This window comes from Anopheles gambiae, chromosome 2 (assembly GCF_943734735.2).
Source record: "Anopheles gambiae chromosome 2, idAnoGambNW_F1_1, whole genome shotgun sequence".
Taxonomy (NCBI): Eukaryota; Metazoa; Arthropoda; class Insecta; order Diptera; family Culicidae; genus Anopheles; species Anopheles gambiae.
The window spans coordinates 76,462,642-76,606,820 of record NC_064601.1 but is presented as its reverse complement, the minus strand read 5'-3'; the positions used below and the strand labels follow the sequence as shown (position 1 = coordinate 76,606,820).

At 43.7% G+C, this 144,179-nt stretch overlaps 1 protein-coding gene across 1 annotated transcript; it reads right to left on the bottom strand.

Moving 5' to 3' along the window:
* Positions 1-75,066: 75,066 nt before the first annotated feature.
* Positions 75,067-136,005, bottom strand: LOC1275837 (homeobox protein araucan). The gene is made up of 5 exons (XM_315118.5): positions 134,908-136,005; positions 98,565-98,966; positions 91,182-91,288; positions 78,485-78,792; positions 75,067-78,319 (listed from the first exon to the last, which is right to left on the bottom strand). Exons 1-5 carry the CDS (start codon positions 135,010-135,012, stop codon positions 77,514-77,516), a joined length of 1,728 nt encoding a protein of 575 aa, XP_315118.4. The 5' UTR covers positions 135,013-136,005; the 3' UTR covers positions 75,067-77,513.
* Positions 136,006-144,179: the final 8,174 nt, after the last annotated feature.

The window sequence follows — 144,179 nt, the reverse complement described above, 5'->3', positions numbered from 1 at the left end:
ACTGGAGACTACGGAGCTGCGCCACCGCCCCGAGGTGCAATTTTGTATCGCGTTTTGTATTTTGCTACCAGCGAAATAAGGTGTATGTTGCACCTCGCCAGCATCAGACCTTGGGAAGAGGACCAAATACACACACACGTACCTCGTCTGCAACAACGAACCTTTCCTTGCACACCGTGCCGATGTCTGGATGAGTTTTGTTCGGTTATTTCAATTTCATGTCGCAAAAGTTTTCCGATGCTTCTGATTTTTTCTGTGTTTTACGCGCGTATCGATTTTTTCCGCCTGTTGTTGTAGCTGCGTTTGTTGTGGACGCATGTCTGGTCTGGTCGCTTCTTGGCGTGTTGTTTGCCGCGCTCAAGTTGGAATATTTCGATCGCCATTTTTTCAGTGACAAGATGGTTGTTTGCTGGTCGACTTATTTCGATGGCTTATGTTTCGCTGGTAGGTGCGCTTGTTAGGTTGGGTTCGTTATTTGTCCTCTGCTGGAGTTTGATATACCGCCGGGGAAGAGAATGCGAATAATTTTACAAAGACTATATTACCCTGCTGGTGGCTGCAGGTAGGTTAAAGTGGAATTTTAAAATATTGTCGTTGCTTTTTGCTGGCATCGGTACCGGCACCGAGTGAATTGGTGGGAACTGAAACACCAAACAAGCCCGATAAATGTGTGTAATGAAAGTTTACCGATAGCTGCATTCTTGATGGGGGTTTGGTGCACCTTCGAGCGAAATTGCTCATCACATCTTCGTCTGAATGGTTTTATTTATCTGCCGGTGATTAATTAAGCTAAAGTAAACCAAAATAGTCCCATTTAAAACACTTATTCGCTCGGTTACACTTTTGTAAAACATAATTAACCTCAATTGCACATGAAAGCGAACCAGCCGCCATTCGAGGGTGGTTCCAATGTAACCCGCATGTGATTCGAAAATCACACCCAGGCCTCCCGTGATAGTGATCTTTTACCGATCATTTGCAGCATCATCGAGTTGCGTGCAAAATGCGTCGCCAGCCATGAGGGGGTGATCCACCTCCACGCTTCGTACACCACTTTATGATATCGTGATCAAACAAGTTACGCCCTGGCACGCAACGGTAAGTAGCAGTAGCAGCACCGGCAGCAGCAGAACGGTGCAATCGGTCTTGTAGTGCGTCTGCTTTGATGTGTGCTCGCGTTATAACCGATGGCGCTGATTTGCGCCTCGACTGCGATGTGTAATTAAGCATTGCCGCTTTGACAACTCAATGCATCAAGTGGTGACGAGGGTGGCGCGAGACAGATTAATTAATGTTGGGCTGGAAGCCACGCATAGCTAATTAGTTATGATGGATGGAACGGTGAGCAGTAGTCGTCGTCGTCGTCGTACGCTACATGGTGATCTATGCGGTGCTCTGTGGACGGGATTCGTTGTGGCTTTGATCATCTCGATCTAGTCGGTCTGCTCGGGGAAAGGGTATGCTAAACAAAGACACACTCGTCTAGCGGATGTAGTTTGAAGAGGATCGCACCTCGAAACATGGTGTATGAAATAGATATTTGAAGTTGCCAGCTTGTACGCGCAGCTCCGGAAGGAAACTGAAAACTAAGGAGGATAAGTTTTGGTACAGTTTCAAGTGGGGCTCATGATTAGTGCTGTGATTGCTTCCGATCGAACCGCAAAGCGTTGGCCACTTGTTGAGTAGATCTACTTATTGGCAACACGAGGAAGCAAAAGAAGAGATTTTTCGTCTCCTCCATGTGGTTCTGATTTCATACTCGATCTAGTCGTGCTCGTAATCCTGAGATCCACCCATGCTGGGGTTTAACGTACAGAGAAGATCGCAGTACAAGAAGAAGCAGTGTGAAGTGCGTTCGTTCACACTTTGCTGTGCATGCTTGCCTTTTTTGTTGAAGTTGCTGGGGTAAGAAGAGGTTAAAGATCAGAGTTCTGGTATTTTTCTTCCAAAGAAAGCAAAGTAGCTTGTATGCTCGGATGAAATTGTTCCATTCGCTTGCACTCTGTCCTGGCGTATCAACTATAATTAGTGTCTCAATAAGTTACCTAAATTGATTCAACGAAAGATTTGCCGCTTGCTGTCTGGTGTTCGGTTGTGTTCGTTTTCTTGGCAGCGTGTAATCGGCCGTAGCAACTAAGTGACTATGTCGGTTTGTTTACAGTGTTTCTCGTTCCCACCGGTGATGGTGAAAAATCAGACCTTAAAATCGGAACTGGCTGAAAAAGTTCTCACTTTACCATTTTGACAGCTTCAAGTGGTTTCTGTTCGGCACGGAGCGCGCTAGTTTAAGTACCAGGATTGCTGGCGCGGCATGTGCTCTGTTTGTCATAACGGAGTCATTTGTTTAAAGTGACTCCGACAGTCGCGACATCGTGGATTGCGCTGGATAACACGATCGCCTGGGTGCTACATGATTTGGCCCATTTGTCGCTAATGAATGTGAGTAAGTGTAGCGTTTGTAGAGGAGCTGATACGATACCACCGTCTGGGTCGGCCTTTTCAGGGGCTCATTTTTCACAGTCGTGTATCTTTCTTATGACATGATCGTAACAAATGATGTCAAGATCATGACGGGATTGTGATTGCATCTGGAAGAAGCGATACTTCTGGTACAATCGTCTTCTCGGCCACAAAGTGGCAAAGAATGTCGCGCATTTATTTTGACCATTTTCTGCTCCCCCCAAACACACTCAGTTCTGCATCGGCAGGTAGGAATGTAAATGCGCTAACGCACACACGATTTGTCACTGCAAACATCATAAACATTAATTCGTTTACCAACCGACCGAGGAGTAAATCACTTACTGCGGCGTGAATGTTAACCATGCTCATAAAGAACGTGTCTTCTTCATCACCTTTACACTGGCGCTGAAAAGGGTTGGCTGTAGGTGAGGGGCAGTTATGTCAACAAAAGCGAAAACCATGAGTTGGCAGCTGTTATGCTGTATAGTTTGGTGTACTAAGTAGGCTTATAGTAAAACTGTACCAAAACGATTTGACTCGATACAATAAATATGGATTTTTCTTTAAGTTTAGAAAGGTAGCTATAACACAATATCGACTAGATGAAAGACTATTACTACAAGCATTCACATTCCTGTAAATGAGTCATTGATGAGGCATAACCGTAAACCATTAGAGGCGGCATTTCTATTGTTTTAGCTGCAGCGCTATTTGCAGCATTCTTGTCCGGTTAAAAGTGTTAGCAAACAAAAGATTCTCATAAGCATTTTGAGATTTTTGAACGGCAAGTTAAGCGTTTTCTTTTGTCACTTCGGCATTGATTTGAAACGGTAGGGTTATTAACATGTTAACAAGCTTCAGTAGAATGGATTTATTCTGTTGCTGCTGGCCGTTTTGTGAGCTGCTTCGATAATGATTTTGAGAGCTATGTTTTACAAATTTCTAATATAATCCTTGTGGTGGCTACTACTGGTCTGGAAAATAAGTCTTCAGGATCCACAATTAAGCTATAAATTTTTACTCTGTTTTATATCAATATGACACACCATAGCTAGTTAAGTAAGTGGCTTTTATTAGTTGCGATGAAAAGTTATAGGTACACAAGCTACCATCAATATTTTAGTTTTTTAGGTTAAAAAAAACTGAGAAGATATAGTGTTCTGATTGATCTTGCTGTGTCTTATTTAGTATCCTATTTAACATACATTGTCAACACATAATACATTGGAGCTTTCCGTGGCTTTGGTTCAAAGCTGGTGTCTCTTATCAAAACCCTGATGGTTTAATAGACGGCACAAGCGCGTTAATTACGCTCAACAATTGGTTCAAATTCCACCATAGGCAGTACATGTAAGTTGCGTTTGTTGACGCATACATGTATACGCTGGGAGGAAGCCACCGAAGTGCAATGCAGTGCTGACCACACCCGCCCCAAAGGAAACATGTGTCGTGTAGGAGGCAGGCGAACGGGCAGCATGACCTATAACATCTAATTCCTTACCGTAATTTCGAGCAACAGCAGAAGCGTGCTGTTTAACATGATGCCCGGTATCGCTATCAGCATCATCGCGAAGCGCAGTAGAAATGATTCCCGCATGTGCGAGCATGGTGCAGGGTAAGGGTGGAGACAGTTACAACCAGCAAACAGAGGCTCAGCGTCTGACCACCAGATGACAGTTTTCAAACGGTATACGTACCATAAAATTGTGGCGGTTTTCGGAACCGGAGGTTGAAGCCAGAGGGTGTGAACGGATTGTTGCAGATGGAACATCATCAACCGGCGATAGGCATGTTTGTGTGTATGGTGAGAATTAAGGTTAGGTTTAGCTTCGGTCAACCTAATACCGCTGTCGCATCCCGATATGCGATCGCGAGCCACATCCTAACACCTAATTAACGCGACAGTCGGAAAAGTGGGTTTGCCGCGAGCCGCACTTCAGGATGGGTATAGGATCGGTGTGGACATAAATAAAAAAAACAATCAGATAATAGATTTTGGGAACGAAACGAGCGCAGCAGTTCGATCGAGCCAAAACGGGCTACACCGGTACGGGGTTGAGCTGTTGTGTGCCTGGTACGAAAAGCATCGGGTGTTTCGGGTGTTCCATGTATGTTTTGGGCTGTATGTGTTGGTTCATGTTGAAGAAGGTTAAATATTAATGGGTTCTTCCGATTGTCCGATCTGTCAACTGCTGGATGAGATATCTACTGGACGGAAGTTTATGCGGGTCCGATCGATGAGGTTCTAGAATGATCTAAAATAATGGTAGTACTTTTCAACACCTACACTGTTGGCATTAATAAGAATAGTTATTATATTTAGAATTATTATATGAACTTATCTCTGAGTTAGACAGTTTGTTTTGTTTTATATCAAGCAAAAACATAATATAAATATAGTCAACAAAGTTGTGTCCAGTCCAGTTACAGAGCAAAATATATGGTGTTGATATTACATAGTAAGCAGAATGAAACATTCTCTAGTGAAATAGAAAGCATGAAGTCTGAAACTAAATAGAAAAAAAAATCAAAATATTGGAGTGTGTTTAATGTGTTGTTCTTTCTTTCATTCAAAACTCCTAGAAAAACGAACTTTTATTTATTATTTATTATTACAAAAAAAATACTTAATGTTTTTGATATTACTAAACTAATTGCTTTTAATTGTTTTGATTATGCTCTGACAAATGTTGATTTACATATTACACCGGCCCCGTAGTCAACTCGTAAGAATTAACAACATGCCCGTCGTGGGATTAAGCCTCGTATGGGACCGTGCTTCTCCGTATGCGAGACTGTATTTCCTGCTTATCGAATGTTTCCAACGTATCCAATGAGTTTGAGCGAAATATTCGATTAAAAAATGATTTTACAAACAAAATTGTGGTCAAAGAGCTGATAAAGTTATATTGCTAGCGAAGAAAGAATGGCAATGTCTAAAAGTTGAAAAGATTGTTTTTTGAAAATGGAAACATAAGCTAAATCAATAGAATTTTTTTTTCAACATAATGCAAACAAATTCAAGATTTTGTTAGCAATCATGGTAGTAGATTTACTTTTCTATTACCTAAATTATCAATTAATTAGTCCCTGTATTTACATGGACTCAGTGGACGGTAATTACTTGAAAGGCAAATAAATAAAGTACAAAATAAAAACAGATTTTCAAGATTCCATTCCAAAATGCAAATCTTTATCCAATTAAACGGATAGTCGTGATTTCAAACAATCGTTTGCGGAGGACCAATTGTAAGGGCGTATGCTGCTTGATCTCGTTCCGCACGGAGAGGACTGTAAAACAAGAACTGAGAGACTAGAAAACAACAGGACCACGGCAGGGATATACTACCACTTCGGACTGTAACTCCGCAAAGGAAATGGTTGACTGATATGCAAATGTACGGAGAAGCGAAAAATCTTGCCTTTTGCTAGGCCAGCTCAAGCAGAACGGTCACATTAAAGCGTAACACAGCAAACGGGCGGAGGATGCACAGTCGGAAGCTTCCCTCGCGCTATTGGTTTGATTGCGCTGCGAGTTGGACAGCAGAAAAATATCGCCAGTAAGTGAGTTGACACTCCCGATGCCATTTCCATCCGGGGCGGGTGTGTTGGCAGGCGCCTTAAGCAAGGGAAGGAGCTTTCGGGAACATCAATTCTGAAGAAAATGACAACTAACCGAAGAGTCCAAGGACTGCGGATGGGGAAGGGCTGAAAGCGGGAAAGCAGAACCCATCACTGGTGAACTGGAAATTGGAAATCACTTTCGGTACGTTTTGGGGATGCTTGCGTCGGTTCTGCCGGCGTGCGCTCGTTTCCTTCAGGTCGTGAATGGCCAGTGCCTTGGTGTTGCTGTCGTATCGTGCTGTTTTTTTAACCTCTATCTTCTATGGGGTTTTGTTATTCGTTATGGTGCCGCTGCTGCTCGATCGCCGGCCGCCTCGACAACCGGGCGCTTGTTTCTCCGTGTGACAGGCGGTCGTTTGTGAGTTTTATATGAAATCCTCCTCTTTGATGTTGCAGAGTTTTTGTCGTTCGATTTCATGCCAGCGAAACGATCCTCCTTAAAATTACTACAAAATGAAATTCGTTCTGAAATAAAAGCGCCATCCCCGGCCATGTCATTTCGTTTGATTTGATCTTGGAGATGGAGAAGCAAGAAATAAAAAGAGCAACAAAAAATGTACGAAGCAAGACAGGCAAGCCAATGCCCGGTAACTCGACTAAAGCCAAGGTACGGTACGGGCACGGTTTGTGCGGATTGTGAGCAGGCGCTCGCGATGGAAAAGGTTTTGCGAATGTAACGAATTCTCCGTGCCCTACAAGGCGCACAGCAACGGGCAACAAAAAAGAAGTGAAGGAAAATGAGGTTTCCATTTCGATTTGAGCTGCTCCTAATGGACATTTGGCATATTTGGAGGCGCAATGAAGGGAAGCAAAGCATGGATGAAGCACAAACAAGTAACTACTGGGAGAAAATCATAAGATGCCCGGGCAGCACCGTTGCAGATAAACAGCGCGGCGGTACGAAATGGGTTCACAAAAGGAAACGGCATCGAAAATGCACAAAGGCGTGCACAGCGCTTCGTTTTTGTTTGTTTCATTGTAAATAGGTATCAAATAAATTTAATCAAAGTGTAGAGTGAAGAGTCAATTTTTCGCGGCGTACAAGTCATCGTCGATGTTAAGTAGTTTAAGCATGTTGAGCGTTTCGATGATCGAAAAACTGCATTTACTGTAATGAGACACACCGATTCGATGGAATGGAGAAGCTACTACAATGCAAGGAGCTGAGGATTGAACAGGATTTGGAAGTGGAATTACAAAGCTTCATTGTCAGTCATAATAAACAGGAATCAAATAAATTGCATCGATTTTTGATCGTAATTTATGTGTATTGCTATTGCATTGCTATTGCATTGCATTGCTGCGAGCAAGCAATTATTCTATGCATCATATTTGTTTTTAAAGCATCTAGAAAGTAAGGATTATTTAATCGTACGATGCTTGATAATTTTATTTCATTAGTTTACTTTTTGCATGCTTTTTAATTTAATTTTGAATTGTTGTGTTTAAATTGGTTACAAAAAATGACATTTTTGAGTTCGATTCAAAGATAGAAGATTACATGCCTACCTTTGGAGCATCGGAGAACCTTCGCAATCACTTTAATGAAACATGAACTCAATTCCAAAGCAATTTTAATTTATGTATATATTTTTTTCAGTAATATCCAAGTTTTCACCTAAGCGTTTTACATGGATTACAGAATTAGCGTTTTTGTAAGCAAATGCAGAGTTCTAATTAGTAACCAAAAAAATATTACCGCTATTTTACTTTCCATAGACATGAAAACAGTACCTATTCAACAGACGTGTATATTAACATTTATTTTATCATTAGAATTCCTGTCACGTTTAGCAGAATGGGTGACGAACGTGGATAACGATTTGTCACATGTCTTCCCCATTCCAATTAGTGGCATCATTTCGATCGACCATCAACTTCAGCAGCAAAAGTCAACTATCGCACCGTGTCACCGAAACAGGATGGGCTGCTTAAGTATCGTGCTCACAGTGGTGTATTTAGCAGGCTGGAAGCTGGAATTAAAATCCCTTCGCTTGTTGAGCTGTTGTTGTTGGTGGGTTTTGTGAGTGGAGAGGCAAAGCCAGGTGGCGGTGACAGTGGTGCGTGGTGTTTAACAGAGGCATCATTGCGTAAGAAAGATAAGATTATTTTCCCCCGACAAACGTGCGAAGGGTGTGCGCGAACCGCGTGGAAAAGATGCCATCATTAATAGCAAATTCAATAATACGAATTTCTGGCCCCGCGTTCGCTTGCTCGTACCGCTTACTCACTGTGTGCTTTTAGCTGTGGCGTTTCAGTTTGCCAGTTTATTAAATGCGCAGCCCGAAATCCGATAACCATCCGGTGTCAAAATCCTAAGCACCTCCTGACCCCGTTGTGCGAACCATGGAAAGGATGCGTTCGGAACGAAGTCAGATAGGAGGCAACCAGTGCTCGTGAGAGGATAATTCCCCTTTCGCGGCTTTCCGTGGCGTGCGCATGAAAGAGAAACCCTCAGCAGAAGCCTTACGCACAGGAAGGGTGAGCGAAATTTGTCTACCACCGTTTTTATTTTGTCGACGGCGGGGGTAAAACAGTTGCTCAACTAGCGAACGCGACAGCGTGGCACCGGGAAGTGGCAGGAGGCAAGGATGCTCTGCCCCCGGCCCACTGAATTGGCCGGAACAGAATTGAATTGAATTGAATTGTTTGTTGGCGGAAGCGACACCATGCGACACGGTAGCGAATCCAGCGCTGGCAGCTAATAAATAGGGAAGATTTTCTATCGCGAGCAACTTAAGTGTAAGTAATCTGTTATTCTGGCAGATAACGCCAAACAAAAACCCCCGCCGTGCAGGCAATCGTCCAGGCGCGAACGCCTTTTCCCTCGTGGTGGAGTGGTTGAACAGCGATGCTACTCTGGGAACTGGGAAAAGCGTGTGAGGGGGCCGCTTGGGGAGATGCGAAATAAGTAAATTCGTATGTATGAAAAGTTGTCTACGCTCGATAGCATTGTTCCTGGGGGATGTTTTTCCATTCCAACCCCTAAATTAATAAACACCCTTAGCGGCAGTTCCGTTCCATCCCGTTTCCGGTTTCCATCGGTGGCCACAGTGGAATCCTTGCCCGAGATGAGTGTTCATTATGGCAATCGAAGCAATAGCACTGTGTGTCTATTATTGCTACTGGAAGGAGTTGATTCGTCGCGTTGCAGGTGAGGTGAGATTGAAGGCAAACAGAGCAGCTCGCATGAAGATGGGCGGATGAAAGTGTGGGCAAAGGCTCGCAGGCGCCGCCGTTAACGGCTGTGTAAGTAGTAGGGATGTATACCTTTTTTGTTCGGTGGTGAGATAAAATTTGCATATTTCATAATGTTAAATTAGACTTTTTACGCTTCGGTTGTTATGCGGGTAGGGAGGGTGCGACGGGCTAGGAGCACAGGACACGGTAAAGGTTTCGTGATGTGATATACGAAGCGCGTCGTCGGTGTCGATGAAAGAAAAACCTACCCGTTTTGGAGGTCTTCAGATGGGAAGGTAAGTTTGGAAGCCTAATTTGAATGTGCCGTCGTTAAAAATGTAAAATGGCGCACTCAGGCAAGTTTGTGGCTGTGTAATTGGTTACATTCGATGTGAAGAGAGTGTGCGCGCGCGCGTTTTTATCCTCTTCCCGCTCAATGAACGTATGCCTGGATGGGGTAAATTAGTTTGCCGAAAGCGTTGAGAAGCGGTTCATTTTTGATGAGTTTTTAATTATTTTTAGATCGGCATCGCGTTGCTCCGAATAGAAGTGTTTGCATAACTAGCGGGGTTATGTATAGTGGAGTTTAGGGTTGCGATAAAAGCCGCCACAACATGTTTTCATTTGTATATTTTAATTTGTTATACCATAATTATAAGAAAATTGAGAATCAACAGCTTAGTCAATGATTTTAATTTGATGGAATTGGAACTTTATTTAAGTTAGTTAGAATTGAATAAATAGGGATATTAACACAAACTTGCTTGAATAATTAACTAGTGTTGCAAGTTGATTTAATTTAAGAAATAGTAATTGTATTATATATAAGTATATTAAACATTAGTACTTTCTTCAAATTTTACTCATTTGACTAATGTTTGGGCTGCCTGGTTGTCTAATGGGAAGAATGGGCCTTGTTGTCTAATGGGTAGAAGCTCTGGTTCATACGAGAGCAAATTTTATTTTGTTTTACATTCCCAAACCATTCCCACGTAGCAAGAGTGGACTATCAGTTGCTATAATTCATCAGGGGCGGTCCATACGAGGCTTAAACTCACGACGGGAATGTTGTGAGGTCGTGCAATTTGACGATTGTACTACAGGACAGGACCAGCTGTTTTAGTAAATTTGCAAAATTGTAAAAGATCGTGGCCGACATATCCGCTGGCTAACACTTTATGGTGATATCAAGCCCAACACATTCATTCATCTTTCATTCAAAAGATATTGATACTTACCTTGTCACAAAACGTTTTTGGATGGGTTTAAATAAAAGAAAAAGATAAATGCATTCACAATAATCCTTTGAAATGATTGTTACCAATATCGTCGGATCGACTTGATGAAATAATTTAATTCGACTTAGTATCTGATTTTTCATAATTGAAACCATATCCATATCCCACCCTTATCATTGGCTATTGTGGACAATTTTCCCATTACAATGTGAAAACATTTGTCATCACCGTGTATAAATGTCCTGAGCATCGGCTGAAAAACGGCATGCTAGTGAAGGAGAAAACCGTGCGCTACCACTTATGCAACTGCCGGCTCATAAAAGAGTCGTGATCATCATCATCATCATCACCGACGACGTTCCCGATCATCTACGGGGTGTTAACATTTTGGAATGTGGATGCGTTTGACGCTGCGCCGGTGGTACAGCACGCGTCTGTTATTTATTATTTAAATTATGTTTGTACATCGCCACGGTTCGTTCGCTAGAGCAGCGTGAAGATTCTCGGGGCTGTGGAAATCACAAGGCACAGGCGCATGGAAACACAGAGGGGCCAATCAGGCCAATGCACCACGCCGAAACGGTTGATGCGCACAGTGGTCACGTGTCAATTAGATTTAGTTGTGCAATTGAAGCCTCTTTAAACCAAAGGCAATGGCTTAAGGAATAACCGTTTCGGGAACCGAAACCATTGCCCCGAAAGCGGGACCAATGTGTGGCGGCCAATAAGTTAAGCGGTTTTACCCCGTCAAGGAATCGGAACGAATTGACGCCACGCACTGGAAAATCGGTACGAACTCGCTTAACGATCGGGGCGAGCAGGTCCTTTCGTAAATATTTGCTCTGGACGGAATTTATCATCACCCCCCGGGAAAGGGATAGGGAAATTTCATGGGAAGCAGTTTTCGGGGTGTTGCAAATCGACAAATTCTTCTTTTTTTGCTTTTTTCTCTTCTTTTAGTGTGATGTTGCTCTTTTTGCAAACCACCCGGAAGAGGGTTGAGATTGGGCGTCTTTTCCACGGGGGTAAAGAGTGTGTGCCATTGTGTTGTGCACTGTGCACATTATTAATGATATCCCGTGCCTTGACACTTAGAGCGTGTGCGTTAGCGTCTATGTGTAATCTATTTCGGTGTTATTAGCCTCCTCTGTTATTTAAACATGCCACAACCGGATAATTTTTCCTGTGAAACCTCCTACCGAGCTTCCGTTGCGAATGCTTGGGCGCATTTGGCCCCTTGCCGGTTTTAACCGTCTGTTGAAGCGGTCAAAATATTCTTACAACTCTGCGAACACAGTAAGGAAGTGCAACGCTTACGGTACGAATGCCTGCCATGAATGGGTCTTTCGATGTTTATGGTAGTTTTTCGGGATACGCTTTCTGTACGGCGTACGAAGAGGGTAGACGCGCTAGCCCGCGTCCGGAACCAACAATTGTCCCTGTCGCATCAGCCAACACAAAGTGAGATAATGTGAGGCCGCTTTCGCGTTACAGCGCGATGCCAAACAAAAGACAAAAGGCACTGACGTCGTGTGCAGGCTGAAAGTGACGCAGGCACCCTGTGCCGTCGCCCGAGCCGGGGTGGTGTGTAAATTTATATTTCAGTCTTTTATTTTTTAAATATCTGTTTGTAATGACTTTTACACTCGCGCAGCATAAAAATGATTTCATTATGCATTTGGTGTATTCCGGCGCAATTTGGGCATTTGTCAGCGGCCGACGTGCTGGGAGGTGACGGAATAATTACGATGGCACTAAGGACTAGACGCAACGATGAAGAAGAATTAATCGTTTAATTTTACAGAATTGTACGTAATCTACACAAGCAACTGAGCTGGTGGCTATCAACTATTGTGGATTTGTATATCTTGATTGTATGTTAAAATGGTACTCATCACGTACAAAGATGGTTAGTAATTGATAACATATTATATTTTGTAAAAAAAATATGCGAATCTAAACTAGTTTCTTGATACATCTTTTATTTTTATTTGGAATCAAAGTTTGATGTGTTCAAAATCGGTATAGGTGTTTGTAGATCGACATCACCGCGAAGGTTTTTTACCAAATTAGAAGAAGATTATACAGATACAAAATATGAATTGAAGTGAAACCAATTGGATACTTTGTCTTTTTCGTTTCTTTTTAATTTCCGCCAAGCATAGAGGAATTTGTAATGCATGAAACACATGCAAAATTGACAAAAAAGTGGATCACGTATAAGTATGCATACGTATTTCTTTCAATATTGTTCTTTATTCAACAATTTTTTGTGTATCAAGCTATAGATAATTCACCGAAAAATCTTGCACAAATCATGAGAAATAGGGCGTTACACATTATGAATATAATATTGTCTGCTGGATTGTTGATATGTAAATTGGATAATCATTGGTTAGCATATGGGCATTATTAGGGAATATTTGACCCAAAATAGGATTGCGTTGTGATGGCCAGTATTTGCAGTATAAAGAGCCAAAATCTATAAAAAATATCGGTAGAATTCCATGATGGTCTCAAGTATTTTATGAAATATTTGTGTTACTTACAAGATGGCCGTGGGGAGTTTGGGAATAATCAATGTATCTGTGATTTATAAAAAAATCTGTTGAACAGAATAATTCTGTTTGCATTATTATTAATGGTAATTCATTTGGAAACTGACAAAACATATTGATTTTGGATTATTTGCTATGTAGTGTGTAGTTTTTTTTGTTCTCATGACAATTAATGAAACATTTTCATTCATTGTCTTATAAAATAATTTTAAACACCCGAGTAATGCCAGGAGGACTAAAGTGTATTTATTGAATTAATATTCTTTTTTTAATTGTATTGAACTAGACACTGCTTATTCAACTTGCAGCTACATACAAGATCTTACGAGCAACATAATCATTTATCATGCATCTGTCTAGCGCTAACAGTACATGAAATTGTAACAGCTTCGAACATGCCAAGGACAAGAAAATATTGCAATACGACCATCTGCCATCATGCAAAATCGTTCAACTTTGACTCGGGAGCAGCATTCGGCGATTCGGGGCCAATCTTGTACCTGCACAAAAGTATGTATCTTGTTAGACAAGCCGAGGTCAAAAACGAGGTAGCCCCCATTGCGTAGTGCCATGTACAAGCGCACGAAGCGGATCCCGGAATTCGCCTTGGTCCCTGGTGGTTCCAATCGGCGGTAAAGATTGCGGAGAGTGAGTGAGTGAGGAATATATAGACAGACAGAGAGAGAGAAAGATAGAGCAGAGTGTTACAAACAATTTATAGTCAGAATTTATTGCAGATAAAATTTCACGCTGCGCAGAGAAATGCATCGCAATGCAAGCAGCATCCTCCCTGTCGCATTTCGCAAACCCTCGAACTATGCAGTTGGTTTTCATAACCGCTCGCTCACGCTGCATTTTCATTTCCCACATCTTATCAATCCATTTGTTTCTTATTGTACGTACTGGATGTACGGGTGCCGGGTAGCTGCCGTAGCTGTTGTTTGGTTCGAATTATGTTTTGTTCTTTCTGCACTGGATTGGTAGAGTATTTGTGTTGCGGAACGCTCCGTTTACCTCAATTTCCTCCAGCGTTGCTCGGAGTTTGCGCACGATTTCAACACCGTCGCCCACGTCTACGGCCAGAGCAGCTACGCGAATGCATCGTTGTTTCGGTATTTGTTTTGTTAGGTTTTATTACTGATGTAGGTGCCGTTGCCTTACTCTGCTGCTGGGGTGCTTTCTCTTTTGTTGTATCTGTTACTGTTTACTCACAACATGCTCTCTTTATTTTAAAATTTATGTAAAAAAGAAACACAATTTACACACTGAACAGAGCGAAATCGGGTAAAATTAACTGCAACCAGAAGGACGGTGTTACAATCGCGCGATCGCATCGATGACGATGGTGAGACAACCGTTCTGGCAGCGGAGAAAACAAAGCAAAACAACAAGAGAAGTGTATAAAAATAATAAAACCAAGCCAAACCAAATTGAATCAAGCGAAGGCTCGAAGCAAAATACAATATTGTGGTTATGAATGGGCAATGTTTCTTTAGCGAATTGAGAGAGTGTGGGGTCAGGCAATGGGATGAGGTACAACAAACTCGGACACGTTCCATGGTTCCCTTAAAAAAAAAGAGTCGACAAGTATAATTTACTTGGTGGTGTTAAAAATAAAACAGTATTATAAAATTAAAATAAAGCAAACAAAAGTTCCCTTCTGTTTGTTTTATCTGTCTCTCTCTCTTTCTCCGTTGCACTTCTTGTAAGTAGCTTGGGGCAAGGTTGGATAAAAATTGAAATACATGATCTTCTCACTCCGCATCCTTTCGTGCAGGCGTATGTAAAGCTGGTCATTTGAGGTCCCGCATGGTTTGCCTAGAGATTTAGTAACCTACAGGCGCGGATTTTCCATGCTGATCCGGCGTGCGGGAGCATCGTTTTTGCGGTTCGGCAACAATTGTACCAGCCGTTTGCAAGTCGGACGTCGGTGGTCGGCCGGCTGTGGGTTTGTAATATTCGCCCGAGCAGATTTGGCATGTATTAAAATGTACATACACATTCCCGCGATATGAAAACGCGGTGAGACTACCGCGGCATGACGCAGTCGGTGGAGGAATTGGGCGTAGAACGGGCTTGTATGGATTCACCGATAAATGTTGTAACCATCGTGCAGGGTTATCAAGAGGAAGAGATGTACGGAGTTCTCTTCAGGGAGCTGGCTATGAAACCGAACTTTTGCAGTGAACCTTTCAGTGTTGCTCTTTACTTTTAGAATGTATATCGTACCGGCTAAGAAACAGTGTTCGATTTTCATTGAAATTTTGGAGGTTGACTAACATAGGAATGTACACCCTTTGTTATTGATTGGTAATCATTGTTGTATTTCTTCAGACTGTTATAATAAAATTAATGTTATTAATGTTCATATAAATGTTTTAATTTTGTCCATATTTGTACATCGATTTCAGCATTTGGTTGTTGCAATGATGTCCAAAATCAAAATTAATTCGTCGCTGTCTCGACGAAATCTCGTGTGATTTTTGAAATATTTCTTTAATCTTTTTAAAAATCATTTATTCAGAATTCAGAAATCTGGTGTTTAATAAACAGAAGTTAAAAAGATTCATAAACAGAGTTTCCGGAAACATGTTTAGTAATTGGTAAATGGTAGATATTATCAAAATACTTGTTTTGGTTGAAGTTGCATTGAACCATTGAACATCATACTGTTTCTTAAAAAGAGTTATTCAATTTATAACCATGGAATGTTATCCCATTTCTTAAAATTGGAAGTTCCAGGATATTTCAAGAAAAGTAATGTGAAATTGTAAGCAGAGTTCATCGTGGCATTGTAATGCAAAGTGCATATTGTGAGATGTGAGCGATCAATCTTAGGTGCAATACTATTATTGGGGCCCTTTCCGTTTTAAGATCGTAGGCTGAAATTTCAGCCTGTCAGCTGTTTTCATTGTATAGCAGTTTTCGAGCAGCTATCTAAGTGAGTATAATATACAAGTGGGCTGATTTTTATCGCTTCTGCTTCTGAATGAAGATTTTAAGAGTGTTTTGAGTATTCGTCAAGCCTCCGGAAAGCTCGTTTGAGTAAAAGTTTTCACTCGTTCTGTTAAAAACTGATGCTCAAAATTGGTTATAAAAATGCTATGACCACCTGGACTACATACACTTTGATTCTATATTGCATCACCTGATCTCTTTAATGCACCTTGGGATAAATGTAAACAAACCCTTGTTTTCGAACAGGTACTCGAATCTAATTCTAGCTTTGTGGCTAAAATAATCTAGACTGAAAATTGCATAGCATAGTTTTTTGTGTGGTTTTGTATGGAGTGTTTCCATAAATTCAGCCTCCAACTGTCAAACTCCATACAAAAAACTGACTAGAATCGTAAAGGCCCCCACTATTAGTATTGAAGAAGGAATAACGTTTTTTTCTCTTTTTTATGCTTTGCATCAGTACATGTTCGACCATTGTCATCTGTTTACGAGGTTATCAGTTATTTTGCGAAATATTTTAAGCTTAACTAGTTTTGGTATATGTTTAAATGACCATTGACCATTGGGCCATTGACACTAATCCAACTGGAGAGCTGTTTTTTTCTAAATTACTGCAATATGCTTTTTACAATGTTTTAGAATTTTTTTGATTGTTTCATTTTGTTTATTATATCTAGTATCAGCAAAACTAGACCAAAACACATATTTTATTTAACTTATTTCGTCATCTTAGCAAAAACTAAAGCAGAGGTTTAACATCATCCTACAAATAAAAAAATAACTTCAGATTCGAGGAAATTTATGAAAATCTTATCAGCAGTATCTTAACAAGCGACAGATGCCAAAGATATTCAACCCTACTTATGTCGACTAGCCGGTACGATCCGGTACTTGTCGTAAAAACGCAATGACACCAGCATGTGGAGTAGTTGACCCTTGTTCATGTCTCACTGATTGGCTCATCGGCCACACGTTTCCCGTGCTGAGAATCCGGGCCAATCTGTTTTCGTTTTCTTTGTCCTCGTTTTCTGTTGACCAGTGTTGTGTCCGATACGGGGCAACATCTTTGTGCTCATAACTTATACATTGTCCATACATTTTCTTAATAGATTCGCATGTCCACTGTCTTACGACGTCCTGCATGTTTTGCGTCCAGTTCCTCTCGGGTATGGGCTCGCATCCTCACTTAGCATCCTGTCTAATGTGGCTTACGTTTATTTTCTCGGTATAAGAAAAAGGTCAGCTCAGTTTGGTCTACTAAATGGATATTGATAGACTTTTCGGCAAAGTTTTCCGAAAGAAAAATCCGCTTCCCATACCTTGGATGATGATGTTGATGCTGGTTGGATCCTCGAGGGGAAAGAATTTGAGCAAGGAGCGACCTCGTATTTCGGGTAGGGTAGAAAAAGCAGCAAAACGCAACACTTGGAAGGATAAAACCCTTCGCTGAGCTTGTAGATAACAGACTGGCAAAACACAAAAACTAGCGTAGCTGTTACTCGGAAAGCGAAGAGCGTGAAAGTTGCCCAAAACCGTCGTAAAACATTTACAAAAGTAAATTATTTCGAGATAAAGAAAATGACATGTTGACATGTTGTCCGGTAGCAGGACAGGCTAAGGCTGCTGCATCGGATGGATAGAGTACCTAGAAAGAGAGAGAGAGAGAGAGAGCGTTGGAACCGGTAGGTACTCCGAAAAGTTGTGCAAAATATGGTCGGGGATGCTGTTTACCGGTCGGTTGATCTTATCAATGTTAAGTAGTTTTCAAGGAAGAAATAGACTTAAAAAAGGTCCATTCGTGAGAGCACAGGAATGTGTAAAATTGACAGCTGGAGAATGGCTTTTTCTTGTCCCCAAAAGCCAAACTAGCACTCGGACATGCAGATCACTATCTGTAGATGGGAAGCATTTGGGATGCTAAGGCAAATAAGTTTAGCCGGGCGTGACAGATTTTGTTGGTCCAGAGACAACAAAGCGCTGAATATAAATAAATCAAACTTCTCTGCGCGTCACGTAATTGGTCTTAGAAGTGTTGATTTACTAGTAAATCGAGTCGTGATGCTATCGGGTGGGTCGGCGGTGTGCAGGTTTGCATGTGATGTGAATATTTGTTTAGCTAAGTGGACCGAAATGACGCGGTAAGATCTTTTAAATCAGCAGCTTTATATTGGACCAGTAGTAAGAATGTGAATGAAGCCACTGTTTGAAATGAATCATAAAACGTGCTATGGATATTGAGTCATTTCTAGTAGATGTTACCCTATTTTCTGACAGTTATATTTTCTATGTGTTCATGTTTTGTGATTCGTTCAATATATTAGATTATATGTTGGAGTAAAGGTACCGTAAAGAATCATACACACGCGTATGTTTTCGCATTTACGTCGTGTGCATTATAGTTTCCTTAATGAACTCTTAATGATATTTCTTTAATAATAAAGCTAGCTCACTGTGCATTTTAAAACACCAAACTGGGAAGCTGGTAATGTGATTTATCCTTTCTAGGGCATTGCACGAACGGTTCCTGTGCGGTAGCCCTTCGCATGTTAAATTGTATTGGTTTATGGATGGATGTTCAAACTCACCCTGGGCTCGGCGTGTCCATCTTGAGATGATGGTCGATGATCCGTACGTGTCGTGTACATAACGCACTTTGCCAGGCGGCACGAATCCATGCTGTGTGCGGTGCGGCTTTAGGGTTTTTGTTTTAATCCACTCATTCCGTTTGGTTTGATCGCTCCGGTGCGGCTAGAAACACTTGCACTAATGCGATACGGTGGCAAATGGTAGAGCCAGCGGCATTTAGCCTTTCATTTGATCTTGTCCAAGCGCTTACACAGTCGGTTCCATTTTAAATGACCATCTTGGGCGTGCTGTTATTTAAATGTCCGTTAGGTTCCACACACTCTCTGCTCTAACCACTGGAAACCGTAAGTGTCTATGTAGCAAAGTGTGGAGCAGGATTCCAAACTCGAAGCACAATGCCAACGAAAAGTAGTCAGTAGCATTAGATGAGAGTAGAGAAAAAAAAGAAATTCGTAGAAAAAATATGAACGCAATCTCGAAGAATGATGGTGGAAAATGAAGAAAGAAAATCAGTCTCTAAATGGAAAAACAAATGGATAATGACAAAATCAATATTTTTCCTTTGTTTCATCGCACGAAGTGCCGCCCCCATGTTGCACGGTATCCGCCATGGTCGTGGTGACCGCGTCCAGTTTCTGCCCTGGGTGGGAGAGGTGGCGATGGTGGTAAAAAACTTTTCCAGTGTTCATTTGTGTTATATTTTCTTTCAATGACACATAAAGACAACGGCGAAGGTTTTGTTGTTGGTGCTGATGCTGACATTGTTTGTCAGTGCCGGTTTTGCTGCTCCACCATTGGGTTTTGTGCCAATGCTTGGCCACTGAGTCGGAACTCCCTAAGAAGTTGTTTTTCCTTGTACGATGGTACTGAAACCGTACGCTTCCATTTTTCCTACGTTGTTTTTTCCCCCCTACGCCAAGGGAACGGCTGGAGGAGTGAAGTCATTTTATGTACAAACTGAACACAAAGAAAACGTGTTATCATTTGATATTGTAGAATTAAGTACTGACAGATTCGCTGAGAGCAGCATGTTAGGATGGATGTGCCGGGACAGTGGGGAGAACGTAACAGGGGCGTGAAGCGTATAGACTCACACTCACTCGCCGGGCAGCGCTACCTATACAGCGACAGGACAATGTTCGCCCACGGGATGGGATGCGATCCGCCCTTATTTTATCCGAAGGGAAGCTGTTTTTATCTCCCACCAGGAGCGAAGGGGACAAAACGATCCAAGAGCCAATGGCCGTGGAATGGCGATAAAGTGATCGCCGGAAAAACAATTTCCCGCTAACGAAAGATCTGCTCGTGTGCTGGCGGGCGGGACGATAGCAGCAGTGAGGAGTTAAATAAATAGAGGCAATACTTTTTCTGCTTGGTGTGTGGGTTTTTTTTTGTGCGTTGCCGCTCCTACGTTTTGCTCCACTGACAACTGGCTTAATCTTCTTTGTGATTATGGGCATGTTGTGTATTAGCTAGCTTTCGTTTCGTTTTCCCTTCCCGCTGCGGAAATGAAGTCCAGAGTAGTATTCGCTTAGCTTGTATTCGTGTATTGCAAAATGGAGTTTGTCGGGCATACCGCCGTGGGATTTGTGTTTACAAAACAGAACAGTTCAGTTCATACAACGTTTTACGATGCTAGCGAAATCAAACGCGTTTTATGATAGAACAACGAAATTTAGTTTTTCTTTTTTTGACATGCTATCGACAAAAATGCGTTTACAAGATTTTATCGAATCAAAATGTTGTGTTCATAATCTTGGTAAATATTGAAGCTGGATAGCTGACATTTTAGAGTTCAATAAATGTAAAATAAGAGTCTATTAATATAAACTTCACGCTTTAGTTATTCTGAAGAAAAACTTCATTTAACATTAGTCATCGTGTCATTTCAAAGTATGATTAGGTGTACTACTGGTGAGCATTGTTCTCTCTTACCACCAAATCATTACATCGTAATATTAAAAGCATGTGTCTTACGGCATCTTAAAACTGTGAGAAACGAGATGAAACAAACTAATGTGAAAAAAAGGAAATAATTAAAATATCCACCCTCATTATTTGGAATTATCTTATCACCTTGATTTAATCATTCATTTCATTAAAAACATCCCTTAGGACACAGTACTTCGCACAGCCTCTTTAACGACTCCATTATCACGCAGCCCGCTGGACTGGCTGGAAAAGTGTTTTGGTTTTTTGGATGCCGTGCATAGAACTGGCAGAGCCAAAACCTCAGCTGCCATGTTTACCGATGGTCGTAGGGCGTTGTTTTAGCGGGCGAAGAAGCTGGTTGGGGTAAGCTTCATTTTCGGTAGGGATTGAAGACCCACCGTCGTCAGGCTAAGGCAAACTTCCCCGACGTTTCGAGTGTCATCGTTTTGCTTCTCCTGGGGTAAAACGCTCAATCCTGCCGAGCCGCATAAGCCGAGGGGTTCGGTGGCCGTGTTTGTATCGATACTTATGGACACACAACGCCTGATCTAATTTAGATGCTGATAAGGCGGACACTGCTGCAGCAGCAGTAGCAACAGCGGTGGCGATGCTGTCCTGCAGCGAAGTGTCCCTTTTTGTGAACGGAAACGTTACACCCACGCAGGACAGGGTGTCACTTACCACAACAACAACGCCCGGACATCCACCCAGGACACGCACGCACACATGCGCAGAAAGGGATAGCCTGACACCCACCGCACCGTGGACGGAACGAAACCAATGACTAGACAATGTTAAACATGTTTTATTTGTAGTAGTGAGTGTTTGTTCAAGCGACAAAATGAAACTTCTGGTTTGGGGATTAGATCGAAAACGATACTGGTTACAATTTCATCTCGCTCGGGGGACAAAACTCACTGCACGTGCGTTTGCGTGACGAGCGGGCGATAGGCTACTAGGTGGAAAAGAATCGGCTCTATGATTCTCTCTTTCTTTCGCACTGTTTGGATTGTGGATCCGTTTTAGAAGGAGGGTATAGGACTAGGAAGAAAAAATAAAGTAAGGCCCTAGAAACTGTAAACGGCGATAGAAATGGCCTTTTAAAATCTCACTTGCCACAGCCGCATCGAGCGTAGGGCGGGAAAAGGTAAACTTTTTCTTGCCAAAACAACATTCAGTAGACCTGATTAACATCTCTAATGGTTTGGCGTCTAGTGTGCGTGTTAATAGGCGGGAGCGGTCGTGTGGCAGAGTTTGTTCAAGTTGAAATTGATTTTTCTGTTCGTATTGTCGTCCTTCTGTTTGTCTGATGGTGTGTTTTTGACCTGATGTCCTATGAGTGCACTCCTGGGCAGACCGGGTTGGTGGGTGAGCCAAATAAGTCAGTCAGCAAAAAAAAAAACAAATGAAATTGTAGATAGCTTACAACGTCACTAGAACTAGAATTCATTTTTTTTTGCAGATTCCATGATAATAAACAGTAACCTTTATATACTTTGCTTTGATTTAAGTAGCAAAAGTAATGTGGACTCGATAATTTGTTTTCAATTGCTAAGTATTTAAAAGAACTCAAATGCAAATTATGCTACTTAACTTAATGCAGAATAAAACTACATTTTTTTCTTAAAATACGTTTAGAGAAAATAAAAGAGCAAGTAATTCAATTAATTTATAATTGCTCTTAAAATTAATTAAAATAAAACAATTTATCTAAAAATGCATAAAAATCCGGCTAATTTTTGTAACAAATTGATTACTATTTCCCACAATAAAACGTTTTGCTCATTAGTTTCTCAAGCATGGAAAGCATTTCGATTTACATGGCCGTACCATCGGCAGGCAATCGTAGGAATACGACAGGAAGCGAAACTACACAGTAGCTGCCGAATGTAACCGATTGAGTCGCACGTATCTTGTTCCATCCTCATGCAGCAAAAACCAAGGCAAAGGAATGCCGATGGTTTATCCCTATCGAATGGAGCAAGGGATGGTGCTCAGTTTAGTCTCGAACATCAAAACACCGTCGTTTGGTTTGTTCTCATCCTTTTTAACCCTAAAGCGGACATGGGACCGAAGCTCCGGATTTTGCAATTACGAAGTTCAGGGCAAATATTCAACACCCATTTATTTGTACCACCCCAGCAGAAATCGTGCTTCCAAGCGGATGGCGTTGCATCGGCGTGCAGGAAGCCGGCCAGAATGGTGTTGAACAAAGCTCAATAATATAAAGTTAAGTCTCGAAACCTTTTTATCATTTCACCCGGTCGGTTGTCGCAGTGTTTCGCAGTGGCCACGGCGCTAGCAGAAGATGGGTTGGAGTATCCATTTCTTTGCCCTGGTCTAGCACTGCTTGTCTGTACATAGCACGGTCACATTTTATCCCGCAGTATTCCTCGCGCGAAGATGGCGTCAAGGCACCTCGGGGGATGGTGGGTTTTACGTAAATGGATTTTGTCCATTTTTATCCGTTTGGCAAACGAAGCAATTGAGTGTGAAGTTTGTTGGACCATATCGATAGTTGTATTTTTACTTAAAATTTACCAATGTTATTTGAAAAAGTGTTCTTTTAAAAAGAAAAACGTTTGAGTTTGTTTTTTTTAATAAGCATTTAAAGAATAAAATGTTATAACATGAAACAATAGCTGCAAAAAAGTGCCTAGTACCAAAACATGTGTATGAAATCTTTTCATTTTAGCTGCATTTTTTCTCCGACCAGTGTGCCAACGTTATTCACTACTTTTTATGCACTGAATACAGCTAAATCCGTAGTGGCAAAATGCTCGATGGTGGATGAGCACGATGGCTAAAAGCATGGTTTAGCACACCCTCCCTTTGGTCTATTGTCGTACCGCCAGCCATAACTACCTCACGGCCATTTCAGTCGCAATGTGGTACGAAATGTACGCCCATATCCCCGCGGGTCGGTGGATCCTATCCGCTACTGCATCTAGTTTGCCAATTGGAATGGGACACGAGGGGTGGTATTCTGGGTTGCCTTTCTAGCCACGAAGCAGGTCGAACCGGAGCCAAACGCAGAAGCAAAAGTAGCAAAAATGTACATGTGTCTCCTCCGGTCGTACATAATGTCCGGACGGGCGGTGGCCCTTCCCTAGTGCCTGTTCGGTGGAGTTAGTTTCCCGCTTTCTATAGCTTCACACGCGCGCACGACCACCAAGCTCGGAGGCAGCCACTGCTGCCGAACAAATATACTACCCAGAGTGCACATAATGTTATAGTGTTGCTGTAGTTTCCATGTTCATCTCAAACTGTATGTATGAACAAACATTATAGGTTATATGTGAACGGAATATTTGCTCCCCAGCTCTACTGGTGTGGCACGATGCGTTCGAATCGGCAGGATGTGTGCAGCTCGCTGGGATGTAAGGAAAACCTGGAGCGGGTAGTCTCCGGTACACAAGCAAATGAACTAACGACCACGTACGACAAAGGAACGTAGATGCGAGGGCAAATGGGACCGCAGTCGGCGAACGCGCACTCAAGGATGATGATGGCGCCCTGAACTCTTTCCGACCAGCTCGTGCACGGGAAGATTCTAACGACGCGGGACTTTGGAACTGTAGTGGGGAAAAAAGATCGGCCAAATGTCGGTGCAGTAAGTGGGATTGGGGAAAGGAGATTGGGAAATGGTCGCAATCGATGTCAATGTCGATTGGCAGGACAAAACTCCCAAAGTCTTACCATCGTTGAGATGTGAAACAAATAGGAAAGCTTCACAATTGTATTCTCTTGACGCGGTTGCCGTGAGCTGGGTTGACTGGTTCTGTCTCTCTCGCTTGTTGTAGGAACTGCAAACGAGATGAGCCGTTGTGTGTGTGTGTTCAACATTGATCTATGCAAGTTGGTCGCACAGTTGGGGACTGTGTATTCAAAAGGACAGGACAAAACAGCTCCATCGTGAGTGGCTTCCGGTTTGAAGGCCTTTGTAGTGGTTGTATTTGTTTGAATAAGTTGGATAAGCAACGGGTAGATGGTTAGTTGATGGGTTTTATTATTTATTACACTGCACTACACTGTATGATGAAACGATTATATTTTAACATATTGATGATATTTGATTTTGATATTGATGATGATAAAGTTAATAATTGTAATATTTTATAGAAACTTAACTAACGTCTTTTTGGAGTGAATTGTCGAATTGACTCTATGAACCCATGTTAATAATTAAATAACTTTAACAATTTTCAGTAAATTTAAATCGAAGTTCACATAAAAATATTACATTCACATTATTGTATAACTTTTGTAATAGAAAACGCTTAGTAATAACTTTCGAATTATTCAGTAAGATAGGATATTGCGCCCTGAGATTGTAAAGGATATACTAAATCCAACCATCATCATCTATCTGCATCACATCAATCAACTTGAAAAATAAGCAAACAAACAAACACATGGCTGATATTGAGTGAGTGAAATGTGGATTTCTCAGCAAACTTGTGGGGTGACTGAGCTATCATTGTGGGAAGTATCGGCTTTACTCCCGTCACCGAAGCTGCACCAATAACTGTAGCACAATCTTTATTTACTGTCGATAGAGTGCTGCTCTTGCCGCAACAAGAACCAGCAGCAACCGCAGGGATTGTTTCCCTCCGAACAGAACATATCATACACAGTTCACATTCCACGGTATGCTCGTACATCGGAGCTGTTGAGCTAACGCTGGTAGCGTTCTGTCTTTATCCCAAGATAAAAGCAATGTAAGCTGGGCCTGTTTCAATTTTGTCCCCTGCAGGACGGATGCTCTGGAGCCATAGAATGAGGAACTACTCGTGAGTTCGAGGCCGGAATGCGGACCCTATTTCATTAAGTCGGCAAAGTTATGTTCGGTATGAGAGCGGATGTGCGCCCCCAAGAGCTAGTGGCGTGGAGCTGGTTAAACGTTACATTTCGGTATTAATACACTAATCAAGTGCTGATCGTAAACAATCCGATGGCGATTATGCTCGATGCGACAGGAATACGCAGCTGGTGCAAAAATGAAGCGATTAATATTCAGGCGATGCCTTTTTCATAACCAGGGCCTGGCTGATATTGGGAACAATTAATTTTGAGTGCAGTCCAGAGATAGTTTTGTTATTCTGTACATATTTTCCCAGATAATTTGTGCTAACACACAGGGTAGCATTGTAAACATGGATGCGAGTGTTTGTAGCACATTTAGCAGAGCGAAAGGTTAATGTGGGCATATTAATTCGAAACTTTCATTAAGGGATTTGCGTATGAAAATGTATTGAATTGATTGATTATTCTGCTTGATTACTGTGTGCAAATTGTAGAATGTAAATTAATAAGTTAATAGGCGAATGGGTTATATATTTATTTTAAAGAAACATATTCAAAGGCTTAAGCTTAAGCATGCTCCTATGTATACTTGTCCCTCTTTACGAAACTATGAATTGTCTTTTGAACCTAACTTTGGCTAGAAAGCATATTATTTTGTACAAAGCAAGCCCTATCTCTAACAAGATACTGGATTAAAATTCATGACAACATCAACAAACACGAACGATACAAAACGTGTTAAAATCCGAACCATTACTGCTCCGAAATAAAGCCATCTCATTTTATCAATAGCAACGGTCCCATCGATTCAACCCCTGGCAGCTGCCACCTAGCGAGCGAGCGAAACGGCTTTCGAATCGGAAAACATTTGTAAAATACTTTATCACCCGGAAAAAAGGAAACAGCGGGCTCCTTCAGGCACAACATTTGGTGCGATCCACCGATCCTTGCCCCTGTATGGGTGGGTGGGCACAACCCCGTGGTTCATAAAGACGAGGTGAAATAAAAGAATATTCATGGTCACCCATTTAGGATGGCATAAAGGCAACTTTCCGAATTAATACACCATTAATCAATTCCAGCCGGTAGCCGATACGTTGTGTGCGTTTTTTCTTCTTTGCTTTGTTTCGGTTGACACTCGAGTGGCCGAACCTAAAAAAAAAAGACACACATTCAACGAGGCATGAATGGTAGCAGCAATGTTGTGAAGAAAGGAAGTGCTGAATGACTGCTTGTGAGTGTGTTCAAAGAAGGCAAAAAGGCGAAAAAACCAAAATAAATAAAATAGATTCCAAAGTGGTCATTTGGAGTACTTTATCAACATTCTTCCCTGTAATCACCGGCCACCGATCACGCGGGTGTAGAGCGTCGCGGAGCCGTGAGGGAAGGATAGACAGGGTGTCCGCTCTACGATAACCCAATAAAGCATTGTTAAATATCTCTAAATCAAACACAAAGATTTATTTCCTATTCCTCGCCTTTTTTTCATCCACCCAAACGCACTCACACTCGATCCGGCCAGGACTACTGTACCGGAATTCTCCCACGACTGACGCACTCCGGGAGGCCGGCAGGATGCCTAGTTGGATGTTTTCCTTTTTTCGATTAACTTACGACTCGGAGCGCGTCCTTTTATTTTAAGCATCGTTCTTAGGCCACACGACCCACAATGCCACTGCTACCGGGAGCCGATTCTAGGTGCCAACCGCGTTAGGTAACGATTCGAAAATTTAGAAGAAAGCGAATAAAAAAATAAAAACCCAAAGCGCTGCAAAGAAAATGCTACGGAGAAAGCGAAAAAATGTGACATTTTTCATGATGGGTTCCCCGGGGTGGAGGACAGTTTCGATTCCCGGCCAGCGCCTGGGAAGGGGAAATGGTAGAGCGTGGACAGGGGCTTTCCTGGCACAGGAAATGGTCTTAGTCAGGGATTTCGCTTTCCATCTACTTACGGTCGTTGAGCATTTTTTGTTTGTCGATAATAATGGATTTGGATGTTCGTAAAGAGATTTCGCCAGCGAGTGAGTTCGGTTGGGGTTTGGCGCACGGCAGGCCGGCCAGGAAGGTGGTATGAAATATGAAGGAAAAGGCATTCCGTGCCGAGTGCAATGGCGCAACATGGAGCGTCGCCTTTATGTTTCCTTATAAATTATGATTGTTTTGCGCTTGTAACATGCGTAACGCACAAATCCTTATTAAATCACATTTCAAGGATATAAATTTTGATGTATTTATTGTGTCATTTTCTGCCCTGCCGGCGCTTTACCGCACTAGCGTAGTCAGCTCCCGAGCGATGATTCGACACGGGTGAGACATTTTTCGATCTTCTTCCAATTCTCGTTGGATCCGTGGTGCGTACTTCTAAGCATGAATAACGGATAGGATTAGGTGTGTGCCTGTGTTCGCAACATTTGTTAAAAATTGTTAACATAGATCATATCAAAGGATTATTTCTGGGGACCGGCTGCTGCGACTGCTACTTCTATGGCTGTGGCTGCTTCTTTACGATGGTTTTGTAAAGCCCGGTTCGAATTCGTTCTACTTCCAACTTGAGCGGGGCAACTGTTTCTTATGCTGATCCAAGTGCTTCGTTGTGATGGAAATACTAAGCATGGGTGAAATCAAAAGCTGTAAATGGACTTTTTTTTATCTGGGTAGAGCGACCCGTAAACTCAGGTTATGCCAGAGAAGTAGTAATGATATGCTGCCACACGTTGGAGTAGTAAGGGTGGATTTCAAATGGTGAAACGTAACATTTGACATTGGGCTGTTGAAAAGGATTTTTAAGAACCTGGAAACATTGTCATGTATGTTTTGAACAGGGGGTAGGAATTTATTACTGGTGATTTAAATAAATTTACCAGTTACACACGTAAAACAACAGTTTATCAGAAGAAACTCAAACTTATTTTCTTCTGGAATTTGATCGCAAAACTATTACATGTGAGGACATTTATGTGTACTTGCTTTTCTAGACAATATCATTATTAAACAATCGAATTTGTCTTTACTAATCATTGGAAGGTTGCTACCATGACCGGTCTCACAGTACAGTCGTCAACTCGAACGACTTAACAACATACTCGTTATGAGTTCAAGTCCCGAATGGACCGTACACCCAAACGTAGGACTCACAATCCTGCTATGGGTAAATTATTAAGTCACTGAATGCCAGGTCACACACTTGTGGTTTGGACAGGTCTTGACCGATAAAGATTTATGTGCCAAACAAAATGAAATAATAGAAAATCTGATTTACAATTAGAAATCAGTTAAGAAATTAACAGTCAATAAAGGTGTGAAGCTTACATTGGATGAAATGCTGCTGGTAAATAGCTACCTACCTTGCTAATTTACCTCGTTCATATGGATACTACTTGTAAAGAAATGGTTTTTTTTAATTGCTCTTAAATGCCAACTTCTCGTTCTATATATGTTATAAGATTTATGATACTAATCATATTTCCTATGATATATTATGGGAATCGTACCAGAAACTCAGTCATTGCTTTATTTACTATCTATTTGTTGCCTAATATAACATTAACGCTCCAGATCTGTTAGTTCGATCAAGTATAAATACTCCAGCTAGGATTCTTAGACACTATGAACACTTAAGTATCGACCGTAGGAGGCGAATTTATAGCTATAACGAATCTTTGTTGTATTTGTCTCCAATAAATGTTAGACCGGTAAGTAGCACTTATTATTAAAATAGTTAGTTTAAGTCTCTTAGGCTACTGCGAAGGCCTGCAAATATTACACAAAATAAACAAATAAATAAATAAATAAATAAATATATAAATAAATACAAAAATAAAAAAATAACTAAATATATAAATAAATAAATTGCAGTTTACAGGGGATTTCAGCGGTCATGGAATTTATGGAACAATTTATGAACTGATTGTGAAATTATGTGATATTGGTATAACATTAAGGATTATATGATATTAAAATTAAGGAGTACATTTATCACTTAACATCACGCATAGTGCAGAGTGTTCAAACCGGTGACTTTTATACATTGCATTGCATTTACATTGCAACTTGTATACGACATATGCGTGCGATCATGTGCTCCGTTACATGAGTAATTGGAGTAATGACCCTTACATAGAAGAAACAAAATCATGTTTCTAGCATTTAAAGCAATCAGCAAAACAGCTAGAGTTTTGGTTTGATCAGGAGCTTGCTTTCTCAGGTCGACGAAAAATCGAAAGCAACGCGGATATATCGTGTGGTTTAATAAATGCTCTAAATTGCATAATCAAATCAATGAAGTGATGAATGATGATCAATTCATTTAGCATCATTATTTGCTTTATGATGCATTCAAAAGCACAGATTGAATGTTAAAATGTTTTCGAATATAGTGAAATCACTTTGCACGTGCGGTCTGATTGTATGACCGTTTCGTCTTTCATAACCGACGTGAAGGTGTGAACAGAACAATGCCAAACCAAACTCTAGGTAAAGTGGTGCTGAGGCCGATTTGCATAGTTATGATATTTTTCCGCAGCGATGCGCATCTGCTAAATAATACAAAACATCATTTCGTTGCACGCCACGGTAAGCCGGCGAATGGGAAAAACCGCGACCGGGATTTGTACATTTGCGTGTTTCGGCGGTGCGCTACAAAACACGGAGGTCGTACGTTGGACAATGAGTTGGCACCACCGTTGGGCTGTGTTGGCAGGCACGGGCCTATGCTTAGCACACCTGCAGCAGATAAGCGAGAGCAGAACGCAGCGATGCAAATATGACATGGATTGGGAAGCATCCACGAAACCGTCTCTGCTCCACCGGAGCCAATGTTGAGCCTTATTCTGTTGTTTCGAGCGATGCCGGTGGTATTGAATAGAATTGGTATATCATACATCTAGCAGTGGCTTATTGTATCTATAAACAAAAGTAGTTCATGAAGTGTAAACTATTAATACAATTTTACTTCAAAATCTCATTGCAAGATTACAATAAGGTACAAAAAAAGTTATATGTAAGGTGGTATATAAACCCATTAAATGTTGTCCAATGCAAATTGTTAAGGGAAAAGGATTGACTCTATTTAATAAAATTTAATGTTTAAATTTTTATTAATAAAATATTAATGCTGTACCATGCACGCTTTAATTCCAACCACTGTGCTTGCTATCACATCCGAATGTTTAGATTTGTTTCGGTTCGTCGCTTTGGAATCGGAACCACGAAATTTCACACAGATCTTGCTGCCAGTTCCGGTGTGCTTCGCTTGCACGACTGCTCACGACCAGGGGCAAGGATGCGTGGAAATAAAATAAATATATTTTAGAGAAAATCCCGACCATCCCCTTTGCGTGAGTGTGAGTGCTGTGAAACAAATAACCCAGCAAGGCTCGCGAAAACGTCTGCCAGTGTCCCGGGCGATGTCCATGTCGATTGGAGCGTAAGCAATCGGTCCTTTTCGGGCGATATTTGGCGTATGTTTTTGTTTTACTCGGGGAAAAGACCATGACCATGCAGCGGCGTAATTGTTTTCACTGTAGGTTCACTGTCCACTGGGTATCGCTGTGTGAACTGCGGAGGAGTGACTGATATTTATTTAATAAATGTACAAATATTCATACAAAACACAAGCGCAAATCGTATGATTGCGCTACGACCGGATTTGCGTGTGGGCTTAGGGTAGAAACTCTCCTTGTAGGGGTGTGGGTTAGTTTGGACGATTCGGTGGATAGCTTTCCCTGGGCTTAATTCAATTTCTCTACCGTTTTCAGTATGGTAAAACGCTGTCGGCGGGGCGAGGGACCAGCTGGGGTACAGGGTACATTGCATCGGCGTGGAATGATGGTCATATTTTCACAGCTCGTTTTACGTTTCAGCAGATTTGAAAAGGGAACTTTACGGTTTACGGTGGGTTCGAATGCAATTGTCGAGCGTACAATTCCGTCGAGGGAACATTCGGGGTATGTGCTGTTCCGGCCAGAGCACACGCTAGAGCACCGTCCGTGGGATGTCGGTGCGAGGGAGCGCGCGTCAAGGAGTTATGGGATTTAGAAGCTCTGAATATATATTTATAAATTATGCACAGCAAAGCCGCTTGCATTCTGGTTGCTTGTTGATTATAATAGTCAATTGCCAAATCGATTCGTGCATCGTCCGAAACGGTACGGCTCGACTGGCTTGGGGTTGGTCCGTGCTCCGTAAAACCGGAAGCCGTTGCTCTGTAATAGAAAGGAGAGGAAATTTTCTGGTTGACCGTAGTCCAATCTCGACCATTGGTGCGCGGTGCGGGATACTAGCGGCAAGAGAAATGGGTGTTGTGGAAATGTTTGGCCAAAGCCGACAAACAATGAATTTTTGATTAGCGGTTCGCAATAACCCAACAACATGGTGAGAAACGCGACCAGACTAGTTGTTGCTGCTGCTTCTGCTGATGTTGTTGTTGATGGTCGTAAAAACAATTGTAGAGTCGATTGCGGTCGACTTTTGTGCAAAGTGAACGATGCACCTCTGTTAGGTCTGTATCTATTGTTGTTGATGATGCATCCTATCTATTGTTTTGAATTTCGGGATCTTTTAGATCTAAGTGAGTGGAATTTTAGTTTAGTTTTAATTACCTCAAATCTTAGCAAAAAAAAAAACAATAAAATGTTGTGCCTGTTTTACAATGGTTATTTTATTATTGGTGTGAAGTGTATTCAACGAAATGGATAGTATTTGAAACAATTTAGTAGTCTGTCTTGTGATATTGCCTTATTCCTATCTTCTTTACAATCTTATATCTTGTATCTTGTAAAAAATTCGATTGTTTTGCGATTTCTAAAGGCCACCTATCCCGAGACCAACAGCAATTGCCACCATACGAAAATATGACCACCTTACAAATATGAACTCTCCACCCAAACTATGAATATATTGTGCACTAATAGGGTACGATAACATTTACCAAAACTCAATCAACATTAGCAGCAGACGTATTAAATCTGACTCAACACATTACAGCCACTCTTAAGCTAAGCTCTAAATCATTCCTTTATCCGTTTTGGAGTAGATCCTTCTTGCATTCACATCACCTCCTGTGTTTCCATTTGTTGATGAGCCCACAAAACGGTAAATCCAAAAAACCAACGTTGACCCTCCCTTAAATTTCACTTCAAATCAATGTAATTGAGTTTTATAGCCATCGTTGGAAAGCTACCATGGTCATTAAGTTGATCCTGCACACTGTTCAACCTCAAATTGTCCGATCCTGTGATAGAAGAAGGCGGAAATGCGAAGGGAATGATTTCGATTTTAATTTAATTTCTTGAAATCAGTCACAGCAGTTGTTCGACAAAGCTCCACTAGCCTGTCCTGTCCCACATAAATATACATGTGCCGGGTGAGTCAGGCAAAACAGGCAGTGTAAGTACATGGTGTGAGGATAACATGTTGTTGAGGGTGCACCCTTCTTCGGGATGATGTCAAGGATTTAAGGACGACGAGACTCGTGCGGTTGGCTCGCTAGGATTGTGAGCCGCCTTCGAGACCCTATCGAGACTGGAAGTGCAAAATCGTACTCGGTGAATGTAGAATGGTGCAACGGTCGGGGGACGTCTTAATATGAGGCGGGCGGTGGGTGGCGTCGTCGACGTCGTCCACTAAAAGACATGTTACTGGCATGTACTGGATGTTTAACATTCACCCCTTCTTTTCAGTGCTGAACGATAAGGCATATCCATGTCGATTAATTTAAACCACTCTGGACGTGTGGAGGTGTAGCAGAAGCAAGATTTTCTCGGCTAGGAATTTGGTATTCGATAAAAGGGGATTGAGTAAACGAAGTTGCTTGCTGAGGTACATCGTGTTGATTGACAGGTGGACAAAGCCGTTTTAAAGTAGTTGATTGTTGGACTATTGAACGTTATAAATCGTATTTGTCAATAAAAAGTACATGTGTTGTCATTTAAATCTTTTGTGGAACCTCTAAAGAAGGACCAGTGATTACGATAAAGGTTTCAAATCTTTCAATGCAAATTATTGCAATATACAACATAAGTGAAGGATTTATAATGGATTGAATTAAAAAATAATAAAACGAAGCATTATCCTACTATATGGAATTGATATGCTAGAGTGAGTAAGTTATCAATCTTCATCTTCTTATATTTTACAACGATAAAATTTGGTATAGTTTTGGCATAAGCCTCTAATAGATTTGTCACTTATTGACATATTGTTTCACTCATAACAGGATAGTTTTTCTTGCATCTTTTTATACTGCATATAAGGGATTTTTTTCCATAGAGGATAATCAAAACATCTGCAATTTAAAGCAATTATTAAATTTAAGTTGATTTTCATAACTCAATCATGGAAATATAATATTCGAGTTCAAAAACCAATGATAATCGTGTTTAAAAACCAATGAACCAAAGCCTTTTTTTAAATAGTTTATTTTCTGTATTCCTCAAGAATAGGATCATGACATATTATTAAAAAAAAGTGTTGCATAAAAACGAAGGTTAGGAAGTTCTTTTAATACAGATTGCAACGAGATAAAGCTGCGATGTTTTGTACGACCAATGCAGAAGGGCATCGTACACGCGAATCCATTGATCTTAAGCATTATTTTTTAACCCGTTTCGATCGAGGCCGAACGCGCGGTCATTGAGACGACAACGAAAAACATGAAAAGCGTTGTAAAATTTGGTGCTCTCCAACAGTGTCCTCAGCAGGGGTGGTCATATAGACGGGCACAACACGTATCCCGTGGTGAGGTCCACTGTGTCGGGTAGACGCGACGAGCGTACCTGGAACGAACACAACATGCTAAGACGATCCCCAAAGAGAAGCACCGGTAGAGCTTTTCAAACCAACAGATTTTGTGAAGAATCGGAAGTAGGATTTGTCCATAGATTGAGCGAAAATTATTGTTTCATGTTGTCAAAATTCATTAAAACAAGTATTGATTTTGTTCGATACCTTTCGGTGGCTCAATTCATTGAAGAAAAAGCACATCATACAATATAGCGAGTAAGCAACAAAAAAAAAGAAGGAATAAAAAAAGAAACACGCGATATGAAGGAGGCGAAACGCTGCGACCGCGAGAATTCCCGCTGGTTTGTTAATGTGCTACGGTGGCGTTGATGGTGTAGTATCGGACGCTGTGCACCGTCAGACATCTTACAGTAGACGAAACGAGAGCATTAATTAAGACATAAAATTTAATTTATTGAATGAATTTAGTTTCTCGCACCGATGGTACGGCAAGGTCTGTTGTCTGGGTTTGCCGTAGGTTGGATATTGGAGTGGCGGGCCATTCTTACGGTAACCATCGGTCAGGTAGGACAGAAAATTAAGGAACGGGCAAAACCTTGCGTCGGAGACAAGGCGTAATAGTTTGATCAATTGAAGGTGACGGTCGAAAGTCGAAAGTGTGGAAAGTTTTCATGTAAAACATGATTACTCGTACCACCGGATACGCTACGGATCCGGTTGAGGTTCTACTGGTGTTACGTACGTAGTGGGAGGAACATTAAGAGAAGCTTGCTCCTTGGAAGCCACATGGTTTCGCTGGCGAAACACCGACATCATGCAACTAACCATCCCAACCAACGATCTAACCAAACGGAGCATCTCTATCATCTCAAGAGTACACTGGATCGACCGAAGATGCCACCCTGCAGAAACTGGGAACCGTGCTTGGAGAGACAGAGAGAGAGAGAGTAAGAGAGAGAAAAAAAGGGAGTGAAACGCCGACACACCGGACGAGAGTGTGGGTCTTGTAGTTTGCATTGAGCTACAACTGCCTCAAAACTTGTACACTAATAACCTTTTAAGACTTAACTTGTCCTATGCAAATTAGAACTTTTATGTGTCGTTCGGTTTTGTTATCCTGTGTTTTGTAGGCGTGGTGGTAATCTGTGTCTTCTGAGAAACCGGAAAGCACTGCACCCGGCCCGCATCCTTTCGAGTGGGGATCCTTCAGCTAAATACCGCTACCGTTTGATTCGGCCAAGAGAATCAGTGTGGACGGAACACCCTTTCTCGAGGGTTAACCTTGGAGTGGAAGAACAGGAATCCCCATGATGCCACTAGTAGCAGCTACCGAGATAAAAATGCACCAACGGTTATGGCAACGCTTGGGTGGCTTGGCATTAAGATCCCTTAGGAAATTAATTTATTTAGTGGTCGTGTCATTAGCATTGGCCTAAGAAAGAATACTATCGGCCTGGAAGACATGTTCCCTCGTTTGAGAAAATGTTCAATGAACAGCTTTTACCCCGAAAGGAAGTTGTTGGGCTGTGGCAAAGGAAAGGAAGCAGCCACAACACAGCAGAACATGTGTTAAGCTATTTTGCGAACATTGTTTGAGGATGCTGATGAGCCACTGTTGAAGATTGAGGAAGCGTTAGTTTTTAAGGTCATCTTGTGGTGCGGTCATGATTTGTGATTTTGTAGCATGATGAATAAGAGAGAGAGATAGAGAGAGATATATATTGTGCGCAATCGTTGTTGTTATCATGTGTCGTTTTTGATCGGCATTAAATGTTTAATAAAATTTATAGGAAAAGATGTAACAAATGTAGTTTATAAGGATGTTACTGATAAGACTTTCTAATAACAATTTCATACGAGCAAAACATTACTGTTGATTATTTTACATTAAATTAGCCTCAGGTCAACACTCACAATCTTGCCATCTGCATCCGTGGTACGTGCTACGCTTATCGTTAGGAAACATGTGAGAAATCTGATTCTAAAGCTGTAAACTTTTATTTGACAAGTCTTTTCGTGATTTGTTTATCTATCGGCTTTCGGTTTACGCAAGCGGTCACATATCAGAAATAATTCAACTACTGTTTTGCTGGTGTTTTGAAATGTTACGCTGTCGACCGGTTGAAAGTAAAGTCTTAAGTAAATAGGCCACAGACAGATTTATGATTCAGAACCAGTCCGTTTATTTAGGGGTTGTAGGTTTTGTCAAAACATTGCCACTGCAAGTGAACTTATTACATATTGTATTTCAATCATCAATGCCAAAACATCTTGATCTTTAAAATACTACTACTATAAAATATTGGGCTATCGAGAGCTGTGTTTCGATCTTTGGACGTAGACATACAAACTGCGCACAGTGGTAAATACCCAAAGAACCCAAAGAAAGTTTTAAAAGAAAAGGGAAGTATGTTTTGAAAAACAAAAATAAGACTTGCATACCAACAGGAAACACGACAAAATGCGCATAACAATATTTTACGACACTTGAGGCAATTTATTTTAATTATAAATGGATCCTAACTCATTAAACCGTTGGGTGTTTTTTTCTGTTGCTGCACCCATATTCGTAGATAAAAGCTCTTTGCGGTTGAATTTTGTTTCAAAGTTGTTCGTGCACTTTAGTTTTGCAAGTTTTTGGGTAGCTTTGGTTTTATTTTGCATAAATATTGTCTCCACACAGTTGGCACCAATTCTTTTGAGAATAGTTTTCTTCGAGTACATAAATGTACCACAAAGTACGCTGTAGGGTACAGGGAAGTTTATTTCTGATGCAGCTGGTGCAGAGAAACGTACAAGCAGTGAGTCTAGCTCTAATGATTCACATTTTAGTGGACATAATCTTTCAGTTTTTTTCGAAAGAAAAAAAATACATTGTGCTTGCTTCTTGTAGCGGTTTGCACAGAACAGTAAAAAGATAGCAACGAACACACGCGACATGCACAATATTGCGCGACACGGCTTCGACACGAAGCGAAACATTGCCGTTCGCTCTCGATCATCAATTTATTACAAATGATTCGTGGAATTTCATCGGCAACATAAATTACAAATATATTATCTTATTACGAACAAATGGCACAGCCAACCGTTGTGCCCAACGGAGCGCGCTACGGTCTAAAGCTTACGATTATTAGCCTGCCTCAACCGATCGTCGTCGTCTTCCGCCGTCGTTGTCGTTGGTGCTTTGGCAGCTGACTCCTAGGAACTGAGGAGGAGTCCCCATTGCTGAAATATTTTTCTCCACGGCTGTGATCGGTGGACCTGCTGTGGTGAAGCGGCACGATCGCACGAGGCCATAAATAATGTGTGTCCTCTCGAAAAGTCACGTCAATTCGCATAAATTCGATCTCGCGGTGATCATCCGCGGCTGTGTTCCGGTTTGGTGTGGTTGTCCGGATGATGTTTTGTTGTTGCTGTTGCTGTTACTGTTGTTTTGCTTGTTCGTGTGTTTTGCTCAACATTTTACTTTCGCCAAAGATTTTATTGTTTGCTAGGATGAGGGGGTTGCAGGAGTGGCCATGGTGGGGGAGGGGGTTGTAGATAGTGGCAGGTAGTTTTTGTGTTCACGTTCGTTTGTGGCTTGGTTTTTTTTAAAAGGTAATCGCGAAACCGTGCCCTGATGTTCCGCCGGCCAACTGACTGGAACTGTCTGATGAATCCATGAACAAGAAACTTATCCATGTTCTCTCCCTTTCATAACTGCATAATGTGACTGCGAAATCAACATATTTATTTTATGTTCTCTGGCCATATTTACAAGAGCGACCTCCTGCAATGCTGGAAACATCTTTTGTCATGGCCATGTTCACCTTCTTTCATTCTTCGTGATAGTTTTGCTCTGCTTGCCGCGCACAATGATTTGCTTGTCGCTGATCGCTGTGCAGTTATTTTATCTTACGTGGTACGTTTTTTAGTGTCTTCCGCTTCAGGTGAATTGGTGAGCTCAATTCATAAAAGCTACAGTTCTTTTTATCATTCAAATGAGATGGTTACATGGTGGTTAGTGGTAGCGATATGGGTAGAACGCAAAGTAAAGATTTAATAATGATAATAAATAAGTTTTCATTTCCGAGTTCAGAATGATGGATGAAATGAAACATATAATTAAGTTAATTAAAATTCTTGAGCAAGTTTGCTAAAAAAATGATAACTAAAGTTTCCATCAATGCGTGCAAAACTTTTCGACTTGCCATGAACAAGCGACGTTCGTGTGCGATCCATGCGTTAAAAAACTCGGAAACACATAAAGATCTCTGCTAAACATGACCAGCCCAGGCTGCTCAGGTACGCCTCAGTGCCCCCTTCTAACGACAGCTATCCTTCTGTGCCTTGGGCTTGACCACACGGACCTGGGACGGTTGGGATGAGGTTGAAAAATATCACCGAACAAGACATTTTAATGCGGTCCAGCTGGAGATTGGACATTTGTCAAAAAATGAATATGAACGCGTTCTGCTGTCCGCTTCATTCATGCAGAACCATGATTGAGTTATTTTTCTGCCTATTCTGCTGCCGGCCCCGGGCGGATTTGGCTTTTGGCAGTTTCATTCTGCCTGGCCCCCCGTAACCGTGCTGGCGGGAGACTATTGTGCGTCGCCTCGAGAAAACAGAGCCTGCAGCAGCAGATTATCAAGATGTGCCTTTTTGCTGCTCTCGCTTTACGTTCTGAGCCAATTCTTTGAGGCTGAGGCTGGGTCTTGAAAAGAAGTTTCCCAATTGGCACACGCTAAGGTAAGCCATTGAGCGAACGGTAGCGCGCAGGATGGCAGATGATGATGTTGGGATGTAAGGAAAACTTTTCAACGAGCGTAACGAAAACATGACAAAACTTACTAATCTACCGAGGCTCGTTATGATGATGCGTTCGGGAGGTCGATTTTTATGAAGAAATATCCCGGGTCCCGTGGAGTTCGATGGCCCCCGGTACGACAACACCGGTGCATGGGTGGGAATGTTCAACATGACCGACCGACGACAGCTTGCCTCACTTGTGCGGAGATTCAATTTCACGGCATTTGAATTTTCATCACAAAAATTGGCTTCGAGCGTCAGCCAGGTTTAATGAGGAGTTGAACCAAACTGTGTACGCTTGAGGGAGGGGGGGGGGGGAGGGGTATAAATGGTGTGGATGGTGTGCAATGTAATTTTCTTTGCCAATTACCAATTTCTTGAGAAGTGGCGAGAGGTTTGCGTTGCGTTGCAATCGTTGATATACCGTAACAAGATACGATACTGGTGTGTGGCGCGTTGAAGATGTTGTTTTTGAAGGATTTGGCTTTTCCTGAGTCACTTTTCATCATACTCGTGGGAAGATTAATGTCAGCTTCTTAAAGTGCACGAACCGTTTGTGAGTGAGTTGCATGATACGAAAGTGCGCAAACAAGAATGTAATGCTTGACAATGCTCTACAAATCTCTTTAATCGATATCTTTTGCTTTTGTACGCATAGTAATTAAAAGCTGAAAAAATAGTTTTCTGAATTTCTTTATAACAAGACAAAAAAGTGTATGGTTCCTGCTAGAGCTATGTGTATAGAATTCATGAATGATATGCGTGCGTTGGTAAATAATATTAATCGTTAATGACATTTCTTACTCAAAGTTTGCATTGTAACGAACGTTTCTAAACATAAGAGAGCTCGTCCATTTAACTGTCTTTGGAATTGATAGATACTTAGTTTTCAAAAATGTATAGAATAATTTCCTGCTTGTACCATATGCGCCGATAGCATTACATAAAATTCAATGTTAATATTAATATTTACATCATGTTTGTAATGTCTGTAAAAGCACTTATGTAGTTTATATCTTCTAAAAAATGTTTTCTGAGCTTCTAAAAAAAGCATTTAAATTTAAAAGATGGAAGATACAATGTTTCTTTCAGGTGTAAATGAATTATAACCAACACAAATATTATAATTATGAATAATTGTCAGATTGAAAATTTCACGATCCAAAGTTAGCTTTGTTTCACACCACTACTACCGATAAGAACCATTTAGTAATACAATCTGATTCGATCTGCATCTGCTTTGGTTGGAAAAGTTTTATCCAAAAGTACTATAAATTAGCCAGCCCTGCGAAGCATTACGTGCACGTATGTGTATTTGTGCTCCGTGTCTGCTGCAGTGATTTATGTTGAATTATATCGGAACCCGAAAAAGTTTACAGCAGGCGGAGAAACAAAAAAATGACATAAACCGTACGAAATTGAGAAATGCGGGAAAAGTTTGGCCTGCTTTGCGCTGGGTGCACCAGCACCAGACTCGAACAAACTCGAACACTAGTGGCAGTACTATCGCACCAGGACACGAGTTTCCCTGGCAAATTACTTTTACCATCGCCGAATCGTGAAAAATCATTCCCGGGGTCTTAATTTGCACAGACATTTTGTGAGCAAGGCAGTGTCGCCGAAGGGCGCACATATCGAAGGCATTAACTTCTTGCCCTGGGTTGAATTTTTATTAGCTCGCCATTTTCGTTCCATTGTGAAATGCAGGGTGGGAGCAGCTAAACTCCGAAATTTCATACAGTCCGCCCTGGTAGTGCTGGTTCCGGGACGAGGGATACGAAAATGACAACCAGGATAACCGTCGTTGCACTAGTTTTAAGTACATTCAATTGCTTTGCAGCAATGCTCGATGTTTTCTATTGCAGATTCACTCGCACTCTCTTATTCTTTATTGCGTTGCGTTTACTTTTCTATCGTTTATAGTTTGTTTTCCCCCTTTGCTCTTTGGTACGTACACCCGGAATACCCACGGGTGGTCGTCGTATGACAAATGCATTTTAATTTATTTTGTGTCATCCTCCACCTTTGCCAGACGCATCCTGCCTTTGTTCATCCCATCCCTACGCCACACAAGGATCATTGTTGGCAGAACCCACGAGTGTTGCAGTGCAGTCGTGAGTCTCATTCTACGATCCCTTTACCAGTGGTCCTTTGCAGGATCAAAGCGTTCACATCGTACTGCGGTTCGCATTGTTTGGCGATGGCAAATGGAAATAGAAATGTTTACCTTTTTCGTAATGAATTAGGCTTAATAGCGTACGGCATCGACCTCAATCGGATCGGTTCCCCTCCCCACGGAGTGCATGTGAGTGTGTGCTCTGAAGGATTTCCTTGGGTTGGACATTTTCAATGGGAGTATTTCATTTCGATTTAGGGTAAACAAAAACATTGAATGGAAATGGATGGAAAAAGTAAATCGATCTGCTAACTAGCCTTGTTAGCTGTTCGACCGTGGGTTTTGTCACTGGATTCCCAACCCAACTGTCCTAACGGGTCCTCGTGTGTACCACAAGGATGTTTCATGATTATGGTCATCAACGGATCTAAGAACGTGCTTTGAGTTATTGTCATCTTGTCACCTTTGTCTGTTTAGGGTGTTCACTACTGGTGGTCCTGTCTACAGCCACCGTTCCAAACGCCATGTTGCTCAGCAGATCCCGCAGCGCAGAGGATGGGACACTCCATGGTTGCTGCTTCCTTCCTTCCGGGATGCAAACGGATGCGTCGACGGTTATCCGACGTTTGTTGATACAAATATTATCGGTTTGCTCGTTACTGTTGCGTACCAGGATCCTTGCCGGGATCCTGGAGTGTTAACGTTAATAAATACCCTAATTTATTGTTGTGATAACCTTATTTACTCAGCCTCGGTTTTCATCGTTCTGCTCTGCACCGGTTTGGTTGGATGTGCTGCCAGTAATTACCGAATCAAATGTTGCTATCTGTTTCAAACCGGTGCAGGTCTGAGAAAGATAGAAAAAAACAACACGCACCCATATAGACGCCATTTTGTTAAGCGGAAAAACGACCATGCGTTGCAAACAGATGTTTCTCAATTGAACATTTACACTTTCTGACACGTTCTTCCGAATCCGGGCACGGGGAAGAATAACAACCGATCGGATGATCGTTTGGATGTTGCTGAATCGCCATAAATAATGAACATGAGAGAGGACAGTGTTGTTGTTATTGATATAATGCGACTCAGTGTTTGTTTGTGTCCAGAAAGGGAATGTATTTTGCAGCATTCGCAGCAGTATCTAATTTACAACTAATGAACTTGTGTGAATGTAATTTATGCGAGTGAAGTTGTAAACTGTCGTAAAGAAAGTAATGTTTTCACAGCTTCATGGAAGCTGGAACAGCTAGAATATGAAATATTTAAAAGCGTTTAATACGTTCTAGAAAATGGATTTATTTCAACAATATCTAATCGAATTGAGTATACATTAATTAATTGCGATAAATGTCAATTCAAATTAGTTTTAAAGAATATATAAATTGTTTTTTCTCCTTCAATAACTTTTATTCCAACTCGTACGACTTAACAACATGAACAACATTCATGGGTTTAAGCTCAGAATGGACCGTGCCCCCATACGTAGGACTGACTATCCTGGTAGTCATAAATACACTAATTGCAGGCCGAAAACGGTTTTTGTACTGAAGAAGAAGAAGAAGAAGTCTTAACAACACGCTCGAATATTGAAGTTTGTCTTGTCTTTTTTTTGGTATATGGCTTTAAATATCGGTATTTTTGGAAAAGCAAAGATCTAACATTTTTTTGAAGTAAGGGTACGGATTTAGTGAAGTTTGGGCCGGTCTGGTGGTACAGTCGTCAACTCGTACGACGTAACAACATGCCCGTCATGGGTTCAAGTCCCGAATAGACCGTGCCCCCATACGTACGACTGACTATTCTGCTATGGTAACAATAAGTCACTGAAAGCCAAGCTCACTTCACCAGTGGGTACAGGCAGGCAGGCTTTGACCGACAGCGGTTGTTGTGCCAAAGAAAAAAAAGGGTACGGATAAAATATTCCAAACTAAATTATCGCGCAAGAAAATATGTCTCAATTTTTGTTTGAATGTTGCTTATTTTTCTTAGCTTATTTACTAGTTAATGATCCGGATGTTCCATCGCTATTAAATAAATTACACTGGCCATTATTCTTCAGGTCTCGTTCAAATATCTGATCTTATGCTAGTTACCACTTACAAACTCTCTAAAAGATATTGTGCAGATGCTCATTTCGTATAGGCGAAGAGTGTAATGAAAAAACACTTAGTTTTCATTTGTTTTTATTTTTATAAAATACTTACTTTAGTTGATCATAATTTTAGTTTTAGTTCTTTGAATGTAACAAAAGATGAATAATTTGTAATATGAGTGTAATCTTGAATGCTACAATACAAAAATTTATGGTACATCAAATACGTTCAGTAGTTTTACCATAATTTAAATTAATCGCCAAGATAATGGTTTCAATCTTTCAACACATACACATACAGATGTACGCAATCTAAATGGTACGGTAATCTCTTCGATAAGATTGTTTTCTCTCCGGTATGTAGTATAAAACATAATAACTAGTCCTAGGGGGTTGCAAAGATTGAAAATCGTATCGGAAATCAATATGTCTCTGATTGCTTCTTTACGTGTTTGGCTGCGTAACACTGACCATTTCCTGTTCCTGCAATACCTGTGACATACGAGAGAACAAAATCAAATCCGATTATGTTTTTTTGTGTCCCATTGTGTACGGTTTGGGGTGCAAAGATGTTCATTGGATCGGTTTTGTGTGTGTCATTTTGGATGTCATATGCGTTAGGAGATGAAGAAAAAAAATCCAATAATATAACAATCGCTAGGGGATCCGGTATCTATCCTGACAGAAATGGCGAGATCCTAGTGGTGGAACCGTAAATCGCCATAAGAGAGCGAGTGCTACGGTTCTTGGATGGTTTTGGTAGTGTGACTTTTTTATATCGTCATCGTAACCAAAGCGCAGAAAGTCGTTCAAATCAGTACAGGAAATGACCGGAGGGACAATCTGCTGACCCTCATTTTTACTGCCGTTGGTGCCATCCCGCCTGTAACGATGTCTTAACGATACGCACGCTTCGATGGTCATTTTTACGATCGAGGACCGTATGGTGTTTTAGATTCCTTGGGAGATTTTTTTACTCACTCTCTCTCGGTACACACCTTTTCAGTCCCCGTTGGGGAGCTTAAGATTCCGCTCCATAACAGAATTGATAGGTGATCTGGAGATAATGCTCAGATAAATGCGTGCCATAAAGTTTTACCCCGAGCAATCGTTATTTGCATTGTTTTGTTAAAGTATTTGGAAGCAGTTCCTTTTGATAGGTGCTGTCGATTGCGTAATTGATTTATGTGAGTTTCGATTGATACTCGTATGCTTTTTTGTGTAGGAATTGTCGGAATTGTTAAAGAAACTGGTCGTGTTTATTTTAGAGATTTAAATTTCTGCAATAAATATCTACGTTTCCCAGACATACGTCAGTGAATTGAGCTGCAAGGGATAGAAAATGAGATTGTTAATTAATATTTTTTGCAAATGATTCCCCAGAAAAGTTGATCATGAACTTGAAAATGTATCGTTGATGTAATTAGAGAAATTAAACGTTGCGAAACCATCCTCGGAATAGTTGATTTATTTGCTAACGTTTGAGCAAACACTTCGCCCTCCCTGAGCGGCTACAGACGGCTTGACGATGTTGAGTGGGTAAGCAAAGAAAAATGCTATACCCAAGGCGGAGAGCAAAAAAATCAAACCATCAGAACAACCATCGGTCCGTCGTCCACGTCGTCGTCTGTGTTCATTCGCCATGCGTCGTGCAATCGTGATCGGTATGTCATAGACAAAAATCGCCCAGCCGGTCTCGGGTCATGTGGTTTATTTGATCAAATTCTTAAGGTTTCCCTTGGCGGTCACCATTAAACCTATGCGAACGGCCATCGAAGGAAGGCCCTCAGGCTCTAGTGAGTGTGTTGGAGTGGTTCGGCTAGGAACGAAGGGAAGTAACCGGTGTGCGTTCAAAGGGTACGGAAAAAATGGCAAAATCATAAACCGTTTTGATGTCAATGTGAAGTATTTGCTCAAACATTTAATAATATGCCCATGCCCGCACTAGAAATGCTCCGGCATATCTATTTAATCTGCTTCGTATGTGAAGTTCATGGATGAGGGGGCCTTTTTTCGCTGGTTAGTGCTTTTTCGCCAACCACCATTCCGCCAATTTCAGAACAGTGGTAAAGCCAGCCCAGCCTGTTGCCAGTTGCTTCCTAAATGAAATGCTTCGGCTGCCTCTGCCCATAGATTTACGACATCGATAGGAGAATGATTGAAATTTATGAGGTTTTGTTGTGTGTCATGGACCGCGGGTGCTACGATAGAGTTAGTTGGTATGGTTAGTAGTGGCTTGTGCGGCTTATGCTGCTCGATGTGTGTAAAAGGGATGCTCTTGCCTTGGTAAGGACTGTTTTCCCGATTATCGGGCTTGTGAAGTGATAAGGTTAATTATCGAAAATAATTAAGCCCAATAAGCCGTTCACTGGTCAGTGGAAGCTAATGAACACGCGTCAACATTCTCATCGATCTGCTGTTCAGGCTAAATATTGTGTCCTAATCTATTGGAAATGAGGAGAAGTACAAAAAGGAAAACTAGTTACCACTCAGTATAGAATGCTGCCATATGTTGGTAAAATGATGTGCAGTACGAGGAATATTGATGATCTGCTGTTAAAACTATGCTGATTCTAAATTGGAAACCAAATTTTACCAAACTAAATTGGAAATTCAAAAGTAAGAGGTCGTTTAAAGGAATTTATTTTGGATTGGCGTTAGTAAATAGGTTCACAACAATGCCTTTGATTTGATTTTAAAAACGCTGATCCTACCCATAGAAGTTGTTTAGAAATTTTGTAAATTGTAGATAAGTATTATATAAGAGCATTCATTGTTTTGATGGCGTTTTGAATAGTATAAATTATATAAGTTAATTTTGAATTACTTAAAGATTACATAAATTTAAATCCAGTATAAAATGCTAAATAAATTAAATATTTTTCCCTCTCTGCTTTTTGCTACCCTTATCTATTATAGCTATAAAAATGTGCTAAATTTTTAACTTTGTTAATTCAGCTAAAAAATTTCAAAACAAAATTATTGTGAAAGTTATTATGTTCATAGTTCATTAGGTTATTAACTGGGATAGAATATCTTAATCAAATTCAATTACTTATTCAGAGGCTATGATTTACCACATTCACCCCTATCATATTTAAAATGAATGTAAACAGGGGTGATGCTGCCTTTCAGATTATCAAGGGAAGAATATAAACTCCGTGCTACAAAAAAAGAAATTAGGAAAAAGAGTTACATGAAGCATTTTGCGGCGCGTAAAACCGATAAACGGGATAATACCTCGGAATAGCTAAATAAACAAAACCCTAAACAGGCCGATAAAAACAAATGTGTCCAAATGGGAATGAAACGAAGATGAAACGGGAGTTAAACAGTTTAAAACAAAACAAAAAAGCCTTACAGCCGACAAAAACGGCAACGAGAAAATCGTGGGAAATTTGTTCTAATACTCAACGCCCACCCCGTCGTAGCCCATCTTTACCATCTTAATGGAATTAATTATTATGTATGCAAATAAATAGTAATGAGCTTCAACCTTCTTACCTGCTTGCCATTTGGGATGCGTAAAGAAAATAGAACACAACGAAAGGAGTGAAAAAAAGGATAATCCAGACACATTTTCTTCCGGAACTGTTGGTATGCTTTTGCCGGAAATACCGATCACCTGCACGCCATTTCTGGTACCGTGGAATAGATGCCCAAAGGCCAATTGGGAAACAAGAAAGGGAAAAAAATCCCGATCCGCCAAAGCCACAAGTTGCCAAAATCCCGTCGTGCCATTTCACGCCATCACGGACGAGTGACTGGGGCACCTAATGAATGTTTACCTTTAGCTCGTCCTTTTCGCATTTTTGGTTGGCCGCTTCACTGCACACCGGGTTGGGATGTTTTGCCTTGTGAATTGACCCGACTAATGCCGGTATTTGTTTTCGACGCATTATGCTATTTTTTCATCCTGGCAGGGGTTTGTGACGCGTAGGCCGATTGTTGTGTAAATAGCCAAAGTCATAAGCTCAGTATAGAGCTGCCTAAGGATTTCGGCACATCTGGATTGGATTAATGGAAAAGTTTTCGGTGCATTATTGGGAGCAAAGGCACTGAAAGAACGATTATTTTTTTGTTACCATTATGGTAATAATTTGTTGTTTTTCGATTATGAGTGATTCCTTGGGAATGCGTAATGAACCATTTTTGGTTTAACGATAGTAATTATATTTTCTTTACATTAACTGGGTTTGCAGTTCATTGCATGCGATTGACACAAATTGATGACTTTAGAAACTAGGAAATTGTACTGAATTTCTAGTCAAGTTGAGGTATGCAAAAACATCATTTTCCAGATATTTTCCATAAAGAGCAAAGAGGATACTGAAATCAAATGTGGAATACGAAAAGCCGGAGTTTATCAAAAGTTTTGTTGTTAAATTATGCAAAAGCATCGTAAAATACGTCATATAGAGATGCCATACACTCAACCTACACACTTAAACCAAAGTTTCTACATCGGACGTGCTCGAACAAAAGACAGTCTACATCGTACGGAGTGGCCCAGGCGAAGTGAACGAGCAAAAGTGATCAACGAACCGAGAAGATGCAGCGACATTTGCAAATGTAGTGACGAGCCCTTTCAAAAAGGGGATTAGTGTCAACACGAAAACATAGGAAATTCTAATTAAAATTTGTGAAATATTAATCCTTTTCGCATACATCGCCAAGAACATAGAAATTCGTTTTATCCGGCTGCTTTCTGGCAAAAATCCATCCATTATGAAACATCAATCTGCTGTTTTAATGGTCCCGTAGCGACCACGAGACGAACTTGTTTGGACAATCGCAAGGACGAGCACATGCTAAGGGAGGGTGGTGAAAAAAGCACCTCCTCAAGGGGGGACACGATCGTGGTCCATCAGCATCGGTGTGGTCAGTGGATGGGCAGGTTTCTCTAATTTCATTCGAGTTCCCGTCTCCGCCTCCAATGGCTGTTCCCCCGTGTCCCAATGCAGCGGTGAGCGGAAACGTGATACAGTGTTTCCCTAGACGATGCTGCAGATGATGTGCGATGATGACGGAACAAGTGGCTGCATTCGGAGATCGTCCCGTACGGTGGCATGGCAAACGGTGATAGGAATCCGTCCTTGTCGTTCGGTAAGAGACATGCAAACACATTTACCATCCCGGCATGAGAGTGATGGCCCATTACGGGACGAGCATGTCCGGTCGAAGTTGGTGACCACAGAATGGACGCTGCAAGGTTGGAAGCTACCAGCTGCATCTGCTCCATTTGATGCGATACTGGTCAGTGCAAGATAATGGTTCAATATTTTATTTGCATTTGTGCAAGTGGAAGCTTAAGAGCCTGAAACACAAGTTCTGTTTCTGAGAGGAAAAATGGGAATAAAATATTTTGGGTAATTTTGAGCTGCTAATGCTTCTAAATGTGTTTTACAATCATATTACATTTGGCTATCGGCCACAAACCCAAAATAAAAACGAGACTAATCTTACTGGTCGACATATCAAGCAGAATATTCTGTAGAACACGAATAAACTGAGGTGATGTTGTATCGAGCGAGTGAGGCAGGGCGCAGTGAATATAAACATCACATTAACATATTTATACGCCTTTAGTAGCCTCGAAGCCGTTTGTCAGAGGACGGAGCCCTCGTCATAGACGCTTGTTTTTCCATCACCCGCAGTCGTAGAAAGAAGACCTAACCGGGCCCGGGAGCAAAAGCAACACAACCGATCGGATCACCCGGGCCGTCATAATCAGTCATACAGAAAATGAAGATTATCCGACAGCCAGTCATATTGTCACGAAACGGAACGTTTCTCCCGGTGCTAGCGCGTGAAGGTACCGAGCCCAGGGAGTTGAGAGAGAGAGAGAGACGTTTGGGGTGGTCTCAAAGGTTTCCTTCCGCCGTAGCACCATTTTATCGGGCAACTTTCGGGCATTAGGAGTGTTGGAGATGTGAATTACATAAACAGGCAGGCCGAGCCTGATGGAACGGCTATTTCCTAGCCGTTCTGTCGTCATCGTCATCGCTGCGGCCCTTAAGCTCTTGACGTGTTGGCCAAAAACTGATGAATGTCAATTTTCATTAGAATGACATTTGCTTTCTCCCCCAAAAGCACATTTTGCTAGCCGAGGGGTGTTAAATCGCACGAGATTGCGATTAGGGACAGAGAGGTCAGTGTGGGTAGTCGGTACCTAGGACAGTTGGTGACTAATTTCAGACATTTTTTACGTTACCACCGTGCTATCGCCGGCATTAGACGATAATAAATGCAGCACCTGTGAGGGGGCGAAGGGAAGTAAATTCTCGGAGGCATTCGAGGAATGGTGGGCAGCTGGCAACTTATGGGTGTTCTTGTGTGGTCACAGAGTGCCAAAGTGGCAGTGTGCGTTTGCTGCGCTTGCGTCTTGAGATGATAGTTTGTTTTGAATGCTACCATTATTTCTCGGATCTTGTTATGTTTTCGCTCATGCAAGAGCAATAAATGCAGCAGCACGCAGAACTGTATACAACAGTTGGTAGGCCGATGATGATGGTGTCGGATCGCAATCGTGATCGCGTGTCAAATGACGAACTGGGGAACAAATGTATGAAACTGTTGGAATTGGAATCAATTGTAATGGAACGTTGAAAATATTGAAGAACATTATTTAGACCCGAAAAACTTTTATAAAAAAATAAATAAAATGAAAATTCTTGTTTTACTTATGTAGATTGATGATTCATTTTAATCTTTTTAATTGAATTCAAAAACATCAACTACACTTTTATTGCTGTTTGTGTGGAATAAAAACGATCGAAATTATTGTTTTGTATTTATTGCACTTCATCATTTTGTCCAACCATGAAAATCACCGCGCACTGTGCTTCGCTATTATGTGCAACGGTGGTCGACTTCATGTCTCCAAGATCCGGTATGCTGACTTTACTGTTTTTCCTATCTTGTGCGCCTTGCTCACGATACGTACGACTGCGCATACATACGGCACATTCAATCCGACCTCCACCTACCGAGCGTTGTTGGCATGCGATTGAAGAAATGGTGCGAAATCTGATAAATCGCATAAGCGCAGCTTCTAGCTGTTGCCGTTGCAGTTTTGCCCCTTTGTGAGGTCCCTTGCTTTCGACGAAAGTACAATTGCTGAGGAGTCGATTTCATTGCCCGTGTTCCAAGGAACTGTTTTACAACCGGCACAATATGAGATACTGTGCTCCGGTTTTCATGGCTCAGGCAGGGAGTGACTGGCTGCAGGGTAATGTTGGTGGTGGGGTGAATTATTCACTTTAAGCCTGAGTGGGCGTAAAATAATTGGCACCTTTTGACAGTGACTATTACAAGACGCGATGGGTTTTCCTTTGCTGTCATTGATGCTTTTTGGGTGGTACAAGGCGATCGGTAGTGCTGTACTAGGAGCCTTTGAGGGGTTTGTTTAATTTATCGTACAGAAGCCATTTGAAGACAAAACGGATGTTTATGATAATTGTTAGATAAAGGAGTGTTATTAATTATTTAAAAGACAATGATTTATTTACATTGTGGTGCAGTTATGGATGGCGGAAATACATTTTTTTTGGCATTGGCAGTTTACTAATACACTGTAAAATGAATTAAGTACAAATATTATATTTTCCAGTGATATTTTTCTTGCTACACGTAGCTTCAATTTTGCATGTATTGTTACAAAACATCCGACCCGTACAGTTGGCTAGCTTCCCACTGTAAAAATTCCTGTTATCGATTACCCATAGTTCCCACAGCGTAGTATTTCAAGAAACGATTGGCTTCCTACAATTTCATTCATCAATCGCCATTCATTGATGATGTGCGCTACACCCATCCTTTAAACTGCTGCGGTAAGACTTTTGCTTCTTGACGACAACGGCGAGCGGAAGAACATGGTAAAAACAGAAATAAACCATTCGAGCAAAATAATCAAAAAAGAAACATGTGAAAACTCCTGCCCGGGCCCGGGCACGCTAAACGAGCGTTCGATCATTCATTAAAACATCCGGCAACGTGAATTTAATTTACACTTCAGCAAAGTACGCATCGCCATTCTGTCGCCCATTTCTACATGTGCGCCCAGTCCTGGCTGGCGATCGGAACGGTTTTTCTTCGGTTGTATTGTCTCGCGTGATTGTTTGTTTCCAAGGTTGCTTACGTTAGCGGCATCGTGGCGGTAGGCGCAAGACGTCGCTAACTGCCGCCGTGTTTTTTTGTTGCGTGCGCGATTATTTCACGGCTGCTCGGTAAGCTTCGGTTGCACTAAGTTCAGATTTGATGGTGGGACACCATCAGCAACACCACTCACATGAACGATACGAAAGAAAAGGGTGCAAAAGGGTGCTCCCTCCCTCTCGTGGCATCCTTTTTGGGGTAGTTTGCTGATCGGTTCGATTTGTTCTTTTCTCGTCTCGGCTCTTTTTGTATTTTGTTGTACTTGCCCATGCTTGATCAAACAACGTGCGTTTGGGATTTTTAAACTTCATTACTGCAGGAAGTACACGATGGGTGCCGGATTGGTGACAATCGTATGGGACAACTGTTTCGTGGAAATTTGATGCGAGCAATATTGCATTGCGAATGGCGATTGCAGGATTGGCTTAGGTAGCGTCTGTAGGCTGTATAAAGAGATTGAGTGCCATAATTTTAAGATTGTAGTGATGAGTTGTTCGATTGCGATCACTCTGGAGATGGGTGGTACGCTGTCGTGCAGAATGATTGAGCCGCACATGACTTTGCTTATTCGATCGTGTTGTTTACACTCTTTTCTTTTTTCTTTTTTTTAATGGCGTGAGCAAATTATTATGAAAGGTTAGCTTTTCATCGGTAAGCATAGAGCTGTTTTTTGCAATGCACCCTTTTCCGGTTTACAGCAAACTGTTACCGATGCACTAAACTTCCACCAAAAGGAGATTGAAAGCGGAACTCTTGATGTGAAGACGGAAACACACACAATATGTACAGGCTGTGCGCCGTGCGATGCGCCACAACATGCGCGACTTTTCTTCACACACCACGGAGGTGCGATCAATCACTGTCGAATTGAGGAGAGTGTTCGCTAGTGTGTGGCTTGCCTTTCCCACACGTAAACTCTACGTTGCGTTTTTCGTTGTTGTCGTTATTGTGGTCGATTCGATCATCGGTAAATTGTATGATTTTGTTTGTTCCCTCATTCCCGTGTGTGGTTTCCTGGCTGTGGGTTTTTTTTTATTGTTGTTGCTCTCAGTTCGCAAGGAATTTCTGTCAACAGTACCGAATATTTTCGCAACAATTTGGCTATGGAATGCATTAACAAGGATGAGGTTTTTGTTACCCGATATTGCAGCTCGCCGATCGTAGTCCGGAAGCTGAAATGTGCGTTTTTGTTTTGTTTGCGACAGTGTACCGATTTACATGCCCGATGTGCTTCTGAGAATTTGGTTTGGTTTATTTTACGAAGTATCATAGGAGTTCCAATCTTATTTGTTGTTTGTTTCTTGAATATAGATTTTACAAAAATTCAAAATAGGTTTATTGAAAGTACAACATTATTTCTATGAATCATTGATGCTACCTGCTTCATTTAAAATGATGATGAATGGCTCGCTTACAGTGCTATCTAAAGGCAACAAATTGTAAGATCTAGCAACATATGTCCGCAATGAGTTCAAGTCTTCAACAGATCTGTGAAAGTTATTTAATACTAGATACTCTTATAAAAGTTTCAAGTTATGCCTCTATTAGTACTCTCTTGACGTTACCGACTACTGTAGTTTCTTCAAATAAGAATAAGAAGAGATAACGCTCCTTTACCCACCGGGAACCGAAGCCGTGGGAAACTCTGCATTGCTAAGCTGTGGCAATATTATTAGACAGAAATGGATCCAAAGTGAAAAAGAAGAACCGACTAAAACAGATTTCTAAACTCACAATCAGGGTAACGAAAAGGTGTTAGTTGGCTGCGTATCAGGATCCAAAAATCTATTGTTTTTATTTTCCCACCTTCCGCGCGTGTGACACAATGCAGCATCGTAGGACAAAAAGGTGAGGATGCAAAAAAACAAAACAAAACTGCAGCCAAAATAAGAAAAACAACCTTTGCGAGCGTTTCGAACTTCTCATCGACTCATTCCACGACAGTCAGGACAATCGTTTGGCACAATGTTGTTGTCACGCCAGAGTCGCAGACTAATTTATGATCGGCAGCATCGATTTGTTTTCAATGTGCCACAGCTTTGAAACATTTTGCCACCTTTAAGTGTGTGTACGCCCCAAAATGCGAATCAAATGAAGTGGAATCAAATTGTCCGCAGGGGCATGCCGAGGTGTGGATGAATAAAAAAGCAGCAGCAGTGTGTAAGGTCGCGAAGTATGGACCTGGAACGTCCGGGAACGGCTTGTTTCGTCGAGGTATTTCTTTTCTTGGTCGGTTGCGAGAGACGATAGATTCTTTGGTGAGGTGGGATTTCCGGGACTTTGGCAAGAATATGTTTGAATCTTCTTCCCGCTGTTGTGTGGGTTGATTTTACGGAGCTTTTTTTTTGTTGCAGAACGGAAACAATCGTTCGAAGTATCGCGATCACAGCGAGGCGTGTGATCGTGTGACACCAAATGGGAACCCCGTGATCCACGTTCGATCCGCACCTCGCCTTGCATATGGAAGTCAAAAACCATTACAAAAAAAAAGAAACCCAGCTGTTTTTTCAAGCTCACCCTTAACCCACCACCGATTCGGTTTCTCAAGCTCGTCGAACCGAAAGCAGGGTAGCGATGGATTTTTTTGTTGGTTTTGTTTTATGCTTATTTGATATCAGTGGGGTCCGTGGGGTCCGTTTTATGTCCACCGACACCTACCGAAAAAAGGCTACATGACACGTTGCAGGCGTGTGTAGAATCTTAGCCGGGAACGGATGGGCAACCGTGTGTGTGTGTTAACAGTGTGTGCGGGAATCGGCCCACCAATCGAGAATGGTTGAGGTATGTGCGACATGTTCCTTTGTGTGGCTTGGCTTCTTTGGAGTACCGATACGCCAAAACTCAAAAACGAAAAAAACCTTACCACCTTGTTAGCATTCAAAGCGCATACAAAATAGGAGGAAATCCTAAAACTTTAAACATTTCACACTATTCGGCACCGAAACACCGATACAGAGACCAGAAGATATCCGGAGATGAATCTAAGCATGCGTCTACAGCGGCTTTCGAGTCAATTTACACCGTTGCGAGTGGTAAAGGTGGGTGAACAAATGACTCTCACTAACCTCTCGCTTTCGTTGCTGTTCCCCAACCGTTCAATACCGTTTGCTTGTGCTGTTTTGTTCCCTTTCACACACATGGTGGAATTTATTTCCTATGCGAGCTGGAATTCACTGCGTTTCTCTGGCGAAGTAATCGGAAATGTCATCAGCACTTTACCCCTGGGTTGTGTGATAGGCTTTTTTGTGTATGTTTAAGTTTTGTTTTATTATTTTCTTTACCGTCGGTGGCGTAAAGATTCTTTGACGGTTGGCGGTGTACCGCGCCTCGACAAGGGGTTAAATGATATGCAGCTGCTACTTGGGTTACTTGGGTGGTATTCAAATTAAATCTATTGCACATCCATGTCTGTCACACGAGCCCCGGGGCGGCCCGCTTGCGGTCTGTCTGTCTGGTTGGGGGCGGCTTGTTTCGTTGTTTATTGTTTTGTAAACGTCTTGAAGCAACTCCTCGCAGCGGTAGCCTGTAAGAGACCGACCGGACCGGATAGAGTAGCGGGCAAAGCGAAACTAAAAACAATTAATAAAAAGGCATGCGCATGTACGGTATTGCATCCGCGGATAGTTTAAGCTTCCCTGCCGGAACGGACGAACCGTGGGGACAGGGAACGAGAGTCGTAATGAGCGATCATATCAGTTTTCTTCCCTGCATACGAATGGTGTGGCGAAGGATGTTTAGAAATTCTTTGCCACCCAGAAGCTCATGCTAATGGTTGAACAGGAAGCTCGACCGGAGGGGCCGTTATTTTAAAATATTTAATGTAGATTGCATTAATTATTGCTAACACAGGCATGGGTCGGAAGTGAGCTGATCTTGATATTTACAATTACTTTAAACCAAACATGGTCATATTAGAAAAAGGCTTTTTTGTCGGCATAGATTGCTTGATTTAAATGAAACGTCAACCTTGGACTATTTTTATCCCAAGCGTTTGACGGAACGAAATTGTTGAATGAACTAATTTAACGGCAATTTTTGTTTTTGTTAACGGCACATTCCAAAAGCTTTTTAGTCACAGTAAATTTGCTTAGTGCTGGCAACTGGCAAGTTTGCTTTCCAGCATCTAAAATGTGTCGGCTCGTTATGAGGCAGAAGCGGCATAGCAGCAATGCCGTGAGACTACACCGTTTGAAGAACGAACTTTTTCCAGTTTAAGGGAGCGCCTGGTTGCCTGGGAGCCGAAAATATTTACCTTACCGTATTGACGCACCCAGTTGCTAACGGTTGCCAAGGATGATCAGTGCTCACCGACAGTCGAGCGTAACGCGACGGATCAGCGGCCGGGATTATTGCAACCGGTCCATTACCGAAAGTGTTGTCCGTGTTGGTCCAGTTGGTGCCGAAATGTGAATAGTCAACAACTGCTCAACCCCGGAGGTCCTTGGCGCAATCGCGCACCGAATCGTTAACTCAAACCGATGTGTTTGTGGCGCGATTGATTGTCGAAGGTAAATATACTTCCGCTCTTTCTAAACGATTGTTGACGCCCGAAAACAGCTCACCGTGGTACCCTGCAGTAGGTTGGCATTTTTTTGGGGTGGCACGAAATAAAAGAAAAGAAGTCGTAATGCTGATGACATTATATACATTTGCGCCCGGCACGGTTGCTGGGAGGTCCGAAACGAGGTTGGCTAGTTGATCTTGTGCCGCCCGAGTAGTGGACGGTACCACCCAGAAGGAGCATTGGTCACAATTAGCTAAATCGCATATAATAACTCCAGACGACAGAATGGCGCACGTGTGATCGCAAAACAATGCAATATCCAATTGATTATTCGCGATCGGTTCAGTTTGGAACGTTTCGATATCCTTCCTTTTGCCCTTTCCGGTCTCTGCTCAACTCCTCCTGATGTTAATTCTTGAAAGCCTTTTACGGGCGCTTACATGCTCCACCGCTGCTGAAGTATGTGTAGTTCGTTTTCTTTTCTTTTCTTTTCTTCGGTTTCTGTAAACAACCGGCGAGGCAAAAGTTCGTGATTTGACGTTCCCGTTCCCGTTCCCATGCTTTGCGATCCCGATCAGGAGCTAGTAATTTAGATGAGATACGACGATTACACTCCAACGTACCGATCGGTGTCGCGATCTCCTTTGGCGCTTATCCGCCTGTCGCGAGGCTGTCCGAGAAGCGAAGAAGGAAAGAGTAAAGGTACACTCGTGTGCGAAACAGTCGCATTTTCAATGTTCCGTATTTGCATGACTCACAACTCTCAGGGCTCTTTTTTGTAATACTTATTCCTTTAACTTAAATTGCTATGGTACACATCAATATTAGTACTAAACCAAGATGAATATTTTGTTACTTGCACGCTGCAAGCTCTTTTAATGTGAAGTTAACGATTACAAAATAAAATTTTCTTAAAAAGATTCAATTTTGAGCCTCAGTGTATAATAGTACACCTTCTTGGCCGTCGCCAGCCCGAGAAGGTGGTGAAGGGAATTAAAATGTATAGCACTGGAAATTGATTCCGGGCGGCATTGAAATATGTTCGTACAAAAACAATTGACATTGTATTCATGATTTCAGCGTACGTTTTAATGTGATGGCGCGAAAGTGCATTTATGCAGTACGAGCGCGGAATGAACTTTGAAGAGTCCGTGACCACCAGAAGCTGCGCATGGGGATAACAAAAACGAGAATTATAGGAAAAGGGAACACCAAAAAAGCAAGAGATAAATCGATGTACAGCGAAGGATGCTGTAAATGTTAAAAGAGAACGAAAGAACTGAATGCCAACATTGCTGGATTGGCGAGCGCCAACATATCGCGTTAGAGAACAACTTTACCAATGCCGTGCTTTTGCATTAAACAGTGTGGCAAACATCCTTCGGCTTTAGTGCCAAAATTGAACCAAACGTATTGTTTTTTTTTCTGTTTTCTCTAAACGGATTGGATTCGTATTGTACTTGGTTTAGTTTCGCTTTCACACTTTTCGGCAGCACGTCCTCTCGTAACGTTGATAATCATCTTGGACGTGGTTTGTATCCAGGATCTGGTTGTTTTTTTGTCGCACATCAGGCTGCACTGCTGTCATTGGTCGTTGTTGTCGATGCGGTCATTCAGCAAAAGGAAGGAAGTAACAATCCAAACAAGCTAGCAAAATTCCCTCGATAGACAGTAACGATCACACTAACGATCGCCAGATTTGCGCCGATTTGGCACCAGTTCGTATCGTGTGTGTTGGTGAAACGTGAATTACGACGGCAATTATTACAATATTCCAAGATTTATGTGAATATAATAAAGGGTGGTCTGGCGCCATGCTATCACGGCGCCCTGACAGACGCGATTCGGCAAGCAAAAGGCTCGAAATCTCGATCAAAAGCGTCGAGTGCCAAAGGTGCCTTGCGAGTAAGGGAGGCCGGATGCCCGCCCAAAAACATTGGCGACTTCCTTTATGCTATGGCGCTGTACACGTACATGGCATGTTCTATTGCTGCACTCTTCGGAATGAATTCAACGCTGTGGAAGGTTGACCGAATAAAAAGGAAACATACGGAGAAACATCGCCCAGGTCGTGAACAATCGTCGTATCCAGATCGTGGCACGATCAAGGCACGAACATAGCCAAAAGAGGGCAGGTATGCAAATCGATGCAATGCATTTAATCCTTAATTGCCATATGTGCCACGTTTCGCAGTGCCAGTGATTTCGATAGTGCGATAGGGCCAGCGGAAAGTGAAGACTGTGGTGTCGGTTGGTGGAGCATTTCGTGCAACTCAATTCATTGCACTGCCTGCCCTGTCTCCTGTCCGAGCTTGCCTGCAAACTTTAATTGACGGTTCGTGCTTTATATCGTGTGTAGAGCAAGTGTAAAAATATTTATTATTAGTTTCCTGTGGATGGGAGGTTTCACTACTCAGTACGGATGATGATCTATAATCTATGCGTACGTGTTAGTCTGACATCAGCGTAAAAAGTGTATTTTATGGGTTGTAATTAAAAGCAGAAGTTGTTTAATTAAAATAACCATTATCATATTGAACCGGCGTTTTGTGCATACACTGAAATCAAATTTTAAACATTGTAAAAGTGTGCAACATCTGCGCAGAATATGCCTGCTTTGGTGTACATTAATACATTCATCATTCATTTAGATATGACTTGGAAGTTTTTATCACAAAGCATTTACACAAAGCCACGTAATGCGATGGCATTAAATTATGTTATTTCAACTCTCAGTGGGCTTACAGCATGGTATTGAAAGGAGGATGCCGTCTGTTAAATATTATTTGGAATAGCAGAAAGTGCACCGTTTTAAGCCAATTTTGTTGGTTGATGAATTACGTGGAGTGTGTGAGCAGGGGTGGTGATGGAAGAACCAAACAGTCGTCTGCTTGTAATAGTTCTTTCACACCGTTGTTCAAATACAGAATGTTGCACCCTGCTTGTAGTTTGAATGATGGTTAAAAGTGAGCGTGGAAAATTAATCACAACAAGAATAAATACGTCACGTTCGACGGAAAACATCATTGCATGAGTGTGGAGTTCTGTCGCGCTGAGTAATGGAAGAGATTTTTTTTTAATTTTCAATGACTCATGACATTGGAAACTTAACTGATTTCAGAAAGCGACGAAGGTCATTGTTGCAGAAAGCTATAAGAATGGCGATCATCACGTAACGAATTTTAGTTGCAAGTACCGATAATAAAACATAATCTGTTTATGAATTCATTTCCTCCTAACTAGATGCACCGGTTGCTTCGTAGAATGTAAATCGCATCAAAGCCCAAAGGACAGGCTTGTCGGCGTAGCGTTGTGCCTTTTGAAAACGGATTACGGCTTAAGTTACACGCGTTTGCCTTCATGGAACGGAGCCAATGTAATGGTGACGACGTAACGAATCGACATAGTCTGCTGGTACACGCGTGGTCGTTTTATTTTTTCTTCTATGTGGTAAGCTCATGACAATAACAAGACTTTATGTTAAATGATGGATAAATGTGTACGATCAGAAGGGCCAGGCTTTACTTGCTATGAGTTGGTTTCTTTTTCAAACGATGGTCAAGGAAACATTTCCCTTCCGGTGTACAAAAATGGGTGGTGTAATCTTATATCGTTGAAGTTTGATCGAAGACAAGCCGCGCACCACTTGTCATCCTGTTAAGCATGGTAAGGTCAGTGTAATTTATCTTTCAACTCAGACCGACAGCATTGCGGTGAATGGTTCATAATTCGGCTTTTCTTTGATAAATGGTATACTCCGAGTTGTGAATTATAAAATTATCTTCAGGCGTCGTAATTGTGATCGATAGTTTTGATGAAAGAAAAGTTGCTGTTCAATTATACCCAAGGATCGTTTAACCAAAGATTTTGCCTAAAAGATGTATTTTGTTTTCCATTTTTCTTATTCTCACTAGTTTTTTTTTTAATTTTCATCAACAATTTTTTATATCGACACTAAAAAGCAATACCAATTGCATAGCTGTTTTAGCTTATAGAATGTATTTCTTTATTCCATTAATTTCAAATATTACACATAAGAATAAGAAACATACAAAAAATAAATAAACAAATAAATGAATTGTTTTATCTTAGATTAAAATTTATGCATTTAACGGAGTTATTTTTAATGGTTACTGGTCACTACGTACACCGAAAAAAAGGTCTTACCCGATTTCCTCTATGACAATTCTGATTTCTGATCTTCAAATATGGAACGTCTGTATGAATATCGTGAAACAGCTCAGTTTGGCTAGTAACATTAATTTATGTCAAGTAATAAACATTTTTTAAGTGACGGGATTCTTAACATCACTCAAACCTGACATCCCGCGTTGTTTGCCGGGACATAATAGCTAAATTAAAATCTAAAGAGCCTTTTTGCTCGCACGGCACCATAAAGATAGTGTTTGTTTTAATGCAAAATTAATGAGCACCGATCCCCGGGACACTCGAGCCGCCGCCGAAACGCTCCGTGCACTCGTGCGTGCAGCAAAGTCTGTGTGTGTGTGTCCGCGTCTTGCGGGTGCAATGAAATTGAGCTCGTTGCACTTTTCTGCCGGTGGTGCATGTAGACATGCACCCAGGATCTCACACCTTTTTTGAAAGACGGCCGGTGCGACGCAGATTCAGCAGTTTTGGGCTGGTTCGGGCTGCACAGCGCTAGCTCGTCACTGCCGCCCGTGTTTCAGGCACTGGCCGGATGGGCCCCGGTGACGTGTCGTGGCATTTGTGGCGTTGATGGGGCGGCAACCGGTAGGGCATGTTGCAACATGCAATTTTACACCGCACAACACGAGTGTAAACTTACAAAAAGGAATAAAACCACACATACTTACACGCTCGCACGCATTTCGCGCCGGTGTCGGGGCCCTCGCGCAAGCGTTTTTCGTTGTTTTGTTTTGGACGATCGTGGTCAAAAATGAGGCATGCAGGAAAGGCGACCCCGAAAACCCCGGACACGCACGCGAGCGGGAGGAAACGGGCGCGCAACATTGACGTCTGTTATCGCGAACCGGCTGACCTATGGGAACATTAAAATCTCATTAAATTTTAGGTGTTCTCTTTTCCACCCCGGGTCGTACCTCGTTAAGCTTTTATTTGCGATTCAGCTTTTATTTGCGTGTGTAAAGTGCGCAAGCCGGCGGTGGCAGAAAGCGCTAAAAAGCCGGCTAGTCGCCACTGGTCGCCGATCCCATTTGGTCACCTGAGCATCGGGCGGCAGGACTCGAGTGAACGAGCCGCGGCACCTTCGAAGCCACGCAGAAGTTGTTTATTTTTTCACTTAATTTTCATCGAGCTGTTCATCATCTGCTTGAGGTTTTTTTTTTCGGGATATGGATGGGTAATGGGGTTGTGGGTTGTGTTTTTGCTTGGTGGTGGTTTGGATTTCATCACCAACCTACAGCCCATAATTACAAACGAACAAACGATGTTCGTCGTCAGGCGGCAATCTTGATAAGATTCGGCGTTAAGGTGCGTCTCCTGTTCATGTTAACGTGTTTTTTCTTGCACATTTGCTGTACTCACTGTGGCAGGGGGTTGTTATTATCTGTGTTTGAAGAATACTGCGCTTTCCAGCACGTCGTCGTTGTTGCTTTTGATTAAATAAAAAAAAAAAAAAAGGATCGTCGATTTGTAGATTGCATTTCCACTTGAGGTATTTTTATGGCGTGATGCACCGATACAGTAAAACTCTCTAAATGACAGATCGCTGCGTTTCAAACGTTGATTATTGCTGCCGAGTACTTAAGTGATGGTGGAATAACAGAAATAAGCCCGAAACTCGTTCCACGTTGTGCTGCGTGTGGTTTTATTTAATTTCAGCGTTTGAACACGCGACTTGGAATTGTTTCCCTCACATGGCTCAAGTGTGAGAACGAGTTTCACACCATTTTAGAACAAAAATGTAGAACCACACTGCGCAAATCGGCACACGTTCGTACTTGTCTAATGAAGCTTCAGCAAACGAATTAGTTAGTCACATCATTAAGCGACCCACCAATATTTAAATCCATCCAATAAAAGATGAACCTTCCAAATCAATTCCAAAATGGCAAAACTCTTTCAAGCATCCCACTCGATGAGGAATCACTGAGCAAAAGTATTTGCAAAGCCGCCCGCTATCATGCGTCATCAAGCTCATGGCATCGCGAAGCGCCCTGCTTGAGATGAGTTTCGTCTCATTCGACAATATGGTCGAATGAGGAAGACAATTTCTAATAAAACCACTGCCAAGGAACTCCTGGATGTCTAGTAAATATTTAAATTGTAAACAGAAAACCCTTACGATCGTGTTCTCTGGTTTTCGTTTCACACTTCCATTCTGACGGTTTCCTGAAGCGTGCTGTTCGTGCTAGTGTGTAAGTGTGTGTGTGTCACTCTCATTGGCAGGCAGCACGGGGTAGTGTAAGAATTTGAGAATCCTTCAGGCGACGAGAACATTTAAAGTACTTACCACCATTAGGTGCAAGGAAACCCCATTTGCATACAATATTACCGGCGGAGCGAACGCGCGCTGGTTGCCAGGCCCTACGCGAACCGTTTCCGGCGATGGGACGGTGTGAATTACTTAAAAAGCAATTTTAATCTATTTCATTCATACAACAATCTCGTTATTATACTACTTGTCCTGTCTTCGAGTTGGAATTCCAACCGGAAGTGACCGGAGGAAACGCGGTGCCGACAGGGTACATCCGTTAGCATTCCTCCCAGCGATTGCCGCGCGTTGACGCGATGAAACGATTCGTCGACAAACGATTATCATAGCCAGTTATATCCTGACTACGGTTTAACACATTATCAGCGGTACCATCTTCACAATCATCATCATCTTCACCACCATCACTATCACCGTCATCGGCAGCAATAACAGCAAAAGCAAGTGCCATCCCGTCACAGTCGCGGCTTCTGAGCGGATCATTTATTTGCGAATTTTAGCAAAACTCACCTCAAGTCTATTTTGAAATTTAAATTTGAATAAATGAACATTCAAAAACCTGCAACCTTTCGGTAGTCTCGCGCTCGACCATGCTTGAGGGTGGGTTTTTTCTTCCGGCCTCTCCTTTCTGGAATGTATTTTATTACGTCCTGCCATCCGACCACAAACCAACCGCCGTTGCGAACGAGCTGCCGTTATAACGTTTTCCGTCGTTAATGTACTAGTACTGGTGGTAATACTACTTTTACTTCATCCAGGCAGGCGGCACCACTGGGCAGGAAAGGAAGCCAGGCGCGTGAGGTTATTCTTGAGCACCGCGGGAACGGATTGGATTGGATGTTATCCAACAAGCTCGAAAGAAAGGAACAGAGAAGCACAGAAAGTGAGCGAGTGAAAGAGAAACAGACAAGCCATCGAGAAGGTGAAGCACCGTTGCGTTGTGAGGCAGAGAAGCTTACCGAGCAGTGAATTTGCATATTCCGCATTTTATCTTGAAATTTATTAGATTTTATATTGGGTTTAACATGGATGTACTGTGGTGGAAATATGGTAGACGAATGTCAAATTGCGGATCCTGCGGAAGAATGGTTTGCAACGTTCTGGGGATGAAACGGCGAAATCCTTGCTACGACGACGAAGGTAAAGACATTTGGCATGATTAGTTTCGAGGGCATTGTTTTTTTGTGGATGATTTTGGGAGTGTTCGGTGATGAGTGATATTCTAATTTTGTTTTTTTTTTTGCTACTTCTTTAAACGATGCTTTTTGGGCATAAAATGGAACAGTATTGTTTGAATGTCTAGTAACTGTAGGGTGTATGTGTTGAGTTTGTTCAATCTCATGATCGTTCTTATGTAAAATTGATGCTAAATACTTACTTACTTATCCGGCGCTACAACCGCTTTGCGGTCTTGGCCTGCCTCAGGAGTGTCCGAAACCACTCACGGTTTCGCGCCTTCGTCTGCCAGCCCGTTATCCGTAATAAAGTGTGTTATGCTAAATAACACACTTTAATTCTAAAATGTATACATTCAATTGTTCCTCTTTTTACAACACAATTTAAAAACAATGTTTTAACTTTTTTCCATTAAAAAATACCAGATCAACCGTCATGGAATCTGGCACTGTTTGTATCATTCTATAAAATTTTTTGAAGCTCGTAGTCGCTTAATACGAATCGTTTCGTTGCATCAAATGTGTAACCACTTCAGCGACATTCTGTCACCGTCAGTAAGTAATGGTACCGGCGTGTACCATAAGACTCGAGTTTCGTCTCCGTCAACGCCTGCGCTGCTAATCGTGTCGAAGGGCACTTATGCATGCTCGACGCGATTCTCGACGAGTCGGAACTGAGTGAGTAATGTTTGGGACTTTTGTCCCATCCCTCCCCGCTGTCTGGGACCAGCAGACAGCGGACGATTGTAACCATCGGTAATCGGAGCCGATTTTCACATGTCGATCGTAATGTTTTCCCGCCTGACACAATTCAATCCAAATATTGTCCTCCCGCGCCCGTCCTCGTATCACCACTTAAACCCTCAACAGGGTGTTCAGTGGTGGTGGAAAATGGTGAAAATCTGCCCGAGCAAATGTTTACACTTTTTTGTTTTGTCATACCATAGCCCGGTTTGTTTTCACTTTCTAGCCCGCCCTCCGTCGTTCGGGGTCGGTACGTTCTTCCTACTATATTTTTTTACCGATTAGCTTTCTCGAGAAAGTGAAATTTATGAAATGCTTATGCGCAAGGATACGTCGAGAATATCGTCACGCGTGGGCACTTACGAGTTGAGGCCTGTGCTACAAGTGTCATTTGTGAGACGTTTTATTGACGATGGCCATCCGGGGAATTTTAGTCCGAGAATATCCGCCTCACACCCTCTGTCCGTTGCCGGCAATGACGGGAAACATCATTCGAGTGCGTATCAGTTTCCTACGACAAACTCGTTGTAAGTTTATTTGTCTTTAATTGTTAACCACAATTGTGAGCAGATTGTTTAGCTGTTCGTGCCCTATCCATCGTTTGCCTTATCCGTACGGTGAGACGAAACGTGGGCAAAAATTGTGTCGTGCTTGTTGAAAACAAGAATGAGTTTTAGCTTTTTATTTTTAGACCTAGCAGCCGGTACAGGGTTCACGTTACTGACGTTTTTGTCAGTGGCCAAACTTTCATCAAATATTTTATGCTTATTTTTAGAGCAAATAAATATCGCACCGTGCATTCGTGATTGTTGCAGCTTGGAGAGAATTGGGGCATTTGTTGGAAATATATTTGTATCAAATATAAAAAATATCGGCGTTTTAGTTACTTGATGCTGATTTCTTAAAAGTAAAGGCCAATTTTTTTTATAAAGAATAAATTCTTTGCAGATGAAACATCTCGACATTCAACATTCTTTAACACTTTGACCGCCAGCCTGACGTCACAGTTTTTGAGTGAGCACGTAGCGCATGGCAAGAGAGCGATGAGAGCGACAGTTTCTCGTGCGATTGTTATCACTCTTTTGTTTCATTGCGATAAGCGGCGTAGCACATGTCGTTCTCGTTCTCTCTTTCCTACCTCATTCGTTCTCAAGAGAATCACTGAGCGTCAGATGCAAAGCTGAACGGTGAGCAAAACCGTCATGCGAAATTATATGACACGGCGCTTAAAGTGTTAAAGTCTAATATGTGTTCCATTTGCGAGATTATGTTACTAAAAACTATCTTCTATTTGGCGTAAATGTCCTACGCCGATGGACATGTTGAAGCTTTCCAGACTAAAAACAATCTCTCGTATATAATTAAATATTGAAATGATGTTTGCTATTTAATTCTAAATGAAGTCTTTTTCTTCCATCATTCATCACATATATTTCACTTTTTTCTCAGATTTTTTTTTCTCCTCATACCTTAATATTCAAACTTAATTAACATAGGTTGTAAAAATACACGAGCACTCCACTTCCCATGATGTTTGGTGCAATTTTCGACTAAAACCACTCATTAGCTGGAGGATGGAGGAATTGAAAAAATCAAACGCTCCTTCAAAGTACACACCGTAAAGGATGCTTTTATGATTAAGCTTACGGTTCCATGAAGTTTTGCTCCAGTCCTTGGCTTGGCACCAGTCGCAATTGGCTACACAAGCCCAGAAATCCCTATTAAAAGGAGAGACAGTTTTTGTGTGTAAATCTAAATGCCAGCCAATGCAAATCTCCGCGTGCAAAGGAAGAAGTTGTGCGGGCAGGAAAGACATGGGGCGGAAGACGCCAAGGATGCAAATGGATGTGATGGTTCGCGAATACAACAAGCAAACGGTAAGAAAAACAAACTGGATTCTTTCCCATCTTCCCCTCCCGGCAAGCTGGGCGGCCAGAGACGCATTAAGCAGCATAAAACAAGCGAAGTAATTTTATTACAACGGAATGAATTAATAAAGTTTAATAAAATGGGTTGTAAAACTCAAACATCAGGCAGGACCGGCAGTTCCGCCTGGTTTTATGTCCGTTGCACTGTGTCCGTTGGACCTGGCAGCCAAAACCAAGCGCTCCTGGGCTGGGCGTTGAGTGTGCGCAGTAACGAAGCACGGCGATGGTGACGACGATATCCCAGCGGTGTATCCTCGCGGGCTGAGGGCTTCAGGTCCTTCGGTGCGAACCTTGTACGATCACCGTAGAGCGCAGCAAAGCATTAGCAAAGTAAACAAACAACGACGTTAGAGCGGAGCACAAGCAGCTTTAAATATTTTGAAATGTTTTAAATTTATGGCAATTAGATGTATTTATTGTTGAGTCTGGTTTAGATGAAACTTTAATGTTTTCGTTACTAAACTGTTTTTTTTTTATTTTACTCATTTTTGTAATTAAAAAAAGACTTTGCTAATTGCCTGAGTAGTGCTTGTGTTGAAACTTTTATTTCAAAGTTGGTATATTATTTTGAGTACTTTTATTACGCCCAGTGCCGCCGCATATAATCCCAACGCCAATAAAACAAAACCGGAAAAAATACAGTTGAATTTTATTGTTGCCCCACGAAACTCTGTCAATCATTTACATTTTCGTGAGTCCACCAAATCAATTACCTGCTACACCTTCTTCTCCACAAGCACAGAACCACCCCCGTGGTGGAACCAGTACTAAACGTGGCCACTGCTTCACCACCGTGGTTGTTTTGTTGTTTGGCATGTATTTTTATGGTAAGGTGGCCAAATAAAAACACACGCACACATCCGAACAAAAGGTCTACGGCTGAAAAATGTTTTATCGTCATCCTGGGACCTCACATTTGAGTCACACCGTTCTTGAGTGTCCAGCTCGGTCGTCGGCCCTTTTGTCGGCACGTTTGAGGCCTTGGCGGGAGGTTGTTTTGATTTGTTCGGTCTGTCACTGTGTCAGCCCCAATAAAATTACAGGCCCTACAGTGGAAATGTACCGGCCAATGAGCAATCGGAACTGGTGAGCGAACCGGAGGGTGATTTGCTGAATTCGCTGCTGAGCTGTAGGAAGGGGAGCGCATGATTATAACCGCCAAACACTTCCCGCACCGGAAGAATTATGCCTTTTCTTTACCATTCACGTCGGGTTCCCATTCTGAAAGTGTTCTAATTTTTGTTACAGCTCACTGCCGAATAGTAGTTAGTCAACCAAGCCGTGAACAGTGTTCACTGGCTCAATGCGACAAAAGCCTCTAACGTCATCACCTTCACGCGCGCGCGCTCGCGCTCGAATAAAGATTGTTTCCGTGCGCGGTTTCGGAACGGAACGGATCGGGGGAAAAATCGACATAAAATCTTTTGTGCCGTTTCCTGGCCCAATACGTATTCTCCCCCTTGCCCTCCCCTTTTTCGTGATAGCCAAGGGAGCCATTTCACCCATGGGAAGGTGGTGGGGCGGCAAGTAATAAAATAAACAAATTTATTGCGGCAACTTTTCGGTGTTGAATTATAGAGAAAATTTGTAATGTTCTATTGTTTTGTTGCCCGTTGGTGTTGGGTGTGTCCCGCATTTTCTTCTGCTACTTAATGAGTGATTGTATTTTATGGCTTCATTATGCTTGAGCGATTGACCAGTTGACGCGAATGGTGTTTGTGTGTGTGTATGTGTTGGTCGCAACGTATTTAAGTAGTACCAAGGATGGCGTATATTAATTTACGTGCATGATTAACCTCGTCAAACAGCTAAAGCATGCGAAATTTGAGAATAAAACCATCGATTTGGGGAGCCTTTCCGGGGGTCCATATTACGCATCGATCTGGTTGTTTTAGGTTTAGCTTTTGGATCGCAAAGCAGCTACGTAGAGCAGCTTTTATTATTAAAGCATCAGGGACATTACCCGGGCATCGTAAAATTGTCTCCGGCTTTAACAAATTTTCCACTTTGGGGTTAACATGCGTCACCAGAAATGTGACATTACCCACAAACAAAAGGGGTCGTCGATTCGGCTCGCTTTTATAGTCTACTAGGTACAAAACGGACAAACAACTTGAAAGTGAATTTGCATACAAAATGGTACAAATCGCGACCGGAAAGCGCTAGCGGTTCAGCGACAGCTGTACACATGGGCCATTGTGTACTATGGCGGTGCCAAAAATTGCACCCCGTCTGAACGAACTTCGTGCCGCGCACAGGAAAGCCCTTTTTCGGTGCACCATATCCAACGGGGGTCGGTCGGACACGATCGTGAGGAGCCGCATCGATCGTACGCGCTTCAGTCAGAACCATCTACACTATCCAGGGACGTGCAGATGGCGGTGCTGATTGCTAATGATTCGCAGCCGAATTGTGTTCGATCACGTTTCACTGACGAAATCGTGCATGTGCTGTTGCTGGGGAACGTGCAAATGTGTGTCGCGCTTCCAAACCGAGCCGCTCTAATGGTGTGGCGTTGTCGTATCGATGACAAAAACCAACCAATTTATGGACCATAAATTTGAGTAGGATCAGTCGTCAGTTTAAATATTCATCAGTGTTGCAAGCATTGTCATACTTTTGTAAGAGCATATTTTCGGTGTAATGTTGTACACACGGGTGTGAATTTAAATGGTAGATTATGCTTTCAAGCTTTTACTGAACGATGCTATTCGACGCTTAATGATAGTATTGCGATGACGCTGTATCCAACAGTCAACTGCAAAACAAGTTGTCTAACATTTGATATCATTAGCAAATGTTCTAGAACTTGACCACCCGGTACACGTAAACAGGGTTAGGAGAGGAAAAACACGAAACAAATAACACGACGGATGCATATATCATGCTTAAAAGGCTAGCATAATAGTATATTTCTATGATCCATAAACCTGTGCAGCATGCTTTCAATTGGGTTTCTCACAATGGACAAGGTTTGTAAGTCCAATCATAAAAAAGCTCTAGTGTGACCCGCTGGGAACCATCGCTGTGTGCGTTCGTCGCGTTTTTACGTCCACGTCCGGGGACATTGTTTGGTCAAATATTTTTCCTGCAGCCTTTTCTCCGTCTCAACAATTGATCCTTCTTGTAGCCTCTTTTGTGGTCGAAACAGCTTCGGGCTCGTTAGAATCGTTTCCTGATGGTTTCGTCGTGAGATAGCACTGTTCTGTTGGATTGTTTGTGCATTTGTGTTCACCGGGCATCGGTCTTCTAGCAATGCTCATTGTCAATGCGGATGTCCGTTTTGATTGGGTCCCGGGATTGAGCTCCTATTTCATTCATTGATGGCTCTGTTTGGACAGTGTCCCTAGCGAGAGAATGTTTACCTTGCAACACTTACTGAAGTGGAACGACGTGAGGTCTCCCAACGTTCCTGCGAAGGAATAGGAGAAATGCTCACCCTAGAAACGATCTTGAGACGGTGCAGCATCACGGTGAGAATGCAAGATTAGTGAGGCACTCGTGTAAGGACCATCTAACTTCTGGATGCATTCCCATTTTGAATGTTGTAATATCTTCCTTACGGAGCCGTTTAACACGATCTGGTCCGTATCATTAGGATGAATGATTGTAAATAAGCGTAGCGGTCCTAATTTACACTTTCAATTCCGAAGGGAGGGTTAAACGGGTCCGAGCTACGGGTCTAGTCATTAGTGCGCTGAGGAAGGAGGTATATACCTTAAAGTAAACATTCATAATCGCCTCGATGATTTATTACCGTGATCCTCCCATTGAACTGGGCTTCGGTCGATTTATTTATGTTGATGCCTGTCCGAACCGTGGTCGGAAATGCTTCTTTAAATCTGACACCTTTTATCATCGTTTACCGCCGCTTCGGTGCACTGTTTATAGAGGAATTGAAGGAAAATTTGGTCAAACTCTTTGGCGTCTGCATTTATGGTGCCCTTTCTATCGATCGCGATTACACTAGCGATAGTGCAATCATTACTTCGAAAGCAGGGCCGACGATCGGTCGAAGTTAATGGGTGCGCGTTATAAAGTTTTACCGATCTCCTACGAACTACGCACAGCTTGCCAACTGTTTAGCTGCTAAACTTGTTTCGTGTTTCCTTTGAGGCGATCGCACGATGCGTGGAACCTTTCGAAAAGCGAAGATATTCCTCATTCTTATGAATTGTGACGCGGAGTGACTTCATTCGCATGTGAAACCAATCAACACACACACACACACTCACATGAGGTGAAGCGAAAGGGAACGGTTTAGATTGCAGTCATTTCCAAGCATCAAAAGATGCTAGGCCAATTTCACAAACGGTTGTGACCGAGGAAAGGAAATCGAACATAAATCAATAAAACCGACCTTTGCTCTGTAGCAACGAATCCTATTTGGCGCCATCCGTTCCGTTGGCTTATCTCGGGCGAGACGGTAAGCCCAATTCTCTTTCCAATCCTGTCAAACAAATGTCCTCGAAACGTGCCGTTGCTGTAGCGCAAGAAAAACATCTAAAGTCATCGGGCGAAACGCTCCAGTCGGAACTGGTGTGCTTACGGGAATGTAGCTTCTGTGCTGTTGTTTATAGCCCGATTGCACCTTTTCATTATCAATTTTCTGGCGTTTTGGTTTACATTTTTTGTTACGTTCATCTGTTTGCTTGCCTTTACGATCTCGTCGGGACGCCACCCGTTCGGTCACTTACCGTCTAGTGACCAATTTTCTCAAACCGAGATGTTCGCAGGGCCCATCGAACCCATTGCGTTTCGTTCGCTGGTGTGAATTAGCTGGCCTGCCGCTCGTTGGTAGTGTTGCTAGCTGTGGAAGGGTCGTAAAATTAGATCCCATTTTTGACCGCTCAGCTAAGGTTCAGCTAGCTCAGCTTGTTGGACGGTAGATGCTCTGCACGAAGTTGTGTGGATCGGTAATCTTTCTGGTACACATTTCTTTCACTAGATTGCATTTCTTCTCTTTCGCTAGGGTCGGCAACGAGTTATGTTAGAGAAAAAGAGCTACCACCTTCTGCAACAACCCAAACCCAAACCTGCTTCTCGTAATGACCTTCCCTGCTACTCGTGCTTTCAGTGCTTCGACCCCTTCTCCAGGGCCATTTATTTGAGCGAGGATCATAAAGTTAAAAGTTGCTATTTAAACTATTTATGCTTTATGACTACCTTAAGAGATAAACAATCCCATTGTTTGCTTTAATTACCGGAGCGGGACAGAGAAAGGAGAAGCGTGATAGCAGCAAACCTAGCAAAGTTGCCAGGCAAAAGATGATCGGCCTAAACCCTTCGGCTACCGTGGCGTGAGAGTTCAGCTGGTGGGCGTGTGTCTGTGGACGCCAACTGCTACCGCGCAGTGCTACTACCCCTAACGGTCAATCTAAGTAATGGATTCCATTGAAAAATGTAACACAGGAAACGAGGAGCGGGATCCGGAATTTGGAACACAGACGGGAGCATCTCGCCAGCACATTCAGCCGTGTTTTTGGCCAACGATAGGGTATCATTGGGCAGGGGGCATTCGGGTTTATATATTTAAGAGGTTGTACGATGACTGCATTTCGTCTTGTCAGGTCGTAAGTTTGATGGCTTCCATGCCCTCCTCGGATGGTCAGTGTAAGATGCGGCTGCCTGCACTTAGTGGGCAGTAGTGTGGCATAAAACATGGTGTAAATTTTAAAGCACTTTTAAGAGGCCTATCTGCGGGGGGGATTGTTCTGCCTTGAGACTAGAAAGAAAAACATCGTAGAGGAGCTTTCTTCTCATCGAATGGGTTGGAATGGGTCCGAGCATATCGTAACGGTGTTTTGCTGCTGGAGTTGAGAACTGGATCAGCTGGAAGGTTTTCCAGGCAAACTGATTCTTCATTCATAAAGGAAATGAAAGACGTGAATCGTTGATTAGAATTATTTGATGTAAAATAGAATATAATTGTCTAGTGCAGTAGTTGAAACCACTCCTCTTGTAGGGGCATTCTTTTAGCGAGGAAAGTAATGCGTTGAACTACAAATGAAAATGTTCATAATGTTGCTGCTTAGGGTATTATTTCAAATATTAAACTTGTGATGGATGGATGCATGTGATGTCGTTTAAAATGATTTTGTTCTTAGATGGAGCGAATTAGTTTAGATACATTTTGGTGCCGTCTTTTGACGAAATAAAGGAACCGAGCTTGAACATAATGTCTACTGCAAACTATTAAAAACTAATAATAATGTCTACTATCTATCGTATACTTCATTGTGTTGGTGCCGTTTGAGCATCGAACTTTGCGTTCCCGTTACTTAGTTAGTTAGTTACGTTAGTTAGCTTTACAGCGTAAGCGTTAATAGCTTCACAAGTTTGCCTTCTATGTCCAATTATACATTTTTGTTTAAAAAAAGAATAACCTTTTTTCAATCAACACAATACAATAAAAATTAATTTAAAGATATTTAATTGTGAGAAACATTAACGATGCCACAATATTCCTGGTAGTAAGAATAAAATATAACCCATAATCATTACACGAGCGATTGATACCTGTCATATAACATCAAATTAAAAGTGTACGATGCCCGAAATGGCCAGAAGCCATCATGAAGCATGGTACAGCTTAGTGCATTTTGAACAGAGAAGAATACCATGCAATTAAGATGTTTTATTTATTAACTTACCCAGTAAGCAAACAGCAGCACAAACAAACAAAAAAGTCCACAATGTCCAAACCGTAACATGGGACAAAGCGAAAATGCCGCCCGGTGAGCAAATGCGATCGTTATTAATACGGCAACATCTCATTTTATTCGTACAAGCTACAAATGTTGTTGTCTTGCTGGGCATCACTTTCTCTACCGCGTCGTCAAGCGAAGGAAGGAAGCATATAAATCTGCCGCGATGCTCCCGAGGGCGATTGATGAAGCCACAACCGTCATCCATCCACGGGAGAGGGCTCTGGAGAAGAAATTAAGGGCTTGAAACCAATCATCGCGGTAATGTATTCCGTGTCTCACTGCTAGCGACCGCCGTGGCTGTGGCGAACGAGTTATACCTCAGGGTAGACATATCAATCGGGTCCGCGAGCCTTCTTCCGGATGTGTTGCAGTGATGCAGCGGGGACTCAATCTTTCAAAATTCATAATCAAAGGCTGTCGCGTACGATAACGGGCACGAGAGTGGGCCATGGAGTTGTCTTCTGGGACTTTATTCACTCCACTCTCTTGTTCTTGTTAGTTTGCACGTAGATTCAGCAAAAGTCGCAGGAAAAAAACCAACGCTTGAGAACAAAACCTGCCGACCCGACAAACGGCACCCGAACTGCATATTCGTCCAATCCGGTAGTAGTAATCAATGCAAACATACATCCTACATAACATATGTCATGTTTTTCATTCGCATCCTGCAATGTAGATCCTCGAACACATTCTGATCAGGTTTTCCGCCGTTTTTTTTTTGTTATTTTTTATTTCATTGAATCGCCTGTGCAGCTTCCCGTTCGGCGAGCTTGTCTCATAAGTTCTCTTCTCGGGCGGGTTTGGTGGATGATTTCTGCCTAGCACGGGAATTGTTTGCTCCACGTTGGCGGCTTTTGGGCTCGCGAGCGGTTTGTCTTTTGCAGTAGCGAAGCAATCAATTTTTATTATTGATTCTTGACATCCGTTGAGTTGTGTGTTCCAGTATGACAGAGTGTACGAGCCGTGCGAAGCGTGGGGTAAATGTCTGCAATTTATGAGTTTTATTCGCTGCTCGTTATATTTCCGTGTCGCCAGCAAGAGTACAATGTCTTTGTTATCAAAGCAATGTAGTGCGCATGTTGACGAAAAATGAACTGTATATAAAAGAGTAAATTTATTGGTACGATAATTCTAGAAAATGCTTAGTATTTGAATGACTTGATACAGTTTATTAATACAAATTAATACAAAAAAAATGTTCAGACTTTCATTTTGTAAACCAACTACAGTTCTTTCATCCACAACCGTTGGTCACCTTTGCGAAACCCTAACAAAATCGTCTAGACAAGACTAGATGTCCGGCCATTTAGCAGGGTTGCAACTTTAGACAATTTACCTCTCCCCAACCATTCGCACAATCCACCCCGCATGAGGCAGCGAATTGTAAAAAGAATCGCGATACGATGCTACACACGGGGCGTCTACGAAGGAGCGCCAAACCGCAAACAAAAAGATTGACTGGATAAACAAGTGTTACAAGTCAATAGTACAGGGTCCAATCGACAACCAGCTCTGCCAGGTTAACCTATAGGGAGCGCAAAGGTGTACCGCAAAGGGGACCGAAGTTGATAGAGATTGAATTTCGTACGTTTGAATTTTCCATCCACTTCTCACTGTTTGGCGGCTTCTAGTACCCCTCTGGACGGGGAGATGCGGGGACAATAAGCGACGATATTGGAAGGCTTCAGATTGACGTTTCTTTTTTAGAAACTGGGAGCAAGCGGGGGTAAAAATACAAGACACACTCAGTATAACATGAACAACAACTAAACTCCAACCGCGCATGAGGACGTCAATCGGTTGACATACTCCTTGATTACTTCAATGCCCTCGTCGTCGATGTGTGTGTTTGTGTGCCTGTGTACGCAAGAGTTTTGCCGTTGAAGGGTTGTTCGGATTCCAATGCTTTGCTAAAACAAGCGACCTCATCTACTTCACTTGTCGGTCGGCTGTAGGACGACTATATGATGACCGAATGCACACGAGTACACGACTTGTCATCATAAATCATCAGTTTGAAGTCATAATTTTCGTCTCCGCGTTTCAAAGCAATTTCAGCGCGATAGGGGCATCATCCGCTTCGGCTACCGTGCGACCCGCCGATCCAGACTGTGGAAGACTTACCGTCCAATGTTGGTATATATTTTTAGGTTATTTGTAGCTGTAAATATCTACATTGGATGAGAACGTGGTTGACGAAATTTTTCGATGGTTTACAGTGCTCAAACTAGTTCGTTTAGAGCTACTTGATCTATTGTAATGTGATATTTTATTTCATGCATTTAGTTTACTAACAAAAAAAGAAGGTTCAAATACGTCATTTCACTTTTAGTTTTATATCATTCAGTTTTATTTTCGGTTTTGTTTATTGCAACTAGTAACATTACGTTGGTTTCATTTTACTGCTTTTACCACCCGTCGTATCGTTTCACGGATTTATCGTTCGTTAAATTTTCCACCAATCGGGTTGCTTTGTTTGCATTACTATTAGCACTACTTATTACTTCCTTTTTTGCCATGCGTTTTGCTTACCGACGTCATTACAATAATAATTTACAGTACAATTACGACTATTGCCATTATTACAATGATATATTTATAGTATTTATAAACTTTCGGTTCACCGTACGGCCGCTGCCACGCTGGTGATTTTTTCTACACCCTTGTCTTGCTCCTTATGTTGGATGACTTTCCTCTACTGTTTCCGCTTCATCCATTGCAATTTTTTGAATGTTTGGTTCACCACAGATGCAATTTTCCTTTTTATTGTGTAGCATACCGTTTCTTTTGTTACGAAACGTGACACAAACACTTGCGCTGGGTTTAGCTACGCTTGCTTCATCTCTCATCTCACCGGTTCCATGATCCGTTTTGCCGAAACGAAACTACAAACACTTCCTTGCACCCGGCAAACCCGGCACGGTTGTACCAAGCATAAAGGTTGCAAAAATAAATAGCAAAATTTAAATATTTAACTAACGAGGGATGATCATAGGTTTTGGAACACTCATCTATTACGGTACTTTTATACAAGTTTTTACACAAACACACACATCATGCTATGTAACGTTTTACTACCTCCCTCAATACCATGGCTATGTAAAACCATGCTCGGAGCCACGACGATTGAGGCTGCACAAAAGCGAAACGTAAATACTGACCCGCGGCAATTGCGATGGCGTATTGTATAGTGTGTGGGAAGCACAAAATGAACGCGTGAATCCTGATAATGAACAATGATATGTTTCAGTCAATCTTTACTAGCGTGCGTTGTCACTTTTCTTTTTTGGTAATGAGAAATGAGAAATATACAAACAAGAAAGAAAAAGAAAGAAAAAAAAACGATACAACAACTAGTTAATGAACGCCTATCGAATCGATATATCCGCACGATGCAATGGCAGAGTGAAATGTAAATGTGAGCCTGCACTCACGAACCAGACCGCTAACACTGATCGTCGCACTACTCGTGACAGCTCTAGAGACAATTAATAAAGCCATTTACGAAGGAATATTTAAGCATAGGCTCGCCGTTCCATCGTTTAGAAACAGCGTGAGTCAGCCTTTTCTAGATTTTGCACAAAACTTCACTCAACAAATCTACCACACCCCACACGGCTACCTCAAATATCCCGCTTATCAAATAATATTTAATACAATTTAATATCACATACACTAGTTTTGCTCGATCTGGGCCATTTTTTTACTATTGAGTGAGTATGTGTGTGAGGGTGTAGGTAAAAGAAGAAAGAGGCAAATACATCATGATGTATCTGCATACCATCTTCGATTGCAGTTAACCTATACGTACAAATCTATCCACTATGTACAACGGTGTAGTTAGCTGTTTTCCTTGCCTGATTAGTATCTGATTGGATCCTTGGTTTATGATTGTTTTGGTGGTAAAATCTCTCTATGGTGCAGGACACCACTCGGCGCTGTAGTGGAGGCAGAGAACAACGATGGTAAGAGAGTAAACAAATGCAAATGAATGGAACAAATCGTTTGAAGGAGCTGTTAGCTATGATTGAACAACATTTTGTGAAAAATCGATTCAACTTAAGAAAGAACGAATGGCTCCATTTAATTCGATACAAATGAAAAAAATCGTCAACCTGATGACGGCATGATTAATTTGTTTCATCTGCGCCTGAATGCTTAAATAATCCGCCTCTTTCATTGCAAGAGATCAAGACGAGAGAACGTGCAATGAGGCGTAGTGGAGAGCGATGAACTTTTTGTTGTTGTTGCTGTTGCTTATGTTGACCGAGTAGAAAAGAACAGTCTGTTTGTTTACTTTCTGTTACCCTGGGTCACATTTCTAAGACATTTTCTTCCTAACCTCTCGGTTTACAACTGCCAAATCAGAAAGGGAAGCGCCCTACATTGCTTCACTCCCCGCGCGCAGTTCATTTATCATGCTGAGCTTTCGTTTACTTTTTTTCTCTCTCTATGGTTTGCTTCCGTTTACAAGAATGGATCGACGCTCAATCGCACTCATTTATTGTCCAATTTCATTAAATTGTGTTTTTTTTGTGTGTGTCTGTGTATGTTAGTATTTGTTTTTTCCGTATTCGCATCGGCAACCCACTAACTGAACCGTGTAATTCTGTTTTCCAAAGGCGTTTTACTTTTCTAGATGGACAACTTGGTTCAATGCTAAGCGGTAGTTAGTCGCCCTGCCCTGCTGTTGTTACTTGGGGGTTTGGGGGTTTTGGTAAATGGGTTTTGTGTTCAGCACTCTTACACTTACTTGATCGCCAACGGTCAAGGTTTGGCGCTGTTGGCCAGCACGTTGATCAGCTTCACCTCGTTCGGTCCCGTACCGGACGGGAGCGACACGGACGTGGGCGTCAGGTTTTCCGGCCCATTGCTGGAGGTGCTCGAGGCAGGCGATGCACCGGGCGGCGGTGCCGTGTGCGGGTGCTGCTGCTGGTGGAGGTGGTGGTTGGCGGTGGTGAGGCTGAGCGGTGCGAACGGAGGTCCGCTGCCGGAGGCTTTCGTTATTAGTGGGCTGATGCTCACCGGCAGACCGTTGTGGGCACCGATCGTGGCTCCGAACGTGCGCTGGTACGACTCGAGCAGGGACACTTCGGGCGAACCGGGCGCAAGATGGTGCCCGTACAGGTTTCGGTAGAAGTCGGGCCGCATGTACGGGTGGTGGTGCAGCGGATTGAGCCCTCGGCCGGCGAGCGGGGTCACGGGCATCTTGCCGGGCGATGGGTACCCGCCGGCCGTCGGTGAGGAGGAGTCGGAATCTTTGCTCTCCTTGCTGGCCATATCGGCCAGTGACCAGATGCGTGGTTTTGTGCTGGGGTTGGTGCTGCCGCTGGGGGTGTGGTTGACGTCGGGCGGGGTGGAGATGGCGGGCCTCAGGTGGGGCGGGAAGTTGGAGGGATGCAGCAGCGGATGGTGGTGGTGACCGGGAACGCCCCGGTCGTAGATGTCGGGCGAGTTGGGACCGCTGCCATTGCGGGATCCGTTCCACTCACTGCCGCCCGGGCGATCGAGCATGTCTAACCGTGACGGCCGATCGCCATCTTCACTCGAACCGGTGCCAGAATCTTTGGAATCTGTACATGAGTAAAATTAAACAGAATAGTAATACAGTGAGTATCGGGCAAGACTCTTTGTTTGAGTATATGCTGTTAAGATTATTACAACACACAGACGGTTATTTTGAAGGACGCCTATCGACGGACAAAACCATACTGCACGTTTCTGCACAAAACACTCACCTAGTATTTCCTTATCGTCTTTTAAGCTCTTGTTGTCGTCGTCGTCATCATCCAGATTGACATCATCGTCCTCGACGCGGTTGCGCGGTTCCCAGGTCATCTTGTTTTCCTTTTTCAATCGCCTCCGGGCATTGGCGAACCAGGTGGATACCTGCGTGAGCGTCATCTTGGTGATGATCGCCAGCATGATTTTCTCGCCTTTGGTCGGGTAGGGGTTCTTTTTGTGCTCGTTCAGCCAAGCTTTCAGCGTGCTCGTCGTTTCCCGTGTAGCATTTTTTCTCCGTGCTCCATTTAGATCCATGCCGTACCTAGTGGGTGAAATAAATGAAATAATACGGAAAGGGTTTTGATTAGCCACAAGGGTTTTTTTCAGCACGAGCTTAATTCAATTGTAAAGAGATTATTTCAAAGACATGATTTTAATGGGTCGTAAGTAACGCCCTAACAAATCGTTCCGAACCCACAATCTACCAAAATCACTGCTAAACTTTTATCCCTGTGAAGCAGACTTTCGCATCGCTGTGGTCCTTATGACCGTCTGTGGTAAATAATAACTTTAATAGCTTCTCATCCCTGGAGTTCACTGACACTAGGTAGCTCTCTCCACGGGCGATAGCGAATCACATAGATGGATGAAAGAGTATGCCGTATCGGTCATTTGAAAACCACATAGTACTTTGAAGCAGCCGGTGTCCATAATTCGATCCTTGCATCACCCAAACGAAAAACCATAAAGCTGTGGTTTTGTTTGCATTAGAAGGTTCGTTGGGACGGTCCCGTTGCAGCACATACTTTTCACCGTACGATCATTTGTTGTTCCCCTCCAGACCACAAACAAAAACTTTTGTCCCAAAAAAAATGCTTCTCACCGTTTCCGGGGTGCTTCAAAAGATGTCTACCACCCCCCCAAAAAAGGGTGTGCAATAAAAAGACATCACAGCGCTGAACGCTAACGACAGAGACACACTACTGGTGGCGTTTTGCCATTTGCGCTCGAAAAACCTGCCGAAAATCCATCCATAAGCTGTACGAAGTGAGCGAGTTGCAATTAAAATCGCCATGAATAGTCATCAGAACCGCCATGGCTGAGAACGTCTGCGTGTGTTTGTCTGTATGTTGTATGGGTGTTTTGTTCGTATGTGGCTGAACTGTGGGTAAACGTCCCGACATCCCGGCCGGCTCATGTACCATAGCTGGGCAGCGTTTGGAGTACAGACAGCGGGCGTGGGTTGTTCGCATATTGTGCAACGAGCATTTAAACATGATGATTTTCGCCGATCTGTTCGTTCGGTTCAAAACCAATGCAACATGGCCTTCCCTTCTGGTGGAGTTTTTGTTACATCTTCGTTTTTTCCCCCTTCGCAAGAATCGCCAGGATATGGCAAAACGCCAAGATTCGCGGACGTCTGACATGGTGGAATATTGCGGTTCCGCGTCGAAGCAAAACACCGTGTTATCTTTTGGCTTAACAAGCGTTTGTTTCTTTAAGTTCGTGTGATGTTGTTTTGATTTCTCGATGCGTTTTGTTTTTGGCTTTGATTCGCTGCTGGGACTGGTGCTCGGTGGAAGGACCCATGTTTAATACGGCGAGTACGCGCGGTTATCAGACAACTTTTATCGATTTTCCATTTTCTCATTTTAAGCAACTAGCAAACGGCAAAGTCCTTTCCCTTGATGGAAAGCTGGACGGATGAACGTGAGTGATGTCGTCTGCTTTCCTACCCTCACCGATGGACGGCACCAGTGCGCTGTGGTTACAATATCCTTCTGCTTCGTTTCGCATGTACCGTAGGACGACCGAAAAGCAAACAGCATGTTTTGTAAATCGATGTCTTCCTCATGTGAGGGCCATGTACAGACAAAATAAAAAAAAAACACGGCGCTTTACACGAACAACCAACGTCTTGGCTAATGTTGGTACCGGACATCCACCTCACGTTGGACTGTTCATTAAGACGCCTAACCGCATTGGAGGGAGGCATCGATTAACAAACGAAAATTGGCAGAAAGTGAATAAAATAAACGGCCAAGTTGCTGGTTGGCGATTGCAGTCCGACGTCATCGTATCAGTTTCATCTACGGCTCCGAGGGGCTTTGCGAGCTTACCCTACGGTTGACGCCATGTTTTACAAGCAGCGCCGACTCGCCATTACTTATGGCTTCCTCCATATTGGGGCGAGCCGAATTCACTTGCGCAAAGCGAAAGCGCCATACGCTGTATACGCGCAAACCACAAGCTTGATTTGATTCTCGACATTGAGGAGAACATTTAAGCAATTATCAGAATCATGCAGTTGGTTCGCCGATGGTTTGGGTTGGTCGGTTACTGTGGCTGTGCGCGCGTTTTCCTCCACAGCGCTGGCAGTACAGTTAGTGAGCCATGAAATATGTACTCCGCCCGACATGGTGCTGATGTTCAGAAATCAGACACAGGAAAGGAATATAGTGCTGGCAAACAAAGCAACGTTTGTTGAACTGGATGGGGCTGGATACGAAAGACGAAAGTTGGGTTTGTCTTTTTGTGTTGTTTTACGCGCCATTCATGCGTGCCGTGCCGTTGTACGATGTCACGATCAAGCCTGCCCCGATGACTTCAGATTGATCCTCCCCGCTTTCGTACAATGAGTTCTCTTATTCGCTTAATCGTCTCACTAACATGCCAACTCTTTGTGTGAGATTGGCGAAAATTTGCATGTGCCGGGTAGTTGAACCCATGCCCCAAGGCTGCTCTTATCGCTTTTCTTGCCTGAATAAGAGCTCTCTTTTCATTTAATAAAAATATAATTAATGGTAATTATTGTGCGGGCATGCTTTCCTTCCTGCAAACTGAGCTTAGCAAACATTTGCATGCAAGGCGTGATAGTTTAGCAGCATCTCCGACTCCAACAACATGCTATGTTGAGTGCTGCGAGAGATCCCGCTCGCTCTGAATGGGGATGAAAAATAGCCCTCCATTCCACCCGGCCAGGTCACATGTTTCTGGCAGTGAAATGGAGCGTAACATCGGCTGCTAATGCCCGTGACGTACGGCGGATTGCGTCGTAAAAACCTCAACCCATTAAGCTGCAGTAGTACTTCCCGGGAAGGGTACTGCTACTCGCAAAACAAGACATCATGGAATGTGTAGTGAAGATGTTTAGCAACCGGCGTGTCGCTTAAAGAGCGTAACGAAATTAATAGCAATGGTGTCTATTGCTGTACTAGACAGTCACACGCATACACACACACACACACACACACACACACACACACACACACACACACACACACACACACACACACACACACACACACACACACACACACACACACACACACACACACAAGCCGGTGAACGAGAGTGAGAGTGTGCGATTATTGTCTTGCGAGCGATGAATTTAAATTGCACACTTTGAATCGGGAGCCGCAAGAAGCGTTAGGCATAAATTTCCCAGCGCATTCCGCATTGATGGTGTGACATTATAATGAAATCTTTTGACACTGCGGTCGGGCAGGGAATTACAAGAGCTTAACGAGCAAATTGGGAGCACGAAAGAGATGTTTGTATGCGTTTTTTTGGAAAGCTGCCTTCAAAGTAGATGAGTAAATTTGAGCAAAATTAACCGAACAATATGCAACTTCCCGCAACTTCCCGACCCACAGCTTCCTGGAGGTGTCGCTGCAACCATGCAAAAACAAACAAAATCACTCAAAACACAATTGTACGACATCCTGCGCTCGTGTCACTGCCGTTTTTGATACATCGCTTCCTTCCCCGAGGGTGGCCAAAGTGAACGTGCCCATATATATATATACACTCTTTGCTGCGAGCCCACGGACCGAATGCAAACGTGGTGAATATGCTTTTACGCGATCGGTACCGGACGAATAGGGTGGACGGGCGAACGATCGATTTCGATTGCGTGAGGCATCGGTTTTGGACCGTGCGACATTGTTCTGCGCGGTGGAACATATTTATTAAAACATTATAAATGGTCATCTTCCTGTCACGCTCGATAATTTGTATTATTTTATGTCCACGGTTCGGTCTCAATCACGGTCTTCGACTTCAACCTTCTCCTTGCCCCGGAGTCTACGTGTTGTTCGGGGTTCATTCATTTCCATGTACGTCTTTCGGTTTTTTGATATTCAGTTCGGATGATTCGTTTTACTCACGACTGGTGGAATGTGTTGTGCCCTCCCGAGGATTGTTCTCCGTGAGGATCGCTGTTATTTCCCGTTTTCGATACGAAGCACCCGTTTTTTTTTATTGTGTATTACTGGTGAGCATGATTGGAAATCAACTCAATTCTGTGCACGGTGCTTCGTAAATCAATAATAAGGCACGTTTGCTAGCGCTTGTCTGGTCACACCTAAGCAGCTTGACCCACAAACGGAATTTAGAACGAGCACCAGCAGACGAATATGATATGTTTCATAGGTTGAGAAAACGAAAAAGAACGAAGTATCAAAAAATGCCATTCCCGATTGCCGGTGGCTTAAATTGTATGTAAACTTTCTCTAGCGCGCGTCTTCTACCACTTAGTATGGACTCCCTGGAGGCATTTTATGACACTCATAATAGGTGCTGTTATGAGCTTTGATGAGCGCTTGCTTGCGATGGAACAGGTAGCGCACAGACCAAAGCTAGCTTACGATACGCGATGGGGTTTTGAATAATTCTATGGTGAATTCTTCACCGCGTAGAAAACACGATAAGGAATCGTTTAAACGGCAAACAAATGTCACTCAAACTTGGACACCAGTCAGTCGCGTAAAGGGAACGACGGATTGTTCCGCTCGCGACATCTAATGATTGAATGCTTCTTTTACGCCTGCCCTGGATGTACCCGGTTTCCCCATCCTTTCTTGATGTGCATCAATTTTCAATAAAATACACACACACACACAGACAGACACATCCCAATCATGTTCATTAATATTCACTAACCGATCTTACCGATTCCGCTAAAAACTCGGCGTGACCGTTTGGCCTGTGTGTGTGCGAGTGTTTTTTTTTTCGCGGGAAGAGATCGTGAGTAAAAACGGAGTTTAAAAAGCAAACCGAAATCGAATTGAAAAATCTGCCGCAACTCGTTCGAAAATCACCACTCAAACAGATGACAATCGTCGTCATAAACTTGTCAGTCGAAGCGCGCGTTGCGTGCAGCCTGTTTTGTTACGCAGAGGGCTTGCCGGGGCTGTAGGGTTTCTTTTGCGCCGTGTTTCTGTTGCTCTGTACAATGAGCGACACGAACACGGACGGAGGAGCCGTCCGTCGGTAAGTTAATTGTTAATCAATTGAATTATTAGTAATACATTACCGCAAGTCGTTGTCGTATTTGGCCAAAGTCGATGAAACCATCGATGGAATTGAACGCATCGGAATGCTAGGCGGCCTTGAATGGAAGGGATGCCTTTGCTTTCTGTTTTGTTGTTTGCTGCTAGCTGTGTGTGTGCGTGTGTTTTATTTTTTTTTAAACGGGAAACAGCTTGTAGCGACACACTTGAATAATTAGTATTGCTATATGCCTGCAGGGTAATCGTATGCGTCGAATTCTGTGCCGATGCGTGAACGACTCATTATCAATCCAAACGCTCACTGGTGAAACGAATGGAATTGACATTTTGAGGTTCGTCTGAGGTATCGCCAAAGTAACGTAATGCTGTGAGGATCGATTGCATCCATAAAGATCGAGTGCGTACCTTATGTGTTTTCTGACCAGTAACAATGGATGTTTAAGCATTGCGTTAGCTTCCTGGACGGCTGTTAAGACTCCATCAGAACATTTAAAAATACATCCATAAGCAGGCAAATGATTTTGAATAAATGTTAAAGATGACTTCCAACGCAAGGGAAATATTAATTCATCAACATAACGCAACGGCTTACCATGGTTAACCATCACCCTTTTTGATGCTAGTTAACGCTTTACGAGGCTGCCGAAGCGTCCGAGATCCCTAGTCATTTCCATTTGATGATCGCTGATTGTGCGTGTTTGGTTGAGGCGCGGTTTTCATCCTACTTCCATTTTACGACCGAGCAGTAAATGAAAACCCTTTTCGTTCTACCAGCAAATGACCGTATCATGAAGCTGATGAGGACGTCGATTGGTACGATAATGTATTAATGGGGATGTCGGGGGCCTCCAACGAAATTCTTACGGCCGGTGCCATAAAACTCGCCTTTACGTACGAGCCGCGATAGTTTGATGATCAGCGGAAGCTCAATCAACCGTTGGGGGTTAAATGCTACAAAGTTAAACAAAACAAGGCACACTAAAACTTGGGCTCGTTGGTTGTCGGTTTTTTTGAGAGGGGTATTTTTTAAGCAGCAATCACCCGTGATGTGGTGTATTAATTATCTAAAATCATAACAGCTGGTCGTGATCGTGTAAAATGTGCCCACAAATGGGCTGACCTCGAGATTAGAGTGCACCACAAAATAAACAAAAAAAAAAACCCCAATCAATCTTCAGCGTCGGCGTCGTTCAGTGTTTCAAATTCAATAAAGTAATTGATTAATGTGAAGCGATATCCGCAAATTAGTATTCAGCCATGTCGGTTTCGCGCTTATTGCTCTCAAACAACGACACAACAGGCCGCCCATCAAACAGATCGTTCCTCATAATTTAGCTTTCAGTCCGTGTCCTTGCACACACATACTTGCAACAGGCAGTGGAGCAATTTGCATCTAGTCACATTTTTGCCAATTAAACCGCTTGACTTTGGGCGACACGAGCGAAGCCGGGACGAACGTGGGTCTTCTCGTGCGTCGAGGTGAACTAAACACTGTCCCCCGGACACTTTGTCAACCCGGACGGAGGACGGTGGGCGCTGGAGGAGCCCGGTCCGAAAGATGGCGCGGGGACGACCAATATGTAGGCCTTTCCTTTTAAATTAATACATATTACTTAATAAAGTGTACAAATTAATAGTGACTCGACGGCGGTGACATCGTGTGGCCGTCGTCGTCGTCTGGGGCATCGCCGGGAACGCAACGCATTTGCATTTCACGTTCGGTACAGGATAATGAACATGCCGATTTTATGGCACCGTCAGCGAATGCCAACCATCATGGCCAGTGGTGCATTTGCCCATCTGCCTCCATCTGACGACCGGCGGGATGATGGGGCGGTTTGAAGCTTTCGAAGGAAATTCATCGTCCCGATTGCAACGGTGCGATCGCGATGAACGATCACTGAACTGTGCAAGGTGTTGACAATTTATATCGTTGTAAATTTTGCCTGTCCGCGCTGTGTAACCTCCAGCTGCACTAGGGCAATGGTTGATTGCCGTATGGTCGTGGATTGCACTTTTGCCCGGTGCACTCGCGACCGGGTTACAGTGGGGCGGCGGTAGGGCACGTGGGTACGCAAATGGGCGGCGGAATAAATATTCAAACGCTACTACTGATAAAAGAGATAAATTACGCCAATTCAGCCGTTTGGAGTGTCCGGTTGGTAGTGATTGCATGATTTATCGGTCGTCGCCGGTTGTGCTGCATGTGGCTTCACTGATCGATGTGAAGAAGCGTTATCTTGCCGCTGCGTTCCGGCACAAAGACAAAGCGAGAAAAAGGAAGAAAAAAAATCCATACATCTCGCAACCACCGCGAGGGCTCTCCATTTGGCACCACTGCACTGTGGCTGTGGCTTAATGGACGCAAATCGACAGCATGCACTGCAAGTCAATCATTCTCTACCGTTCGATTTGGATGGAGGTTGGAAATCCGCCACCAGACGGTGGCCTAGCTGTGTATGAATTTATCATTTTGCACCTATACGCTTAACCCATTTGGATGCGCTTATCTAACGCTTGGAAACCGTGCACTAATGGTCAACGGACCATAATTCTTCTTCGTCTGACTCGGTGGCATGAGTCATCAGTTTCCAAATCGTTTCCTGCGGAAGCCTAGTGTCCTGCTTCTAAACAAAAAAGTATATAAATAAATAAACGAAAGCACTTGCCGAATGGTGACAAATGAACGGAAATGGTTGAGAGATTCTGGGATTGCGTCAACAGTAAATCTCGTACACGCCAAACGCTTGATTGACTTTTGATGGAAAATAATGGCGTATAGCAATTATTCGCCATACGAAGTGCGAAGAACGAAGAACGATACGTGAAATGGACGACCCATACTACGGGTTCAATTTTTGCAGTAGTATGGAGATTTGTATTTGAATAGGAATCTACACAAAAAACAGGATTGAAATTTTGGACTGAAAATTGAACGCAAGTATCGAAAATGGTTCCTTTACAAATCGTTCGACACGTCGATTGCGAGTTTCGATCGTCCAAATGTGGCTCCATGAAAAAGAGCTAAAAAATTCATTAAACAAGAAAATGGCATTTTTGGTAGCGTTGCAAAAAATGACAGATGCTCGAGTGAAGCACAACCAAAAACAACGAACAACGGTAGGATGAAATGATGCAATGGAAATTGTCGAATTAAAATTGGGGTGTGATTTTATTCATTTTTTGTTCAATCATTTCCTTCCGTTTCGATGGTAATTTCGAAGACCGTTTTCACCTCACAAGGCCATGTAATGTTCCATGTAAATGTGCTATTACTGTTAGCAGTGTGCCGTAACGAACCAATATGCTTTAAATAAAGGGATATATACAATATAAATAAACACATGCATACGTGCAAAATCCATTCCTCGCAATCTCACCCTGTGTTTGGGGCATGGATTATCTAGTGAGAATGCATTCATAATGATGCTGGTTCAGTTCAATAGGGTTGTACGTTTGCCGTATGCGATGAGAATCTGCAAATGTGTCTCCAGTCCGTCATGTAATCCTGATTAAAAAGAAACGAAGAACTGCATGACGAATCGGAATCCTTCTGGTACGTCATTGGCATCGTTGCCGATTTTATATGTGGCTGATCTTGTTTTTTGCAGGATACCGATTTTTGTTTTGGGCAACATGCCTGTTTCGTTACTTCACGGTTACCGGAGAATACATGAGATGTAAATTAAAAAGCAAGCTCGTTTACGGATAATCAATGAACGATGTAATCCAATCGAACGGTAGAATGGAAGAAAGGAGTTGCCTAAATTCTTAATGAACTGCAACCGAAGTGAGGTAGTCTGAGCAGCAGCTGCAACAGCACTGTACCAGCTGACTGTATTTCAGCAAAAAGCAGACTGTCGATATAGCTAAAAGACAGAAACATTTATGCAGGAAGTAAATTTATGATAAATACTTTCAGGTAGATATGGATTTGAAACATATTTTCAAATGTTAGAGCTCACGGAATTAAGATCCATTAAGTGATTTGATCTTTCGTACACAAACGTGAACATGTTTTGAATGTTTTCACTGTTGTGTATTATTTTTCAATTTCCACTACGCTCATTGACAAGTTGAAGAATTAGTCACCATGTTCCGTGTAAAAGGGGCAGGTGTGTTGCTGAGCTCAAAAATGGACTCTAGAAAAAAGAAACACTTACACGAAACATCCCTTATTCCGCACCTTCGAGGTGCTCAGCCCCTCTCCATTACGAAGCGATAGCATCGTGGAAAGATCTCTCGACTAGATAAATCTTCCTTTTGTTCCCGTGTGGTTCTTCACTTCACCTCCGCACTATGCGCTCAGGCAGCCCGCGAGTTGGGTTAGATTGATTTATTCTCTGCTCGGCAAAACGCTGGCCGCAATAGCCACCAGTTTGGGTTTCAATTCATTAGCGGTTGACGGGCGCGCGCGCATCGTGACACGAAAAACACTAGCCAGCCAACCAACTGCAACCTGCTCTATCGGGTTGCGTTGTGCCTTTTTCGGGCAGGGGGCAACCCCGTAGCTAAGGTAGGTGTTGCTGTCGTAAGGTTCGTTTCCGGTTTGGACGGCTTCGCGGTCGTCACCTTTTTTTGTGTCTTCCCATTTTCAGCGAGATCGCCATCGGACCACACCGATGGGATGGATTTAAGCGGATCTGATCCCGCTGAACCGCTCGCCGACAGCCGACCGCACTGTCTTCATTTCACGCCCTTATCAGAAGTGACCCGCTTGACAGGCGGGTTCTTCGTGCTTCGTGAAAAATTGAAGAGCGTTCAGCCAGGCACCGCTTGGTTCATGCGATCAGTCACATCAGGTTAGGGAGGTTGAATGGAAGGAAATGCTGGATCTTATCAGGGATTTAGATGATAGACACCGGGCACGATGGATGCTACAGCGGCTTGGTCGAAGAGTACGTCTAAACGTCGAAGCGTCACTTTTTGTCTCTGAAGGCAAACCTCCAATCGGTAGCATCGTTCAGATGGCCATCTTGAGCCAATCTTAAAACCACACGTTTTGCGGCAACTCGGAGTAAAAAGTCCAACCACACTGACAATTGTTTCACTTTGGTTTGTGTGTTTCGGAGGGAAATTGTTCATATGCCGGAAGTCGTGGAACAGTTACTGTGAAGCATTGTGCAATTATGAAACTCGCCAAGAAGCGTCAAAGTTATATTATAATCAGTTAGAAAATTGGAAGCAATGAAGCAAAGAAAAAAAACAGGCACAGCCATGGGACGGGGCTTTGTCTCATTTTGATTTCATCCACATAACAACCATCCATTCATTTACCAATCTTATTATGGATCAAACACGATTCACGATAGCTCATTTTGCATCGTGCCTCTTTCGGGGGTTTTGTTTTCTACACTGTGTAATGTTTCCATTCCCTTACCTAACACACATCGCACCACGTTTGTTAAACATACAAACCCTTTCCTCAGCCCGTGATATGTTGCCTGTGCGAAACAATAGTCCAGTCGGCGCACTAACGCCTGACATGTGGCCAACCCGTGCCCTGGTGTCAATACCGCAACTGCGAAAGCGATACAATATTACCAGGAATTGACATGGAACGGAATAATAAATTGGCGTAATAAACGCATCAATAATTCATATGCACCGCTACCGTCGGAAAAATGACGGAGTGTATTTTTTTTTCTTCTCTTCAGTTCGGCCATTATTCGCTCAAAAAGAAAGTCATTGGTATTGTCGCACTAGCAAACATGTGTATGATCCTCTGTCGGAGGGCACCAGTGACTTGTGTGACGCAGGGGCATTATAACGAAATGAAGCGACTCAAGTATCAAAACGAACAGTACATTAACACCGAGCTTGGCAAAAGAGGCACCCTTAGCTGCCCAAAAAGAAATAACGAACGCAAGAAGATTGCTGCACTGGCCACATTTGGCTACATGGGAGAGGTTGGTGTGCAATGTTTTAATTAAATGAAAACATTTGCTGCATAATTAAGATGCGCTGGTTGTACTTCTACGTTCGGTGTTTGTTGATCTGGGTTGGTGGGGCGGTTGGTTGAAGCTATAATTAATGACTGTCATGATGTGTTAATCTAACAGAGGATTACACAGAGCCGTACAATTTCCTCGAGCATTTTGTGAGGGTGATTTTTAAACAAATGTGTTTCCACTGCCGACTGCCACTGCTCAACAGTGGCCATTGCGTGGACGCAGCCATAAGCGGTGGCAAATTGCACCGCTATCTTCATAAAGCACCTAACGTTGCACCGCGCTACGATACAGTAGCAATCGCACTTCAAAAAGCAACTCGTGTATTAAGACAAATCGCAAAGTCAACTTTGCAAGGGCGGCGGTCTGTTTGATTTCGGAAGCAACAACACAAAACGAGCGGAAAATCGGTAAATCACTCATCGCTTGCCAGTGACCAGAGGTGCGGATGTCGTGCGTGAGAGCAACGGGACAGGGGACGCAGTGGCGACTGATAAACAGTTTGTTTGCCGAACAAGTGTTTGTTTTAAGTCCGTCTTAAGTCAAAGGGCGTCAAGGCGGTAGCGCTCAGAAAATCAATCACTAATTTATCGAAGCTTGCACCCGCTGGCCCGTCCTTCCGCTGTGGACAAGCTGTTTGCGCTATGATTGCGGTGTTTTCTTTTCCGTTACCGCAACCCGAACGGCCACGGTCAGGCCGACCGACACTCGCAAGCTCTCGAGATGCCGTAAAGAATAAACGTACGAAACAGACAGCACCGACCGCATCGCACGTCCGCTTCATAAAAGTGTCCACCGATACCGCAGAGTGTTAGCTGATCAAAGGGATTTGGTTGGTTCGGATTTGGCCTGCAGCTAGCTGAAAACATAACGTTACTCTGTTCACATCACACACGTGCACTTCCTTCACCGGCGGGGGAGGCGGGAGTCGTCGTAAATTTGTCATCAACGGGTTTTGGCGGCAGCAATTGCTTAGAAGTTTGTCACATGAAAGCAAACACCGCACGTACTGATGGCGTGTGCGTGTGCACCATCGACGCAGTTGAAGGTGATGAAAACGACACCGGAATGATGGGTGCCCCGTTCGCTCCTGAACGGCGTAGAATATGTAATTCCTAACCTAATTAATCAACTTTACCAAGACTGCTTTTGACGACCAGGAAAAGAGGAAAAAAGCGGCTCTTGCAGCCACAAGACAAGTCAGGTTGTTGTGGCTCGGAGGAATAGCAAAACACATGTTTCTTGGTCGTGTTCTTTGGTGTGAAAGATTAACGAGAGACTAATTCTTGGCGTTGGCTGTTTATCCACCCAACAAGCTGTCAAGTTTTTGCACCTTTGTTCATGAGGTTCACACACATACACTCGAACGCATTTCATGTCGCTTAAACTCGTCCACCCACAAGGACGACCCAGATAATATACTCGCGTAATAATAGAGCGGATTTGGCTAGGCAGAGGATACTTACGAGTTGAAGGGATAGCCGAACGCCGCATCGTAGGGATGGTAGACGGAAGGATAAGGCCACGGAGCGCCACCAGCGGCAAGGTTTTCCTTCAGATCGATACCTGCAGCCTGTTGTGAAGAATGAAGAACGAAAAATCGATTAATTTTTGCTGTAACTGACAAGCTGGCTTTACTAGCATTATGTAAAAATAGAATAAAACGCAACACTGCTCTACATTTTCCTATGATTAATGGTTTTCTGCGCAAAAATACTCGACAGTGAGCAAATCACGAGCACGATGCTCTCTCGTATCATACGGGTACAGATCCGACAACCGACTTCGGAGGCGCCTTGATAACTGGAACCAAGTAACCTCCACCAACGGATCACTAATTGTGGAGCAATGGTTGCGGATTCAGTAGGACACCCTAATTATTGTTATTTATGTTTGCCACCGGTTTTCGTGGAGCCAGCCATTATCAAAAGACAGAAGCGCCACGGCACGGACGGATGACGCCAGCCAATTAAAATCACACTTGGTGTTTTTATGCGGCGGGCGCGCGTGTAACCTATTCGGCTAGGCATTTTGACAGGCCGGAGCGTGGACGCTTTTTTATATTTTCACTCTTCGTAGCTGTACATTCCATCACATCAGCGGTTCCGTGGCGCCCCAAAGTGCGGGAAGCAACACCGAAACATATGTGTTCGTGGGTCGACACTGATAGTGAGATGCCGACATTCGGCAGGTCAGCGAGGTCGTACATGATAGATTGACACTTCGCCGGAACATCGAGCAACCTTCGAATGCTCCCCATCGCCAGGAGATCGTGCCGCTTATCGCACAAAACCCACCAGACGTCACTGTAGGATGCGCCAGAGCGTTGATTCAGTCAGACCAGTCGGTCCAGTCGGCTGTAGTGGTTGCTGTAACGTTTACACTGAATCTGACACGTAATTAATTTTATTGAAAACAAATTACGAACATGCAGCTTCGCTGGAGCAGCGAAGGGACACACACATACCGGGACAATTCCTACACGATCACGATTGGCGTGTAGCGTGGTGATAGTGGGGTCCGGATTGCGAATTACTGCGAGGGATCAATAACAAAAAATACGGCAATAATTCAAACGAGTGGCAGTATTTGTTATGCCATGTATACTGTTGTCATTGTATCGCTGGTTTCTCCCGCCCGATGGATGATCGCGTCTATTTGCGTGCCCTGTACGGCCCGATAAGGCGGGCGCGAGGGGTAGGGGAGTGTTATAGTTTCGTTCGCGATTAGGGCATGCACGGTGGGCATCGCTTTTGCTTCTAAACCCTCGGTGGTCTTTGGCTGCAAATGCGTGTACCGAGCTGTTTCTTATTGTGATTACTAAATAACGCATTTGCCGGTATGTGTGCTGCTGTCGCCGCCGCGTTCGTAGGGGTCAGGCGGGATTACAGTAGCCTTGTGTTACAGTAACCTCGCGCACGGGCACGCTCTAACACGATGACGCGTTCTGTCACCTTAGGCACTATAGATTAAAGCAGGAAGGTAAAAAGTGCTTAAGTTGTTCAAATGAAACATGCTTGGATGTCAAATGATGCTAAACAATAATGCACTAATGAACAATATAATTGTAGTTGCAATAGATCCTTAAACGTGCAATAGATCCTTAAACGGCGAGGAACAGCAATGTTACAACGTGCGCATTATCCAACAATCACGACTTGTGTGTTTGCATTGGTACGCGTGCAACTAGAAAAGCATCCTCGCACAAATAAACGAATCCAGGCAGGGTACGACTACAGTGCAATCATTCATAATTTTACAAATAAGAAAGTAAACACAAACAGTAAGTCGGCAAGACGAAAAAAGTATAGCCCACACAAGGGAAGGCAAAGGTTCGGAATTTGTATTATTCCTTATATTTTGCTCTCTTTCTTTTCCCCGTCCCTGGAGGGTTATGATAGTTTGCAGCATAAACACTCACATTACTGCAAACGACTAGCACTGTAAGATCCCCTCCTCTCCATTCCCTTTTTGGTGTACGTGACTTTGGAGGCTAAACAAACCATGGTGCCTGCTACCAGAAATCCAGTGCGGCATATTTTTGCTAAAATTTCTGTAGCAGCCGAGGTTCCAGCTTCAGCAGCGCCGTAAGATGTTTGATCGATTGGCCACAGATCTTGGGCATGATCGTACGGCCGCTCCATAGAAACAGATCACGCTCGGTACGGCGAAGCAATTGTGGCTGACGCTGCACGTTGCAAACAGTTTATGTTATTGTATGAGGCGAACCGTGTTCGAACAGGCCATATTATGTTAGCGTACTTTACAATACAAACAACCACCACCGGTGGTCAACGATTAAGCCGATCGAGAGCGTCGTCTGGAGTCTGTGGATCTACCGCGTCGTTTTCCAGCGATACGTTGCCGTTCCCTCAGCCCTTCCTGGCTTGCCCCTAGGAGCCACCCTAAGCAATCGCGCCCAAAGACCTCACAAGACGACGAACGCGAAATGTTTGTTTGATTGTTATACAGCTCGGGGGGTTGGGTTTTTTTCCGCCACTGCTCTATAGTAGTAGTTACCCCGATCCGCAACGAAAGCTTCTTACATACACACTCACACACACATCCGGGAGAGTGAAGTGGACGCAATTGAAGCATAAAACAATTGTCATTTGACCATGTCCTTGGGCGGTGGGATTTTATCGCTTGCTCCCTTCTAGCGTTCAGATGCATCACAGCCCCAATGGAACAATGCAATACCGTGGAGGCTCCTGGGTGGAAGCAAAAAACTACACACTAGCCCTTAATAACAGGCGCCAAGCAGATGGATGAGATGGGAAGGATGGAAAGGAGTACCAGGCAAATGAAGTCATAAAACTCTACACCGCACACCACGCACCACGGACCACCGTCATCATCGTAAACAGGTTGTAAACGCTAAGCATATTACCGTGCATTTTGAGGCTCCTCACTTTGAGCACCATAAACCGAACAATCTTTCGTTTGCATCCACGTCTCAGGGTGGTAAAATTGGGGAGACTCGAATGAAAGAAGGAGAAAAGTAAACACACACTCATATACACACTCACACACACATATGGAAGGAAAAGCCCGAATGGTTACATGCATGCGGAAACTGATAATTTGAGTTTTCTGTTTCAAAAGATAAAACCTTTCAGTGTTTCAGTGTTCTGGTGCGATGTATTATTCTTTTCCTGCATCCTGCTTTTTCTGTCCTCCGCACTGCTCGGCACTTCCGCACCAAGTGCTTTCGGTTAGTTCTTCATAAATTATGCATGCACACAGTGTTTAAGCTCCATAGCACGGGCTAGATATTGTCAGTCAAGAGACACTGACTCGTGAAGTGAATTGTCTCTCGGGGGAAAATGCGAGAGCATGATTCGATTTGACGGAGCGATTGTAGTAAAAACCTTCGATTTATAAGTTCTTTCCTTTTCTGATGTAGCGTGTGTGTGTGTGGGGCGAAGAAAAAAAACAAGCTGAACCTTTTCTGTTTACGCCCAATTTCGCCCGTGCTGCTGCTCTAGTCGTATTTCCTTAGAGGCTGTCAAGGAGATGGTTAAGATAAATTATACGTGCATAAACGTAATTTTTATTTTTATTACTGTCATATTTTTATTTCCTCGCTCAGGATCGGTTTTTGTTTTCTTCCTACCGTCATTCCCTGGGCTTGACACTGTTGAGCGGAGAATATATATTCCAGTCAACGCATGAGGAAATGGGAGCTGTTGTTGGTAACATTTCTTACTCATCATTACTTCATCGAGCTCCTAGGATGAAACATTCACCCGCAAGGAAGCTTGAGATGGAAACAAAGATAGCAAGGATCACATCACTTCGTCCCTCAAGGGAGGCTAGGAAGCGGTTTCTTCATACTTTTCCCCTCTCTCCTAATTCTGTTCACCTGGAAGGATGTTTATCTATCGTGGGAAAGTTCATTTCGTATAGGCAGAAATACTTTCATGACAGGTGATTGGTGATCGGTCAAAACATTAAGCTTTTACTTCTTTCGTGCACACTGTTAAAGGCAACGGGTTGAAGTGTTGACTTTCCTTCAGTTTTCAGCCAAGCCAAAGGTAACAACTTCACCACAGCATTTACAAGATAATGATCAGTCGACCGTCAGGAAGGGTCATAAAAAAGACATAAAACATGTGTGTCATTGCATAATTGATTCATAAAAATATATAAACATCGTCACTCATTGTACCTCTTGTTGTTGCTGAAAGCGCTCCTCGATGAGTGGATGCATACAGAACAGAAGAAATGAAGTCATAAAGCAGGAATCGTAATTATTATGCATGTGTGTTGGGCAGCGGGAATATGTTTTAAATATTAAGTTGACAACCATTTGTCTGATTTATGTTGAAGTGAGTAAATCGATCACAAATAGTTGCATAAAATTGTCCTAGCCTAATTATTGTAAAGTTTAAACATTAAAAGGCATGGGACGTTAAGTATTTCAGGACAACTTCATAAAACAATCGCTTTCGCTTTAGTGTTCCAACGAGAATATTGAAAATATATTAGCACCTTTCAATGATCGTTTAAGAAAATGAGCTGCGAAGAAGGCCAAACCAACACAAAGTGCAGGATAAAGCGAGCAGATAGACCATGACGCATTGTTGGTCGAGAAGAACGGAACGATACCGCCAGCTAATCGAACGACACTGCTCCAGGCAGACGCATAAAGGCTGCCCCTTTACAAAATCAACTGCTTAACTACACTCTTTTCATTCCTTTATTCTCCTCTCAGCCTAGAAGCATTCGTATCGTGAAAGCGGCGAAGGAATGGCCACATTCACCTGACAAACGCAGGGATGGTGCAAGGCGGGGAATGAAATGTAAACAGAACGTCAAAAAATTTATAGTTATCATGCATTTTATTAACAAGCCTTAAATTTATGATACTGTTTAGTTTACTTTTCCCTTCGCCCATCCATCCCCGAGCTCGTTGCCGGTACGTAACAACAACATTAACAACAAGCCGATCGCGATCGCTCCACACCGCGCTCCGGACGATATTCATTCATGTTCGATGTAAGCTGCCCGGATCTAACAAAACAAACATCTCTTCGCAGAGCATTGAGCAGCAAAGTGTGGACATTCCAGAGCTTCCCCTCGACGGTTGCGTCTGAGAAGTCTCCGCCGTGCGAAGCCACCGAAAGCATCGGCAACGCAACCGAAAGCAACGTGCGAAGCTGCCGGACAATCGAATTCGAATCATTTCGTTCCACCCCGCTGCGTTATGTGCTGTCATGTTGGTTGGGCATTGGAGGTTGTGTTTATCCGTAAATACGTATTCTCTCGCGCTCTCCGCGCATTCGCTTCGATGCGTTAAGCTTGAATATGGTTCCATTCAAGAAAAAATCGCTTTACGCTCGTTAGGGGTGAATGGAAGTGGGGCTTAACAACAATAGGGTAGGCTGGGGAGGAAAAAACAGGGAGATTTTTTTCCGTTCCGACATTGGGTCAGCTTACGCGGCTATACTGTCCCGGGAAGAAGGTTCGCGCAGTACGTTGGTGTGGAGATTGGTCGGCGACATAAATTGATTGGGCATTATTCATAAATTTTTCGACGGTACCGTGCTGCAGTTGAGCAGCCTGGAACGGTTTTCGAATATTTCGAGCAAAAGCAACACTCGAAGAGCTGGACTTCGTACTCGGTGTGTTGCCAAAGCGCATGGTGAAGAGCAGAAGAGAAAAGCTAAATCCCTGTAGGCTATAGCCCGGAGACCTGAACCGGAATCAAGAACGGGAAATTTGAAAGGCATAAACATAACATTTGATTAAATTAAGACATTATTTATGCTAATCGATGGTAATTTTTTTATTGATTCAATCATCATCATGCCCCGGTAAGATATGATGATGATTTGAAAGCTTCCCGTGTTGTCGGGAGATTATGAGATAAACACGAAACTGCACGTTTGATGTATGTTAATCTTTGTTTCGGTGTCACGCTTTGCCACTCCTTAATGGATTGGAGTCAGTGAACAAATGTTTAAACTAGGGGTTGTATTTCTTATATAATTTTAATTCCTGGAAAATTTGAAAATATTTATACAACAAATTTACAAAAAAAAAGTTGCGAGAAATGTAAAACCTATGCCATGATTGGCCAACAGATCAAATATCTCTACGTTAACAACGTTAGCTAACCACAGTCGTTGTTAATAACGTCATATCTGCCCACCGTATGTCCACATTATGGTCATGTTCATGGTGGTTATCTTTTGTGGCAACGTATGAAGAGTAACACGCACCAAAGCATAAAAAGTACCCCATACACGGTACACAGATGCTTACAAAACGATGCGAACAATCACAGAATAGCCAACGGAAGCACCACGAGCGGACTGCGATTCGATAGTGTGTCGAGTGTGCCCGGACGGTGAGGGGTTTCTTTTTCCTCGCTCCGTTGGGGATGTCCGACATCCATACGAACATGGCAGATATCGTACCGAAACCACCGCACCGTACCCTGCACTAGTGTCCAAGTGTGTGTGTGTGTGCGTTTTTTGTCCGTGATACAAAAAACTAGATTTTATAACATGTCTTCACCACCTTCACAACATGAAAGTGTGTTGTGAAAAATGTGAGCATTTTTTGTTGTTATTGCGTCCCATGCAGGCAGGGTTATAATATTTCACTGCAAAAAATGCGGACGGTTTGAGTACGGAATTCACCGTACCGCTTTCTATGTTTCTCGCTCTCTTCCTATCGAAAAATGGATGTGTGTATGTGAATGGACGGTAGTACAGGATTAAAATCATAAAAAAACACCCGCGTAAAGTCACAGATTGTACAAAATGTCCCGTTGCATGAGGTTTTTGGGGGTTTCGTTTTTGTTCCGGTGGATTGTTCCTACCGTTTTCCGTATCGCTTCATTGCTATGCTTCTGTATTGTGTGGAACTTTTGGGATGAAATGAAATTTACCAAACGGGAGAAAAAATGCCAACCAGTGCAAAATTGTGAAACAATAACATAGGTTTTGTGGGACTTTTTGGGAATGATTTTGTAGCTTAAACTATATTTTTTCTATTGGAAATGTAACGACTGACAATGGTAGAGCATGTATTCAGTTTTGTTGCATTTCGTCCGAAAATATTTTAACGAACAAACTCTAATGTTATTTCACCCCTCATATAACTGATATAACGACGTGATTCTCATACAATGGAAATACAGTTTCAGGGCTTTGTTTAAATTTTGAACATTTGAATTTTACACTTTCAAAACGAGCTGTGCAGATGGGTGTCATTGTACAACATGTTAAACAACGTTTGGCTTTTCTTTCTAGCCTCAATTGATTGAACAGAACTATCACAATTTGTAATTGAACTGTCGTTGAACAGTAAAAAAAAGTATTTGAAACATAACTTACCGCTGGATTCGCATAGAACGGAGCCTGATCGGCACCGATGGCCGGGAAGTAGGCGGCCATCGTTTCCGGCGAGTAGGGCGCACTGTACATCGAGAGCGGTACACCCCCCGGGCCAGCAATGCCGGCGCTCGCTAACCGCTGGTAGCTGATGAGATCGTATTGACACGAGCACACGGTCTGGCCGGAGATGGGATCGGTAAAGATGGGTCGCCCCGTATCGCAACAGCGTCCACCCGAGCTGCCTCCGCTGCCAGCGGCCCCACCCGGCCCGGACGTCGGTGGGCCGGAGGTGGCCGAGCAGGGTGACGCACTCCGGGCGCTGGGGGGCACTGTCGTAACGGCCATCGCGACTGGCGCTGTCGGTGGTGATGATGGCGCAGACGGAACTGTCGGTGTGGTGCTCTGGAAAAGGAGAGGCGACAAAAAATAAACAGGATGAGTGAGATTTGATGACATTGGTACACAATTGCGCTGCGTGAAACATACAATTTTAACTGCCTCATCAACGGGGAGACGAAAGCTTGGTAACAAATTATTGCACGCTTGAAATTACTGTGCATTGCATTGCGCTTATGGACGGCCAACCGAAGACTGAACAACTGCGGCCGATGCCTTAAGAAATGTAACGAATTGCAAGTCGGTGCAATTGTGTGTGTGTTTTTTTCGTCTGTTCCATGTGCTCTTCAGTTCAAGAAGGAGATCGTGTGTGCTGGAGGTAGGCAGCGAAACAACAAAAAAGGTGCATTCTGAGCAAACTTGTACACCGAAAGCCACTTACACGCAACGACAAGATCACGCACCTGAAGGAACGCAATAATAACATGATTAAGCCGCAAGCAATCGACGTGCAATCGTATCGGTGCCCCTCCGACCAGATATTGGCAACTGTCAACCGCATGTCAAATGTCAAAATCAATCGTGACGGACATAATCACCCCCTGGTTGGTCGGGAAGGGTCGGGGCAATGAGGCGATGGTGATCCGATTGTGTGTGTGTATGTGTATTATCAGCACCGCCTAATGGGTTGCACGAACGGGGGTAGTGCGACACCGTAGAAGGATAAAAATAAGAACTACCGGTTCGCTGCAAGTACTTGTGCATCGTAGCAACAGCATATCAACCGTTGGCAACCGTTTCTAACGCGTCGTGTGTGGGAGCGGGGCTGCATGGGAGGACACAAGAGCGTTGGACAAATACAGCGCTACCATACCCATAAAGCTCCCTATCAATATTGACTCTATAAATCACGTACGCATATAAAGTGAACCAATTTAATGTAATTACAAATACCGCGTCCTCACGATCGATAACCAGCCTTCCAATACTCGCACGAGTGTGTGTGAGTGTATGTGGAGGGAGATGTGTTGAATGTGTGTGGTTTGAGTATGTGCAAACATAAGCTAAATAACTTGTGCGATGTGATCGCTCGAACAACAGCCGCGACTGCAAGCGACCCGGAGTCTTCTTATCAGGAAAGACTTGGACACCGGAACGGAGGAAGCAAGCAAGCTCGCACGCAAACCCCCGGGCCGGCAGGCCTGCTGTTGAGTACGTACCCACAGAACCTTTTCGCTTTACCTTTTTTACTACACCCGCCAGCTAAATTGAACAACGTTCTGGCTGTTGCGCAGTCATTGATAACAGCGCATCGATGGGCCATGGGACAAAACCTGCGAGAGCAGCACGCCGTTTGAGTAACATGCGACGGTCATTGCGAAGTCAACCACAAAGCACATGTTTGCTTAGCACCACTGCGTGGGCACACCGGAATTGGATGCACTTTTGCTAAATGAGGACGATATAGCAGAGTGCGAATTTTTAGGCAATTAAGTTCTGGTTATCATGGGGTGATGGAAGCTCTCCATTCTGGTACGTGCTTTGAACGCTTTTGCTAGTGGTTTCAAATGACCCTCCTCAAACTCCAGATATGTTCTATAATCCCTATAATATCTGTCTCCAACCATGCCTGCGAGTGGCTGTTTTGATTGTTTGCAAAAGAGAAATAATAGTATTGCTATCGTGAACATTTACTGCATAATTAAAAGCATTGTTATCACCAAGCCACTTTCTCCACCAACCGAGTCGATGGGGGTAGTGTTTGGCCGTCCGGACTCGCCTGCGACAACTGCGCGCTGGCAGCACCGCACGTAATGTGCGTATCGCTGCCCCTGGCCGATGGCCTCGTTGATTATGTTGCCGGTCTGGTTGTGGTGATGTTTTGTTAAAAAAACATCGATGCATGTAATAACTTTACGCTCTGCAAACACCACTGTCCACGCTCACGCGCAACAGAGTTCCGCACCAGCGGAATGCTTTGTCCTCAAATTAGGTTCGCGATTGTACCGGTGTACAGGGAATGGGTCGTCCGTTTGCGCTTTAGCACCGCGTACTAGCCCAAGCATATCAGATGCGGCGACGGGCTGGACAACGGAGCGGTAAAAGGCACTTACAAATCTGATACGCACTCAGGTACGTGTGCAAATGCTCGCGAGCCAACCTGGCGGAGGACGAACACGCTTCGGGCGATATTTACACAGTGTTCGAAGCTGTGCGCTGTGTGTGATTGTGCGCGTTTTCCGGCTGTACCATGGGGCATGGTCAGGGGAAATAAATATTTGCCTAGCCATCGTGCATTGGAATGTTACAATTGCAACATGAGCGTGCTTATTTGCTTATGCACATTTGAAGTTGGAATACTAGAAGCAAGAACACGAGCAAAAGGAGAGTTTGTAAGCCAGTAACATTCGTTGCCACTAGGAGCTTTTACTCATTTTGAAAGCCTTTAAATGGGTTGATTTTTTCCACAAAACGATGAACAACAAACCTTGAGACGCACAAACGTTTTCAGATTGACTTGATTTTTTTCTATCGCCTGTTTGATCTTTGCGCCTGCTTGAAGTGTTACAAAGCGTATCGTTAAACCTAAAGTTGACAAGCCTTGAAATTGGACTTGTTTCGATGTGTCGCATTGTCGAGCAGTTGAGCGCGATTCCATTCCGGAAGCTCTTCAAGTGTACAAGCTCCAACATCAAAAACTGAACTACCGCAATGGGCTGTGCACAGGCCGCGCTCTTCCCTACCTATTGTCCACCTTCACCTCACACCGAGCGGGGCTGGTCTCGTTATCGAGCTGATGATGGCCGATCTATCATTCGGGGTCTTTCCACTGAACAAGCTCGTTTTCACCTATTTGACACTTATCTAGCACCTTGAAGAAAGCTGCCTACCGTTTCTAACCGATACTCGCAATCGAACGCGACACACCTTTGCTGGCCGGTTGCCGTTCCACGCCCGGGAGATTCGGGACAGACAGACAGCGGGGTGCCGCCGAAGGGAGCGCTGCGCAGGAAGTAGCTTGTTCGTGTACGGTGTGTTTGTCCGAGTTGCGAGAGCGTGTGCGACTTGTGTTCCGGACAAAGTACGCCATGTTTTGTCGTGTCGTTGTCCGATGTCAGCCTTGTCCGGGCAATGAGTTGACTGATTGATAAGCAGAAAATTGATTGAATTTCCCCTCAGCGTGTCGAAGACACGGTCTGCGCCGGCAAAAGGACACTGTTCGAACAAGCTGTCTTCGGTTTGTGATGTGTTAAAAATTCCTATCGTACAGGGAAGCACGTATCGATTGTAGATTTCACCCGTATACATGCTTGTTGTGCCGTAAAGTGTATCGATAAAATTTAATCAACTTCTGCTTTGAAAACACTGCCCGAATTGAAATGAATAGTGCCCGCATTCGTAGAAGTAGAGCAGCTAGTCGGGACACATAAATTGTGAACATAAAATCCAATTACAAAACGAGCATTGAAATTAATCCAATTCATGGAACCTCACAAAATGAATTCCATCGATCAGCGAGAAACTCCCAAACCACCAGCGAACGAGCGAAAGCATGATCGAACGGCTAGTCTTCCAGTGGATCAGCAAACCCCAACCGTCGGGAACTTTCGTCGCCCGGGTTTGGTAGCGATGACAGCTTAAAGCGCTGGAATTTGTACAAATCAAACAAGTCGGGAACGAAGAGTGTTGGCGCGGGAAAGGTCGAGAAAAAGAAGGTGATCGTGGCGTCTAGTGTTTCACAAAAAGAACGCCGCCACATTCGAACAGTGATTTTCGTCTTCTCGAGCGGAAAATAGACAGTATGTAGAGAGTGACCGGGCCGAAGGATCGGGACAAGAATCGGAAAGAAACATTGAAGCTCCTAGTGAACCCTCTCGCGGCCTACTCAGTTTGTGTTTTATTAATATTTTATTTTGTCATTTGTCCACCTTTTTTTCTCTATCTCTCTCTCTCACACGCGACCGTTGCGGTGCATTATACAGTCACACAGGCTGGGTCGGTTTTCGGTTACTTAGCGCGAGGTCAACTGACGCAAGGGGCAAGGACGTGCGGACGAAACGGAATCGACAAATGGCCATTTTCAATAAAATTCTTGTTTCTCAGCGCTTATTTATTCAAACGAAGCTCCCCCGGTCCACTCGTCGTGACACTAAGGTGACGGCATGGACAAGTGATCATGGTGAAGATCGAGCGGAAGATGGCTGAGGGCGGCCCGTACTACAACGGACCATCGACCGGAGATCAAAAACCGTTTTGCCGGCGCTCAGCACTCACGGTGGAGTTGTTGGGATGAAAATTGACACTAAAATAACGACAACGATGACGACAGGCTGGTCGGGCGTGATGATGGTCCGGGTTCGGCCGGCACGGGAGACACGGTGGCTGGACCAGGCATCCTAAGCAATCTTGAAATCTTGATACGTCCTGGAGCAAACGATGCGGGACGGTCGGACAACATGGGGAAGGAACGGTGGCAGCAGCACCACTTGGGAAGTGATCGACGACGGCAGGTAAAACACGGACAGCAACCCGACGATCGTGTAGAACGTATCAAAACGACTCTGAACGCGTCGGCGAACGAGTTCAGGCGGTGGCAAAGGAGGCTGCGTGAACATGATGATCATGGTGTCACACGAACGGAGGAGGTGGAAGAGCCTGTTTGACGACAAGATGTTTTGAAGTGAAAATGAAGCTGCAATAAAGTCAGCTAGCCAAAACATAAGAGATTATAATGAGATAAGGAAATTAAATGAAAAATGACTTTGGAGATAGTATTTGAAAATTTTATTTGTTTACCTCGCAATCAAAAATGAACTTTCCTACAGCTCGTTGAACACTGTAGCGTTAAACAATCGGTAGACAATGGCATACAAATAGCGTGGCATAAAATTTGTTTGATTTCGCTGCTTCACTTTGCCTCGCAGGAACAAAAAAAACATGCTAAAGTGCTTTTAAATAGTGCTATTGATTAAACAAGCGCCACCCCGCAAAACCGATCCAACTAGCCAGGCGCTTCATCCGCTGAGGCGCGGTGCGCCGTACTTACGCTATTCACCAGATGGCGCCACTTATTTCCATTTTACTGCCCTTGAATACGATTCCAGGGGGGCAACGTAGCATATTATTCACCGGCACAGCACAATGCGTGGAAGGGAGAAGAACCAAACGCTCACCACTCGCGAGCATGCAGCAGTAAGCTTCGAGGACCTTGGTCGAGGCGCGCACCACTCCATAATCGAATATGTGTGTGATTTTTACGACCTATTCCAAATGCAGGAACGCGCGTCCCTCGACGACAGCTCGATCGTCCACAAATGCTACACATGGCATGCGTGAAGTTGACGAGCGCGCGTTCATGGCGAACGACGATGATGATGATGAACCCGCGGGACCAGGGGGACCCACCATCTGGGTAAATATTGTTATTTGCACAACATTTTCAGCCAGATTTTCAGCCGTATCGGCTTTCGCGGTCTTGTTGCCGGCGACCAATTGACGAAAACGCCCTCTTGCTGCACGCTTTGAGTTTATGAGATTGAAATACCATAGAGCGCACGAATGAGTATGTGTTTTTTGTGTGGTGGTTGTTGTTGGTTTACACGTAAAAGCTAACGCAAACCACTGCGACAAACAGACTGGATCCTAGAAAGGGGAGTTCTTCATATTCTGGAGCACGAGTGAACACAACAAAGAGGTGTTGTAAAAGGACAAGCTGATACGATGTAACCGATTCCCATGGGAGAGACACACTGATTTTGCAGGCGTCTTGGAGTTTGGAGACACATTTTCACGCCTTACCTTAATGCTACCGTTACACGCCAACCGTTGTGAGCGTGTTCTACAGCACCGTTTACGACGACGGCGCTCGTACGGGTGGAACGCTGTATGAAGTAACGTTTTATTGTACCGTGACAAGGCGTGCTTTTGCGTGCGTGTTGACAGCGCAGAGCGGCAAGTTTTATTTGTTTTGACTATTATTGAAGGTGTTTGAAAGGAGGTTCGTTGTTCGGCTTTGGGATTCAATCAATTCGGTGACTCTACACTGCTTATTTAATGTTAGGTAATCGATCGAAATCCGTTACTGATTAGAAACAAAAGCAGAATTAGAGGGAGAAACAGAGAGTGTGAGAGAGAGAGAGAGAGAGAGAGAGAAAGAGAGAGAGAGACATGATGAGATAGAGACAAATACGCAAGCAAACGGATGCACCCTCAATTCCTGATCCGCGTGTCCTGGTATAGCGTGTGTCAGCTTTAATGGCGCTGCCATTTAGGTGGCTTCTTTCCGCCCCAGCTCGATAGTGCGGCACAAACCAAACTATACGGTCTCTGCCCAGTCTGGCCTTGCTGCGAGTGCTACATCGAAGCTTAGAGCAAAGAATGGGCCTTAAAAAGGCAATCGGCTTTTTAAGCCTTTCGGAACAGTTGTGCGTGGAACGGGTGGTTGGAGTGAGCGACTGGCTGGGAAGCAAACAGACCAATGCTACTGTCCCCGGGTGAGGATTTTAAAACCAACGCACCGAACTCTTTTTGTCTTGGCCTGTCTTGTCACAACCGTTCAGCACCAAAAGCCCCCGTCGCCGTTCGCACTTTCGTGTCATCGGAGGCTTTAATGTTCACTCGTGTGCCCATGTGTCTGCCGCCCCGTAGCTACCTCCCGTACCTGGCCGTGCGCATTTGAGTTTGTGTGTGTGAATGTATGTTTTGAAAATTTTGTCGGAACCGTGAAATAATATTATAATCGGATTACGCTTTACATTTTATGTTTACTACTAGTTTTGCTTCCCGGCGCTGTCACGGGGCCTGCGAGCGAACCCATCGTCAAACCAGAGCACAACGAACCCGTTCCCGTTTCACCCCTTCCGCCGGCACCCAGATCAAATCACTCACCGGCAGCCAGGACGGAGGAGAGCGGGTTTGCCCACCTTTTGTTTGGCGATTTGCGTTGTCTCAGCGTGTGACTGGGCGACTTTTGTAATCGGTTGGACGCATCGGTAGAAAAAAAACAACACAAGCATAGAAATAAAACCGAAACATTGCACCCAGGAACCCAGGAAGCTAGCAGGCGCACCGGAACGGAGCTTGCCACCGGTTCACATAAAAACACCCGTATTAGAGAAGCGAGTGTGTACTGAGAATTCGTGCCTAATTGCACATATATTTAAGCGCTTAGCATACTTCCATACAGAGGGAAGTGGAATAGTGAGCCACACACGGGACACAACCTAATCGTTGCAACGGATGGTGTATAAAGTCTGCGCTTCCGAGTTTTGCTAAGCCTTGTTGGGATAAGGTGAGAAAAACCTGATTCCACCAAACCTAGTGAGTGTAGTCGTCAACAAAAGGCTGGCAAACAAACAGGAACGTTTAAGACCACGCCCAACCGTAGCAATTATGCTCTGGCGCTGTTCGACCCACGTTTAAGCGTAAACAAAGACCCCTAATGCGCGAGAACGAATGTATTCATTTAGGTATTAACAGGAGGTATGCAATCGGTGTGGCAGTGGGATAGGGGAGAGGCTTTTTTTCTGCTGCATCATAAAAAAAAACACTACAGCCCAACCAAATGGGCCACATTCAGAGCTCTGCAAACGGTAGTGATCATTGTACCTAGACGATGATCATGCTAGTTTTAATGGCTGAAAGCGAAGCGCGAATGGGAGAACCATGGCAAGATGTGCAGCTAAGGAGGGCTTAAGTACAATTTTTGATACATGTGTAACTACACGAAACTAGACGTTCACGCTTCGGTTGTCTAGCCCCTGGGTGGAAGAGAGAGAGATAGAGAGAGACAGAGAGAAAGAGCAAGCGGCAAACAAAAGCACATAGGAGGGATCGTAACACACCATGCTAAGCAAATAATCGTTCCACTCTTATGTATGGATTTATCTCTTTCTCACCATTTTGCAGCATTATGCTGGGTTTCCCCTGTGCGGTAGAGTTAGCTTTCCTCTTTCGATCAACATAAGCGAAGCGAAGCGAGGGCAGACACATTGCTGCAGCATCAAGCTTGTGCTCAGGCGTGTTGTGATCACGCTTCATCAAAACGGCCCGCAAGCGGGAACGAGACACAGTAACAGCCTGGCCTGCGTAACGCTACGAAACGCTAGCGCAAAAGGGCAGTCATTAATTGTAATGATCGATTTATTTCCCTCTCTTCGGTTCGCTGCTTCTTGCCTTCCGACCGGAGCAGCGAGCCGTAGGAAAGGGAGCAAAACATCATCGCTCAGCGCATAGCAGCCATTTATTAATTTGCTCTCCCGCTTCCAGCACGGCCAGTCATGCATAACTGATGTGTGGGGAGCGGCCTGGCGCAGTGAAGCTGAAGTAATTTGACATTGTAGCAGGGCCCCGGCTCTGTAGGATATCGTACGGCAGGCGGCGGAAGGCCCATCGGCAAGATGGCCGATCATGCAGTGGAGCGATGATGATATTAAATATCACTTGCTGCGAGTGCGCTCACAAATTCAGCGATTAAGTGATCGAGTTCTATCGAGCTGCTATGGTGGCGGTACAAGCAAATGGTCTGTTGATCGGTCTGATTGTGTAATGGGATTGTTGGTAGTGGTGGTGGTGATCGAGAATAACGATCGTAATGACTCAATTGCATGGTAAACTCGATCATGCAGTTAATTTGTCGTTGTAGCGAGTCTGAATTTCTACTTGGTATTACTTTTTTTTACTTGTTAAGCATTGTATTCTTTCTTTCTTCTCTTCCCAGCAACAGATTTGTTGAAGTGTCACTCATAACATGTCAATCTACGGCGCACAATCTAACGGTCAGTTGTTGTGCAGTCCTTAGCAGCTGCCTAGAAGGACCCACTTCTTGAACCTGGAGCAATGAAAACACTTCTCAAAACTGTCAAACGCTTCTCATCCTCCATCTCATCCACTGTGTTGCCATATGCTGCAAATGTTGCCCTCACCGCTCAAGCCGACGGCAAAAATGGCTCGACCGCTCTACAACTGTAAGGTTCTAACTAATTGAAATGTTTGTGCAACGTTTGCGGATTGTTCACTCTAATTCCGAACTGCCCTTTCACACACTGATACACATAGAAAAGTGCTCACTTTAGGTGGTAGCAAAGCACCTTTGTTCTTTATGTGTGTGTGGATTTGGCTGCACGAAAATTAAATCCTCCGGATTTACCTAAAGTCGGCCGGTTCGCACCGTTTCGATCCGTTGCTAATCCGCCCGGAGCTGCTGTTGTTGTAGTAGCTGTCGGTGCCATTATTTAGCCGCTTGAAGGTGACGGATGTATTCATCACACGCGTGGAAAAGTCAACCTCCGTGCACAGGAAACAAATTGACCGTAACCGGGGACCAAAAACCTTTCGAGGACCTTCACCCAAGAGCCATTTTGCCGATGGGTGATCATCATCTGTGCCAAAACGGAACCCGGATAGTTTTTCGGTAAAGTGAAAGCACAAGCAGCAAATAGGCGAAAAAGCAAATGTACTCAAATGTGTACCCTACAAAACACGCCACACCACACCACGGTGCTCCGTTTCGGCCACATCCAAACCAAAACCAATTATCACAACGAACACGCGTGAACCGACAGCTTATTGAGCGCTAAATTAATTTTTAGATACCTTTCAAAATTCAACCGACGGTGGCACACCGTGTTCCGGCGGAAATTGGCCGGTATCGCGTTGGCGAGCACGAAACATGACGAAAACGAAACGAACATGACCGGGGTGAGTGTTGGACCCCGGAGCAGGTGGAGGATGAAGTTGAAGCTACGAAACATGATGGCAAATCGCGCAGCCCGAACAGATACTCCGTGCGCGTGAAAACTGTATAGAAAAATGCCGGAAAAAACCCTCCTCTCCCCAGCGTCCAAAACTGCCAAACTGTACGAGAAAGTGAGAACTGAACAACGTTTCGAACAAGATTCGAACAAAACAGGGCGAAACGTTGTACGACAACGGTGTACGTTTGTTTTGGGTTGTTTGTTTGTTTGGTTGTCTGTTTGTTAGCGTTGCTTTCTTTCGGTGAAACGCGAGCTTTTCTCCCGCCATCACCCCTGCGCCAGTCCTCGCCGGACAGCTAGGCTTCGTAAGGTCCTTCCAAGCGTGTTGGAGGTTTGGAATTTAAAATGGTGAAAAATAACACCCGCCCCATGCCCATGCAGACACACAGCATAACACATTTCGCTTATCCAATTTGAGGCGGCACTCGAGGCAGTGAAACAAAACAGTTGAGCAACGAAACATGAATCTATAACGCTTCAATAAGCAATCAGTCGGATTGAATTGAAGCTAAAACGAAATGGGAGAAAATAACAATCCACCACGAGAAGCGATATAAATTTGACAAATAAACGATTCAATCTAGCGGTTTCTTGTTTCGCTGCAACACCGAGTTTTGACAGCAAACTGTATCGATAAACGCTTGCTGATGATTAAAGAGAGTTTGAGGGGAAAAACAAGAGCAAAAAGAAATGCATTAAAATCATTCGCACGACTCTCACCCGTTAATCGGACGCCTTTTCGTGCATTTTGTGCATTTTGTGCAATGTGCACAATTCGGATGTTAATGCTGACTGACAGCTTATTAAGGCACTTCATCCTGTCCAGTGTGCAGCAACAAATCAGCACACCGAATAGTTCGTCTGTTCTGGATGGATGGCTTTTTTTGCTGCTGCTGTTGTTGTTGTTGTTGTTGTTGCTGCTGCGCTTGTGTGGTGCTTTCCGTGCGATCTTTTCTACATGACAGCTGACTGGTATGTGAGCGTGTAACGCTCTGCACGTTTGTATGTGTGCACTGGGAGGGACTGGAATGGCGGCCGGTAAAGGATGTGCATGTTAGCAAATGGAGGGGGGGCTTGGGTAAAAAAGAGTTCGTAACCTCATGCTGATTCCTGAAGCCTCGTAGCAATGAGGACAATGTTATTACAAACCGACTGACAGGCTTTTTCCAGGCTTCCACACACACACACACACCCGTTCCCCTCCATCTCTAACAGTGCCAACTGTCCGCGCGCGGGAAATGACATGGATGGTACATGTGTTATGTATGAGTTTTTATTGAATTATAATGTTATTTCGCGTAATGAGATTTCAGGTACGGTTTTTGCTTGTTTTGCACTGGGTTTTCTATGGTTGATTTTACATCGTCCGAGCACGTGTATGGGAATGGGCGGTTGCCGGTGGCCGCCACACTACAGGGTCATGTTTGGCACGCGGCACTGAAACTCATGCTCATCAAGTGTCATGATGAGTGGTGCACTGCTGCAGGACGTTCTTCGGCGCGCGTTGTTCGCCCGCCCATTTGCACGGCAGCAAGGGATTGAGCATACGCTCGCTCGCTATTCAATCAAAACGTTCAGCAACTCATCTTGTGCTGTGTGAGCTTTGCATAAAACATCCATAAAAATGTTTCATTTTATCACAAGGCTTGCTGTGCACGAAAGCGTCCAACAATAGAGCTACCCGTAGCCGAGCTCCTTCAGCACTGCTAACACCATTAGTTACTGGAATGTCCATTTGCGAGTAAAATATGTATTTTTTTTGTGTCGCTGTAACTACTACCCGGACCCAGAAGCAAAAACACGAGAGGGAACAACCGACAACCGGCAACAACCAGCGTAAGGGTCCTGTGTGTACGCGGAAAAGTATAGATTTAATGTTATTTTCATGTTTTAATGCTTATCAGATCTGTGTTTAAAAATGGCGTCACTGGTGGATACGCACGGGAGCGGGGCAACGGAACAAGTAATAGCAGCAGCAACAGCAACAGCAGCAGTCATGTTAGCTGAGGTCGTTCCGTCTCTTCACGCTCCTTTCTGCACTGTCGGTTAGAAGGGTTCTCCCGAAGGTGGTCTTTTGTCACCTTTGGTTGCTTTTTGTTTCATCCCGGTTTCATCGTTGCGTTTTCCATCGTGACGCGTTGTTTGCGTGTTTTGGCACCCTTCGCCTCAACGGTAGAGAACGGTCGGGCCATAGGGTTTGTTCCACGTTCCATGCGCTATCCGCGGAACATCACATCACAGCGCCATAATTACCGTCCGCCAGACGCAGGAAAGGTGACGCTGTGCGCGCTGCGTTCTTTTCCGACAGATTATTAGTGTGCGAACGAAGTGAGGCGGGTGAAAAATTTCCCAAGTCACCTCCACGACGACCACGGCGGCAGCAGCAGCAGAGGGTCGGTCCGTCCGCTGCCACACCTTAACGGGCTCTCGCTTGCTTTGAATAAAATTAATTATCTTGACGGCAGTGTTTGACGGTTTTATTTTCACGAAACGGACAATGGAAACACGAGCCTTTGATACACGACGGCCTGATCCGCTGGCCGCATCCGTTTTTGTTTTCCGAAATTTTAACAAGGCCATATTTGTTCTATCACAAGCATGCAGCGTTCCGGTTAGTTTCCCCTTGCCTCGTTCAGCAGCAACTATTACTGCTGAGCTAATGTGGCAAGCTAGAAAAATGGCCATTTTACTTCGCTTTTGTTTACGAACCCTTGTGTTTTTTTAAAGAGGATTCTTAGGCACCCTTTGGCAAGGTAGGGTCCCAACAAGACCCACAAAAAAACAAGGTGTGTTCAGCGGACTGAACACGCTTGTAGGCCATGTTGTTAGTACAACTGGGGATTTTTTGTTATTCCTGTGCGTTAATAAATCGTTAAATACGCTCTTTACAGACGTTTATCGAAAAGAGAGGGGAACGGGCAACCCGGTGGCTATACTTGCCACGAATGCGTATGTCTGTGCCATTTTACGACCTTCTAGCGCGCTATAGGCAGGCAACAAAACGAAACTGTTTCGGCCATCTTTGCCGGTTGCAGTTGGGATTTTCCGCCAGTTTGTGTGAGTTTATGAGTGATGCTGTTGCCAGTTTCTTTTAGTGTTATTCGCACCCTGCCCAGCCACCGTTCCGGTTCCGGCACGATGAGCTTCGCGCTTTTCTAGCGCGCTCATTGGAAAATAGATTCCAACACTAATTCTATCTCTGCAGCCCTCCCTTCAACCCGAAAACTGTGCATTTATTGCTGCAACGCTTATCAATAGAGCCCATTTGCCATGAACAAACTCGCCTGTAGCTGTGTATGTGTATCGTTGAGCCGTCAGCGATGTGTGACGGTGTGTAATTCAGCAGCTGTCGATTTTATTTCGCTTGAAACTCGCATAAAACAATCAAACTATCTAATAAAGTATACAGTGGACGACTTGGCTTCACACACGTCCGCCCCGAAGTCGTTGAGGTTTTTGCAAGTAACAAACAAGAAAAACAAAACAGTATGAAACCAATTTAAAAAATGAAACCATGTTTTTAAGTTAATAAACAATGACACGGATTGTGCTGCGCTCCCGGTTGCGCTCCGCCATCCTTTCGCCACGCCGGGAAGGGCTTAGAAGCGTTTTGTACTCCACGTTAGGTCGGTATTAAGTTTCACAGAAGACTTACTTTCGAGGTCGTAGACATTGCGCCCCGCTTTTCGCTTGCCCAGCCCCACTCCTCCCGCTATTCGCTACCGACGAAGCCAATGCAACGGCTTTGGAAAAGGTTGCTGATGGAGTTTCGTGCAGACTTCAATTACATCGATTTGCTCTGACTAAGCGAGGAAACAAACAACTAGTACAACAAGCATCAACTTGGTAGCAGCCCTACCCTACCCTTCTGCGACCACTCCTTCCATCCCTTTTGGGCGCTCATCGCATCACCTCACCACTCACGTGCCGTGATCTCTATTTCTGCTCGGCTAGTGCACCTTGGTGTATTTATTACACACACATATACAGCGTTATGATCATGCACACACGAAATTAAAGAACCCGAGCCACTAGACACAGTGCCACTGCGGATTAGTTTGCAATTGTAAAACAATACCCTTTCCGCCATCAGATCAGTGTGCCGGGAGGACGAGAACCTGACGCCAGCGGCTTACAACATGACATGACTTCAATTCGTGGTGAAGGTAGGCACAGCTACACGAACAACAAACAAACAAACGAATGAACGAACGAATAAAAAAAAAAGAACCAAATCAGCAGAAGCAGCGGAAAAATGGTACAGAACTGAGTGAGTACATGGCAGCACACGGCAGCAGTACAGTAACGTCATGAAACACGAAGCGGTGTGCTGTGTGGGTTTGCGTTCACCCGCCGGGCCCGTACGCCATCTCATCTCCCGTGCGGTAATGGTGGGCGAAATGAAAGGCTATTAATTAATTAAAGTTTTAACATTCAGTGTCATGTCTGGTGCGCATTAACTACTCGTTTACTCGTATGACGAGTATGACGCAAAAACCCGGGTAATGTAAACTCTTTGCCGCTGGCCGCACAAACCAAGACATCGTGCGGCATCGCGAGCCGGCTTACAAATGAGCAATCCCACTCTCTGCTGTGTTGCGGGTGATTGTGATTCCCCAGATTGCAATAGCTGTAAATGTATGTTTTCTACAGAGTGTGCAAGCTCCGTTGTAAGTGAAATGATGCCATTTAAACGAAATTTCTATTTCCTCCTGTCACACCACTAGTTAACTAATTTCTAATCACGTCGTCTACACTCTCCTTATTTCATCAACTGCTGCTAAGAGCTTTCGGGGGCAACCGGGCGTGGTGAAAATATTCCCCATTACAGCTCATCCCGTCTCGCCAGTGCCCGGTGCCCGGCGATCGGTGTAGTTGGTGGCTTTGAAAACTTGATTTATGTATTACACGATCATAAATTAACAGCAAATAAGGCTACCAGCCGTTTTATAGACACCGGATCGGATCGTACGCTAACGAGCGTGGTGGCGCAAGCGCAAAGCTTTCATTGAGTATCATCACCGGGCACAAAGCAAACGCGTCGAGCTGTTGTGATTCAACAAATACGTCTAGAGAAACCTAAACACACGCATCCACACACAACCACCGACACACGTAGGCATCCGAAAGAGGAAACGAAACGATCGATAAAATTAATACCAACATCGGTTTTAACATTCGCCACCGGTCGATAAACGGTAAACGTTATGGTCCCGTGGCTAGTTAACCGGGCGATCATGATCATCACCCTGAGCCGATCATGATCATCACACACCGTCGTTATTATCGCCGTCATCGTCGCAGGCACAATCAAATGGGGCCCCTGGGTGCGGTTCCGTACCATGCCAAGTGAGCCATTACACCCGCACCTTAGGGCCTGGGCCTTGGTGGAGCGATGGGACGCGATGGGACGCAGTTGCGATCGACGCAGATCCTAACCCCCACCTAGCTGGTCACCCCATAGAAAGTGAATCTCTACAAGCTTGTCGATCTATCGATCGATTCGTGTGCGATAAAAATCAAAAGAAAACAAGCTACGTCGGCGGCACGACAAATGTGTCGCGTTTGTTTCCATTGTGGATCGCCTGGGCCTGGGGAAAGGTCGCGCGGCTGGGCACATAAAATATGACCATTAGCGGTATTAATCTTCTTCTCCCGCTTCCGCGTGCGATCCTGCGTGAAGTATGGTGGGGTACGGGTGGGGAGCAGGGAGGAGAGGGCTAGTTTGATGAAAATCTAATACCAAGAGCTATCGACGTGTGCGTGCCTGCTAACGTGGGCACGGCGGCGAGATGCGATCGATTGGGAAGAGCGGTGATATTGTAGTACAACATGAAATTGGTGGTGAAGATGCTTATTTGAATAACAACAAAGCAGCGTACGATGGGATAGGACAATTTATGTCCTAGCCTTAGGAGAGCCTTCGCTGCAAGAGAGGACGCACAGGGAACATGGGTGGTTAGAAAATAACCGGTCTTTATTGGGCGGTCAGTGACGATAATAAGCCGTTGATGGTAGGCTTTGCGCTCGATCGGTGGATTTTCCCATTTGCATGTGTAACAAAAGGTGGAGAAAAAGTCTAGTTTGGAAGCGATCGTATCGATTGCTGGTCGTTTTCTGAATAAGCATAATAAAACAACAGATAACACAATGCCTGGATGGAGCATGGATTCGGCTAGATGTGTGTTTGCCTGTACGAGCTATAAGCCGTATTTAACTACTTAATCTGGCCGTACCTCCGCTGCCAAGTTGAGGGATAAAATATAAAATAGGCCAATCATTTATCGTACCTTAACGTGTAGGCAAGCTTAATGTTACGAAATTTAAGCTAGAGCTTAAAAACGAAATATTTTTTACAAAGTAATGCGCATCGTTTAATACGGTTCTGACATGACTGATTGTTATGCAACTTAGAAATAATATTGTAAAGACGCATAAAAATCTGTTCATCATTGTTATCACTCGTCCTCGAGGTTTCGAAATAAACTCCCCAACAATCGAGTTGCAGGAAATAGTAAGCATGAGCATCTCCTGCCTTTCCTAGACACAAAAGAGGCGAAAATCCTTAGGCGGCAAGATTAGGAGAAAGCAAAACGAAACTCAGACCACCGGGGAACGAACCCAACCACTAGCGGCCGTTCTCACGTACGACCGAGAGTTTGCGTGTCCCCTGAGAGTCATCTTTACCGACTGTCACCTTTGCTCATTCGAGAGGAAAAGAATCCCTCTTCCATTTGGGCGAAGGGGTGTTTCGCGCCGTGGTTGGCAAATAATGAAAGATCGCAACGCTGATTTCCAATTCCTAGCGACACACACACATTCATACACGCTCATACAAGGGACGACCCTTTGCAAACGACGGCGACGAATGGCTAGCTGCCCTAATCACATTAAACGCCACGAGTGATGGTGCTAATAAACACATTAAACCGTAACGAAGGAAAACAGATTTTCCATAAATAAACAATAAAAACGTTGCGAGAAGAGGCAGCCAGCACACATGCTGCGCTTTGTGTGAGTGCGGCGTCCCCAAAGCGGGCCGATGATCACACCCGAGATGACGACACTCGGCAACAGCTGGGCAGGCGGTCGAAGTTGAAGATCCGATTCGGAAGATAGGAAGTGATTTGGGCGTGAGAAGTCACCCGAGTTATCCTCCTTACACTTAAAACAGCAAACGACGAAGACTGCCCAAAGGGGGAAAGATACACATACAAACGCACAACCATTCGTTCAGGATTGAGTTTTTGCTGGTTCACAGTCTGTTCACAGGACAGTGATGATGATAATCATAATAATAATAATAATACCGATGACGATGAGCTGGATCTAGGATGGAATGATGATAAAGTCTTCCGGGTGACGACAGCTTCGTCCTCCATCCCTAAGGATCAAGCGAGAGGCGGAGAGGTCAAATATGAGTTTGATACCGCCCAGCCGATGGAACCGAATGATATATGAAGTCTGTTTGCCACGGGTGGCTTAAGGACTATATCCCGGTGAAAAATGTGCGCATCCAACCGACAGATGACCAATCGCCGAAACAAGCACCCCCGTTTCATCTTCTCCTGTCTGCACCTTTAGTCTGTTTTCTTCACGGTGTGTTATGTTGTGTGGCAGAGTTTCACGTGCACCGGTCGTGAGGGGGAGGGGGGGGGGGGGGGGTAATAAAAACCGTTTCATTTTTATTCCACAGTCGTATAAAAGTTATATCAAACCGACTTACACCTACGAATGGCGTTCCTTTTCCGTTCGAATGCCGCGGTTGAGAGGCCAAGGGGAGGCAAGCAGGTTCGGGCCGACAGTTTGCTTAATCTTCGCCTGTTTTACTGACTTCGTTTCATTTCGCGGTTGTTTGTTTTTGTTGCCGGCAATGGTTCGCACTGCAATCATATAAAACCGAAGCAAAAAAAAGGAAGCCAACAGTGCCGGCAAAACACGAGCAAGAGAGAGAAAGAGAGACTAACACACAAACGGGGAAGCAAACGAAGCGAAACCCGGTACGAAAATGGACATAAATTTCGTCGAACCATAAAATGTAATATTTTATTAATATTAATATTTACATTGGAAATACGACTCCAAATGTGTGCCCGACGAACGCGCGCTTCGCTTTGGGGGCGATCGAAGCGAAATGATGTGCCTTTTATCCACACCTTTGGCCGACGATTGACGATTGATGTCGTCGATGTTTGGCACCGATAAGATGGGTAAAGAAAGGGAGGCAACCCCCTCATACTCACCGGGCATATGGCACACGATGCCCTGTGGGAAGACTTGGCGAATATCTTGCAAACCAGTGAACCGCAACAGCAACACAAAAACAAAAAATAAATACCCTTAAGAATACATCGAATAGGTTATCCTCCGTAGGGATGAAACATAAATGATACTTCATCGGCAGGATAATTAATGATGGTGTCTTTGGTGGGTCATTTCCTCGGAAAAGAGGACAATATCCCCAACAGGGACTGGGTACATATTGGCAGCAGTATGTTCCTGGGAGAAGTTATCACACCTCATCTTTCCACAATCCGTCGAGTGGGGTACACTACATTCGCACGTCGGCTTCAATCAAGTGTGACATTAGTTTAGCAGCGACACACTCCTTCTTGAAGCCAGATCGCTTTCCAGTAGCTGCGGGTAACGTATAGTTTTGGAATTGGATTTCACATACTATTGCCCGCTAGGAGCAAGGGACCTCTCCATCCAAAAGCGTCCTAGCTGTGGACGATTTTTCCCTTGCAGCAAGCTGTATTTATCGACGGCTTCAACACAAAGGATCAACCGAAACTCGATACGGTGCGGAATCATTTATTAAAACGTTCTCCGGCCTATGCCTAAAGCCCGTTGAGGGCGTAGAGCGTGCGAAAGGATATTAAAGCAGTGTGTGTGTTGTGCGGCGGCGTTGCAAGCCCCGCCGTCGTCGCTGTTCCATCGGGTGCCGTTCATCAATATTTATTAAGAAACTGATTTTCCCTACCATCTCACCCGGTGTCGGTGCCGCCCGTTTACCGCAAATAGGATAAACATCCTTCCAACTCCCAAAGCTACGAAGCCTTATTCCGCTATGCGTCCTACCCTTCCCGAAAGAGGGTATCCTCCTGTACCGTGTGTGTGTGCGAGCATTGACTGTATGTGTTTGGTTTGACTTTTGTTTACTTAGGCAATGATGTGTGTTATTTCCTTGCGGGCTATTATCCTGCACTAACATGCACTCGTCCCTGCTTTCTTTGGGCTGGGTTTTCCACGTTAGCCGCCGCTCTTTGCACTGTTTTGCTTCAACTGTATTTATAACACTTTGCTGCACTTCGCTGCCAGGAGCCTGGAAAAGGATATACAGACCGTTGGGTAGGGCGTAAAGCTGGCTAGCGCTGACAAAAGATAGATAGTTTTGTGGTTTTACGCTTTCTGTTGATTTTACCTTTTCCTGTGTGTGTGTGTGTGTCCTGTGACCTCGGCTGAAAATGCAGCCTCGGATCGGGTTTGGAAAGGAAGAGAAAAGGAAGCAAGCTTTGCAATGGCATCATCCCGTCCATCCATTCACGAATCTTCTGCTGGCACCGTACTGTGGGCCGGGACGGTGGGTCGAGGTCGAAGCAAATAAGAAGGAAAGCACGATTTCAAAGCGTGTCGTGTGATGGACTTTAATGTGATTATAATTCATTTCCCTTGTGGAAAAACTGTCACAACATTTTTTTTTATTTATGATATTTGCCTCTTCCTGCCCTGCGTGCCAAACCGACCCGCCTGCATCACGAAACCTGCAATACCTAGACCACCAGTCTCGAGTCTCGGGACAGTTAGTTTGTGGTTTTTGTGAAGGGATTGGACCCCATTCGATTCGTGTTATTGGTGGTTGCTTTGCTAAGCGTTTTGCTGTTGTCTGTTGTCACTATAAATATTAATACTTCCGGTGTGCGGAACTACACCGCTGATCGATCGATCGGGCCACGGAATCGAAGGGAAGGTCCGTAAATCGATTACCAACTCCCGCTACGCACGCACCGCTGACACCATGTATTGCCCCCGAGCCGGGGAACTATGTGTCGCCCTCGATCTACACCCCGTGATCGGAAAGCGTGTGCCTTTGCGGCAAATAAATGCAAACTTCTAGCGGCTCTAGCAGCCGGAATCGGAATTGCAAAAAAGGTGCAACGAATGCATCCGGAGTGGAAACCACATGGGACGAAGGAATTAAAAGCGGAAGGGTGGGCTGCGACACACAAACAGTGACGGCTGCGCAGACATAATAAAAATGACAACTAGCAACAAGAGTACATAAAAAAATTGTCCAAAACAAAATAACGACAAAAGTGTAAACGGCCAGGCCGGCCGGCGTTAATGTGTTGGTTTTTGTTTTTTTTTTCTTCGACCTGCGCATCCCTACACTTTGTTCGTAAATCAAGCGAGGCCCTTCTTAAGTTACGGCCAGCAGAGGCCGTACGGCACTGCTCGCGATAGGCAAGTAGCGGAAAAATGAGAAAAAAGACACACAAACACACAAAAAAGTGAAATAAAACCTGCGAACGAATGACTGCCCGGAAGGGACTGGTATGACAGGCGGGTGGGACCGCCACCACTGCACCACGCCAAAATTCGAATGCGCGGAAAGGTCAGAATGTCAGCACCCCTACCCTCCGGGGGCAGTCCATCGTGGTGGTCAGTCCACTTAAACTTTCAAATAAATGTCACATCAAATGGGTCCGTTGCAGTTTTTCATCGGCAGTCTGGCAGAGGGACCGTCGAAGTGCGAGCCGCGGCAGCGTTTGCCACACCGCCTTTTCGGTGGGCTTGTAAAACAGAAACATTCAAAAGCAAAGGTAGCCGAAGACGCTTTGAGTAGAAAAACAAGTAAACTGTCAAAAAAAAGCCGGCGCGATAAATTAGTCCACAACTGCAGCCCGCGATGGAAAGCGATACAACCCAACAAATAAAAAGCAATGAAGCGAGCCTCAGTTGTCTGAACTGGGCAGGTAAGGTGACCGCAAACCGTCTGGTGGTCTGTGCATTTTGGGTGATTGCATTTCGATCGATCTAGAAAGCGGTTTCGTGTGGCCACTTTGTTTGCCTCAGCAAGAATAGCAGACAGCCAAGCGTTGCGAAAACAGCTCTAAATCAATACCGCGTCAAAACAATATCGCACGTGCTAGCAAGGAAATGAGGTGAGGTGTATGACATTTCCGCGTTTCCTCAAAATACCTACTTCCAAAACTCAGTTGGCCTTCTCTTCCCCCCACATTGCTGCTGCATCGGAACTAAAACGGAACGCAAAATATGGATCAATCGGTGACGAGAATGTTTTACAAATTAACCCCACATCCAGGGTGTGTCTGTCTGGTCGCCAAGGTGTACGCAACCGGTTTCATGTGATCGCAATAAAATCACTGATTGCAAGCATAAATAAGTTCAGATCGGCTGACCGACGGCGGGCAATGATTGCACAAGCAGAGAAACTACAAATGGGAGCAAGTGAGAAAAGGCGAGCGAAAAAAAAAAAACAACAAACTAGCCTCCATTAACTGCAAGACACCTGCGCTGCACCCCGGGGGCGTGAATGAAACTGAAAAGTTGATAAAAACATGATTTCACTTTTGGCAAAGTGTGTTGCTGTCAACAAATTAGTCAATTTGTGTGGCGGTAACTAGGGCAAGCGGTGGGTTGGTAAATTTCCTCCTCGAATCCCACAAATGAAAATGATTAGCTAAACTTGTTTTTCTCTCTTTCTTTTCGTAAATGTAACCGTGTTACGAAAAGCTTGAAATAAATATTTATGCACTCATTACCGTCGAGCGAACGAGGTTGGTGGGGCAGCAGCCAGGCGAGGTAAAGGCGAGAGTGGAATTCACTCTTAATAAAAGAAGCAAAAGACGACGATGCTTTACATTCGCAGATTAGCACGATCGCAACTACCTGGCCGACTTTGATCGCTGATGGGTGCCGCGGATAATAATGTTGTGTGCGGCTAATCGTGATGGTGAGGTAATGCAATTACAACCGTTTGCATTTCACGCTCCACCCCCTGCCTGGGAATGGGGCGAGATGGCCGATTCGCCGGAACACATCCGCGAGGGAAGAAGTTTCATGTGCGGGTGTCCACAGCTCTCCCTCTCTCTCTCTAGCGCTATTTTTCTAAGCGCTCGTCATAGCGCGTCGCAGCATTAGAGTTGCATTTGCGGCACGGTCACGATAAGATAAGCTAATTCGGGAAACCTTTTAAGCAGCAACAGCTCGCGCTCCGTCAACTAGCAGTGCGATAGAGGGGAAAGAAAGAGATAGATATAGCAAGAGAAAGAGATGGAGCTGGCGAGAAAAGCAAAGGGAAAATGGGAGGGAGAGCTATGTTGTTGTGCAGCTTTGGAGCAGCATGAATTTCAAATAGTTCACTTGAAAGTCAATTAACTCGTTCCGTAAAGTAAAGTGAAAGCAAATTTCTTGGCATTCTCCCCGCTTCTTCCATCCTGCCGATATATAATTATGAAATTAGTGCAAGCGCACGCAAGCTCACGACTAGGTGGCATAAGAATTCCCTCCCTGCTTGCTTTGCTCCCGGCTCTGGACTCCATTAAGCGTCTGGAGAGTGGAGGAAGCAAACAAAAAAGCACTCCCATTGCAAGTAATAGATTAGCTGCCAGGGTCCACCCCATAAAGACAAGCGCAAAAGCAGCGCACAACAACTGCTTGGAGTACTTTTTTACGTTTCTTCTTCGGACTCGCTCGCTTTGTCACGGTAACCTCTTCAAGTAAAACGGTGCAAATGCGCGAAAGATACAGCGGACGGCCTCTTTAACTACTTCCATTCGCAATTCGCACCGGGACCGATCCGCAGCAGATGCCAACCAACTTCTTCCCATCGATTTGTGCATTTGCCGGAGCGTGTATGTGTGTGTGGGAAAATGCCTTCTTTTTGCATCAGAAATACCTTCCACCAAAGGGGGATGCAGAGGGAAAAAAACAACGCAGCGATCGGGAGGGAATACTGTTGGAGAGGGAAAACACCTCAGCGACACCAGGGACCAGAATCCGGGAGCGCTCCGTGGGTATCATCAGCATAACGTATTGCATTAAGATATGCTTTTGACACGTTCCTCGGTCGAACGCCGGGCTGTGGCGGGAGCAAGTGAGACACCATGAGGATGATGTGCCGCCGGCACCGTGCACCGAGGTTGGGTAACCGCAATGGAGGTGAAATAAAATGGGCGGCCCACACGATAACAATGTGTCAGCTCGTACGGCGGCGGCGGCGGTCGCAGCCACGGCAAAAGGTTGTGTCAATTTCATCCCGGCGCAGGGAAAGTTTTCTTCGCGGCAAACGAACGAAGCGAACGGGTGTTCCAAGCTTCCTTCGAACTACTACTGCTGCTGCTGGCGTGTGCAACCGTGAAATGATTGATCACCACAATGTAGCACATAAAACACCATCATTCAACGCAAGGGAACAAGCCGAACCGAGCCTAAACTCGACCGATCCCCGGCCTCCGGTCCCTGGTTCACTTACTTGTGTGCATGTTGGATGTTGTGTAGGTTTTTTTTCTACTTTCATGTTCTGCGTGTGCGTTTTTTTCTGCTACTCCCTTGATTTGTCGGGTGCTTTTTTGCTTATCGCACTAATAATGATTGGGAGCGAAAAAAGTTTTCTCGTTTCATGTAGTTGATTTTTTACCCCCTCAATCTTGAGATGGAGGGTAACTAGCAGGGAAGAAAAGACGGAGGTTTGCATTAGATTGTACACGTAAGCCCCGCCACTTGGAATGGTGCTGCGTGCGTGAATAAACCCCATTACATGGATACCAAATACGCCAAATAGAAGAACATAAGATCTTTCCACGGGATATAGAAGTTTTGAGGTTCTGATTTGAGCATGACACGCGCAACGGAAGCGCTAAAGCTGTTGCTCATCGTTGACCCTGAAGACAGCTTGGGACGGCTTACTACTTTGCTTCCGAATTACAAATACCTAATAACGTCGACAAAAGATTCAGATTCAGCAACCGAAGGTGGAATTATTTTCATCTGAAATATGTTGTATGTTGCACAAGAAATATTTATTGAATATTTAACTTTACATGAAACTCTTGACACACTTCCTCAAATCTTTCCTATATAATCTCGAATCGAAAAAGTAAGTTATGTGATCTCTATGCTGTATAATATAATTGTCGACACGATACTCCCAACAAGAATCTAGTTATAACGTATTCAACATTTCTTGATCACTTCAAGCGCCTTACAACACGGAAAACATTGCAGTACGGCTTTCAATTACTGCGCTCCCTCCGAAGGAATGTTGCGCGTAATAAAGCCATCATAAACCACCGATCTTCCATCGCCCTCCGGGTTCCTCTCAGTCTGGTCTTATTAGTCCGGTATGGCGTGTGTCTATAAAACGGTACCTGTCGTTTTGCTGCCGTACTGTGTACGTAGTGAGCCACAAAGGGGCAACAACGACATAAAAAAACGAAGCAAAACCTGGCATACATACAAACGAAACAATTTTATTGCCACTAATTACAATTCAATTCCGCAGTCAAAGTGACTTTGTGACGGCTCGTTGTCACTGTTTGCTTAATTCCTGTAATTGCCCTCACCGCTATCCCCCTGCTGACTTCTGCTTGTGACGCCCTTCAACGCCTGACCGGCTGGTCGAAAAACCGTTTGACGGAAGTGTCTGTATGTGCTGGGCACTGGAAGGGCTACCATTTAAGGATTACCGCGATCGGACACAAAAAAGAAGGTTTCCAATCGTTTGCCGGAAACGGTTCCACTGGCACGTCAGACAGTACCACCCTTACGGGTAAGCGATCGTAATCGAAGCAATGCCACCACCGAACCCATCTTTGGCCAAGGTAAGTGATCCATTCCAGGCAGCTTTCCTGGCCCCGATCTTTGTGTCGCTTTGCTGGACAAGCATGCAAACAAGCCACTCACAAACAACACAAAAACAAAAAAAAAAGCAAAGAGAAACACTCACACAGTACAAAGTACACCGTGTACTGATCGGGCGCACTACAGTTCACTCAACAGAAGGCAGATTGGCGCACACGAATTGCGCCCCAAAACTGCACCGACCCCGACAGAAGGCAGAACCGGAACATAGGCGGTGAGGTAAGTGGTAAATATTTCAAGCATTTCAAACAATCACGCCATGCCATTACTTGTTGAAATTTATTACTTTACATTGTTCGGCCGCCAGCGTTCTAATATTAATTATATACAATAAAAGTGTTAATTAAACCCATCGCACGATCACGATCGCGTCTAGAAACACGGGAGAAGGAGTGCGCGAAAAACCCGCCCAAGCTTAAGCATGCTGTCACGGGCTTAGGAGGGTAAAGGGGTTTGCTATTTTTTGTTCCCCCACAACAACGAATGCATAAAAAACCTAGGTGATCATGGGCGAAGGGCGCGTGCGGTGACTGTACAGAGGTATAGCAGAAGAAATGCAGAACATACGCATGCGGCGTGTGATCGAGCGTTAATGCTGGCAGAGGCGAATTGCAACTGCACCGGGGCACGCATTATGCATAGTGTTGGCCCCTTTTCTCAGCTCAAACACCACTGGGGTGAAGATGTCGTAGAAGACACTTTGAATGTGTATAAAAAATAAAAAATGTAGCGAACCAATTTAGCTGTTTACACAGCGCTACCATCCACCGCCACCATCATGCCCGCTACCTTACTACGTTTTGTTCTTCAACTTGTTTTATGGGTCTGTATGATTGTGTTATTTCCCATGTGCGAAAATATAATTCAATTTTGTATTTAAAAAAAATATACATCAGTCCCGCATATTGGAACAGGGCGGAAGTTCGGCCCCAGCGCGAGGCTACAAAATAAAAAAGTAATGCTAATGAGGTATAAATTTCAACATTTTATAGTCATGCACTTATTATCGCCAGTGAGCCGTTTGGCTGGCAGTTTCTTATTCGCCTACCTCAGGGCGCCCAATTTCAATGCACAATAGAGGCTTTAGGGCAACGAATGGCTTATTCAAAACTATAATCTCTGTGTCAATGTGTGTCTGTCTGTGCTGTCAAAGAATTTAGATGATCATTGAATACATACTCCGTCTAGCGCTCTGTCTCGAACTTCAAATGCTGTGTTTCATTCATTTAACAATAATTTGAGTTTTTTCTACTTTTTATGTTTTCGCATAGTAGCTAAAGCTGTAAGTGCGGCTTTGTTTCTTCCATCCTCATTTTAGTTTATCATATAAAAGAATGGTTTTCAGCTCATGCAAAACATGTTACCGAAAGGAAACGAGCAGACAGGAACGATAGGGCAGTGGCAGTGGCAAGGAACAGGCTATAAATTTCTGTGCTAATTGCCCTTGACAAAAGTAACCGATGGTGATGCGATCGTGGCAACCGCAGATGGACCCACCAAGCTCACCAGCCGAAGCAAAAGGCCATCCCAGCAACGGTGTTTCTGTCCTCTTGTGTTTCCTCTTTTTTTTGCGCTGGAGATGTTCAAACAAACAACAAAACGTCAAACGGAAAAACTCATCAATCTCGAGTTATCTCGTGCGGTGGAAACAGAACAGCCCCAAAATAACAGGCTGAACAGGCACGAAGGCGATCGAAGGACGCACTAGACACAGTGGGTGAACATATTAATGCACACACACACACGCGCGCTAGAGATGGCAACACACCAAAACAAGAAATGAACCGACTTGAGCCGACCAGGCTATAGAGGTGCGACCCCTTCAGTGTTTCCAGCTGCCAAATAGGTGACCAAATTACCACGTTTCGGTTACGTTGCGTGGCCGCTGGCGGCCTTTTGCATTTTCGGCCCGATGACAAAGGTGTAAATTGAAATCAACCATCTGTTTTTGTCTTCAAGCTCCCCACACGCTTCCATCCCCAGCGTCGGTTTCTTAAGGGCAGTGCGTTGTTTTTTGTTTTACACTTTCTTCATGTCGTTTCATTCAAACATGCTTCGCTCACGCGCTCCTTCTTAGCGTTTTCGTGCGCACTTTAAACTGGCCGGCCGGGAGGGTTCTTGTTACCGCCGCGACAAGGCACGGAATTCGGGTTTTGTCTTAACGCGCGACTAGCCGGCCGCCCAAGTCCTTTTGGTTCCAGATCGAGCCGGCGAGCCCTTTGCCAGCCCTCGCGTCGTACCTCGCCGATCGTACGACGCGTGAAGAATTATGAACCCCATAAGCAATCAATTTGAAGAATCTGGATCGCCTTTCAACACACGGGGCGCATCACAGAGCGTGTTCTTCCATGGGGAGGCAAGAAAATCGGAACGAGCAAACGAACGACTCCACTGTAAAAAAGAGACCCGAAAAGGTAATCAGCGATATTTGATACATTTCTAAACGAGGTCTCTAAGTTTTGGGGTTCCTTTCGTACGGGATGTTTCGAGCGTTTTGGTTTGCGTGTGTCTTGGTTAACATTCATGCTCTTGCTTTCACGATCAACATACACCACACATAGATGCGGATCTTGGTGAATGGCGGTGAGGCGATCAGCAAAAGTGAAGTTGAATGAGTTTGCCATACTGGTTGTGGGGCATTTTGTTTTTTACCTGAGCAAAATAGCAAAGAGCACACACATGCCAAACAAAACAAAACAACAATCCAAACCAGCAACGACAAAAGCGTAACATTTGTTAAGTCAATTCTAATGGACGCTAATGTGCGATACTGCACCGGATTCGATAAATCTTGGCGTGGGAATGGGTTTCCTCCAGTGGGGCCGTACGGTATCGCTGCTTATGTATAATTCAAACACACCCAAAGGTACCCAAAGGTTCTCCTCCCATCTGCTGGGACGATGATTTTGCTGTGGCGAATTAATACGTCGTTGTACGCTTCATAAATCTTGCCCGCGCGACAGCGATCGCCGGTCGATCGCCGTCGCCGTGGAGGGACGACGACACGGGGCACGAATTATGCTGATAATGTTACGATGTATGTCACCCAAAACTCATCACGATCATGGTACGCTTGACGAATGTACAATAAGCGGAATGAATGAAACGTGTGCGATGGAACTTATTGGAGCTATTGTTTCTGGGCAAGGGTAATAAGGGACAAATAAATGATTCATAGTGTTACGGACATTTTCGGGAAGTTTTTGTATGTGTGTTTTTAAGCAGCACAGATTACCCATCAACGTCCCATAAACCGGTTAGCATGGCATTGTTTTGCGTTCCATTTGCTGTACGTAAAGTTTCCAAAATGTTTAAGGAAAATCAGTTTTTTGTTTATCGTCCTGTAAGTTTAAAGTACAAAAACTTAATTTCGGAGCCAGAGCATTTTGCTTAATTGAAGCAATAATCATATTCCCTACAGTGCTTGATTGACTATGTAGTTGATTTTTCTTTTATTTGTGAGCTTCACGCTGTGCCAAAACTGCTTAATCAAAATTTTCCAGACCGTGTTTTGACTAAGTTGCTCGATCGATGTCCTACCACATGATCGCGTGTAAAGCAATTTTTAACACGTTTGCGTTGAGACATGGGTGTGTGTGTTTTTTTTTTTTTGCTTTTGAACTGTGCAAGTTTCAAGTTCCGCTACGCTTCCGTGCGGATGTGGAAGTTTTCCTTTTTGGTACGGTTTGCAGTGTACAATTGTATGTGAAATGTCAGCAAAGCGAGCGAGCCGACCTGGCGATACGTTTGCATTCTGTTTCCCAGGTTACTCGATTGCGATGAAATGGACAAATTCGTAGAACGTTGAACTGTTTAGTCTATCCATAAGCGTTGTGTGTTTCTATTTTTTTTTAATTATTGGCAGTCGTTTTTACGAGGAATGAAACTGTTCGATTCATTCATGAGTTGGGTTGCATCGCGCTTTTGTTATGCATTATGAATGAATTAGTTTTTGCTCGTACAAAACAGGCAAGCAAAGCACATTTATGTCTCACCAGGTACATGTCATTTTGGTTGAGTACTGATGAAACTTTTTTTTTCCTTTTATTTGCAAATCAAGATCTGTTTAATGATATTGTAACAATGTCACATGTATTTTATAAAAGAACACTTTGTGCTATTTCCCACTTTCCATTTAGAGTATCAGTTGCTAAATTGAGGACGCACAATTGTTTTCGTTCAATTCTCGTCCATTCCCACCCATCGGAAGCCGTCTGGTGCGGTCGAGGGGGAGTATATGTTTTAATAAATTAATAAATTTTTATTTTCCTTCCTCTCTGACCGTTGCACCATTGTTGGTTTGGTGTTGCGTTTTATTGCTTCTATTCTCACAATGGTTTTTTGCCGCTTTCTCGTATGTTTTCCTGCGCATGCCGGCCGGCTTCTGTTTCACCCACGTTCGACAGCGTGGCTATCGTTTGGATTTCCCTTGCGCCAGCGACAGCCGTACTGGCGAACGGCGCGATTCATTTCCATTCAATGCCGCCACGGCACGAACAATTGAAGTACATACACCGGAAATTATTTGGCAATTTATCGTAATTTATGAGTAATCAATTTTATTTCACTCCAACGCCACTTCCCTTCCATTCCCCCCCCCCCCCCCCCCCCCAAACCAACCAACCAAGCAGCCCCTCCGAATGATTCGTTTCGCTGTATGTGTTGGACCGGTGTTTGGTTTTACTTTATTATCTTGACTTGTTTTCTGTTCGCTATGCATCATCACGCTTCTTGTTGGTTTGTATGATTTTCTTTTTATTTACAATTGACATGTTTCGGTTGTTTTTTTTTTTTTTGTAATCCTTGGGTCGGGGAGAGGATGAGAGTGATGGTCCAAAACGATGCCCCCTTTAGAAGAGTTTTTTTTTGCGTTTTGTTTATTGGGCTTTGCTTCAAGTCGGTTTCTCTTTATGTCTGCTAAACGGTTTTCATTTTATTTTTGCTTTGGTTTGATAGTAGTATCTCAATTTATTGTACATCCTGCAAATTTGATGCCTTTTTCCTTCCATTTGAAAACATATATTGATTTCAAGCAAGTTTTTGTCTCATTTTTTATTGCTTATGGAACATTTTTTGGTAGTTTGCGTAGAGTTTTTTTTAATTCGATTTGATGCCTTGTTTTTTCCTTGTTGTTTAGCGTATCCTTTCCTCTTCATTGTGCTAACTGCAAGCGTACATTTCTGCTGATTGTTCCAATTTCAACGACGTAAAGGCAACACTAGTCACCTGCCGGTGTAGTTTTGGTTTTGGTCGGCCCGTCTCGCTCGCTATTTTATATGCTTTATTGCAAAGGGTGTAATTGACCATATCCGGTCGGTTTGATTGTAAATATTGCTCGCAATTTTTTTTTTCGTTCAACATGTACGCTAGATGGAAAATGTTGTTTTTGGCTGAGCAAAAAAAAAAAAAAAGATAAATTTACAGGAAGGAAACCTGACGCCGTTGGAAACAAAATCCAGCGTACGAATTCGATCGTGATTTTTTGAATGGCAGGAGCAAAAAAGTGTTGCCAATACTGGCAAGTTCGGTCAACTGGCGGGTTTTTTTTAAGAGAGGGAGAAAAAAAAACACTCCCATTGCACCTAGTTGATTGCTGCGAGCGCGTCTCATTGACCATGTGCCGGGGACAAATGGTGGATGTTTACATAACGATCGATCGATCGGACGCGAACTTTGTTTCCATCAATCGACCATGGAATTGGTGTTGGAACACGCTTATCAGCGCTTTAACCGAGGTAAAGTTTGGTGTTTTTGCTCCTTGGCGCTATTTACTATAAACTCAGAAAAGCGCGTGTGATCGAATAAATTCGCAGGTAGTAGCATACGTTGCTGTTTGTGTTTATAATAGCGACTGTAAGCAAATGGTCAATGCATAAAAGTTTTACAAACCGTGGAAAGAAAACAAACTTTAAATATAGCTGCTTTGGAGCGCAAAACAATTCGTGAAAAGTTTACCACTATTCCAAACACACCCTTTCGAAGGTATACTCTTAGCGGAGCAAAAACTCGTTACTAGTTTTTTCCATCTTCTATATTAACCCCCTTTTTACCACCCTATTGATGGTTTGGTACGGTTGGCGCAAAGTGGATGCGTAGCTTTACACTCGATCCTTCAGCACAACTCGATGAGAATGTGCTTAAACATTGGCTACCATTCGGTAACAAGTGTGTGCGCCGCATGCCCCTGCTGATCGTGTCCCCTATCGATCGTGTTCGATCGCAATGAAGAGATTGCTTTCAACGGTACGCCGTCGTTCGCCGTCCACACGGTGGTACTTCAGATGGTTCAAAGTCGATTGGTGGTGAAGTGTAACCATTAACATAAAATTTCAATATGAATTACAATCTTTCCTCGCCAGCCCCGTGAGCCGGCCAGTGAGCTCACTCGCTAATGGCTACTTCTGTCCGAAGCTTTCGTTACACCATTCAGACACTCGCGCCTCGACAACGGCGAACACCATGATCCACACGCAAAGTACGGTGCCAATAACAAATCTGGCTCCACTTCGGAGGGTAATTAAATACAGCTTCGAGTGGCAACTGCTGCGGGATAATAAAGTTGTACATCCTTCGGCTTGGGAGGGGTTTCGACATGGCTTCGAGCTTGTAGTTTGCTCAACCTATCGAGCGTTACCGATTGTGGGGCTGTATTGTTTTGTTTCGATTTGTGGAAAAAAAGTATTTCTATTCAAATCCAAACGCACCGTAACGCTAAGCTGAGAGTGCTGTAGCAAAAATCTTCACACCAAAGTGCTCCGCGTTCAAATGGCTATGCGCTACCTTTTGTCCATTAAATAGAGATGAGTTTTCGATTGGTTAGTTCAACGTGAAGCCTACCGCCGCCCCGGGAGGATCACATTCCACGGGGCGGGAGGGTGGTGTTGCGCGAGAACGCGATTTCTTGAGAAAGTACACCTCAAAAAACAATATTTTCCCATCGCTCTCATGGTCGGGATAGTGCGTTTTTGGGGTGGTGCTTTCGAAACAGAAATCTGTCCCGCACAAACTGTTATTGAATTCATCAGCGCATTCACGCTTGTGCGCTCGCCTTATTATTAATGTTCTATTGAAGGTGCTGCTTTGCGTTCCGATGGGTTTCAGCAGAAGGAGATGTTGGCTGAGTGTGGTTCCGGAGCGGTATAACAACAGGGGACCGGCCTCATTCCCCCGCGAGCGTAGCGACGAAGCAAGCGCGGCGAAGGGAAGGAATTGTGTACAGCTCTATTTTCTGGACCATTTACAAACTCATCAACGATAATGTATTACGCACCGTGGTGGTTAAGCACATCTTCGCCTTGCTCGCCTTGCTCTGTTCGTTTGGTGTGTCTGCGCCTCGCAACTGGAACTGTTGCAACGTAACGCCATCCACCACCCTAGAGACATTCCTTTCAACAACAACAGCACCATCAACAACGGCACTGTCCCTGGGTGACGAAAACTGTGCGCCTCGGCGCTGAATAGATGGATGGATGGGTGGTTGGATGGATGAGAGTAAGGCGTATCATTTTCTCATTTCGGGGTACCTTTTTACGGTGGGGATGAGGGTAACGGGTGGTGGGATGTGGTCTGGAGATGCTTGAGCAAACCCATCGAAGGAAGATCGTAAATTTAGTTATCATAATACACGTCAAGTTAAGTTTAAACGAAAGCCCCATTTGAAGTGATCTGAAGAAGCGATCATCAGCCGCGAGAAGAGTTGTGTTTTGGGTTCGGGCAGTAGTTGTATTTTTTTCGGTCGTTTCGGAGAGCCAGCTTGGTGTAAGATGAAGCTCGCACAAACGGAGACCAAAATTTACTGAGCCGAGAGCAAGAGAGAGTGGGAAACACACAAATTCCACCATGATGGAATTACCGATGGTTACTTCATTGGCTGTCTGTGTGTAATTGCTCCTAGTGATGGATAGACTCTAAAGTGTTGTGGAGTAACATTTCTACCATATTAAGAAATAAACAACGACACACTGTGAGTTGTATCGAACCTTACTGGCCACAAATCACTCGCTCACTGATCTTGTCGATTTGGTGACATTTAATGAGGGGTCTTTAGGGCCTCATTTCGGAGATCGGAATGAAAAACCCGCTCCGCTCTTTGGTAGAATCTACTCGAAAGCATCAATCGTCGCTATAAAGCAAACGACACGATTGCCTGACACTCCCAACAACGCCCACTCGTTTGTTGACATTGTACTGTAGCGAAAATGATTAAACCGTAATTAATTTGTACCACACTACACTTCCCTCGGGACCGGTTTATCACGCAATCACAAACACACATGCGCACACTTTCTTTACATTTATAAAAACACGTTTGAAGGTTGTAAGAATTAATTGCTTCAAGCGAATGTTTTTCTACAAACTTCAATAATGCAACAAGCCGTCGGCAGTTTTCTTTTCACTGCTCAGAAACATATTTTTGTTTCAACTTTTATATTATTTTTGGCCACCTTAAACCTGAAGGTTAACACATTCTTACGTACGCTTTTTTACCTGCAAGAAAAAAAAAATTAAATATGTTTTCCGCCATTGATGTAAGCTGTAAGGTGTAACATCTTACGAACAATGGCGACTACAACAGTTCCCTTGTGTACTTATTTTGCCACACTCACTAATAATGTAGGTAATTATGCAAAATGTTCAACATCACTCTCAACCTACCCGGCTCACACGGGCTCCGAGTTGGTAAGAGATTCGCAACACGGAACGGGAACACCATAGCGGTAGACGACATCAAACCTACGCCCCGTTGCATGTTCTGACACGAACGCGGAGTAATACTGGCGACACTGGTTCCGGATCCTCCCGGGCAGCTTAATTCCTTGCAGATACTTGCTTTTAAGGGCTGTCCCGTTTGTTACGCCCCAGCAAGAAAGCTTCGGGTTGTGCGAAATGAATCTTACGAAAACTACGCAAAACAAGTGTATCACTTGTAAAATGGGAAAAGTTTAGGCGGCCCTGCTTTTCCGTATCATCCGTTCTCGAGCAATCCTCGAACAACATGGCCCCATTTGCGCTGTGTCCAAACAAGGCACCGGTTTACGTACTCCGTTCTGAGCAGCGAGCAATGGCTTTGCAGGCTCGGGATGGGTGGCACGGCTTATTTGTGTAGCAGGTTGATTAATACGCGGTCCCGAGGGTTGTTGAATGTTCCGGAGCAAAGTTTTCTCCTGGTAGGTATTAAATTAAAAACGCTACACAGGCGTGTTGAAATTGGTTGACATTTTTGTACGTAGAAGTTATGTTGGAAGAAATCCTACGAATCCCCTTTTTCGGTTGGGGAAGAATTATTATCTTTGCAGTGCAGTTTACACGCGTAGAAGGTTCGGCGGTTAAAAGTTAAATATAGAGGCATATAGCTTCTAAACTTTATGATTTATGAAATAATTCAAATAACAATGCTTTGCAGTTTAGGGAAATTTAGAAATAATTAAGAGAAAACCCCAATTTAAAAAAGCTTGCAACAAATGAGTGAGATGAGACATTAACAAACAGCTTGATTTCTTGTTGATGCATCGGAACAGTCATTATCATAATTAGAGATTGTAAATCAGACAACGTTACGTGTTGCAGATTGGTTATCTCAATAACCCCGTTGTTTCGAGGACGCTTACATACGACACAATACTAAAGCAACAAGTATTGAAAAACTGTGTTATTAGTTCGAGGTAATAAAAGCATCCATCCATTAAAACTTGAAAATTTTCGGTTCAATAATAAATGCATAAATCAATCTATTGTGATTTAAGATTCATCACATTCGGATTTGAAATAAATCTTGGAATGTATTGATTGTACTGATTTATTTGCAACCGTCTGTGAATATAAAACACTCAGAAGCTCTTTTCACATTCCCAAAATTTCCAACAATTCAATTCATGCGACATACCACAATCTTCTCAAAGAATTCTGCCCTAAGCCCTTCAACGGGATTTCGCTCTGGTAAAGCGTTGAAATCATTTTCAAACTTCATTCCAGTCACGTCCAGTGGGGGAAAATAATGGTGACACAGAACTTATTTCTCATCGTCTCACTGCTCACGAAAAAACTGTTCACGATATCGATCCGACCAGTTGAAAAGGATGTGAGTTTGAAGAAAGCCCACAACGAAATCATTTTACTTTAAGCTAGGTTAGGCGTTGTCGCCGGTAGGAACCTTTATGCTTATACATCGTAGAACTAAAAATTCAATTTTAACCTGCTTTGAGAAGGATATATAACAGCAAAAATATTTTACAGCAAGTATTTTAGCCTCCATTTCGATAACTTTAAGCTACAGTCACACAGCGCAGCCTCACTGAACACTGGCAGAACGTGTTACTCCTTCACATGTAGAAGTGCAAAAACGTCCCCCCAAGGGTAAAATTGTACTCCTCAACTGTTCCATCCTTCGCGACACTGGTATGCTAAGGCACATACTTACGATCCCCACCAAACAGCACACACACATCTACACACTCCGGAAGGATCATAAAAACGACCAGAAAAAAATCACATCAACCCTCAGGGCAGGCAGAGAAAAATCAATACTTTTCAACTCCCAGGGTGGCTTTTTGTCGTCGCGTCAATTTTCTGCCATTTTGATAAAATGAAAACACACCGACACTTATACACACATACACACACACAAAGCATCCGAATCGATGCTGCGCCGCGGCCGAAAGCTTTCTTTAGGCGCACAAGCACAAGCGAGAACCCTCCCGAGTGGAGGATGAACTTGGAGCCTGTGAATTCGATTTTCCTCTCCACTGGCATGTTCAACACGTCCCATTCCATCGTCTACGCCTGTGTTGGGGGATGATCTTGCTCCCTTTGCACACAATCAAACGCGCTTTGCTCCAACACACACATACACAACTCGGTTCAGGTTCGAAACTGAATGCGGAGTTTTAAAAGTGTTTTTTTTTTGTATGGACTCAGCCTTCTTTTTTTTGGTTGCCGTCCACCCATTTCCCTCCCAACCGCGGGGAGTTCGCTGTCCTGGATCTCTTAACTGCTCCCCGGAGGTTGTATCTGTGTGCGTGTATTTGAGTTTGGCAGATTTTGAACAGATTGAAAGTGGGCTAACGGGTACGTTGTTCCATGTGCCGTTTTTCCTTCAACTTACGCGTGTTACATAGATACGCGATGGACACGATTAACTGTTCGCTTTGCAGACTTTGCTGAACATGTTATCAGTCATAATGTTTCCTTGAGGAGGGCGTTGAAAATTGCTTGATCTTTAAAATTTTGATCTGTGCCCAACATGAGAGCGGATCGACATTGCACAAAAAAAGCTAAAAAGACTCAACGGGAGTAATGTCACAGTTTTGAATTGACATCACACTAATGATTCCTCGAATTGAATTTGCAGCACGGTTTCGACAACTTACCTGAGCGGATGGCGAGCCTCGGAAGGGAAAATGTGACATGGTTTTCTCTTCACCTGCAACTGCAAAGCCGCTGGAACGCCGTTCTCCAATCACTGTCTCAATCATTCACCGAACTTTTTATGAACTCGCGTTCCCAATGTAGTATATTACTGAATAATGAATGTATTGCTTTTGGGGATGTTTTTTTTGCCTGCACAAACAGTGTAACGCTAAACAGAAGCACACTTTTTACCGATCTGTGGGTGTGTATTTTTTTCTCGATCCTAGAATGAATGGCTTAATTTTCAACTTTACCAGTAATCACATAAATCACATTGCATTACATTTCACCAGTTGACTATCACTGCACACGTTTCCATCGATCGTGGTCTGTCAACCGAGCAGTTGTATCGTTTCTTCACCCAAACCTCTAACAATCCTCCGTAAAGTGATCACCTTCACACTGGAAGCAGAAGACCGGCATCATCAGCAATATTGGCTGCTTTCGGACATTTTAATCAATCTTGCAGAACGTACAACGATCGCACGCACTCGTCAGACATATGACATCTCTTGATCGATGCTGGTTGTTTATGCATTCTACTTGCCACGACTATTTAAAATTATCAAAACGGGTATCACTGCAGGGAATGCCGCCGCTCTTTTAACACCGAACCTGTTCGATTAACACACACACACTTACACAGTAGTTGCAGAACGTTTAGCAGTTGTAATTTGCGGTGTGATTGTTTTGCGATATCTCGCTGCACTGTAAAGCACCGGAGCACCGCTTTTTGGTTCACTCGCGTTCACCCGACAACATGCGCAAACCCGGTGAGGCTTTGTTTTCAGCAAACGTTTTCACAAATCGCTCGGCCTAGTGTTTGTACTCCGAAAACCCGACTACGCACTCGGAATCGCGAGATTAATCACGGTAGCTTGCAGTAGCGCCAAATCAGCGCCACGCTAAACTCCGCTAAACTCACGCAAGAAGGTTTCCACTGCTGCACGGCTGCTGCGACAACGACAACGACGACGACGGCGAAGGCAGACAGCAGCATGCAACACACGACGGCTACGATCCGGTACGAGAAATACAACTAACGTTGTGAACTTTTCCGTTTGCCTCCCATGGTACCGACCGGGTGTCTGCTTTCTCGCTCTCCCGCTATCCCGGGGAAGGAAAAAACGAGAAAGCGCATGTCGACACCTCCTCCTTATTTTTTCCTGCGCACCGCACGTGCAAGAGTGAGAGCAAAGTGGCATTTTTTCGATTGCACCAACACACATTCACACCGAGCACGGCATTCCGCGAAAAACTTCCACACGCACACCATCGATTCTTTCGCGGCGCATCTAGTTGGCTCGTTTTGCCCTGTGCGCAGAGCGCCGTGCACGAAAGAGAAAGAACACGCTGCTCCGTTTCGCTGAATATAAAAAGTAAACAAACGAGCTGAATAAAAGAAAACAACCCCCTTTTATTGTTCGAGGCGCGAAGAACTACAACCCCGCGGGCGCGACTTTTCTCGTTTTCCCCTTTTGTGTGTGTGTTTGTGTGCTTTTTTTTCTTCTTTTCTTTGTGCAAACGCCTTTTCCCCTGCAACCCAAAACGTACACATAGATGTTGGAGGAAAATAGAAAACAGCATCTATTGGAGCACACACACACACACACACACAAACGCTGACTAAACAAGTTGGGAAAAACAAAAAGAAGCACACGAAACCTTTCGCACGCGCACCAAACAACGCAGCGCACTGTGGCGTCACAACCGCGTCGTCGTTGTCGTCGCCAGTTGAGATCTCGTGCGTTGTGCGATTCGAAATGCTTCTGGCCGTCGATGGATGGGATGAGACCGAACCATTGGAACACACCCGTCCCGCGTGCTAATGTGTAAAACGAGATGAACAGCAAGTGATACGACGACGATGTGAGCAGGGTGTGTTACACTGTCTTTTTGTTGTAGTTGTTGCTGTTATTGCCGTGGTTTTATCCTTTCTTAAATCCACTGCTACATCGATTGTTTTTTTGTTGTTGTTCTTCTTTTTGCCATATATATTGCACATCCCGTGGTCAACTGCGTGACGATCGAAACTCCTCGAATGCATCGTGCCACGCACTGAGCCAGTTTGTGAGAGTATGCTTGCGCTCGCTGTGTTCACGACTGATTCAGGCGTTGGGTAACGTTCGGTGAGACAGTGGGAAAAAGTTTTCCATTCTCTGTGAAGGAAAACGCGAACAGTTTTGATCCTTTTGTGTAGCCGTCGGTGACAACGGCAGTGTTCCAAGTTGTCTCTGTATCGACCACTTCCTTCCGATTTGTGTTAAAGCTGTGTAACAGTCTTGCCAGAGGAATAAAGCAGTGTAACGTAGTAGTAAAACATGGAAAAATTGATTTTTACACCATGTAGTAGTTGTACTAATCAGACGTTGGTTTTCCACTAATAATTGTTTCTCTCTTTTTTCTAACTAATTCGTGTTTTAAGGTTCTTGCTTCTGTTTCCCGCCTCGTAAAGCTGGTTGGATATAATAAATCCAATATCAAGCCTAAGCCAACGTCAAGCCTTAGTTGTAATATCCTCCCTTAACAAACTTCGAGTAGATAATGGTGTTTATTTAAAATAACTACAATTTTTCTCTCTCGTCCACAATACCACCCTGTATGCAGCGTATAAAAATGGAACCCATGTACTGTCATGATCCCTCGTCTTACCAGTGAAGCTGCACCGATACCCACCGAGAAAAAAGCCCCACCAAGCAGCTAATCATTTCCTTGTTTTCGAGGAAATGGAAAGAAACAAAAAGATTAATGAAAATATATGTAATATAAAAATTACACCCGACTTACCCCAAGGGGATCCCGTCTTCTGCCCTGCACTGGGCTGGTGCTTCGCTTATGTTTACCGAGATGTTCAGCATCTCGTTTTTTTGTCTCTCTTCCCCATTTTTATACCACACATACAACCTCTAAGCCTGAGTGTTTGTGTATGAGTGTGTATGTGTGACTCTGTTCGTCCGTTAATTTGTTTTATTTTGCGATGAGATGCGAATTATGTTTTTTTTTTGTAGTCTGCTTTATTCGCAGTGCGAGTTCTTTTTTTCTTCTTCATTCAAACTAAGCGCTTCCTTCGGCTTTATTCTTGCCTTTCCCCCCATTGCACCGCTTGCTTCGTCACGGGAGAACCATTTTCTCACCTTTTATTCGTTCTTCATTATGCGCAAAAAAGAACCTTGCCTCAGTGGTTTGCGCGAAACAACTCGCTTTCATAATTCATTCTGGATGCATTTTGTTGCGTTAAATAAGGTGCAGACTATAAGCTTCTACACTTATTCGTAGTCAAGCTCCTTTTACTGAAAGGAGAAGGCAATGAGGGACAAAATATAAATACGCACACACACACACAATTAATCGAAAAAGCATCCAGGAAGGGGAAGAAAAAGAAGGAAAAGCGAGAAAAATTCGCTTCGTTGGTTTTTGTGTCTTTGTTATTAACGTTGAATGTGTTTATGTTAGGTTTTGGTGCGTGGAAGTGGTGTGAGGTGGGGTATTTTTGCTGCGTTTTCAATGTAGACCAATCCCTGACGAAACGATGGTTTTAACGATGGGAGATTATGTACAGAACAACTTTAGATCGTGTTCTAGGTTTGAAACAATCGCACCTCATCCACCGTATTCCTCCGCCATTCTTTGGCTGGAGTTTTCTACTGCGCTGCGCTGCGAATTAAATCTCCTTCTATTAAATATACAAAATAGCACATTACCCATCGGGCGTACCCACTCACACAGCGCAACGCAAGCGCTTGTGTGTATAAAAATCTGTTAAATATTATTTCCTATCCAGCCCGATAGCGTGCGTGGGGTATTTTTGTTTTTGACTATTCAAAACCTCAACCCAAAACCTCGCAGCATACCGACGGGAAAACGAGAAAAGAAGAAAGACATCATTAATTTCTGATTTATTATTATTAAAAGTTTCAGACACCCGTCACAACACAGCCATCCGCAGATTGGCGGATGTGGCGTAAGCGGGCGGAAGGACTTTGTTTCTATGTGTTTGTCGGTTAGATACTTCGGCACAATGAAGTGGAGTGTTGGTGCCATTGCAAAGAGTCCATATTAATTAATTATGACAAATACAATCTTTGAACTGTTAATATCTTTGCAAAATAAAAATTATGCAATTTCAGTAGAGATAGACCATCATTTTAACTTAAATTACTTAATCAAAAATTTTCTAAAATGAACCTTCTCGTTCACTCCTTCTTGTTGGAATCAGCGTAACCTTAAACTCATTCGATAAAGCTACATCCCGTTGGCACCATTGTAATCAATAACCTTCGGACGTTTTCCACATTTATTTTATATTTCACTTCCTTTACTTTAAAAGCATCCATAACGAATCGCTTTAATATCGTTTTTCGTTTGTTACCATGCATTTAATAAACATTGATGCAAATTAACAGGAACTCATGTTTTGTTATTACAATTCTGTTGCTTGAACGTTACGATCACTTTCTGTTCCAATGCGATAGAAGAAAAAAACACGTTAAGCTACCCGCTACAAGCTACATTCTCGTACAGTACAACCCTCATACTTGACCGGTCATATGACGACGATGTTAGATAAGGGCAAAAAAGGTTGATTGTCAGCCGAACGCGCCAAAGTGCATGAGCGATTTGCATAAGATCGACCTTCACCGATGTAGTGGTCCTCGGACATGGTACGGAACGGAACGGGGTTGCACTTTGAAAATAATCGAAGACCATTGCACGCCAATAATTGTGTGTCGGGACCGGCGGTGTGAACATGGACACGATTCCGCGACACATTAAATGAACAGCCCGACAGCGAAAACGATCGAAACTTTCAACTAAAACAAACCAAAAAAAAAACACACAGGGAAAAGAAACAAGCACATGTACGTGTATGCAGCCCATATCACGATATGGTCGTTGTTCGGCTACGTGTGGCAAAGCGCAAAAGCTTGGCCAGCAAACAACAGCAAGAAACAAATTTTAAATTCTAATTCCTATTCATTTGTAAACTTGTGTTCCGCGCCCCAAAGCGTCCGTTCCCGCGTGTGCGTCCCTTTCGGTCGGCTGTCGGCTGGTGCGGCTGCCAGAAGCCAGACACACTACGGTAGGGCACTACGGATAGAGCGACTTCCACCTGTCCCAACCAGTGCGCGCCTGGGCACGGCACGGCGGCACCATTTGTTACGTGGTACAACATAAACATTTTATTCTAATACGTGTGTAACACCTCGCCCAGGCAATGGCAGCGAGTGTCGCAAGCCAGGAATACAAACATGATCCGCAAGCCTCTGTCCCTGGAAAACCCATCTCTGCTGCCAGTAGGGCCTTGCACGCCGGTGGGTCTGTGGCAACGTGAGGAATTTGCCGGTAGGCAAAACTACTTAGCTCAACGGTGGTGATAGTGGTGGTGGTGAAACGAGCAGTGGCAGTGGGGTGAAAGATACGATAAAACGCTTTCCTTCGGGTCGGTCGTGTGGCTGATGCAAAAGTATTTACGCTACTCTTCATCAGCATGTTGCTGTATCGGTGCAGCAAGAGTCAAATGAATATATGAAGTTTACCCCCTGCTTCTAGGCAGAATCGGTACTTACGGTCGATTTGAAACAAGTCGTAGATTGTTTCACCGGAGCCCCGGGAAGTAGGTTGGAATGTGAAGCGGAGGAAATCAATTTGTTATGCCAGCTTGACTAAGGAAATCCTTGCATAGTGCATTTGCACTTAGAATCACTGCGTTTTTTTTTGTTTTAATGTTTGAAATTTCAGCAGTTATACAAAGTCTAACTATATGTTTAAACCTATAATTGCATATGCTTTTTAACTATGCATAAACTGCACATTAATTTAAGGGATTAATCCATACTTGGTAACCAGAATAAAAAGCGACATTAAATGAAATAGAATGAAAGGAGAGGAAATAAGTTTCAAATCTTACTTGTAAAAGTTTCTGATTTGTACTACCTTTTCATACCAAAATTAATATTTTCTTTTATTTTCTTTTGTCTGTAATTATAAAAATAATAAATATACTAATAAAGGCAATATTACAGGGTTGCTCTAGCCTATTCAACACTGTAAACTTCATTTCAAATTCGTAAAATCCCAATTGAACATTGACAAATGATTGTCGAACGTACACAAAACAATAAATGACAGATCATTCGAGCTTCTATTGTTACTGTTAAAATGTATTAGTAAGGATATTGTAAGGACTTCAACCCATGAAAGGCATGTTGTTAAATCGAACGACAAGACCGATTCAGCACTTAGACTATGAAAACAGAAAAAAATACGCAAATCGACCAAAGTAAAATAGAAACAGTAATAAACGTAATGGATTTTAAGAGATAAAATGATGATAATATTGCTTTATAGGTAATAAGCAATAGGCATTTTGGAGGCACTCAAATCTAATTTAAAACATAAACGAAAATTATAAGTTCTTTTACTGTGAGATACAGTTGTTGTGGTTAAATTTTGGCTCGAAAAAGTATTAAATTTTGACATTTGCGTCATGGTTAAACTCTAACGCACGCATTTTGTCTGTAAGTCTATTTTCTGCCTTTGCCGTGATAAATGTACATCGTATTTGAGCAGATGTATGACAAATGTAACTATGCACTAAAAAAAAACTACATAGCTAAATAGTATTTAATGCTCATTTCTAAGGTAAAGCAAAGGTCGGACTTGAAAGATAGATTTCATGAAGAAAACTGGCCATTGGAATCATGATCGGTTTACATCCTACTCCTAGGACGACATAAACTATGCAGAAATAATTAAATGCTACTATACCATAAGATCACCAATGACGACTGAAACTAATGCCTAACCCAACCGTAAAACAATCCGTCTCGAATAATATTAATTGGATGGCTTTTCGGACGGTAGCGTGTAATGCTTTGTCTACAACCATCCTGTAAATTGTCCCACTGTGTGCCGGTACGTGTCTCTTGACTGATTCTTAATGCGTGTTTAGTCGTCAAGGTAGTGAAGGTTGTCCTTTCTCCCAGCTCGATGTTTTATTCTAACACAAACTATTTGGATCTAGTCGTTGGAAGTTTTCATACAAAAAAGGAGGAAACCCCGGCACGCTACTAATATCCACACATACACACATCCAAAAACACTCCATTAAACCGTTGCGAGCGGTGGGGAGACCAAGAGGCTCGTCCAGTTAGTTGTTAGTTGGTTGTCATTTCGGACCATTTTACAACGGACAAAACGATATCCCCCTCAAGCGTTTCGCCATTTCCATTGGCAGCAGCATTGGCCTCCCCGTGTACGTGTGCGGCGGCTATGTGTCTCGGTGTCGGTGGATAGTTCAACCATAAGGTCGCCGGTCGCTTGTCATAGTACCGAAAAGTTCACCGATCCGCCCAGCCAACTAGCACTACTTTTCGACTACACACAAACTATCACTTAAAACGAACGCGTGGATGGTCTTGGCGTGGACAAATGGATCCAGGGCACGCTGACCAGACAAGTTGGGGTGGAGTTGGTGAGGAGAGCGATTGAGCATGGGAGGTAGGTGTAATTTTGCACACCAAACTTCTCCTTCCCCTCGTCCCCACCTCCGACAAGGCCGCGACGGTTGCGCCCAGGCACGGAAATCCTTAATTTCATGCTTTTGTGACCAAAGAAATACCCATCGTAACATGGCGCACCAGAGTCAAAGTGTCACTTTGGATAGATCTTTAGGTGCTTGCGGGACGAACGAGGGACTCCCGTTACCCTTTCGGATTCGGGACACACTGTGCAGCAGTGTAGCAAAAGTATGGCCCAGCGAGAGAACCACGAGAACGGCACACGAAACGGAACCATCAGAGCAGCAGCAGCAGCAGCGGAGGCAGTCAAATCGGCATAAAATGCTAAAAGCATTAAGTTGTATCATCATCATCAGCATTAAAGAGCGCGTCGCTTCGGTGTGTGTGTGTGTGTGTGTGTACGTTTGTTTGAGAGTGTTGCTGTTTGTTGGCGGTGGCTTGTGAAAATGTCGGACCATGTCAAGCCAGGGCAAAAGCGGGCCCTACACCGCCCTCACCGAATCCGGATCGACGGTCGGTCGGTCGGTCGTTTGTCGCCGGTCGGTGGCTGACTCGCTGTAAAGGGGGATTTCGGAGTTTAATTCGATGTCGGGAACGTGAGACAAAGTCCCGTCCATACGCCGCGCGCCCTTACCATACTGAAACAAGTCGGCAAACAAAACGTTCGGATTGTTTCGGAGGAGGCCGAAGCTCCTGGACGTGTGTACTCATTAACCGTGTGGCATGCAAGACGGGCGCTGGTAGACAAGCCAGCACAAAGAGCACAAAGGCAAAGGGCGGTGTGGATGCTCAGTTCGGCAGCATCACACGAGCATGAAATTCGTTTAGTTTTGTTGAATTAAAAACAAGCCCCAATGTCTATTATCAATTTACTTTTTAACGATTATTTTATTCGTCTTTATTATCGTCGTTACGGCCACACATACTGAGAGGCATTAAAACACTTGTGCATGGTTTCACGTGTCTTTCGGGCGCATAGCGAATGGAATGAAAATTATATCCAGAGTTTTTCTTAGTAATGTTCTGGGCAGACGAGGAAAAGACATAAGGAGGGCATAAGGAGAGAAGTAAAATTAATTCAAAATATCATCTATAGAAAGGAGTCAAAGTTTTAAAAACTGCATGCGCTTTATCTTGTAATTTTTTTTCCGAATTTTTCAATTTTAAAATTAATTGATGTAGAAAAAAAAACATCCAAAGCATAACACTACAATTTTATGAAATAAAAATAATGTTAAATCGTTTTCAATCAGTAGCTTTCATTCATTAATGTTGTATTTCATCCAAGTTTTACTATATTAGATAATGTGTTTGCTCAAAAGGCAGCAACATGATTATTTATCAAGCTTTTGGGTTTTACCATGACAAAATCTTAGATCAATTTTAGATTTATTTTCATCACTTTATTAATGTTTCCTTAATCAAGCCTAGTACATAACAACTTTTTGAAACAGATCTAATGACAAAACATCGCTATACATATTCTACAAAGGGATAGTATAATAAAAAAAGTGTTAGCTCTGTATCTAGAAACACGAAAAGAGTTACAAAGAAACTCCCCGCAACCCGCTCTGCTGCTAACCGTTCAATGAAAAAACCCCAAAACCATTTCATTAATCTCGAACCTCGCGCCCGCGACTTGTCGGCCACTTTGTGTGTGTTTTTTTATATTCTTCTATCCATCCATACCGCATTTGATGAGGGCATTTTCT

Coding starts and splice junctions, on each gene's coding strand:
- LOC1275837 (XM_315118.5), bottom strand. CDS start 135,012: ATGATTGAGACAGTGATTGGAGAACGGCGTTCCAGCGGCTTTGCAGTT. Junction 98,967..134,907: donor GAGGCTCGCCATCCGCTCAG/GTAAGTTGTCGA, acceptor CTCCTTTTCCAG/AGCACCACACCGACAGTTCC. Junction 78,320..78,484: donor AGACGATAAGGAAATACTAG/GTGAGTGTTTTG, acceptor ACTCATGTACAG/ATTCCAAAGATTCTGGCACC.